The sequence below is a fragment of the Rana temporaria genome, chromosome 7 (assembly GCF_905171775.1).
Source record: "Rana temporaria chromosome 7, aRanTem1.1, whole genome shotgun sequence".
NCBI classification, from domain to species: Eukaryota; Metazoa; Chordata; class Amphibia; order Anura; family Ranidae; genus Rana; species Rana temporaria.
Genome location: NC_053495.1, coordinates 135,959,324 through 136,103,502, shown reverse-complemented (window position 1 = coordinate 136,103,502; position 144,179 = coordinate 135,959,324). Strand labels below are relative to the sequence as shown.

Below are 144,179 nucleotides of genomic sequence, written 5' to 3'. Positions count from 1 at the left end.
TATTTATTCATATGAGCAGCACATTTTAAAGTGGGAGTAAACTCCCATGCATAATTTGTACCTATAAGAAAGCCTATAATGAGGCTTACCTATAGGTATTGCAAATATCTCCTAAACGTGCACCGTTTAGGAGATGTTTATTGTCAATGCATCCGGTGACATCGCCGACACATGCATTTTGAAGGACTGGCCATCCGGCCATTCCTTCAGAGTCCTGTGTCGTAAACATCGGCTCCCGCATGGCAGGAAGCCCAGGTGAAGATGGAAGCCTTGTCAGCAGTGACAGCTCCTTGCTGGAAGGCTTCGTTCTAGGGTAAGTTTCACATAATGTGCTAGTGTGCGATGCATACAGCACATAATGACACACAGTGGTTGCTATGAATAAGCACGCGTCAGCTCCTGTATTCCGTTGTTTGCTGTGGCTTGCATTTTTTGGATTATTACCTCTTTTTAATAAAGGCATTGATTTTGAGTGCGGCTGTCCAGAATTTTCTCCTCACCCGACACAGTGGTTTACTACCGCTTTAAATGGACTGTTTTTCATGACACACAGTTTATTTCATCATATTTTACAGTTGGAGAGACATTTGTATTGACTTTATATTCAGGGAGTGGAGGACACAATCTGTACCAGTTTCCTGTATATTGACCCGGCTTGCCTGAACCTACCTGTTGACCTCCGCCTGCCTACTTATGACGCCGGCTTGACTCCGCTTCTGCCTGATGTTCCTGTGCCTCATTGCCCGACTGTGTACAGAACCTGGCCTCTGTCCCATCTTTGCCTCTGCCTAACGTCTCAGTACCTGCTCTGTTCGGCTGTTGATGACCCCCTGGCTCACGTCCCGGCTATGCTTCCAGCTGCTGATTCAGCGACACGGGGCTCCTTTTCTCAGTTCTGGCCCAGCCATCTCCAGTCACCTGGTTCCTGCCAAGACCCAGCCAGAGCCATCTGCTACAGCGGACCTCGTGCCACTCTGTGTCCTCCACTTCCTGTCACAAGTAGTTGTAAAGGCTTAATGTTTTTTACCTTCATGCATTTTATGCAAACCTTCTGTGTGCAGAAGCTCCCTCCAGCCCCCCATATTTACTTGTGTCAATCACATCCAGTGAGCCAAGTGTCCCTAATCACCCAAAAATCCCCCCCCCCCCCCCCGCAGCAGACATGGGGGATTATTAGCGGAATGTGTAGCTGATAAAAACACTCTCCAGGAGGTTGGGAGGCCGGGTATACGGACAGAGACCTGACCGATACAATCAGGCTGTTTGCTGGATGTATCAAACAGAGCTGCCAAGGCAATCCCTTACCGGGCTTTCCCTTCCATTATGGTATCTGAGCCATCAACTTAGTTTTGCCTAAGAAAAGATGTTCAATCACGACGCTCAGCTGGTACTACCATCGATGAGAAGCTTTGTTTTCTTCTATGGTCTCCCCTCCAATTGTCCTCTGCCCCATTCCCCTCCCCCTTCCCTCCAGGAATTAGTCTTTCTCTGAACCCATGTTTCAGAGTGTTTTTATTAGATAAACCTTCCGCTTATAATCCCCCTTGTCTGCCGCAGGGAGGATTTTTGGGTATCCTTGCCTCCAACCACCCATCCCTGCAAGCAGCAAACAATTACTTGTAGGAACCCTTGCCACTTTAACCCTTCTCTATTCTGCTACTGACCACCTATATGTAATAATCTTGCTCCTCTAACCACAAGCAGAATCAGGCCCCGACCGTTACAACCCTGGCAAACTGACAACACTAGAAATCTCAAGAGACATTGCCATGCTCTTGAATGACTTCACCCTATATAAATCTGCCCTTCTAAAATACAATTCCTGTCTCTATGCTGCCAAGCAAGCCTACTTTGTCTCTCTTATTAATACCTTGTCATCCAGTCCCTATCCGCTCTTCTTAACCTTTAACTCTCTGCTTCGTCCCTCTCTACCCACTAACTCACTCACTGCCCAAGAGATTGACAATCACTTCAAAGACAAGATTGATGCAGTTCGTGAGGACACCTCCACTGTGCGTACATCTTCTCCAGCCAACATACCTTGCCTAACAGCACATTTAACACTTTCCTCTTTTGAATTGGCTACTACTCAAGGGGTTACAAAACTTTTCTCAGATGCCCACCTAACCAATTATCCCTTGGATCCTGTTCCCTCAAAACTACTATGCTCACCCTCTTCTATCCTATGCTCCCTCACTCACATCTTCACTCTCTCCCTCTCTAGTGGCACCTTCCCCTCCCCTCTAAAACATGGGCAGATCACTCCCATACTTAAAAAGCCCTCACTGGACCCCACCAACCTGAACAAATTAAGACCCATCTCGTTGCTTCCATTCACCTCTAAACTTCTAGAACGCTTAGTCTTCAATCGTCTTGGCTTCTACCTCAGTGAAAATAACCTTCTTGACCTCTTACAGCTCTATGGAAACTGCCTTACTAAAACTCACTAATGATTTACCAACTGCTAAAACCAACAGCTAGTACTCTATACTCCTACTACTTGACCTCTCTGCTGCTTTTGAGACTGTTGGCTGCTTGCTCCTTCTCAATAAATTCCATTACCTTGGCCTCCACGATTCTGCTCTATCCTGGTTCTTTGCATATCTATCACAGCACTCCTTCAGTGTTACCTACAACTCTGTCTCCTCCTCTCCATTTCCCCTTTCTGTGGGGGTCCCCCAAGGCTCTGTTCTTGGGCCCCTTCTCTTCTCTATCTACACCTCCTCCCTTGGTCACTTGATAACCACCCACGGCTTACAATACCACTTAAACGCCAATGACACTCAAATCTATCTGTCTACTCCTCACCTCACTCCTTCAGTCTCCTCTCGTATTACTAACTTACTAACTGGCATAACAGTATGGGTGTCACACCACTTCCTTAAAACGAAATCTCTCTAAAATGTAGCTATTAATATTCCCCCCCGCCTGTGCCCCCCTCCATGACTTTTCCATCAAAATCAACAATGCAACCATCTGTCCCTCCCCTCACGCCAGGGTACTAGGTGTAATCCTAGACTTGTCATTTCAGCCTCAAGTCCAATCATTGTCAAAAGTTTGTAGAATTCACCTCCGTAACATCTCCTTTTTAACAAATTAAACCACCAAGCGCCTCATTCACTCCCTTGTTATCTCTCGCCTTGACTATTGCAACTCCATTCTCATTGGCCTGCCTCTCCATAGGCTTTCCCCTCTTCAGTCTATCATGAATGCTGCTGCCAGACTTATCCACCTTACCAACCACTCAGAGTCTGTCAACCCTCTCCTCCAATCCCTACACTGGCTCCCAATCACCCAGCGAATTAAATTCAAAAAACTAACCACAACATACAAAGCCATTCACAACTCTGCCCTGATCTACATCACCAAACGTGTCTCCAAATATCACCCAAACCGTCCTTTCCGCTCTTCTCAAGACCTACTCTCAAGTTCTCTCGTCTCCTTCTCCCATGCTCGTATCCAGGATTTCTCCAGAGCCTCTCCCAACCTCTGGAACTCCATGCGCTTATAATATCTAACACTGTATTGGTTTTATACAATATGATTTTACTTTTGATGGCACTTCATCTTTTTAATATGATACAAATAATTTATGTTTTTATACTATTGAAGGTTCTACTCTTTCTCATTTGTTTGGCACAATTAAAAACCCTTCCCCTGTGGTTGTTAAGGTCCCCTCCTCCTTTTTAGGATGTTGCCCTCCCTCTTATGTTGTGGTTATATAATGTAAACATATATTAAATTGCATCAAAAGAAAATAAGTAAAAAAGTACTGAAAATTCAGACTGCTGAAATGGAAATAATTGGGATGGTGCCACAATGAGGATTCATTTTATACCTTTGTCTGGCTCACATCTTCATTTGCATTGGATTGCATTGCATTCTTTATTAGATGGTTTACTATGTATATAACTTATATCTTTTAACATTTTCTAAATCATTTGAGACAGAAAATCATACGATAAGTCTGTTATTATGTGATGTTCCAGATTTTGCAGTATATATTCATATCCTTATTCGTATCTAAACATACTGTAAGATTTCATCATTAATAACTATGTTTTTTATGGCCCTGATCAAGGGCGAGTGGTGTTGCTTCTGAAATGCGTTGGCTATTTTTCAATTATTTTTTTTTACCGACAATTAAAATTATCTTTAATTATTTTATCCTATTTTTGGTCTGGCACTCCTTTCTGTATTCTATGATTGGTGTCAAAGTTCCGTGTCCATCAAGGGAAGCCTTGCTATGTGGGAACCACCTTGCTATTGAGCTTGTTTGAAGTTTTCCTTCTTCTGACTACACTTGCAAGTCAAAAACTTCCCAGCATCTCTTTGAATATGTTGTTCTATAGTGCAGAACAAGGCATTGAAAGTCAGTAAGAAAGACAGATCACCTGCAGAGAGACCACCTGCAATGCTTTGAACAAGAGCCTACAAAGGCAGAAAACAATAAGTAAGAAACAATTTCACAGTAAGAAACAATTTCATGAAAAAGTGCCATTAAGTAATGGATTTGTATTGCTTATTTTTGAAAAATTAGGATATCATTTAGTGTCACGTTAAAAAAGAATTACAGAATGAATGTCTTACTTTCAATATATAAATTAAAAAACACAACTTTGTAAGACCAATAAACGTATGTGTCTTAAAAATTGGTGACAAGAAAAAAAAACATAATATGAAATTTGTGTAATAATATCAACCTGCCAGCACGGGACGCACTACAGCAAGCAGCTGAGCATAGGACAAGCTACAGAGGGATGCACTATAGAGGGATATGCTTTGTTCATATGTTTACAACCACTTTAAAGGGAACGTTTTGGCCTTACCCATCCTTTTACAAAGGCCTTTGGCTTTGCATTTCATTTGAACCATCAGAAATTTTCCCTTGTAGTCCTCTACAAGTAAAGTACCTTTTCTGGTGGCCATCACTTCTTTTAGCTGAATCTCAGAATTGGCGGCTTATTCCTATAAAGGGCTCTTCCACATATTCACAACGACAAAGTTGTATTTCTCACTAGACCATCTTTGCTTCAAAAGGTGGTTTCAGCATGCCATCTCAACAAGGACATTGTTCTATCATCCTTGTGCCCTGCTCATAAGCATCCAAAGAAAGTCTCTCTTCATTGCCTGGATAATGTCAGAGCCATTACCTAAAAGCTACTGCTGGAAAAACAGATTCCCTGTTTGTCCCTTCCTCAGATCCTTGCAAGGGACACCGCACTACAAAATCCACCACTGATAAGTCGATAAGGAAATTGATTATTATAGCTTATTCTCTCAACCAACTCCTCCTGTGCTGATACATGTGCACTCCACCATATCTGTTGGAGCATTGTGAGCCTTTATGCGGGGTACTCACTATAATTTTTTTTTGTTTAACCCATTAAGCCGAACGAAAAAAAAAAAAACTGGGACTAATCAGAGCCATTGGCTGCGAGCGCTGATCTGATGCTGGTATTCCAACATGCTCATTCGATAGAAGCTGGTTGTGAGGCTAGCTTCTGTCGGACAGGGAGCTGTACACATGTTCCTGCTGAACTGACTGTTTTCAGCCAATTTTCAGCCTGTGTGCAACCAGCCTTGGGAACCATGTCTCTGTCGCCCTACTGCCTACTGCCCGCTGGGGACACCTGATGTAAGAGGCACTTCGCTGGGGGCACTAATTTAAGAGGCACTCTGCTGGGGACACCTGATGTAAGGAGGCACTCCGCTGGGGACAGCTGATGTAAGGAGGGACTCCGCTGGGGACACCTGATGTATGGAAGGACTGTGCTGGGAATGCTTGATGGAATTAGGCACTCGTCTGGGGACACCTGATGGCATCTGGTGGCAGGCGACATGACAAGTGACACGCTCAGGGCTTCCACTGATTCTGCATTATGGTGAGTTGAATAATTGTATTTTATATTACAATGTAATAATAGAAATAATGCGCTTTAATCATCCTGACACCATACCAACCATGGTGCCGTGATGATTGCAGTGCTAACACTAGGTGTTTCTGTTTGGAGTATTCTTATCTGCTAATTGTTAAACTTTCTGCTGTCCGTCCAACCCTCTTTCTTTCTTTTGCTCGCTTTCTCCCTTTGTTTCTCCCCTCCATCCCTCTTTCCTCTCAGACTCTAACCACACACCCTTTGAGTCACGCCCCTTTAAGCCACGCCCAATATTTGACATAAACCACGCCCATTTGTCACTGCAGCACGCTTTGCGCGCCGCATTTTTTTCCTACTACGTCCCCTAATTATATTAAGACTCTAACCACAGACAAAAAAGTGTCTCTAAAATTTCATCTATGCATGGTTAAAATTAGGGTTGTCCCGATACCACTTTTTTAGGACTGAGTACAAGTACCGATACTTTTTTTCAAGTACTTGCCGATACCGAATACCGATACTTTTTTTTAAATGTGTCCCCAAATGCAGTCATGTCCCCCCACAAATGCAGCCATGTCCCCCCACAGATGCAGCCATGTCCCCCCATATGCAGCCATGTCCCCCCCATATGCAGCCATGTCCCCCCCATATGCAGCCATGTCCCCCCCATATGCAGCCATGTCCCCCCCATATGCAGCCATGTCCCCCCTCCCATATGCAGCCATGTCCCCCCATATCCAGCCATGTCTCTCCCCATATGCAGCCATGTCCCCCCCATGCAGCCATGTCCCCCATATGCAGCCATGTCTCCCCCCATATGCAGCCATGTCCCCCATATGCAGCCATGTCTCCCCCCCATATCCAGCCATGTCCCCCCCATGCAGCCATGTCTCCCCCCATATCCAGCCATGTCCCCCATATGCAGCCATGTCTCCCCCCCATATCCAGCCATGTCTCCCCCTATATCCAGCCATGTCTCCCCCTATATCCAGCCATGTCTCCCCCCATATCCAGCCATGTCCCCCATATGCAGCCATGTCTCCCCCCATATCCAGCCATGTCTCCCCCCCATATCCAGCCATGTCTCCCCCCCATATCCAGCCATGTCTCCCCCATATCCAGCCATGTCTCCCCCCATATGCAGCCATGTCTCCCCCCCATATCCAGCCATGTCTCCCCCCATATCCAGCCATGTCTCCCCCCCATATCCAGCCATGTCCCCCTTACCTGCATCCCGCCGCATCCCCGCTGCCGCCGACTGGGTTATACGGGCGGGGAACATTACAGCTTTCATTTGAATAGCTGTAATGATTCGCGCCTCTCTGCGTATAGACACTCCCCCTTGCTCGGGTTTGGACAGTTAACCCGAGCAAGGGGGAGTGTCTCTACGCGGCACGAATCATTACAGCTATTCAAATGAAAGCTGTAATGTTCCCCGCCCGTATTACCCAGTCGGTGGTAGCGGGGATGCGGCGTAACGGCGGCGTGATGCGGCGTAACGGTGGCGTGATGCGGCGTAACGACGGCGGCGGCGGGGGGGGGGGGTGTGGTGCAAGTATTCTATTTCGGTATCGGGGGTATTTGCGGGAGTACAAGGACTCCCGCAAATACTCGGAATCGGTCCCGATACCGATACTAGTATCGGTATCGGGACAACCCTAGTGAAAATGCCTCCTCCCCTACCCTCAAACTGCTCTTGCTCTTCACCCCACACAGCTGCGGCATTCATTCACAGGGATCTACAAGTCTGTCTGCTGCCACCACATCAGACAGACTTGTAGTTGTCAATGGATTATGAATGCAGTAATCAGTGCACTCACAATTCTAATGAATCTTCCTCCAGTTCGTCAACTGATAGCTCTACAGTGGTATGGGCACGGCCCATTATAATGCAAGGAAGTGTTTGCAGGAGCCTGACATTACACTAGTTATCCACCGATCAATGGTTTGCAGGCTGCTGTAAAAAATTAATAAAATACATTTAAATTTTTTCCTGCAAAAACGTGCATTTATTATTTTTTCAAAGGTAAACCGAGCCTTTAAATGACAATATTGGTTGTAGTTATTGTACAATTTTAACAATAGGTGGAGCTGTTCTACATTCTAATATGCAGTAGTAGCAAGAAAGATCCCAAGTAAAGAATTCAGACAGAAATTACATGGCTTTATTACAGTTCAATGTAAACCACAAATAAACATTTGTGTTTCTATTTTTTTTCCACTTTCTATTTCGTGTTTAATAATCTGATTGGCTTTCTTAAAAAAGACACAGGATTAAAGTAATTCAGTGTTTGAATTTCAGAGACGAATCAAAGATGAATTTTTGGCTAAATTCAGCCCTGAAACAGAGCCAAAGACGCACAGGACTCCTGTGCAAGCCGCTCCGCAGCCGCGGAAACAGCTCTGTAGAGTGCCGGCCACTATCTCTTGTCATGGGAATTGGATGCGGGGAGTAGTAAGCCACAGCAATTATTATTGATTTTATTTTTTTAAACCCTCCAAGGTAAAGGCAATGCATACTAGCATATTATAAAAAAACTTACCATAGAACAAAGCCCCCCAGTTAGGGTGACCACGTGTCCCGGATTGTCCGGGACAGTCCCGCATTTTGCAGGTCTGTCCCAGGTCCCGGGCACCTTCATTCCAGGACAATACAGTGTCTCAGAATGAAGCTGACACAGCCCCCCCCCCCCCCTCTATCTGTTGCCCCCAAAAAAAGCCACCCCATCGCCGCTTTACTCACTGACAGCACTTGTCCTGGAGAGGCACAATCCCCGCCCCTGCTCGTAATTGGAGAAATCATAAATCCCACCTCTTGTGTCTAATCACAGCAGGGTAAATTGGGTCTCGGCCAGTCAGGACAAGTGCTGTCAATGAGTAAAGTGGGGGGGATGCGACTGCCTTTTTTTGGGGCATGATCAGTTCTTCTGAGTAGAGCGTGCATCCGCTGCCCCGGCAGTGCTGTGATTCATTACAGCACAAGCTGATTTTTGGGAAGGGGGTCCCTAAATAGCCGTTTGGGAATGTGGTCACCCTACCTCAAGTGGCATACTGTCATGGCTGAGAGGGCTTCCATCTTCACCCGGTCTTACTTCCAGGTTCGCGTGCACCAGCCGTCTGATTTGCCACACCGTGATAGCATCCCAAACACACATGCGTGCTGGTGTCACGTACCGTGGCACGTGGTTCTGAAGGGACAGCATACCTGTGCTGGTGACATCAGTGGCTGCATGCTGTGTGTATAACTCCTAAACAGTGGGGTTAGGAGATATTCACTGTACTTTATAATAAGACACATCTTTAACACATCGAGCACACAAAAAAAAAAAAAAATGTAAAAACCCTAGTAAACTATTTGTTAAAATTCACAACCCAGCACTTGCGGTTTACAACTTTTCAATGCTGCTGGCACCTGAACTTCCAGTCTTAACAGGAAAGTGAACAGTCAGTCTGTTAGCTTTAAGGGTGGTTTCATAGGATACTGCAAGAAAGAAAAAAAACACCCTGAAACAGGAAACTGGTGCGTGGGGGTGATTATATGGTGCTATGGTGACTAGTGGACTAGGGTGAATGTGTGAAGGACTGTGGGGGTAAATATAAAAAGTCCCATTAAAAAAGTCACAAGAAATAGAAATTCGTAAGTAAGTCTTCAATTGGGAGTCACTGGAAGTCACCGAACAAACTGTGTAAAACCACAAATGATGGTTGCAGCTGCCATGTAAAGTGATGGTATCAAGCTGTCTATCAGATCCATCAGCTGGCTTCCTGCAGGACTCACCATTACCACTCTGCATCGGTCAGCGCCATCCTTGGCTCCAGCACTGCTTCGTCAGCTCCCTGCTTCCATCATTACTCTGCACACCATTTCAGATTCTGATAAACTCCCTACAACCCTGGTCATCAACATAGGGACAAGGTGCTTTTGGGGTGGGCAGAGCCCCCCCCTGTCCCAAAGCACCCTCCCATGTTGAGGGCATGTGGTCTGGTATGTTTCAGGGTGGGGCTGCTCGCTCATTCCCCACCCTTCCTGCCAGGCTGCATGCTTGGATAATGGTCTGGATTTTGCAATTTTTTTTATTTTGGCTTGAGGTTCCCCTCAAAATCCATTCCAAACCTAAGGCCCCGTACACACGGCCGAGGAACTCAACGTGCCAAACACGTCGAGTTCCTCGTCAAGTTCAGGGATGAAGCCGCCGAGGAGCTCGGCGGGCCGCCTTCTCCCATAGAACAACGAGAAAATAGAGAACATGTTCTCTATTTTCTCGACGAGTTCCTCGGCGGCTCCATCGGGCCAAAAGTGTACAGACGACAGAGTTTCTCGGCAGAATCCGGGTTTGACCGAGTTTCTCGGTGAATTCTGCCGAGAAACTCTGTCGTGTGTACGAGGCCTAAGGGTCTTGTATGGATTTGGGGGGGGGGGACCCACACCAAAGTAAAAAAAACGGGGAACCCACACCAAATAAAAAAAAAAGGCATGGGGTCCCCCCAATTTGAAGGGCCTGGTATAGATTGTGTGAGGGAACCCACGCTGTTTTTTTTTTCTTTATCTTTCACTGCTGCCAATTCTTTGGTTTACATTTTACAGACGCCGGTGGCCGCTGACTCTGAAAATTTGGATCTGAACTGTATGTGTAATTCGCAGCTGAACAGCTGCTTTGGAAATTTGAAGTGAAAACCGCGACTGCCTTATTTGCCTAATTAACCACTTGCTTACTGGGCACTTTTACCCTGTTCCTGCCCAGGTCAATTTTCAGCTTTCAGCACTTTAAATGACAATTGCGCGGTCATGCAACTCTATACCCATATAAAAATATATTTTTTTTACACAAATAAAGCTTTCTTTTGGTAGTACTTATTCACCACTGGGTTTTTTATTTTTTGCTAAACAATTTGAAAAAAAATAAAAAAGTTTTTCATATTTTGTTATAAAATTTTGCAAACAGGTAATTTTTCTCCTTCACTGATGTGCGCTGATGAGGCGGCACTGATGGCCACAGATAGGTGACACTTATAGGCACTGATGAGGCGGCACTGATGGGCACAGATTGGGCTGTACTGATGGGTGGCACTGATAGGCGGCAAAGAGGTGGCACTGATGAGAACTAGTAGGCGGCACTTATAAGTGACACTGATGATGAGGCACTGATAGGTGGCCAGTGGCGGCCCGTCCATAGGGATGCACGGGCGCCGCCCCCCCTCCCACAGTCACAAAAAAAAAAAACGGGCCCTTTAAGAACTTTTATTCGGCTAAAATGTCATTTTGACATTTTAGCCGCAGTTCTGGCGGCCGTCTATAGAGGGCGCTGCAGCGCCACCCCCTCTCGCAAATAACACACATTCGTGCATAAGTGCACAAATGTATGTTATTGTTGGTTGCCAGCGCTGCCTGGTCTATTCAGATAACCGGATGCCGGACGCCGGTTACCCGAATAGCGGCAGCTGGTTGGCTGAGGGGAACTGCCTATCAAAGCCAGCGGCTCTGATAGGGTTTTCTCCGGCTCTCAGCTGTCTATACTCTGAGCGCAGGCAATCTGCGCTCATTGTATAAGACAAACGGCCGTTTCAGCCAATCAGGTTCCCGGATTCTGGTTATCAGGAACCTGATTGGCTGAAGCTTCACCACTGCGGCAGAAGACATCGAGGGAGCACATGGAATCCTCAGGTAAGTGCTTTTTACAGGGAAAGGGGCACAGTGACATCATGGGGCACAGTGGTGACAAAGGGCACAGAGGTGACAATTGGCACAGTGGCATCATGGGGCACAGTGGTGACAAAGGGCACAGAGGTGACAATTGGCACAGTGGCATCATGGGGCACAGTGGTGAGTGACAATGGGCACAGTGGCATCATGGGGCACAGAGGTGACAATGGGCACCGTGGCATCATGGGGCACAGTGGTGACAATGGGCACAGTGGCATCATGGGGCACAGTGGTGACAATGGGCACAGTGGCATCATGGGGCACAGTGGTGACAATTAAAGGGCACAGTGGTGACAATTGGCACAGTGGCAACAGTTGAGGGGCACAGTGGCTGCGTTTGATGGCATGGCACAGTGGTGACAATTGATGGCACAGTGACTGCGTTTGATGGTATGGCACAGTGGTGACAATTGATGGCACAGTGGCTGCGTTTGATGGCATGGCACAGTGGTGACAATTGATGGCACAGTTGCTGTGTTGCATGGCACAGTGGTGACAATTGATGGCACAGTGGCTGCGTTTGATGGCATGGCACAGTGGTGACAATTGATGGCACAGTGGTTGCGTTTGATGGCATGGCACAGTGGTGACAATTGATGGCACAGTGGCTGTGTTTGATGGCATGGCACAGTGGTGACAATTGATGGCACAGTGGCTGCGTTTGATGGCATGGCACAGTGGTGACAATTGATGGCATGGCACAGTGGTGACAATTGATGGCACAGTTGCTGTGTTTGATGGCATGGCACAGTGGTGACAATTGATGGCACAGTTGCTGTGTTGCATGGCACAGTGGTGACAATTGATGGCACAGTGGCTGCGTTTGATGGCATGGCACAGTGGTGACAATTGATGGCACAGTGGCTGCGTTTGATGGCATGGCACAGTGGTGACAATTGATGGCACAGTTGCTGTTTGATGGCATGGCACAGTGGTGACAATTGATGGCACAGTGGCTGCGTTTGGTGGCATGGCACAGTGGCTGCGTTTGATGGCACAGTGGCTGCATGTGATGGGCACAGTGAGGCTGCAATTTTTTTTCTTTTGTTTGCGCCCCCCCCAAAATTTTGAGCACCAGCCGCCACTGTAGGTGGCACTGATTAGCAGTATTGATGGGCACTGATAGATGGCACTGGTGGGCATTGATTAGCAGCACTGGAGGGCACTGATAAGCGGCACTGGTGGGCATTAAGGGGACTGATGTCCCTCAAACAGAAGCCGGTTAATGGCTCTCTTCTTTCCTTCACATTGACGGCTCTGACAGAGATAATTCATTGGGTCTAGACCAGTGGTTCTCAACCTTCTAGTGCCGTGACCCCTTGATAAAATTTCCTAAGTTTGGGGGCCCCTAACAGTAAAATTATTTTCATAGCGTGTGTTGTCAGCACCCAAGGCAAGACAAGTAATTTGCCCCCCTAACCCACGGAAATTTAGCGCTCCCTGAGTCCTCTCCACTCGTACAGTATTAAAACCTCATATGTAAGATTTTTGCATGTACCACTCTTTCTCTTTGTTCTCATTTCTTTCCCTTTATCTTTCGCTATCCTAATTTCTTGTTTTTTCCCCCCATCCCTCTCTCTAGCCGTCTTTCTTGTTTTTTTCTCTTATTCTTTCTCTCCCTTTTTCTTTCTTCCTCCCCCTTTTTTCCTCTCCCTTCCATGAATTCTCTATTTGTATTCCTTCTTACTCCTTGGTGGGGGGGGATGGGATTAGTGGCAATGCTGGGGGGAGTTCTGAACAGCCAACTTAGGTGCTCTTGATCAAGGTCATCTGCTGATATGAGAACTGTAGTGGAGACTTTTAATGGCAACTATAATCACAGGTAGTGTTACCCAATGTGTCTCCGACTTTGTGGTATCTCGTAGCAGGGACCCCTAGGCTGAAATCAGGAGATAGGGTCTCCTCCAGTCCCTCCCACCTCACAATTCTCACCAGTCAGCGGACCTATAGTCTCTGCCCCCCCCCCCCCCTCAGCCATGCCATGAACTGAATAGGCGGCTGCGAAGAGGCTGAATGGCCGGCCATAGGCTTCAGAGACAGCCCTGCTGGGCAGACGCAAGAAGGCTGGGAGAGTGGTGCAGGGTTTAGGAACAGCCCAGGATTTGGTGACCCCTGGCAAATCATCATTTGGCCCCCAAAGGGGGTCTCGACCCCCAGGTTGAGAACCACTGGTCTAGACGCATCCCTTCTGGACAGCCGGGCTATCGTCAGCAGTCCTTGGCTACATCTTAGGACCCTGCTTAGGGTCCAAAATATAGGGCCAGATCCACAGAGCAAGTACGCCGGCGTTACTTTCAAATTTCCCGCGTCGTATCGTTGTTTTGATACGACGGCTTCTGGGTTAGATCCGACAGGTGTACGTCTTCGTACGCCTTCAGATCTAAGATGCAATACTTCGGCGTCCGCTGGGTGGCGTTTTCCACGTCGGGTATGCAAATTAGCGAATTTACGACGATCCACAAACGTACGCGCGGCCGTCGCATTTTCTAACGTCGTCTGTAGTCGGCTTTTTCCGGCGTATAGTTAAAGCTGGTATTTTTTTTAGATAGAATTGCCATGTTAAGTATGGCAGTCGTTCCCGCGTCGAAATTTGATTTATTTATTTTTTTGCGTAAGTCATCCGTGAATAGGGATGGACGTAACTCACGTCTAAGTTAAAAAAATGACGTTGTTGCGACGTCATTTCGCGCAAAGCACGGCGGGAAATTTCTGGACGACACAATGCGCATTTCATTCGGCGCGGGGACGCGCTTCATTTAAATGAAACCCGTCCAATTTCAAATCCGCCGCCAGAAATACACTACGCCGCCGTAACTTACGGCGCAAACTCGCTGAGGATTCGAAAATGCGCCAGGTAAGGTACGGCGGCTTAGCGTATCTCTGATACGCTGCGTGCAACTTAATGTATGTGGATCTGGCCTATAGTGTCCATGGTGATGTGCGATTCCTGCCCTGCTTTATGCTCTAGAGGTGCCATGTAAGTGTGAAGGAGAACTGGTAGGAAGGCTCAAGTTATAGTCTACCCCTTCTGAAATACATAATCTAGCAGAGCCAGATCCTTACTCAGCAATTCAGCGTGGAAAATATAATTTGACGAGTGATGGTAGCCCTGTTCTCCATGTAAGTCTTGGCCACAATGATCTCCGGTCACTAGGAGTTGGTTACAACCATTTAATTCTGTTAGCATTAACATCTACTTTAAGACCCCTTTCACACTGAGGAGTTTTTCAGGCGGTTTAGCACTAAAAATTGCGCCTAAATACCGCCTGAAAAACTCCTGCCCTGCAGTTTCACACTGAGGTGATGCGCTGGTGGGACCGTTCCAAATGTCGTGCTAGCAGCATCTTTGGAGCGATAAGAGGAGCGGTGTGTTTACCACACCTCCACCGCTCCTTCCCATTGAAAACAATGGGACACCGCGGCTATACTGCCGGCAATGTGCCTCTGCAGAGGCGCATTGTCGGCGGTATTAACCCTTTTTCGTCTGCTAGCGGGGGTTAAAATCGCACCACTAGCAGCCGAATACCGCTTCGATTTCGATGGTATAGCTTAGCAGCGTTATACCGCCACCGCACCTCCCGCCCCAGTGTGAAAGGGGCAAAAAATAACAAGTGGAGCAGATAAAAGGGTGCAGAGAGAGGAAGAAAGAGGTGTAGATAGTAGACATTTAGGTGTGCAATATTTGTGTGCAGGTTTACAATAACTTTTTATGCGTTCTGTTTACTCTTAGTACTAATCTAACTGGATATTTCCTAAACCCTAAACACCACACATTTTTAGATAAACGAGCATATGCTGTTATCAGCTGTTTCTAAACCTGGCAATCTGTTAGCTCAGTAGTTAAACACGGGTCTTTGGTACTTATCCATGGTTGCATGACAAATGCAATGTAAATGAGGAAAAGAAAGACAGGCTTATTGAATAAACATTGTGAGGAGCAATGTGCTAAGGACAAAGTACATTACCTAAAGCAATAAAACAGGATCCATCTTTTACTTACCTGACTTTAGTAAGGTTCATTCTGGTTGTTTGCTAGGAGTTACCAAACTTTGCACTACACATGGGGGGTTATTTACTAAAGGCAAATCCACTTTGCACTACAAGTGCACTGCCAGTGCACTTGAAAGTGCGCTTGGAAGTGCAGTCGCTGTAGATCCGAGGGGGACATGCAAGGAAAATAAAAAAAAAGCATTTTAGCTTGCAAATGATTGGATGGTAAAATCAGCAGAGCTTCCCCTCATTTCAGATCTTCCTCTCAGATTTAAAGTGACTTCACTTCCAAGTACAAAGTGGATTTGCCTTTCGTAATTAACCCCCATGGTGTATTTCTGTGTACTACCTAATTTATTTATTTGTTTTTCATTTACTAAAGTAGACCTAACCCAATTACAAACGCTCATTGAGCGTGCATGCTCTATCTTTGTCACCTGCTCCATTCACATCTAGGCGTTTTCACGCCAGACGCCCGACGCTCGTGCCGCTGGAGGGGAGATTTTACATTGGTGTCTATGGAGATGGTTCACATCTCACGCCGAACGCCGAAACGCCGTACGCCTGCCGCCTGAAAAAAAGTCCCGGACCCTTTTTTTCAGGCGGCATTGGCGTTCGGCCGTAGACAACAATGTGTTGTCAAAAAAAAAAAAAAAACACGTTTTGTCGCGGCAAATCGCGGGTTAAATACGCCACAATTTGTCACGGCAAAATACGCCGAAATACGCCGCGTTACAGTGTGAATGCGGTGTTAAGATGCTCTCTGAGAAAGTCACCTCTGGACTGGAGTGTGCTGTCTTTAGGAGTCTGGACACTAGGCTAAACAGAAGACACAATCCCATCTAATGGCTATACCCAGTGCTTTAAGTGGGCCGGAACGCGGCGGTACTCAGTACCGCCACTTCCAAAAATGGCCCTGAAGAGTACCAGCACCTCTCCGTGCGCCCAGTACGTGGGTTTCCGGTACCGGAACGCAGTGGAGAGCTAGCTACAGCATTTTAGTGGCTGGCCGGCGCTGGGCGAATTACATCGCGCACCGTCTCTCTCCTCCATAATGTCATTGGCTGGGCCGGCCATCAGCTAGTGGAGGGGGGCGGGCCGTGTGCAGAGTACGGCTTGAGCCGTACGTGCAGGCGCAGGCAGGGAGTTGACTTCACGTTAGGTGACGTCAACTCCTTTCCGCGTGCCTGTGAGGAGCGATCAGTGCGACGTGGTGAATGTGAGCGGGTGACTGGCCCTCCTATAAGTCAGGACGGTGCAGCAAAGTGAAAAACATCGGACTTTGCTTTGGATCTGAACTTCTGAAGTACAGAGTACTGGTGAGTGTTTTGTTGCTACCTATAGCTGCTCACAGACTGATATGTATACACTTCTCCTATCAATTTATAATGGCTCGTTTCAGACAGCCATGCAGACTTGCCCTGTTATTTTCCTTTTATGTTTATTTTAAACCGTCTTGAAAAGTAGGAAGATGTTCATTGTATGATTATTGCTGCAAGCTTGCACATGGACTGCTCAGACTGATGAATAACATCCATTATTCTATCTATTTTCTGTGGTGTCTGTCCCTTGTCATGCTTTGTGCCCATTTTATCTTCTCTTTTTTTAGTTTCTGACATCATCAGCTGGTTTATGTAATTTTAGCAGCAAAATCAAATGTTAGGTTTCGTCTAAGAGAGGGTTTGTAAAATATATATATTTTCATGTTCAGTATTGGGGGGGGGAGCACCGGCGCCTAAAAGAGTACCGGCACCTCTTTTGGCCCACTTAAAGCACTGGCTATACCCCTGCATGTAATGAACAAGCTCAGTATAGCTTAGTGTCCTAAGGAGGTAGGCCATCTTTCCCCATATCTGCTTGGTCAACATTGCATGAGACTGTTTCCTAAAAGTTGATGACTCTTCTATGAACAGATTCTGGCAGTACCATACCAGACCTCAAGATCCTGAATATTAATCTCAGCAGCCATCATGTTTCTCAGAGTGATATAAGACTTCCAGATTTAGGGGTAGATTCACGTACCTTTAGGCGGGCGTAGCGTATCTCCTATACGCTACGCTGCCGTAACTTTGAGAGGCAAGTATGGTATTTTCAAAGATTTTGCCACCGAAGTTACGGGGGCATAGCGCATTAAGGCCGGCGTAAGCCCGCCTAATTCAAATGTTGAAGCTGTGGGCGTGTTTTATGTATATTAACTGTGACCCCACGTAAATGACGTTTCGATCGAACGGCGCATGCGCCGTCCGTGGACGTATCCCAGTGCGCATGCTCCAAATGACGTCGGCAAATCGTCATGCTTTCGACGTGAACGTAAATTACGGCCAGCCCCATTCACGGACGAGTTAACGCAAACGACGTAAAATTTTAAAAATTCTACGCGGTTCCGACATCCACACTTAACATTGGCTGCGCCATGTTTTTGGTGGTTTATCTTTACGCCTGAAAACCCCTTACGTAAACAGTGTATCTTTACTGCGACGGCCGGGCGTACGTTCGTGAATAGGCGTATCTAGCTGATTTACATATTCTAGGCGTAAATCAGCGTACACGCCCCTAGCGGCCAGCGTAAATATGCAGTTAAGATACGACGGCATAGGAGACTTACGCCGGACGTTTCTTAGCAACATTTAAGCGTATCTCAGTTTGAGCATACGCTTAAAGTTGCGACGGCGCGGATTCGGACTTACGACGGCGTATCAACTGATACGCCCGTCGTAAGTGTTACTGAATCTTGCCCTTAGATTTTTACAAAGTGGCCTTTCTGCTTCTCTGGGCTAAACTGGAACCCCAAATCTGAATTCTCGGTGCTCATACCAGACCTCAGATTTAGGCTTCCTTGTCCTGCATGTGCCAGACCAGATCTGAGTATTTATTGTATGTCACCTCAAGAGACTCAGTGTCACACTGGGCCCCTGGATCCCATACAGTCACTAAGGGAGAGGTCTCTTTAGGGTTTTAGGGCACTGGAGAGTTTATTCCTGTTTTTTTCTACCGTAAAGGGGTTGTAAAGGTTTGTTTTTTATTTTGTAAAGTAGGTTCCTTTAAGCTAGTGCATTGTTGGTTCACTTACCTTTTCCTTCGATTTTCCTTCTAATAGGTAGATTTAGGTACGGGCACGCAATTGTAAGGCGGCGTAGCCTAGCGTGTTTACGCTACGCCGCCTTAAGTAAGAGAGGCAAGTACTGTATTCTCAAAGTACTTGCCTCCTTACTTAGGGCGGCGTAGCGTAAATGCGGCTGGCGTAAGGGCGCCTAATTCAAATGTGTTGGAGGGGGGCGTGTTTTATGGTAATGAGGCTTGACCTCACGTTTTTTTTTTACTGTGCATGCGCCGGACGCCTACATTTCCCAGTGTGCTTTGCAGCTAAGTACGCCGCACGGGCCTATTGATTTCGATGTGGACGTAAATCCCGATTCGCGGACGACTTACGCAAACGACGTAAAAAATTCGAATCTCGCGGCGGGAACGGCGGCCATACTTTAACATTGTTATTCCACCTAATAGATGGAATAACTTTAGGCCTGTCAAAGCCTTACGGAAACGGCATAAATCGACTGCGGCGGCCGGGCGTACGTTCGTGAATCGGCGTAACAACTCATTTACATAATCTACGCCGACCGCAATGGAAGCGCCACCTAGCGGCCATCCGAAAAATTGCAACCTAGGATAGGACGGCGCAAGCCATCTTATCTTAGATATGTTTAAGCGTATCTCTGTTTGAGCATACGCTTAAACATAGGTTGGCGTAGATTCTGAGTTAGGTCGACTTATCTACTGATAAGTAGGCGTAACTCTTACTGAATCTACCTAACAATGTTTATTTTCTTTGTCTGAATTTCTCACTTCCTGTTTCTCCTCAGTGAACATCACACCATCAGTGGTGTTTAGTCAGCCAGAACAGCTTACTGAGGAGGAACAGGAAGTGAGAAATTCAGACAAAGAAAAAAAACATTTAGAAGGGAAATCGAAGAAAAGGGTAGGTGAACCAACAATGTACTAGCTTAAAGGGGTTGTAAAGGAATTCCCCCCCCCCCCCTAAATAGCTTCCTTTACCTTAGTGCAGTACTCCTTCACTTACCTCATCCTTCCATTTTGCTTTTAAATGTCTTTTTTTCTTCTGAGAAATCCTCACTTCCTGTTCTTCTGTCTGTAACTTCACACAGTAATGCAAGGCTTTCTCCCTGGTGTGGAGAAATCCTCTTGAGGGGGCAAGCAGGAGTGTCAGGACACCCACTAACACACAGCTCCTTTATCTATCTGCAAAGTAGAGAGTGTCCCGACTCTCCTGCTTGCCCACCCCCCCCTCAAGAGGCTTTCCTCACACCAGGGAGGAAGCCTCGCATTACTGTGTGGAGTTACAGACAGAAGAACAGGAAGTGAGGATTTCTCAGAAGAAATAAGGACATTTAAAAGCAAAATGGAAGGATGAGGTAAGTGAAGGAGGACTGCACTAAGGTAAAGGAAGCTATTTGGGGGGGGGGGGGGTCCTTTACAACCCCTTTAAAGAAACCTATTTACCAAATAAAAAACAAACATTTACAACCCCTTTAAAGCTACAGGCCTATTTTACTAGGAACCCTTCCTCATACTGCAGCTTCTTAAAGGGCACAATTTTAAACCCCCATAAACACTATTAGATTTTCTGCAGATTTTTGTCTTCAGATTTACCAAAACCATATAATATGAGGTCAAACCTTAAGACCCCTTTCACACTGAGCCGCCCATAGCATCGGCGGCAAAGCTCCGCTATTTTTACCGTCTACGCTATGGGCAGGTTTGCGGCGCATTTCGGCCGCTAGCGGGGAGATTTTACCCCCCGCTAGCAGCTGAAGCAGCGCATTGCGGGCGGTATAGCCCTGCAGTCCCATTGATTTCAATGGGCAGGAGCGGTGGAGGAGCGGTAAACACATCGCTCCTTAGATGTGGCTATCAGGACTTTTTTTATGTCCTGCTAGCGCAACGCTCCAGTGGGCTTTCACACTGGAGTGAATGTGACAGCTGTTTAAGGGCGGATTGCAGGCGCTATTTTTAATGCTATAGTGCAGCCGTCACGAAATGGCGGCCCGCGGTCCAAATCCGGACCGAGTGCCGCTTCTGCCCGGACCGCCAGGCTGCCAGTATAATCATTAATGTCCGCAGCTGTTTGTTTGCTGGTACCGCGAGTCTCCCCCAGTGACGCTGCGTGCATGCCCCGGCTCCCCGCTCCTCACCTCAGGTCTGAGATGAAAAGCTTGCATAGCCGCAAGTAGGGGCGTGACATCATGTGTGCGACCCGCCCCCCTGCTGCTTGCGATTCCCGGTGTTCTGACAAGACAATTGGTCCTGACTCTTCTTGCTAGTAGGGGCGTGACGTCACGGGTGCGACCCGCCCCCTGCTACTCGCGGTTCCCGGGTCCTGTCTCCTTATCTTGCAGCTTCTGCCCCTTCTGTTGTGCCCTCATTCAAGGTATGCGGGCCACATGTTAGCTGGTATTTACTGCTGGGCATATATTTTTTATGTTAAGGGGCACTCTGATGGACAATTTTTTTTTAAGGGGCACTCTGATGGACAAATTTTATTTTAAGGGGCACACTGATGGGTATATTTTTAATGTGCACACTGATAGGCATATTTTGTTAAGGGGCACACCGATGTGCACATTCAAAATATACCCATTAGCATGCCCCTTAAAATAAAATGTGCCCATCAGAGTGCCCCTTAAAATAACAGGTGCCCATTAGTGTGACCCTTATTTTATGTTAAGGGTCACGCTGATGGGCATATTTTATGAGCAACACTGATGGGCACATTTTGAATTAAGGGGCACGTTTTGTTGTGCCCATCAGAGTGCTCCTAATATAAAATGTGCCCATTAGCTTTTCCCTTAACATAAAATGTGCCCATCAGCGTGACCCTTATTTTATGTTAAGGGGGACTCTGATGGGGCATCTGATGTAAGGAGGCATTCTGACGGGAATGCCTGATGTAAATTAGCACCGTGATGGGCACCCCTGATGTAAAGGGGCACTGTGATGGGGACGCCTGATGTAAAGGGGCACTGTGATGGGGACCCCTGATGTAAAGGGGCACTGTGATGGGGATGCCTGATGTAAAGGGGCACTGTGATGGGGACGCCTGATGTAAAGGGGCACCGTGATGGGGACGCCTGATGTAAAGGGGCACCGTGATGGGGACAAATGGGGACTTGAGATTCGGACCTCGACCCAACATTTTTTTTAGTGACCGGACCTCCTTGAATTTTAATTCAAGACCCCTGCTATAGTGCCTGCAATACGCTCCAGTGTGAAAGGAGTCTAAAGCCTCGTACACACGCTCAGTTTTCTCGGCAAGAGAGTAAACCTAGCGTGTGTACGAGGCTTTCAGGTTTCTCGTCTGGAAATCTGCCCAGAATCTCGACGAGAAAAATAGAGAACCTGCTCTCTATTTTCTCGTCGAGATTCTTGTCGGCCTGTTTCCCGACAAGAACCCGAGCGTCTGTATACTTACCTGTCGCTGTGGAAACCCGTGCATGCTCGAAATGACTTCAACGCATGCACAGTAGCTTCCTAGGCGTAGGTAGGGTGCAGCAAGATGGCGGCGACAGCATCGAATGTGACGAGCGCATGCTCATGGTACGCGATGACGTCACTGCGTTCTTGCCTTTCAAGAGAACCGCGGTTCTTTTGAAAGGAGAGTCTGTACACTCAGGCAGCAAGAGATTCTTTCCAAGAATCTCGTCAGGAAAAACAAGGCTTCAGAGTTTCAATTTGTATACAATCAGGCAGGCCCTTGCGCTACATGGTTTTGGTAAATCTGTAGAAAAAAAATCTGCAGACAATCTAATAGTGTGTATGGGGTCAAAGTGTATCTAAACCCAAAAAGAAAAAAGTAAACTTGACTACCTTTTTAGTGTGTTGAATATACCTTTAAAAATGGTTTGGTATACCTTTTTTAATCAGTTCACAATCTTAATCAGTTCAGAAATCTTCTGAGCTGATAATTACCTGTGCTCTCTGCCAGTGTTGACTCAGGTATCTCTGAGGATTATTGAACCGCTCCTTTCTGTGTTACTGTATGGAGAATAGGAGAGGGCAGGATTCCATAGTTTTATCTTGTTTCCGTTGTCCTGACACAGTATGTAGTTGTAACGGAATGACCTGTGACAAACAGAGACTTTGGAAGGATGAGGGGTACTCCTGTACCGGCGTCACCAAGGAGTCTTATGTCTAGGGTCACCTTATGTCCGATAGGGCCATAGGGTGACTGAGAAATTATATCCTAAATTACAGGACAGGGGACATTACTGATAGCTCATATTGCAGGATCTTGAGATATTGCAAAGTGTTGCTTTATTCTATGACTCATCTCTCTGTGTAGACTGTTGACATGTTAAATGAGACTGGCTCTTGAAAGGCCTTTCATTGTGTGATAACACTGTTTAAAGCCTATTGATGCTCAGGTGTGAATACCTTTCTGTCGGAGACATACCGTTTGTCTAAAGATGTGGATTGAGGGGAATTCATTGTGTGATGGTGTTTTGTTTGAATTCTGTTAATGAAGAAATGTGACTTCTCAGGTGGAGTGATTAGGTCATGTTAATTATAGACCGGCGCCAAAATGTCTGGAATGTTTAGCAATTAGCCCATCTGAAGGTGTATTGAAGCCCCCCCCCCCCCCAGGGTGTGATGTGTGGGTGGAGAGTTTGATTGTTCCTTTCATGCTTGAACTGTATATAAACTTGAGAGCTAACCATTAAAGATGTCGTACATTTGAAACCAGTAACAGAGCAAGTCTTGTTATTCTGGGAAATGGGATGTCTGTTGGAAGGTTGGAGTGTCGATAAGCTGTCTTGGGTGGAATGGAATATCGTGAATGGATTTAACCCCTGTCCCATTTGGGGTTCCGTTACAATAGTGAATGAGTGTTCTCATGCCGAGACTAGAAGTGTGTTAATGGCAAAATGTTAAAATGAAAATAAAGGAAAAAAAAGCTTGAAAAAAATAAATAAAAAGAATACAACCACCACATTAGACTGATAAATAGCAATATATTGCATTTTTATTTTTATGGATTTAGAAACTCTCAAAATTGGAACACACCTACAGAATCTGGTCAGGACTTGTGCCGGTGACTTGTCCTTAAGGTTTCCCTAACGTGAAAGTTCCTTCAAGGACTGCGCAGGCGCAAACTTGCCGACGGAAATCTCCGAACCTCGCCCGGCATCCAGGCTCATTCTTTAACATCCCCGTGGATTGGAGGATGTTAAAAAAAGAGCCAGGAGGCCGACTGGCCACTTTCCTCGAAATCCACGTCGCCCTGGATGCCGGCCGAGCTTCGGAGATTTCCGTCGGCAAGTTTGCGCCTGCGCAGTCCTTAAAGGAACTTTCACGTTAGCCGGAACCATATCGGCAGATCAGATTGCGCCTGCGCAGGAACTTTCACGATAGCCGGAACCAGCTCGGCAGATCACCGGTGTTCTGTACAGCAGCATGTGGTTATTCCCTACTTCATCCTGTACAAGGGACATTGCAGACTGTTCGCTGTCAGGGAAAGGTCAAGAGCGTAAGTGAGAAGCTGGTTTATTCCTTCATGGCACCAATCCACATCCTTTCTAGCAGCAGTGGGAAGGTATGCTGCAGCTTCAGCCAAAGGAACAGACCTCTCCTCCACTCCAGCCACATTGAGGATAGATGACCTGACACACAGAGGGACAAGAAAATACAAGAAAATACCACATTTTTAATGCCATACATGACTTTCCTGACAAGAGGATATAAACAATGAGTTCCCATTAACCACTTGGCCTCTGGAAGGTTTTATGTCCTTCATGACCAGGTTATTTTTTGCTATTTGAAGTGTGCTAATTTAACTGGCAATTGTGCAGTTATGCAACACTGTACACAAATGCAATTTATATTATGTTTTTTTCACAGAAATAGAGCTTTCTTTTGGTGGTATTTAATCAGAACTTATTTTATTTATTTTTTGCTATATAAATGAAAAAATACCGACATTTTGCAAAACAAAACCCCATGTTTTTCTTAGATTGAATGAATGAATTAATGAATGAATGAATGACTTGTATAGCGCTATTCTGTTATAAAATGTTGCAAATAATCTTCCCAAATTTAGGCCAAATGTATTCTGCTAAGTTTCTGTCACCCACCATGTATGAATATAAACACTGTCCTGTCACCCGCCATGTATGAATATAAACACTGTCCTGTCACCCACCATGTATGAATATAAACACTGTCCTGACACTGTTGCCCGACATGTATGAATATAAACACTGTCCTGTCACTGTTGCCCGCCATGTATGAATATAAACACTGTCCTGTCACCCACCATGTATGAATATAAACATTGTCCTGTCACCCACCATGTATGAATATAAACATTGTCCTGTCACCCACCATGTATGAATATAAACACTGTCCTGACACTGTTGCCCGCCATGTATGAATATAAACACTGTCCTGTCACTGTTGCCCGACATGTATGAATATAAACACTGTCCTGTCACTGTTGCCCGCCATGTATGAATATAAACACTGTCCTGTCACCCACCATGTATGAATATAAACACTGTCCTGACACTGTTGCCCGCCATGTATGAATATAAACATATAAACACTGTCCTGTCACTGTTGCCTGCCATGTATGAATATAAACACTGTCCTGTCACTGTTGCCCGCCATGTATGAATATAAACACTGTCCTGTCACTGTTGCCCACCATGTATGAATATAAACACTGTCCTGTCACTGTTGCCCGCCATGCATGAATATAAACACTGTCCTGTCACTGTTGCCCCGCCATGTATGAAAATAAACACTGTCCTGTCACTGTTGCCCCGCCATGTATGAAAATAAACACTGTCCTGTCACTGTTGCCCCGCCATGTATGAAAATAAACACTGTCCTGTCACTGTTGCCCGCCATGTATGAATATAAACACTGTCCTGTCACTGTTGCCCGCCATGTATGAATATAAACACTGTCCTGTCACTGTTGCCCGCCATGTATGAATATAAACACTCTCCTGTCACTGTTGCCCGCCATGTATGAAAATAAACACTGTCCTGTCACTGTTGCCCGACATGTATGAATATAAACACTGTCCTGTCACTGTTGCCTGCCATGTATGAATATAAACACTGTCCTGTCACTGTTGCCCGACATGTATGAATATAAACACTGTCCTGTCACTGTTGCCCACCATGTATGAATATAAACACTGTCCTGTCACTGTTGCCCACCATGTATGAATATAAACACTGTCCTGTCACTGTTGCCCCGCCATGTATGAAAATAAACACTGTCCTGTCACTGTTGCCCCGCCATGTATGAAAATAAACACTGTCCTGTCACTGTTGCCCCGCCATGTATGAAAATAAACACTGTCCTGTCACTGTTGCCCGACATGTATGAATATAAACACTGTCCTGACACTGTTACCCGCCATGTATGAATATAAACACTGTCCTGTCACTGTTGCCCCGCCATGTATGAATATAAACACTGTCCTGTCACTGTTGCCCGCCATGTATGAATATAAACACTGTCCTGACACTGTTACCCGCCATGTATGAATATAAACACTGTCCCGCCACATAAAGCTCGGCGCTCTCCTTATTCCCCGTGTGATCTGAGGCCGGCGCATGTGCACATCTCTATGGTGGGTGATTGAGGCAGGCGAGGGGGTCATTGCTGTGCTCTCAGCCCCTCTCAGGTCAGGTGACGATCAAGTTCATTGTAGTGGGAACAGTAGAACGAGGAGGCGGGGGACAGAATTTACTGCTGCACCGACTCCACCCCCTAACCTTGCAGCCAAGCCGTCGTTATGGAGATGACATGATGGGCGGGGTTCGCAGAGTTCCCAGCATGCTACGGTTCCCTGACCGGCTTCCCCTCTAGCCCTCCTCCTCTTCTGACAGTGACCATGGCGCCGGTGTACAGCAAGTACCTGACAGCTCGCAACTCCTCGGCGGCCGGGGCGGCGCTCCTTCTTCTCTACCTGATCAAGCGGCTAAAAGGCAGCGGGTGAGGACACCGAGCGGGGGAGGGGAGGGAGAGGTGTCACCACAGGTCCCAGCATGCATGGCCTGCCTCATACAGAGCTGTGCAGGGTTCTCAGGGACTGTGTATAGTGAGGAGGACCTGTCAAGTCTCAGGAGAGCTTTCCATTGACCTCCTCATGTATCCTGACAGGTTATCTGAGGTCAGGGGTCACTGGAGGGTGACAGGTGGCTCTGTCCCGGTTCTCATTCATTGCCTTCCATGATAAATAGTGTGCAGTGTGTTGTGTCACACTTTACTTTTTGTTATTGTAATGTCACAGAAAGTGGGCTCTTGCGCTGATCCCTGTGGGCAATCCTGGCAGGAAGAAATCGCCTGTGACCGGGGCATTACCCACTCACCCCACGGAAGCGCCCCGGTCACAGGTGATTGGCCCACACAGGTGATGGCTTCCCGGTGATATGGATCCTATCTTGAACACGCCTGAGCTCATCACACAATGGCTCTTTATTTACTTATAGTCATTGGAATATGCTGCATTTTTATAGAGCGCGTCGCACCTCAATGCAGAGTTCTAGTGTCAACCGGGAACATAGAAAACCATTATTTTCCATGAGCCCCGGTTTGGAGCCAGCGTAGCTCTATGCAGATCAATGGACAGGGTGTTAACAATTCTGAAACGTAAGGGCCACCTTTGCACTGCCAGGGTTAAATGCATTTTTTTTGTCTAGGGTTGTAGTCTCCAAACTGCAGCCCAGGGACCCAAAGCGGCCCTTGACTTTCCTTTACGTGGCCCTTGACTCTCCTTTACGTGGCCCTTGACTCTCCTTTACGTGGCCCTTGACTCTCCTTTACGTGGCCCTTGACTCTCCTTTACGTGGCCCTTGACTCTCCTTTACGTGGCCCTTGACTCTCCTTTACGTGGCCCTTGACTCTCCTTTACGTGGCCCTTGACTCTCCTTTACGTGGCCCTTGACTCTCCTTTACCTGGCCCTTGACTCTCCTTTACCTGGCCCTTGACTCTCCTTTACCTGGCCCTTGACTCTCCTTTACCTGGCCCTTGACTCTCCTTTACCTGGCCCTTGACTCTCCTTTACCTGGCCCTTGACTCTCCTTTACCTGGCCCTTGACTCTCCTTTACCTGGCCCTTGACTCTCCTTTACCTGGCCCTTGACTCTCCTTTACCTGGCCCTTGACTCTCCGTTACCTGGCCCTTGACTCTCCGTTACCTGGCCCTTGACTCTCCGTTACCTGGCCCTTGGGGCGTTATTCCACTAACTGACAACAATAGTGGAGCATTTTTCTTCTTATTAACAATGGGGTGCTATTTCTCCCATTTTCTACTTCCACAGTAAATTGGCCCCTTTTCTTAGAAAGTTTGAGGGACCCCTGGTCTAGGGGAATAGTATAAAAAGGTTTTACTTATCCTATATCTTTCTCCAGTGGCTGCTCCTCTCTATGTGAGGGGTGCTCCACAGCCACTTCTCATTGGCACTCCATCTGGTGGTCTCTCTGCCGATCATACAATAGAGGATAAGCAGTCCTGCATTGTAGGCAAGGACACTGAAGGCCTGCCTAGAACCCAGAGCATTCAAGAGTAGAGGAGAGCGTTGGCTGCCAGGGCTTCAAGGGGTAAGGTAATGAACATTATTTTTATTATTTTAAAGCCCCTCTCGGAGATACATTTCCCATTAGAAGTTGTACCCCAGATGGAGGTTTTCAAGGAGAAGTAGGGTCAAAGCTCTATTGGTCTTACTTTTCCTTTTGGTCACGGATAAGCTCCAGCATGTTCACATAGTACACGTGCAGAGCCCGCCAGGAAGTCTGCACGGCGCTGCGCTAATCACAGCCAGAGAGACATTGTCCCGATGCTCGGCTGCAGAGATCGGGAAATGTCTCCCTGGCTGTGATTAGCGCAGCACCGTGCAGACTTCCTGGCGGGCTCTGCACGTGTACTATGCGAACACGCTGGAGCTCATCCTTAGTCTCAGGAATGCAGTAGTTCTGCACTCCTGTGACCTAGGAGTCATCCAACACAGCAGATCCGGTCCAGGCTCTACAGGGATTCTAAAAATGTCAGGATCCACCCTGATGCCTGATCGGCAGCTGGCTCAGGCTCTCAGTGCGCCACTGAGAGCCTGAACCAGCCTCTCCTGCCCCTTCCACAGCCCAGCATTCTAGTGAACACTTGAGGGGCAGAGAGTGGTGACTGACAGCCACAGCCCTGTGCTCAGAGTGGACCCAAGAACTGAGTGATCAGTGGTCTTTGGTCTCTTAGTTCTGGGTGTAGAGGTGATGGGGGGGGGGGGAAATATTACATGTACCTTTTTTTAAATGTGCTATGCTGCATATGAATTGGTGGCCATTACACAGCACACCACGATGTGCATACCATGCACTGTGGTAGGAAAAGGGTCCTGTGCATTTTCAGGTCTGTTGCTTTGCGTTGGCAGCCCAACGTAATGCTTGGAAGCACAAACTGCTTTGCTGCACCTTGCTCTCTGGCTGGTCAGATGTGTCAAAATGACTTTTCACTTGTCTTGTATGGAGCAATAATTCAACTTCTGGCTGTTATCCCAGGCATGCATATTGCTGAATAATCCGATTTTCAGGCATGCTGAAAGCTGATCTGACTGTCTCTGAAGATGGTTGTTACAAGCAAGTGCATCTGGAACCACAACAGTGTGAAATTGTCCTTGGGCTCCATTCACACCTATGCATTTTTAGTGCCTTGTGCAGCTTTGCACTACAGAACGTGTTCCATGGGAAACCATGTTATATGGACTGTAGTGCAAAAAGCACTAAAAATGCACAGGTGTGACTCCAGCCTTAGTGTCTGATAGTGTTCCTGACTTCTCAGGCCGGCCAATACACGGAGCGCATTTCTTTCCTGTAACTGTTGTATTTTCCCAGCAGGGATAGCTGAATTCAGTAATTATTGCTAGCGGATAACCCAGCTGATACGATAATCGTATGTAAAATCCAACAGGCTGGTTGTACCCAAGCTGATCGATCAACTTGGGTACATTCAGCCTGCTCATACATGGTTCGAATCTCGGCCGGTTCAGCAGACTCAAACCATCTATGGCAGGCCTGAGAAAGTGGGAGGGGTCAGGCAGGTGACAGGGTAACATCAGTTTTTAAGCTGGAGTCACACCCTTTGACGTGGATTATACGGCACATGTTAACATGCGTTATCTTAATACTGCTCATTAGTTTTATTGGGCTGCCAATTAGTGGTGCACCAAAATGAAAATTCCGGTGCTGAAACGAAATCTGAAAATTCAGGATGCACTTGGCCAAAAACCGAAATGGACAGTTTAAAAAATAAAATATAAAATTGTAAATGTAATTGTGACTGGCCTTCTAGCATATCGGTCTGTGGGGCGCGTTCTAGCATATCGGTCTGTGGGGCGTGTTCTAGCATATCGGTCTGTGGGGCGCGTTCTAGCATATCGGTCTGTGGGGCGCGTTCTAGCATATCGGTCTGTGGGGCGCGTTCTAGCATATCGGTCTGTGGGGCGCGTTCTAGCATATCGGTCTGTGGGGCGCGTTCTAGCATGGCGGTCTGTGGGGCGCGTTCTAGCATGGCGGTCCGTGGGGCCGCGTTCTAGCATGGCGGTCCGTGGGGCCGCATTCTAGCATAGCGGTCCGTGGGGCCGCGTTCTAGCATAGCGGTCCGTGGGGCCGCGTTCTAGCATAGCGGTCCGTGGGGCCGCGTTCTAGCATAGCGGTCCGTGGGGCCGCGTTCTAGCATAGCGGTCAGTGGGGCGCGTTCTAGCATAGCGGTCAGTGGGGCGCGTTCTAGCATAGCGGTCAGTGGGGCGCGTTCTAGCATAGCGGTCAGTGGGGCGCGTTCTAGCATAGCGGTCAGTGGGGCGCGTTCTTGCATAGCGGTCAGTGGGGCGCGTTCTTGCATAGCGTTCTTGCATAGCGTTCTAGCATAGCGGTCAGTGGGGCGCGTTCTTGCATAGCGGTCAGTGGGGCGCGTTCTTGCATAGAGGTCAGTGGGGCGCGTTCTAGCATAGCGGTCAGTGGGGCGCGTTCTAGCATAGCGGTCAGTGGGGCGCGTTCTTGCATAGCGGTCAGTGGGGCGCGTTCTTGCATAGCGTTCTTGCATAGCGTTCTAGCATAGCGGTCAGTGGGGCGCGTTCTTGCATAGCGGTCAGTGGGGCGCGTTCTAGCATAGCGGTCAGTGGGGCGCGTTCTTGCATAGCGTTCTTGCATAGCGGTCAGTGGGGCGCGTTCTAGCATAGCGGTCAGTGGGGCGCGTTCTAGCATAGCGGTCAGTGGGGCGCGTTCTTGCATAGCGGTCAGTGGGGCGCGTTCTTGCATAGCGTTCTTGCATAGCGTTCTAGCATAGCTGTCAGTGGGGCGCGTTCTTGCATAGCGGTCAGTGGGGCGCGTTCTTGCATAGCGTTCTAGCATAGCGGTCAGTGGGGCGCGTTCTAGCATAGCGGTCAGTGGGGCGCGTTCTTGCATAGCGGTCAGTGGGGCGCGTTCTAGCATAGCGGTCAGTGGGGCGCGTTCTAGCATAGCGGTCAGTGGGGCGCGTTCTAGCATAGCGGTCAGTGGGGCGCGTTCTTGCATAGCGGTCAGTGGGGCGCGTTCTTGCATAGCGTTCTTGCATAGCGTTCTAGCATAGCGGTCAGTGGGGCGCGTTCTTGCATAGCGGTCAGTGGGGCGCGTTCTTGCATAGCGTTCTAGCATAGCGGTCAGTGGGGCGCGTTCTAGCATAGCGGTCAGTGGGGCGCGTTCTTGCATAGCGTTCTAGCATAGCGGTCAGTGGGGCGCGTTCTAGCATAGCGGTCAGTGGGGCGCGTTCTAGCATAGCGGTCAGTGGGGCGCGTTCTAGCATAGCGGTCAGTGGGGCGCGTTCTAGCATAGCGGTCAGTGGGGCGCGTTCTAGCATAGCGGTCAGTGGGGCGCGTTCTTGCATAGCGGTCAGTGGGGCGCGTTCTTGCATAGCGTTCTTGCATAGCGTTCTAGCATAGCGTTCTTGCATAGCGTTCTAGCATAGCGGTCAGTGGGGCGCGTTCTTGCATAGCGGTCAGTGGGGCGCGTTCTTGCATAGCGTTCTAGCATAGCGGTCAGTGGGGCGCGTTCTTGCATAGCGTTCTAGCATAGCGGTCAGTGGGGCGCGTTCTAGCATAGCGGTCAGTGGGGCGCGTTCTTGCATAGCGTTCTAGCATAGCGGTCAGTGGGGCGCGTTCTAGCATAGCGGTCAGTGGGGCGCGTTCTAGCATAGCGGTCAGTGGGGCGCGTTCTAGCATAGCGGTCAGTGGGGCGCTTTCTAGCATAGCGGTCAGTGGGGCGCTTTCTAGCATAGCGGTCAGTGGGGCGCAGCGTGCATTTTTCTGCAATTTTTTTTAATCTATTGACAAAACTCCAATGACCCTATTTTCGCCCAATTATATCTGTGCCCCCTACTGCCAATGTACCACAACAGTAGTTTTAGGTTCCATGCACCTTTTTTATCCACACACCACAAAGTGCAGATCTGTTCTGCATTGGAGATCATGGACACAGGTTGTATGGCAGAGAAATCTTGCAGAAATAGTATTCCATATGCATGTCATATTTGTGCGAACGTTTACATGCGTACAACATCATTTGACCCTATTGGCCGCCATTGCTCAGGGCCGACCTGTAAATGCCAACATGTTATAGGCTGCATTGTGTGGTGACTGCTGGTTACAAAATATTGATGTTTACATCTTGCCGTGTGAATGAATCATTTATGTATCGGCGGTGCCGTGTGCAGAATGACCGTCTCTACATTTTGCTTCACATGTATTTCCTTTAAATCAAGATGGGAATAAAGTATTGCAGTTACAGATCACTGCAGCGCTCACGTCTGCTTTGTTGTTGGCATATGCTGAATGGCTTAAAGGAACACTAAAGGTTCGTTTTTTATTAGATCAATTGATTGCTGTAAGCAAGAGCATTTAAATATCACTTACCTCGTTTTTCCTTTTGACCTCCAAAATACAGTAATCCAGGTTTGAAAATGCCATTTCCTTTCTCTCCTCTTCTTGCTTTCCACCAGCATCTGAGCCGTTTTGCATGGTGGAAAGCAGAATGTGCTCACCCCCTCCCTATGACTACAGCCCTGCGTGAAGATGCTCTCGTATCCCTCACAGGCATGAAGGCTAAGCCTAATGGGAACTGTAGTTCTCATTAGGCCGTGATGTAGCAAGAATGAATGCGCACCGCAAACCAGGAAGTCAGTGAGAATAATGATTCAAGAGTGCTGGAGGTGAATAAAACAGCTCGATTTCAACAGGTATCAAACTAGTTATAACGCAAAACATTACTTTTTACTTTATCAGCTACTGTCAGACTTTAATTTAAGAGGAAAATATGTTTGTCTTTACAACCCCTTTAAGGATTGTTTCTCAAAGTACCCACAAACTTATGAAACTTATTCAATGAGCGGTTTTCCTGAACATTCTCATTGGCTGGTCAGATGTGTCAAAACCTCTTGTATTTACCCATTTTTTTTCCTCTGTTATTGCTGGAAAACACAATGTAATATATTGGCTGTTTTCCCAGTTTATATTGCCAAATAGTTGAATCAGCAATTTTCAGGCATGATTGAAGACGGGTGTCATAAACGAGTGCTCCTTTTTATTAATGTACACGTGAGTTTATGACTTGCAGTGCCGCTACAGGTCATCGCTGAGCAAAAAGTGCAATAGTGTGACCTCTGTGGATTAAGATGGAGAAAAGAGATGCAATGCTGTGCACTGCAGGTGAACTTGCTCCAGGGCTTAGTAAATGAGATAAAGCTTCACTTTGCAAAGAATACTCAATCACATGCAAGGAAAATAAACAGAGTTTATGTTTTCACTTGATATAATGATAGAAATCAGCAGAGCTTCCCCTCAGATCTAGCACAACTACACTTAAAGTGCACACTAGATTTGCATTTAGTAAATCAACCTCATTGTCATATTAATGCCCTTTATTTTTAGACAAAGGAAAATGTTGTGTTTTTTTTTTATTTGCAAATCCTTACTCCAAGTACACTGAGCTGTTGCTTATTCTGTTTTCATGATAGATTAACTGTGTTAAATTACTCTAGGAGGATTAGGAATGTTGGGCTGGAACTTTCACCTTACTTAACACAGGTTTAACCTGATCCCAATTCCCATTAAAGGGGTTGTAAAGGTAAAACATTTTTTTTCCTAAATGGCTTCCTTTACCTTAGTGCAGTCCTCCTTCACTTACCTCATCCTTCCATTTTGCTTTTAAATGTCCTTATTTCTTCTGAGAAAACTCACTTCCTGTTCTTCTGTCTGTAACTCCACACAGTAATGCGAGGCTTTCCCCCTGGTGTGGAATAAAACAACACACTGACACTGTCCATTCCTCCCCACCCCTTAAAAAAAAAAAAAAAAAAAAAAAAAGAAGAAAGCATTGTAAAAAAAATAAAATTAAAAATTAAACAAATTGTAAAAAATAAATAAAAAGAATTGTAAAAAAAAAAAAAAAAAAAAATACTGACACATGTGCCACTGTCACATGAGATTTAAAAAAGTATCGGTATCGGCGAGTACTTGATAAAGTATCGGTACTTGTACTCGGTCCTAAAAAAGTGGTATCGGGACAACACTAGTATTGACGTACTTACGTGTTTTTCAGCTCTTTAGCACCACCCTTTGGGCACCTTCTGCTAATGTTGTATTTGCTGAGCATTGCTTCCCCGAGCACTTTGTCTTGTATACACATGCTCGGAAAATCCGACGAAAGAACGTCGTCTGGAAAAGGTTAAAACCTGCCATTTGACAGCAATTGTCCGATGGAGCGTACACACGGTCGGATTTTCCGACCAACAGGCTTTCAACACTCAATTCCTGTCGGAAAATCCGATTGTGTGTACGAGGCTTTGTAGTTGGCTGCCCACCTACACAGCATGATTCTATTGGCTGCCCACCTACACAGCATGATTCTATTGGCTGCCCACCTACACAGCATGATTCTATTGGCTGCCCACCTACACAGCATGATTCTATTGGCTGCCCACCTACACAGCATGATTCTATTGGCTGCCCACCTACACAGCATGATTCTATTGGCTGCCCACCTACACAGCATGATTCTATTGGCTGCCCACCTACACAGCATGATTATATTGGCTGCCCACCTACACAGCATGATTCTATTGGCTGCCCACCTACACAGCATGATTCTATTGGCTGCCCACCTACACAGCATGATTCTATTGGCTGCCCACCTACACAGCATGATTCTATTGGCTGCCCACCTACACAGCATGATTCTATTGGCTGCCCACCTACACAGCATGATTCTATTGGCTGCCCACCTACACAGCATGATTATATTGGCTGCCCACCTACACAGCATGATTATATTGGCTGCCCACCTACACAGCATGATTATATTGGCTGCCCACCTACACAGCATGATTATATTGGCTGCCCACCTACACAGCATGATTCTATTGGCTGCCCACCTAAACCGCATGATTCTAGATAGCCAAATAAGAATGTATCTTCTAGAATCTGTGATGTCTTCCTTGTTTTCAGTAGTGCATAGTATAGAAAGACTGACCACATAATATAGTAAGCCAACTGTAGAAAATCCATCACTTAGGATAAAAGAGTTGTGCACAGGAGAAACCAAACAAAGCTACAGCTAAGGGCAAATCGGTAGTATTTGTAATGTAGGGATTGAGTACCCGGTCATATATGTTCCAATAAGATTGTGCATAGTGTGAGTATTTCCATCTCCTTTGTCATAAGACAATATTTCTTAGTCTTCTCTTATGGGGAAATGTAATTCCCAGCTCACTGTGTTGCAGCGTCATGATAAGAAAAAGTGTCTGTCTAAGCTGCTTTAGAGAATGGAATTCCAGCCTCAATGCAGGGGAATGGGACAAAGAATCTACTATGGTGAGTTAAACAGATCTCGTTGTGTTTGCTCTGAGTCTCAGAATTTGAGGCCTTGCCATCTATTCAAATTTTTTTTCCTGTTGACGCCTTTTTTTAGGATTTCATGTTAGAACGGAGTATTTTTGTGCTGCTCAGGTGGTGAGTTTTTTTTTTTGTTAAAGTGAACCTGTGCCCAAAAATAAGGATAATAAAGTATTTCTATATTCTGAACAAGCAGTAAAGGCTTTCTAAAGTGTATTTCCACCTTTTTGTTGTCCATTTTTTGAATCCCCCACTATACAGTTGCGTTTTCACTCCCACAACATACCTTAAATCGGTGGACCTGGTGCCATATGTGGCCCTTTGCTTGTCTTAATCTATTCATCTATTGAGGCACTATTTCTTTTACTGCCACTAGGGGTGCAACGGATCAAAAAACTCACGGATCGGATCGATCCTCGGATCAGGAGTCACGGATCGGATCATTTTCGGATCAGCAAAAAAAAAAAAAAGACAAATCTTGTTACACCCACCAGAGTTTTAGATTTCACAGTTCTTCTCAACATAAAACGGAGCTTATGTGCTTAAATACAATGTTTGGAAATCCGACGGACTGTTTATTGCTAATGTGACAGAACACCTCCTGATTTTCACATTTAAACAGTCCGTCAGATTTACAAATACTGTATTTAAGCGTATAAGCTCTGTTTTGTGTTGAAATAACTGCATCTCGCAATACTTATATGTGCAGCCAAGTGGAAGTCGCAGCCCCATGTACGAAAGTGGTGTCACCAGTTCCCTACTGTGACCTGAACTATCCCAATCATCAGATCCCTTTAGTGTCATTGATCAGCGGGCTGAGTGTCTAGTGAAAATCCCCCCTACGTGCTCAGTCCATACAGATCCCCCCGATCGCCTCCTCTCTCTTCCCTGGCAAGCAGCAGGACGCCTGGTGCGGCGGCAGCGGCTCCCCGTGTCGATTCCTCAAGGTGCAGCATGGAGCTCATCGCTGGGCTGTTAGGAGTCAATGACATATTGAGCTCAAGTGCCCACAAACTTCCGAGGAGCAGCCTGCATCCCCCGCGCCGGGTGAACCTCGATGGCCGCCGCTTCGATAGCTAGGCCGAAGCCGCGGCCTTTCCTATGGACCGGGAGGCCTGTGGATCGCCGTGTGTCCCGACCCGAAGGTGCTGATCCGTACGGATCAGTTGCACCCCTAGTGACAATACTTGATGTGTTCCCACTGTCGTATGGCATTCTTGTGCCACAGTGCCTACACACCGTCACGTTTTTTTCCACTAACCTCTTTCCTTCATCATTATATTTGACAGGGAAGCCAAAATGCTCCCATACAGGGGATTTAAATGACGCGGGGCATTCAAGCTCCTCCGTTCGCCATGACCACGCTGTGTGTGGACTGAACATGCGCAAATTATTATTGTTTTTTTTTTTTAGAAAACAATCCTCGGATCACGTGTGTGCGGTTCGGATCAATCTTTTTCGGTTCGGATCACGGATCAATGACGATCCGTTGCACCCCTAACTGCCACCAACCAAACCAAGGGGCACTATTCATTTCACTGCCTCCAACCAAGGGGCACTATTCCTTTGACTGCCTCCAACCAAGGGGTCTATTCAGACACAGAGCTGCGGTTCAGCCCCACCCCTTCTCTCTCTCTCTCTCTCTCTCTCTCTCTCTCTCTCTCTCTCTCTCTCTCTCTCTCTCTCTCTCTCTCTCTCTCTCTCTCTCTCTCTCTCTCTCTCTCTCTCTCTCTCTCTCTCTCTCTCTCTCTCTCTCTCTCTCTCTCTCTCTCTCTCTCTCTCTCTCTCTCTCTCTCTCTCTCTCTCTCTCTCTCTCTCTCTCTCTCTTCCGCTGCTGTCAAAGTCAGTTAGCCAATGACGCCATTGCTGTGTCTAAGCAAATCAGGAGGGAGAGTCCCGGAAGGCTGAGGGACTCGTGGACATCACTGGACAGAGAATGGGGCTCAGGTAAGCATGAGGGGGGCTTCTGCACACAGAAGGCTTTTTATCTTGATGCATTAGGATAAAAAACTTCTGCCTTTACAACACCTCTTAATGTGGGCACCACTCTAGTACATTGCCCAGCTGCCACCTGCTATAAAGTTTGACAGGCTGAAGGCAGCAGCACTTGTACCTTCCAGGTGCAGGCGATGGGCGGTCCTATTGGTACGTTTTTTAAAAGTTCTCTGGTTTGTGTACAAGACTTTGCCTCTTCTTACACTGGAAAGGAAGTAAATCTGGAGATGAGTAGCTCACCACCAGCATGTGATATCACCATGAATTATCTGTATACTGGTCATCCAATAAAATGATTGTGAAAATGTGTAGGGATGTCCCCATTATTACCAAATAACAGTAGTTGTTCCCTTTTTTATTTTTTACCATTAATGTTGTTTCAGCTTTGTTCCTGTAGAGTGTATATATCATGACATGTATCTTGTGACTTGCTGTACTTGCGTCCAGTACATGGTATTGTAGAACTGGCATCTGCTGAACGCCAACCAAACCAAAGGTGACCTTTCAATGTTGTGAGGATGAACCACACGATATGTACCAACTGGCTTTCTGGTCGTTATTTAGGCAGTTTTATTTTTGTGATCATGCTCAGATCTTCTATTTTAGGCCCCTTTCAAACAGTTGGACCGTTCAGGTCCGCCTGTCATATTTGTTGGCGGACCTGAACAGCCGCTCCATACATCTCTATGGAGCGTCGGATGTCGGCAGAGACATGTCCGCTGACATCCGATCTGCTAAAATCAGACGGATGGCGATACGTCGCTATCCGTCCATGGCGGATCGGGTGAGATCTGATGAAAACGGACATGCTGCCCGTTTTCATCAGATCTCTCCATAGGAGACAGCGGTGCTGCACAAGCCCCTCCCCGCTCAGTGATCAGAGAGGGACTTGTCATCCGCCGGCTCAGCGGGGATCCATGGAGAGATCTTCCACTGAGCTGGCGGACTCCGCTGAGACAGAGTCCGGTCAGAGTTTAGGTCTACATTCCAATTCATGGTACAACTTGTATTTGGCATAGTTGAGGGCAAACAGGCGGGGGAAGCTGCATAGTTACAGAAACAGTGTTTTTATCATTTGGGATTAAAGTTTTACATGAATAAATAAAAGCTGATCAATGTAATCATCCCTGTCATGGATGACGGAAGGCGGGAGAAGCTCCATACTGTAACAGCTCAGAGAAAACACAAGCTGGTGGAAGATGTGGTCATTCAAGTTTACTATCATTACAAGATTAAGACTGGGTTCACACTATTGAGAATTGGATGAGGATTTCTCCACATCCAATTTGCATGTCTGTAGATTGTGCCTGGTCTCTATGGAGCCAGTTTACACATCTCCAGGGCTGCTGCAGAGCGAATTGCACAGGAGACCTGTGCGTCTTCTGGTCCATTTCAGGTCCGAAATGCAGCCAAAAATTCAAAGCGAAGTCGGACCTGAAACGGTGAACAGGGATGCACCGTACCCCTGCTGTGAGCTACTCTGTACGGCAGTGTGAACCCAGCCTTAAAGTGTAAGTAAACCCACCTGTCATTTTCAGGCAAGGAAGCTGCCATCTTGGCCTATGTTTAATCTCCAACTGCCATGATGCTGCACATCAGTTGACACCAGCCATTGGATGGTTTGACAGTTTGGTTGAGAGCACAACCAATGTGACAGTTAGCAATCCCGGCATGCCGGAAATGTAACTGCTTTTTGAAACTGTTAAATCGATGGGTTTACTTCCGCTTTAAATTTGGTTCACACCAATGCATCTTTGAGTGCGTTTTGCAGTAACACACTACAGTCCATTTAACATGGTTTCCTATAAATCTAGTGCATTTTGAACCAGTGCGGTTTTTCATTTGTTTGGCTAATGGAAAAGTATGACAGTTTTGTAAATGGAGTGCAACTTTGATGCAACTTTATACTCTCTGGCACTCAAGTCGCATCCAAGTTGCATTCCATGAACAGAACTATCATACTTTCCTATTAGGCAAAAGAAAAATGCATGTTCAAAAATGCACAACGAGACGGAAAATTGCATCAACAGCAACCTGCAATGATGTGAACCTAGCCTTACATTAATTCTTATCCATAGGCCTTTCTAACTCCTCACAATCTACTGTATATTTTTTGTGATTTATCTATTCATTTGCAGCAGTCACAGGAACCCCCACCCAGAAGAATTGGCATTACATAGCTGGCAGAGGAACTAGAAGCCCACAAAGATGTGAAAAATGGGACAGTAATGTTGTAGTATTTTCACAAAGATCCTTTAAAGTGGAGGTCCACTCAAAAAAAAAAAAAAAAAAAAAAAAAAAAAAATGTACTTGCCAAAAATGGTGGTTGCTATGCGGAAGTTCCTAATCTGCCTCTTCCCATACCGCGGCAGGTCTTCTTCCTCGTCCTCGTCCTCCCCGCGTTGTCTTCTGGGGAAGGGGGTGCGCTGCCTTCTGGGAACTGTGTGTATCCCAGAAAGCAGCCGCCCATTCACAAAAGTGCCGCAAGACTACCGCATGCGCAGTAGGAAACGGGCAGTGAAGCCGTAAGGATGGCAGCACCGGGAGGGGGGGGGGGGGGGAAGACATTGCGGGTGCCTAGGACAGGTAAGTGACCTTATTAAAAGTCAGCAGCTACAGTGCCTGTAACCATGCTTTAATGCAGTCTTCTCCAAACTGGATGCGGCCCTTTGCTCGCCTTTGTCTGGCCCTTAGGGTATATTAATCAGACTAAAACCAATGATGGGGCACTGTTTTACTCCCACTGATACCGGACACTTTTCTACTCCTGCTGGCCCCCGTAAAACCCGAAAGGACAATAAACTGGCCCTTTTGGAAAATTTGGAGAGTCCTGCTTGAGGGAATGTGGATAGGATATTCCATTAAACACTGGCTCTGCCGCACAGAGTTAATTGATGAGCATGCATTTTGTTACTTGATTTTTTTTTTTTTCAGGATTGGATTCATACGTATTATACTTGGTAATGTCACTGTAACCTTTTATCTAGTTTACTTCTATCACTGTAATCCTTTTCCTTTGGCAACCATCTGGAAACCTTATCAAATCTATATATCTTTAGGACAGTCCGATGTCCCAACTTCACTCTGTATTATTAACTAGGTGTGGATTTCTAGTATTGCCTGATGCTTTGAAAACAAAGGTTAAAAACCTTTCATAAACCTGGCAGAAACCGCAAACCCTAAACCAGGGCTGGTTCATAATTTCTGCATTTGGATGAATTTTTGCATATGCGTTTACATGAGGTGTTGCTGCGTTCCAGTGTGGTGTTTTTTCTTTTTTATGTTGACACTTGAAAAATCTTTGTCTTCATTCAGGACAATGTGTGTTCTGGAGCGTTTACGTACGATTTTATGCGTTTCAGATGTGCTCCATTCTGAAAAAATGAGGCTGGCCTTTTGTTGACTGCACTTGTGTATATTGGGGCCTTTGGAATTCATGGAAAACACTGTGCATGCATTTATGATGCACTGTACTGCATCTGGTGTGATCCAGCCCTTTCACATGGGTGACTCTGTGGGATGACTCCGCTGATTTCCCCCCCGAGTAGGTGGATGACGGGTCCGTCTGTGCTCACTGTGCAGAGCGGAGACTTAGGCCTCTTTCACATGGGGCGGATCAGTAATGATCCGCCCCGTGCACCTCCGCTTGCTCAGCGGGGATCACTTCGTTGATCCCCGCTGAGCTGGCGGATGACAGGGCGGTCCCCGCACACTTTGCAGGGACCGCCCTGTCTTTTCTCCGCTCCCCCCTGTGGGGGGATCGGATGAACACGGACCGTATGTCCATGTTCACCCGATCCGCCAGACGGATGGAAAAGTAGGTTTTTCCTCCGTCACACTTTGGCAGATCGGAGCGGGTCGGATGTCAGCGGGCATGTCACCGCTGACATCCGCGGCTCCATAGAGGAGCATGGAGCGCCCGTACAGGTCCGCAAAAAAACCTGACAGGCGGACCTGTACGGACGCTCAATGTGAAATAGCCCTTACAGTCCCGCTCTTCTCTACGGGGAAATCGGGGGGGGGGGGGGGGGGATGGACTGCCTGCCCATTTTCATCCAATCTGCCAGACAGATGGGTGGGAAAAAAAGGGCCAACATTCATCTGGATTTTGTGGACAGGTTAAGATCGGATAGCGGTGGATGTCACCGCTGACATACGCCGCTCCATAAGGGAGCCTGGAGGATCCAATCAGGTCCACCTGAAAAGCTTACAGGTGAACCTGATCAGACAGCCTGTGTTAAAGGGCCCGCTAAAGTTTTTTTTTTTTTTTTTTTTTTTTTTTCCTTAGCATGCTTTCAAAGTGGTTGTAAACCCACAAACAAAACCTGCAAGACAAAAGTATAATGAGCTGAAATATGAAATACTCACCTTAGATCGAAGTCCCTGCACACAGCTCTGACGGCGATCTCGCTCCCAGAGTTATTTCCAATTCTGGTGCTGTGATTGGCCGGAGCCGCAATGACATCACTCCCGCGCATGCGCGCAGGAGCCACCGGTAACGGCACGTCAGCTGAAGCGATGGCAAGAACAAGCCACTGCTTCAGTGCGCATGTGCCAATGACGTACAGGGGTTATCTCCTAAACTGTGCAGGTTTCGGAGATATCCACAGTAGCTACAGGTAAGCCTTATTATAGGCTTGCCTGTACTAAATAGTGGTCTGTAAGTGTTTACAACCGTAAATATTGCTAGCGGCTATAGCAGCCGGACTTTATATTCAAAGTAAATGCCACAGCACTGCCTTCCGATCGTGTGTTGCTGTAATGTGCAGTAAAATGCCTGTTGCCACAATGCACGGGTGGCAATGGACCCTTATGGCCCGTACACACGATCCGAGAATCGGACAAAAAAATGGTTTTAACGCGATCGTACGATAATCGCATTGGTACAGAGCCCGATCATGACAATTCATCCGATATTATTAAATTTTTTTTTATTTTTTTTTATTATTATGTTGAAGCATGAAAATGTTCCTCGTTCGATAACAGATCGTACGATTTTTGTTTAGTCAGTATAGTTGTCGTCCGCAAATACAATTCAAATACATTACTACACATCACATCACTTCCGAATTTTTTTTTATTTTATATTTTTTTTTTTTCTGTCGTATGAGGATTTTCGTGGCTTTAGTAACCTATTCGATTTCTACTTGAGAAAAGTCGGACGATCTGTGGTTCGATTTTCTGATGGTGTGTACGGGCCATCATTTTCAGGAAGAATGTAGACAGTTCTTCTAATGTTTTGATAATGTCTTTCTTTTATATGTGGTAATTCAGTAGCAATGAATAGTGCTGTATCCTGTCCACAACAAACCCATTACGTTGGAGGAAACCTGCGGGCAGGTCATGTTAAAAGTCGCAATATGTCGCATTTGTGTGCAGAGGATGCAGTAAAATCATCCCAATTTATTTCCAGGAGTGGATTACTTCTGATGACAACCGTTTGCTTCAAAGCTGAAGTGTAGATTTTGAAATTTTTACCTCGGTTCATCATTTCAGAACTTTTTTTCACCTTTCAATGTGACCTATAAACTGTACAACTCGCTTGAACAACAAACTGAAATCTTTTGGGTGGAGGGAAGTAAAAATAAAAAAAAATATGGTTGCATAAGGCCCCTTTCAGACGTGCAGACCGTATGTCCGCTTTTTCATCCATCCGTTTGCGGATGAAAAAGGGACATACATTGGTCCCTATGTGATTGCGGGTGTCGGCGAATAAACATCCGCTGACACCCGTAATCACCCGCCTCCGCAAAGATCCGATTTTGCAGACTGAAGAAAACCCTATTTTTTTTCTTCCGTCATCGGATCGGATGAACAAGGACACACGGTCCGTTTTCTTCCGACCCCCCCCCCCCCCCATAGGGGAGAGCGGAGAAAAGACAGGGCGGTCCCTGCACAGTGTGCGGGGACCGCCCTGTCAGCCGTCGGCTCAGCGGGGATATACGGAGCGATCCCTGCTAAGCTTACGGACATTACTGAGCCGCCCCATGTGAAAGGGCCCTAAGTGTGCACACCCTTAAACTAATACTTTGTTGAAGCACCTTTTGATTTTATTACAGCACTCAGTCTTTTTGGGTAAGAGTCTATCAGCATGGCACATCTTCTTCACTTGGCAATATTTGCCCACTCCAAATCTGTCAGATTGCGAGGGCTTCTCCCGTGCACAGCCCTCTTCAGAGCACCCCACAGATTTTCAATCAGATTATGGTCTGGGCTCTGGCTGGGCAATTCCAAAACTTTAATCATCTTCTGGTGAAGCCATTCCTTTAGCCCTGTACACGCGGCCTGGAATCCTGTCTGTTTGAAAACCGTCATTTTTCCTGACGGGATTCCTGCCAATCTTGCCTTGAAAAGCCATGTGTATACACACAGCCACACAAATGACCCCCCGTTCTTTTGAATGGCAAAAACACAGTGACGCAAAGACTATGATGAACCGGCTAAATTACGTTCTATGCTACCACGCATGCGTCGAATTATCTTATATTTTCTCGGCGGGAGAATAGAGAGCAGGTTCTTTATTTATTTTTTTTGCCAGCTTTCCTGGAAAACTGCTAGGGAGCATACACAGGCTTAAAGGGTCACTAAAGGATTTTTTTTTTTTTTTTAAGCTAAATAGCTTCCTTTACCTTACTGCAGTCCTGGTTTCATGTCCTCATTGTTCGTTTTTTTTTTTCTCTGATGTTGCTGTAATTCTGCTCTATTCTGGACACTTCCTGGTTGTCTGTTTTCTGATCACCACAGTACTGGGAGATTCTAGTTTCGTTTTCCAAACCAATACTGCTCTATGGGTCTGTCCAGCACAGAGGCATCAAATAACATGCAAAAACGAAGCTAGATGCAAAAACGCTAACTCACCACTTCCTGGTTAGTGAAGGATGGAGTGAATGGCGTGATGGTCAAGCCTCACTTTCAAACCGGAAGTGACTCTGGATTGAAATAAAAAAGATATGGACAGGTCAGAGATAGTGTATTTTTTGTTATTGGATATATATATATTCTGTATCTCTGGCCTGTCCATATCATTTTTTTTTTTTTTTTTATTTCAATCCTAAGTCACTTCCGGTTTGAAAGTGAGGCTTGACCCTCACACCATACACTCCATCCTTCACTAACCAGGAAGTGGTGCGTTATTGCTGCCACGATTTGAACATGAGGGTCATCCTATGTATTTAAGGGTAAGTGTAGCAAGACGCCAGCACCCCAGATGATGTTCTATTGTAACAAAACATGTCAGGAAGGACTGCTGTCGTCATTGCTGCCCTGATTTTATGAGCTTGTTTTATCACTGCAATATGTGAGTTTCTTTCTTTTAATACATTTTGTGTTATTTATACGGAATTATGCTATGTGCACTCCAATTTTTTCTTTTTCATTGGGATATCTGATGTGCCATCTCTGGGATTTGCTGTGAACCCCTGGATTTCCTTGCCTGAGGTCTTATCTATGATTCCTGGCTTTGAGACATCTGTGGTATACCCTTAAAGTGTATCGTATTTACAATTTCATTTCATTGAGAACTACATGCCATCAGCTGCAATGGCTGACAATATTTCTAGTCTAATTCACAGGAAAATGTAAATGAATGAATGACGTGGCCTTGGGGGAGAGCCCCACATGGCTGTGCTGTTTCCAAATTGTGGGAGCGGGGAGAAGATCCCCCTGCCCACTGTCATAAAGCAGGAAACAATGGTAACGGTAGGTTTCTGCTTGGGAGCATGTTACTCCCTAAATATGGGTATAACATGTAACCTGCTCCAAAGGGTGAACTTGATCTTTAAGATATGTTCCCATTTAATGTGCTGCAAATCATTAACAGGCTTTAGTTGAAGGGTTGATGACTCGTAAGGTGTGGCATTGTGTTCTCTGTACTGATCTGCTGCTTAATTGATTATTTTCGTAGTCCTGAACTCTCTTCTTTTCCAACACATGGATTTCTGCCACTTCGCCTGCACAATGAACGTTGTGCAACTCGGTTTTCCATTTTGGACCTCGGACCTTTTTGGATAAAATACCTTTCAGCTGTAATATAGCTTTCTTTTTAGCTATTTTTTTTTTGATCTATAGCATATTGTCCATCGTTATTTCATTATCTGATCGTTTATTGATGGGATAAGGACACTTTTTTTTTTCCCTCTTGTATATTGCCAGATTAACCAGTCTATTCATCTTGGTATATTCATTAAATAGCTTATATACACCCACCACTAAGGTTCTTTGTTTGGAATGTATCTTTCTGAATATGTTAAATAAGGATTTAGATGTTACTTTTATTCTACAAGATAAACCTGTATTTCCAAGACACACCTAGTGAAATTAAAGTGTTAACAATTGCAGTCATGTAAAGTCTTGTTAAGAATCTTGGCGTTTTAACAAAGAGCAATACTTTTACCTTCATATCTTTTCTGGAACGCTGACTATATTTTTGCAATGGTGCAACCTTTAAATGGAGCAGCTAAATCCAGGAGGCAATGCCAGAATATATCTTAACCACCTCAATACTGGGCACGTTCACCCCCTTCCTGCCCAAGCCATTTTTCAGCTTTCAGCGCTGTCAAAATTGGAATGACAATTGCGCGGTCATGCAATACTGTACCCAAATGAAATGTTTATAATTTTTTCCCCACAAATAGAGCTTTCTTTTGGTGGTGTGTGATCACCTCTGCGGTTTTTATTTATTGCGCTATAAACAAGAGGGACAAGTTTGAAAAAAAAAAACCACTATTTTTAACTTTGTGCTATAATAAATATGCAATTTTTTTTTTTTTTTTTATGAACACATTTTTTCCTCCGGTTAGGCCGATATGTATTCTTCTACATATTCGCAATAAGCGTATATTGATTGGTTTGCACAAAAGTTATAGGGGACAGATTTATAGCATTTTTTATTATTTATTTATTTATTTATTTATTTTTTACTAGTCGTGGTGATCTACGATATTTTTATTTTTTTATTATCATGAATGCGATATTGCGGCAGACACATTTTTTGGGACCATTCACATTTATACAGCGATCCGTGCTATAAAAATGCATTGATTGCTGTATAAATATGACTGTCAGGGAAGGGGTTAACACTAGAGGGAGATCAAGGGGTTAATGTGTTCCCTAGGGAGTGATTCTTAAGGTTGGGGGAGGTGACCAATTGGTGTCCCTATGTACAAGAGACACACCATCGGCCTCCTCTCTCTGACAGGACATGGATCTGTGTGTTTACACATACAGATCCACGGTCCTACTTAGTTACTGGGCAATCGCGGCTGCCCGGCGGAAATCGCGGCCGCCGGGCACGCGCATCGAGTTCCCAGTGACCCAGCGGGAGCACTCGCGCCCCTTAGTGGCTTGGGAAGGCGCAATGTCATATGACGTCCGCCCAGAACGAGAGGCTCATCGTCCCGCAGTCATATGGCGGTGGGCTAGTGGTTAAAGTGGCACTCCAGGATAAAACTGATTTTATTATTTTGCTTGGTTCACATATTTACTACCAATGCTTTATATATTGGGTCCAGGTGGCTGTTGGGTAAAATACGAATTACATTTTTCTTCATACCAAGTATGAATGAAGCTGTGGTCACCTTGTGCTGTGGCTGACCGATCCGCCAGTGGTATTGTGAAGCATAGTCATTCACCCTTCCTTCTCTCTCCCCTCGTATACTCAAAAAAACATCATTAATTCTGCTTGCTGAAGGAAACAGGCCTGTGATATGTAGGGGCCAAAGGCAGGTAAAGGGGTTTCTAGAGTGTGCCAACTTTGGCCTGCATATTGCTTTAGAAAGAGTTGGCAAGGTAAATCTTGTACTTCCTTAGCCCAATACATTCTTTCCAATAGCTCTTGCTGCTGTCAGTCCAAACTTGTGAGCAGAGAGCAGGAATTGGGGCCGAGACAGTTGTGTGTCTTAATAGTCTCCAACAGGCCGGCTCACGCTAGTCCCCCCATAGGAAGAGCCAGGAATGTGGACCCCCAGAAGAGGGGGATGAGGGTTGCTCTGTGCAAAACCATTGCACAGAGAAGGCAAGTATGACATGTTATAAGTATCCCCCCCCCCCCCCCCCACACTGGTCGCAGCCTCTTGGGACACATCACAGGTCCCAGAAGGCTATAAGACCATTCACACAGTGCAGTGGGAAGCCACAAGGAGTCAGCCAGCTTCCCACAGTGAGTTTGGTGGTGCCGGGAACCTGAAGACTGGCAAAGAAGTGGCCTGGCTGAGGACAGCATTGGATCCGTGGATAGGTATGTGCCCTTTTATTAAAAGTCAGCAGCTTCAATATTTGCATTTGTTAAGAATAATATGTCATTCCTAGTCCAAGTATAGCACAGACTTGTGACTTTTCTAACAAATCTCTATAGAAAATAGTATTTAAAGGGGTTGTAAAGGTTTGTTTTTTATTTTCTAAATGGGTTCCTTTTAAGCTAGTGCATTGTTGGTTCACTTACCTTTTCCTTCGATTTCCCTTCTAAATGTTTTTTTCTTTGTTTTCTTTATCTGAATTTCTCACTTTCTATTCCTCCTCAGTAAGCTATCAGGCTGACTACCCACCGCTCGGACGATGGGGGCAAGCTTACTGAGGAGAAACAGGAAGTGAGAAATTCAGACAAAGGGAAAAAAAACATTTAGAAGGGAAATCGAAGGAAAAGGTAAGTGAACCAACAATGCACTAGCTTAAAGGAACCTATTTAGAAAATAAACAAACCTTTACAACCCCTTTAACTCTACTCCGCTCAAACTTTAAACCCAGAGTTACGAAGCTTTAGCAAGCGTTGCCAAATGTTTCTCTCTGCTCTTGTCTAGAGATCATTTAAGGACGTGTCGGCAAAGCTTTTTCCTCCTGCTGCAGTTAATATATATATATATATATATATATATATATATATGTTATTTGTTTTTTAAATGTTAACTTTTTGTTCTGTTTTACTTTTTAATAAAGTGATTGGGAAAAAATAAGGCGTCTGAATTGACTTCTCTTATATTGGCTAATTAATGGGAAGCCTTATTCTGTATATAGTTAGGTAGATTCACAAAGAGTTAGGCCGGCTTATCTACAGATAAGCTGACCTAACTCTGAATCTAAGCCGGCCTATGTTTAAGTGTATTCTCAAACAGAGATACACTTAAACATACCTAAGATAGGCTGGCTTGCGCCATTCTATCTTAGGTTGCAATGTTTTAGGTGACTTCTGAAGGCAATTGGTTCCACTGGATTTTGGTTAGGGGTATCAGAGTAAAGCCAGTTGAATACAAATGCAGTCCTTGCTTTTCACATATTTATTTGCTAAACCTTTTAAAAACCATTTATCTTCCACTTCAATAATGTGCCACTTTCTGTTGCTCTATCACATAAAATCCCAATATAAGAAATTTTACGTTTTTGGTTGTAACATGACAAAATGTGAAAATTTTCAAGCGGTATGAATAAGAGCTTCACAAATATTCATTAAGAATCGAGATCGCGATCATAACCACTTAAGACCCGGACCATTATGCAGGTTAAGGACCTTGCCCCTTTTTGCGATTTCGGCACTGCGTCGTTTTAACAATTGCGTGGTCGTGCGACGTGGCTCCCAAACAAAATTGGCGGACTTTTTTTCCCACAAATAGAGCTTTCTTTTGGTGGTATTTGATTACCTCTGCAGTTTTTATTTTTTGCGCTATAAACAAAAATAGAGCAACAATTTTGAAAAAAATTCAATATTTTTCACTTTTTGCTATAATAATTATCCCCAAAAAAGATATATATATATTTTTTTGTTTTCCTCAATTTAGGCCGATACGTATGCTTATACCTATTTTTAGTAAAAATCGCAATAAGCATTTAACGATTTGGTTTGCGCAAAATTTATAGCGTTTACAAAATAGGGAATAGTTTTATGGCATTTTTATTAATTTTTTTTTTCTACTAATGGTGGCGATCAGCTTTTTTTTTTTTTTTTTTTTTTTTAACGTGACTGCGACATTATGGTGTACACATGGGACACTTTTGACACATTTTTGGGACCACTGTAATTTTCACAGCGAAAAGTGCTATAAAAATGCACCGATAACTGAAAGTGAGAAAAAAATAAAAAATAAAAAATAAAAAATAAATCTGCGCTATCAGGGTAACAAGCAGCTACATACAATCCAGTGAAACCAAGGAAAGAAATACAGACAAAATACAAAAAAATGCAGCGCTGAAAATAAATAGTAAAAAGACCGTGATGTCTATATTCAACATTCACTAGTATGAATGTAAAAAAATGAATCCATAAAATAAAAAGTGGTATCAAATATTATGGTGAAAGCACTATAGACCTTATTGAAAAGGCAATGACTATATATGCATGAGTCCACAAAATTATACGTGAAAATGAAAGTCCATATACATAAACGTGGAAAAAATTTGAAATCATCAATGAGAGATCATAGTGACAAGACACCCACGGTGATTCTATTGGAATGTGATGATAGTGATAACACCCGCCACCAACAGGAGGCTTACCGGATGCGGTGGACCCAAGTGAGCTTATACCCAAAGGGTCAAATAGGCTTGTAAGCAGTGCAGATGAGATGGTACAGGAACACACCAATGCAAACGGACAACAAACAGCGATAGGATCTTCGCTTGGTATCAGGTGAAGAGGATACCTCAGCTAGGAGATGGCTCATACAGTGGGAAGAGCTTGCCCAAATTATGTGGAGGAAAACGAAAGGCACATAGCGTGATACCGTAAAAACAGAAACGTTTATTTATCGGTTAAAAACACTTACAATTTAGTGGATAAAAAAAGGACATCAATGTTTGTAAAGTGCATGGCAGCAGTAGAGTCCCAATAAAAATGCACCGATAACTGAAAGTGACAATGGTAGTGAAGTTGTTGACCACTAAGTGGCGCTAAGGGGTTAAGTGTGCCCTAAGGGAGTGATTCTTACTGTAGGGGGGTGTGGCTGTAGGCGTGACTTTCACTGATCGTCATTCCCTATATCAGGGAACAGACGATCAGTGTCACTGCCACTTTGAAGAATGGGGAAGGTGTGTTTACACACACCTCTACCCGTTCTTCCGCTCCTGTGACCGATCGCGGGATGCCGGCGGCGATAGAGTCCGCAGGTCCCGTGGTCACGGAGCTTCGGACCCACAGCTGGGCTCTTAAAGGCAATGTACAGGTACGTGCCTGTGCCCAGCCGTGCCATTCTGCTGACGTAAATGTGCAGGAGGCGGTTTTTAAGTGGTTAAAATATTTTCCTTATTTTTTTTTATGCAGAGATCTCTCTGCTCAAGCCGACAGCTGTCAAAAAAATACAGGCAGTCTGCACAACATTCATCAGCCCTGAGCTAAATATAAATTATTGTAACGTTTTGTTCTTTAGTTCAAAGGAATGAACTTCAGTCTGTAAATAAGGGAAGTTTAACTACTTAAAGACTAAACCTTTTTCTGACACTTGTTGGTTTCAAGTTTAAAACCATTTTTTGCTAGAAAATTACAAATGCTTTTTTTTTATTTATACAGGGAGTGCAGAATTATTAGGCAAATGAGTATTTTGACCACATCATCCTCTTTATGCATGTTGTCTTACTCCAAGCTGTATAGGCTCGAAAGCCTACTACCAATTAAGCATATTAAGTGATGTGCATCTCTGTAATGAGAAGGTGTGTGGTCTAATGACATCAACACCCTATATCAGGTGTGCATAATTATTAGTCAACTTCCTTTCCTTTGGCAAAATGGGTCAAAAGAAGGACTTGACAGGCTCAGAAAAGTCAAAAATAGTGAGATATCTTGCAGAGGGATGCAGCACTCTTAAAATTGCAAAGCTTCTGAAGCGTGATCATCGAACAATCAAGTGTTTCATTCAAAATAGTCAACAGGGTCGCAAGAAGCGTGTGGAAAAACCAAGGCGCAAAATAACTGCCCATGAACTGAGAAAAGTCAAGCGTGCAGCTGCCAAGATGCCACTTGCCACCAGTTTGGCCATATTTCAGAGCTGCAACATCACTGGAGTGCCCAAAAGCACAAGGTGTGCAATACTCAGAGACATGGCCAAGGTAAGAAAGGCTGAAAGACGACCACCACTGAACAAGACACACAAGCTGAAACGTCAAGACTGGGCCAAGAAATATCTCAAGACTGATTTTTCTAAGGTTTTATGGACTGATGAAATGAGAGCGAGTCTTGATGGGCCAGATGGATGGGCCCGTGGCTGGATTGGTAAAGGGCAGAGAGCTCCAGTCCGACTCAGACGCCAGCAAGGTGGAGGTGGAGTACTGGTTTGGGCTGGTATCATCAAAGATGAGCTTGTGGGGCCTTTTCGGGTTGAGGATGGAGTCAAGCTCAACTCCCAGTCCTACTGCCAGTTTCTGGAAGACACCTTCTTCAAGCAGTGGTACAGGAAGAAGTCTGCATCCTTCAAGAAAAACATGATTTTCATGCAGGACAATGCTCCATCACACGCGTCCAAGTACTCCACAGCGTGGCTGGCAAGAAAGGGTATAAAAGAAGAAAAACTAATGACATGGCCTCCTTGTTCACCTGATCTGAACCCCATTGAGAACCTGTGGTCCATCATCAAATGTGAGATTTACAAGGAGGGAAAACAGTACACCTCTCTGAACAGTGTCTGGGAGGCTGTGGTTGCTGCTGCACGCAATGTTGATGGTGAACAGATCAAAACACTGACAGAATCCATGGATGGCAGGCTTTTGAGTGTCCTTGCAAAGAAAGGTGGCTATATTGGTCACTGATTTGTTTTTGTTTTGTTTTTGAATGTCAGAAATGTATATTTGTGAATGTTGAGATGTTATATTGGTTTCACTGGTAAAAATAAATAATTGAAATGGGTATATATTTTTTTTTTGTTAAGTTGCCTAATAATTATGCACAGTAATAGTCACCTGCACACACAGATATCCCCCTAAAATAGCTAAAACTAAAAACAAACTAAAAACTACTTCCAAAAATATTCAGCTTTGATATTAATGAGTTTTTTGGGTTCATTGAGAACATGGTTGTTGTTCAATAATAAAATGAATCCTCAAAAATACAACTTGCCTAATAATTCTGCACTCCCTGTATATACATTTTTAAGAGACCCTAGGAAAAAAATGGTGGTTGTTGCAATATTTTATGTCACACTGTATTTACACAGCGGCCTTTCAAATGCAATTTTTTTTGGGAAAAAATACACTTTAATGAATAAAAAAAAAATATATACGGTAAAGTTTTTGCCCAATTTTTTTGTATAATGTGAAAGATGATGTTACGCTGCGAGAATCGTGATCTTTATTCGAACAAAAAAAATTGTGATTCTCATTTTGACCAGAATTGTGCAGCTCTAGTAGAAATACTTTTTCAAGCCACATGTGTTGTCGTCTGCTTTTCAGTTTCTGCTGAGTTTCCTGATATTTTTTTTATAAGGCGGCCATATCAATATTGTGAATTGCTAGATGTGCGTCTTTGGGGCTTTTTTCATATCCCTTATAATGGCCCGCCACATCATTACACTGACACATTCTTTAGAAGCTGTTCCTGTCCTCCTAGTCTAGTAATCTTTGAACTGTGTGCCGGTTGCTTTAGTAGGTGAGAGGTTTTACAAGACATTGGGTGAAAGAGCATTGACTGCACGTGTCTAACAAATACCTTGTCTGTCATACCTGTGAACTTTAGTATGTCTTGCAGATTTATAAAGATATGATTTACCCATAGAAAGCCACAGCCTTCCATATGACCAGTGTAGGGATTGGAGGAGTGGAGATGAAGTTCTGCTGCGTAAATAGATACCAGACCTACCACGCTTTAAAATTGGCCATGCAGCTAAAACAAGTTAAATTTTACTTTCCATAGGCGACGTTTTAAAAGCCTTTTTACGTGTTAGGATTTTAGATTTACAGAGTAGATTTGGTGCTCATGATCTAAAGATCGCTGTGATACCTCACGTGTGGGACGATCCTGTTTACGTGCGTGCGGGACCAATGCACATATTTGCCTTAATACGCAAACTTGGGAGGACCGGGGGCGCTTTACATTTATTTATTTTTTTCATTATTAATTTATTTTTACACTGTTGGTTTAATGTATTTTTATTTTTTTGATTACTTTTATTGCTATCACAGGTAATGTAAACATCCTTGTTACAGCAATAGGCATGTCACAGGTACTTCTTTATGGAGAGATCTGGGGTCTAGAAGACCCAACATCCCTCCTCTGCACTTAAAAGCATTCAAAACACCAAGATCAGTGTTTCTGAATGCTTTCACTTTTCAAAAAATGGCACAGATGGGTTCCAAGTAAACTGGAAGTGATGTAATGTCATTGCATCCAGGTTACTATTATCCTTCCGCTGCTTGTAATGGCAATTGAGCAGCTGGTGAGCCGCTCCGATTGCTATTACAAGAGAGCCGACCACCTACTCTATAAAAAAAACACACAAAAAAAAATGTTTTGTGGTATAACTACTGAAAGTCCAGCGATGTACGGGAAGTGATTAAAGTGGTTGTAAACCCTCACATGTACCCGGTGAAGTGACCGGCCCTAGGTGATAAACGGAGATAAAAAAACAATCCTACTACATCTATTGTACCTGTTTATCTACAACTGTATTTCCCCCTACATCCATTGAAAGTGCAGAATTTTCACAGGCTCTCTCTGCTCTGAAAAGTCGGGGGCGAAAAGCTGAAGTTACATCAGTGGGGAGAGCTGATTGAAGGGAAGAGACACCCCACCCCCCTCCTTTGCACACAAGAGCAGAGCTGCGGCTGTCAATCAGCTGGAGGTCCCTTTCCTGTCACCATTTTTTTTATTGGTGTCAGGAAAACTTGTCAGTAGTGACTCATCCAGACAGAGGGACGAGGCAGCAGACAGAAATCACACTTGGTGTTCTGGATTGAGATAAGTAAACACTATAGAGCAGTGGTCTCAAAGTACCGGCCCGCGGGCCAGTTATAAATGGCCCGCAGGCAGGGCCATTTTTTTTTGTGAGCTGGCGCCATCTGGTGGTGAGCCGTTGGTATTACAAGTTATTACCACCATATGTGAGCTGGTGCCATCTGGTGGTGGCCGTTGGTATTACAAGTTAAGCATTACAAGTTAAACAGCAATTCTAATGTCATTTTACACTATTTTCACTGCCATCTTCTTCCCTCTAATTTGAACCCCCAAACATTATATATATTTTTTATCCTAACACCCTAGAGCAGGGGTCTCAAAACTTTTCAAACAAAGGGCCACTTTATTGTTGTTCAGACTTTAGGAGGGCCGAATTGTGGCCAGCAGGGGCATAAAATGTCACAGGCCCAGCACCAGTGAGAATAAACGTGGCCTCAGGGTTGGTGGTCAATAGGAGGAGGAGTATTCCCCCTATTAGTAGGAGGAATAGTATCCCATCATTGGTATCGGTGGAAGATATAGTGCCCCATTGTTGGTGTCAGTGGGAGAAATAGTGCCTCGTATCAGTGGAAGGAATTATGCCCCAAGGGCCGGCTAAAGGCAAGCAAAGGGCCACATCTGGCCCTCGGGCCGCAGTTTGGAGACCCCTGCCCTAGAGAATAAAATGGCGATCGTTGCAATACTTTCTGTTACGCCGTATTTGCGCAGCAGTCTTACAAGCGCACTTTTTTGGGAAAAAATTACACTTTTTTTAATAAAAAAATAAGACAACAGTAAAGTTATCCCCATTGTTTTTAATATTATGCCGAGTAAATTGATACCCAACATGTCACGCTTCAAAATTGCGTCCGCTCGTGGAATGCCGACAAACTTTTTTACCCTTTAAAATCTTCATAGGCGACGTTTAAAAAAATCTACAGGTTGCATGTTTTAAGTTACAGAGGAGGTCTAGTACTAGAATTATTGCTCTCGCTCTACCAATCTCGGCGATACCTCACATGTGTGGTTTGAACACCGTTTACATATGCGGCCGCTGCTCGCGTATGTGTTCGCTTCTGCGCGCAAGCTCGTCGGGACGGGGTGCGTTTTCTGGCTCCTAGATTCCAAGCAAATTCGTCAAACCCTGACTTACACCAGTGCTGGGGGTTAATAATGTGTTCGCTGACACCAGTACTGTTTTTGAAGTTTGAAACTTTGCATGCGGCCCCTCATGGCATATGAAAACTTGTCTTGTGGCCCTCAGGTAATTTGAGTTTGAGACCCCTGCTATAGAGGAATGTGCTTTTTTCATACTACTTAATGTCTGAGATTTACAACCACTTTAAGCAAAACCCACCTATTACTTTTATCCCAAGTTTCTCCACAGTTTTGATTAATGTTGCCAACCCTAAAGACAGGTGAAGTTGAAATTTCCTGCTGGTCTTTGTCACCAGAGGACCCTTTTTAAAAATCATGCCAAGTCATAGGAATGTGCTAGTGACTAAGTTAAACTAAACCAACGTTTATATTCTGCTTTGACTTTAAAAGTTTTGAATTTAAAGGTTGTATGCATTTCCTTTACAGTAAGTTGTTCTATAGTAATTTGCTAAAGTAACAAACATGTCAATAAACTGTTTTTTTTTCTTGTATTGCTGTAGATTTAAAACTATATTTATTTTTATTTTTTTAAACAGGAAGAAGAAGACTCCACTACAGAACAATGAGGTGATTACGCCTTTCATCTTTGCTTAAGCCTTGTACACACTAAGAAATAGGGAGGGGAACAGTATCCTCACATGTAGTGAGCATGTGGATACTTGGTAATAAAAGGTGCCACATCCTGATAGATATGAAGGGAAAATTAAAATTAAATTTATTTAAAACAGAAGTACAGTTCACATATTAAAAACTGACGTTCCTTACGGAACTAACTAGCAAAGTAACTACACATTGCAGGGTATCTCCAAAGCAAAACAGGAAATCTCCCGGGTGGCTGATGGATACTATCCGCTGCTACCCTGACTACTAGGACCATTACTGTCCTCTGGATGATAAGCTTATAAGGCTTCACCCCAGGCACAAATACCTCTCAATATGCCTTTCAATACCTCTCCAGAGATTTCAATCCTCGCCTCTTCTTGTTAGCAGCGCTAAGTTCCATCTAAGATCCTCTGCCCTCAAGGGTTACTATATATGGATCTAGTTGTCCAGCAGTCCGGACCTATTTGTTAAGCTTCTACCTGATGCTTTCCCCTCCCCCTCTCTTTTCTACTTTTGTGTATCTACTATTGGAATATATTGCCATCAAACTATATCTTAGAGACTCTATGAAAAAGCGCTGAAAGAGGCGCGAAACCGGTCGAGTCTATCCATTGCCAATTCCATTTTTTAGACATTTTATGCCTGCATCTCCATCATAAACACAGGATACTTTCATCATTTTCATCATGTTAAAGTTTTGTTATACTCTACTTTTTGTACTATTAAGTGTGGCTATCAGTCTATAATTTCCTGTTTTGCTTTGGAGATACCCTGCAATGTGTAGTTAGTTTGCTAGTTGGTTCCGTAAGGAACGTCTGTTTTTAATATGTGAACTGTACTTCTGTGTTAAATAAATTTAATTTTAGAGAAAATCTCTTTGTACGACTATATTTCTACCAGCATACTGTGCCTGTAAAGTCCAACAACTAGCCCCTAGTTAATTTTCCCTTCTTGTACACTACACACTAAGTTTTTTTTTTTTTTCTTTTTTTCTTTCAACACAGTGGGCTGAACAAAAAAAAAAAACATGTGACATATTGCTGTACTAACACAATAGATGTTAGTACAACAATCTCCCCTGCTGTGCTATTGTATTCTGACAGAGGGAATGCCCCTCCCTCCCCAAGCTGGAACACAACACTTATTGAATGCTAATTTTCCAGCATGCCCGTTCGACAGAAGCCGGTCAGGAAGTTGTACACATGGGGACGAAAGTCGGCTGGTTCCTGCTGAACCGACTGCATTCGGTGCTGTGTGTACTTGTTTTTACCAAAATGGTGACCCTCAATATTGACTTTATTAAACCTCTTCCTTTCACCTCAGTGGCCTAAAGTTTATATGTACAGAAAACTTTTTTTTTTTTTGCTTTTGAATAGAATTGTGAATAGATCCCTGTTTGTCAAATCTGACTGCGTTGGAGAGCTTTCTTTTATTTTCTGTTCTAGAGACAGAGAATCTGCAATTGGGAAGTAGATAACAATAAAAAAAATTCAGGTGTTCTAGCATTTTCAGAGATAGAGATAGAGATAGAGATAGAGATAGAGATAGAGATAGAGATAGAGATAGAGATAGAGATAGAGATAGAGATAGAGATAGAGATAGAGATAGAGATAGAGATAGAGATAGAGATAGAGATAGTTGTGTTGCTGTTAGAGGAATTTCTTTCACTTCTTGTCCTCTGGCAATTTTTTCACTGGACGGGAACTGAAGGAATCTCTCAAGCAGAGATTCCAATAGACACCCTTAAACTTTTTTAGCTATAGAGCCACTAAAGAGATCTTGGTAGGGCCTAAAAATAGGTTAACCACTTCAGCCCCAGAAGGTTTTGCCTACTTAATGACCAGGTAATTTTTGTGCTATATGGCACTGCCCTACTTTAACTGACAATTGGGCGGTCGAATGACGCTGTAACCAAATAAAACGTATGTCCTTTTTTATTTATTTTTTTTTCAAATGGAGCTTTCTTTTGGTGGTATTTGATGCAACAATTTAAAAACAAAAAAACAACTATTTTTTACTTTCTGCTATAAAACGCATCCAATAAAAAAATAAATAAACACATTTCTTCATCAATTAGGGCCAAAATGTAGCCTGCTACATATTTTTGGTAAAAAAAATCCCAATAAGCGTATATATTGATTGGTTTGTGCAAAAGTTTTATAGCGTCTGCAAACTATGGTGTATATTTTTATGGCTTTTTTTTTTTTTTTTTTTGCTGGACTGTGACATTGTGGCAGACAATACGGACACCAGTGATATTATTACAGTGATCAGTGCTAACAATAGTGTAATAGATGTTGCTGTACTAATGACACTGGCAGGGAAGGGGCGATCAAAGGGTTATCTGTGTGCCTAGCTGGTGCTTGCTAACTGTGGGGGTTGCTCTGACTGGATAAAGAAGAGATCTCTATCTTCTCTCATGCCAGAGCGGCGATCTGCCTTGTTTACATAGGCAGATCGCCATTCTGCCTCTCTGGGGAACAATCATGGGTGGCCAGCAGACATGGAGTCCGACAGACCGGCTGATTGGCATCCCCTGTGTCCAATCAACGCGTGAAAGCCCCATGTTCCAGTGTTTCCCTTCTTCCTCAGTTTGTCGTCTTCTCTTGGCTAATGTGACCCCAGTGCTGGTAGATAGGGTCAGTGAAGGAGCAAATAAAGTCCAAGTGCAAGTATCCAACATCCTTTTTATCAACCAGAGGAGTCGTTGGTGGTTTGGATGCCAGCAGCAAGGTTGTAATGCTCCTCAATAAAATCACCTAGCTTTGTGTAACAAGACAGTCTCGATCCGACCGCTGGCTTGTACACAATTTTTGGGCAATTGGGGGTACATTTTATGCTTTTTTGTCAAAGCGCCTCTGAAGAACCCAAAAGGCACCTCAGAGTGCCATGACACCCTGGTTGAAAAAGGTTACTTTATGATGTATAGAAAATGAGAGAAGTGAGGTATGAGAAAATAAATTGTGTACTTATGCAAAGTGCATGTGCCTTTTTTAATTTTGAAACACAAAATCTGTGTATTGTGTGCGTACACAGAATAAGTGCGGTTGGGGAAAGATGTTTATGGTATATGGTTGTTGGGTTGCCTTTAGTGTTGTGACACCCTGAAAATTCAAAAGCATATGTAAAGCGTACACTTGGTAGTAGTAGATTAAATGGGAATGTATGAAGAGTAAACAGAGCTGGGACAAGGGGTGGGCATGAGGGTTTACTGTAGGGATGGGGGCACCTTTCTTCTGTTACAAGGCTGACAGAAGTAGTGACAGTGATTTTGTCAAGCAAGTGACTGTTGGGCCCCCTTCACACTGGAGCGGGAGGTGCGGTGGCAGTATAGCGCCGCTATACCAACGGAATTGCGTTTTTTTTTTAACCCCCGCTAGCGGCCGAAAAAGGTTAATACCGCTGGAAGTGCGCCTCTGCACCTCCGTGGTATAGCCGCGGCTTCCCATTGCTTTCAATGGGAAGGAGCGGTAAACACACCGTTCCTCTCACCGCTCCAAAGATGCTGCTAGCAGGACTTTTGGAGCGGTCCTGCTAGTGCATGGCTCCAGTGTGAAAACCCTCAGGCTTTCACACTGGAGAAACAGCAGCCGCTATTTAGGGTCGGTTTGCAGGCGCTATTTTTAGTGCAATAGCGCCTGAAAACCGCCCCATTGTGAAAGGGGTCTTGGGGATCCCCCGGGTTTGGCATCTTTGCCCTGGGCACTGGATGACCCTTTGCCAGCCCTGAGAGGGAAGGCGTTTGGGTTATTTAGCAGATAGTATGGTACAGGTGATCTTTAAAGAGTTCAGCAGAATATTTCCTAAGGAAATAATATTGTAAATTATGATAAGTGTTCTTTAGTCTTTTGTTTTAAACTGTCAAATGAAGAGAGAACCTACCTGCATGTTTCAACATTTCCAACCTTTTCTTTTTACAGAAAGAAGGGAAGAAAGAAAAGGCCATGGTCGACAAAGTTTTTTTTGGAAGAATTGGCAGCATTTTACGAATATTGGTCCCTAAAATGATCAGTAAGGAGGTCTGTACATTGTGTCCATCTGTTACTCCGTGTAAAGGGGTGTCTTCTATTTCTCTCTATTATAGCGTATGCCATTATGTTTTGTGGTTTCTAACTAAATTGTTTGTGCTCTAGGGTGGATATCTGCTACTCATAGCTGTCATGCTGATAGCGCGCACGTACTGTGATGTCTGGATGATACAGAATGGCACTTTTATTGAAAGGTATTTTAATTTATTTTTTGGCCAGCTGACTTAGATTTACCCACAAGGCTGTACATGAAATAGGTCCATAATAGGAATTCAAAGTACACTAATTCTCAGTACACTGAGCCATTTAGAATAAGAGATGGCAAATATTTACCACTTAACATGCAACGTATTATATTATTGTAAAAACACCCAGGTAGAGTTTCAAAGCAGATTTCCTGAGGCAAGAACAAACTGCTGCCTCTGGTAGCTGCTGTTTGTTCTTGTACATCGTATTTTAGTTCACAAGCTTGGCAGCCTCTGTAGTTGCTAGCAGTCTTAAAGAGGACCTGAACTCTGGAAGCTGTGCCCCACCCCAAAAAATCAGAGGGCAAAACGAGGCACCAGTAATACGTGTGGTCAACCCGCAGCTGATCGTTTCTCTGTTGCCGACTTGTCATGCTTAGTTTTCACTGTCTGTGTGGATGTGGTCTACCTGGTAGATGCAGGGATTTGCTTGTCATGTTTCTGAAAACTGGTGAACGATGGAGCAATAACCAAGAAGAAGCAGGAATGATTGAGATCCACAAAATGAATAAAGCAGAGGCAAGGAGATCCTTTGCATTGCAGGTCCCCAGGTACAGCTACCACTGGAACAGTGAGCATCACAGTAGTACCATCACTCAATCTCGCTTCAAATTTTGTGACACTATCATTTCGATGGTCTCACACATGAGATATTCAGCTGTGAGATTTGAGGTACAGGGTTACATAGGCACGGGAAAAACACTGCTATTTTTTGGAAAAATTCATAACAACGGTGTTGTTTTTTATTTAATTTTTTTTAAGCATATTGCCACCCATGCTGCATTTTAGGGCCGTGCACCTGCACGGATATGACATTGAGAGCAGCAGCTGTGTCCGTGCAGCCGCTGTGTCCCAATTAACCTCACTGAGATTGCCCACAGGAATGCACAGGACACCTGTTATTCCCGTGCAGGTAAACACGGCCGTCGCATGTGGCACTGGTTCATTTTCACTGTATGAATGAGGCCTTCATGGGCTACCAATTTGTCATCTCCAATATTATTTTATTTTACATATTTCCTGTCTCTAATTACTGGATTGTGTAATTTTTTTACTATGCATGCTTGCAGTCTTGTTATGATCTATTATGGTTTTCTCCTGATTCTTATTTCAGTGGAATCATAAGCAGGAATAAAGCAGTTTTCAAGAAATATTTTTTCCAGTATATAGCTGCAATACCCCTGGTAAACTTTTGTGGGAATCTGTTGGCCGTGAAAGCATGATAACTACTGCCTATTTATGTAATGGTGCATGGCTGCAGCACAGAGAGAACTGTTTGTATATGATTCATGTGTACAGTCAAGTGAACAAGTAAGTACATCCCGTGGAACTTTTTTTTTTCTCCACATATATTAACAGGCAAACTTTAGACCTTTTATCCAAGCAATTCCTACAGATAAAGCATGATATACTTGAGTAAAAGCACATGGAATACATTCTTTTTAAATGCCTTAGTCCAAAAATATCCACAGAGTTAGAGGGGTTGTAAAGGTTCGTTTTTTATTTTCTAAATAGTTTCCTTTAAGCTAGTGCATTGTTGGTTCACTTACCTTTTTCCTTCTAAATGTTTATTTTTTTCTGAATTTCTCACTTTCTGTTCCTCCTCAGTAAGCTTTCCTCAATCATCCGAGTTGTTCTGGCTGGTTGTTAGTAAGCATGCTCGCCCCCTCGCCTTGGGACTACATCCCTGCGGGGAGAGGTCTACCCTTGATCTCCAGAAGCGGTTATTACCCTTTTGATAGAACTTATTGTAGGTGTATTGTATAACTGGCCAACAGTCTGAGACAACTCCACCATGCAACGCTCCTTCAGGCACAGCATGTCTGGTTTTCTTTGCAGAAACCTCCCATATTCAAATACCCCATAACATTCAATTGGATGCAAATCACGGCTTTGACGGAACAAGTCCAGAAACCTCCATTTATTTTTTTGTAAGCAATTCCTTGGTGAATTTTAGTGGATTTTTGTTTGGATCTTTATCATGTTGAAAGATCAATTTTTTTTTTCAACTTTGGGACAGATGGCCTCATTCTCATGAAGCACACTTTAATACAGTATGACTGCAAGCTACACAGTCCCTGACGCAGCAATACAATCCTATGTGTCATATATATTTTTTGCTATGAGCTGCATCTCCTAAAATGCATTTTTTTCAGTTTACGGCAAACATGTCTACTGTCCACAGCACATTGTTCCCGAAGACCTGGTCTCTGCCTATACGTTCATGTCAAACTGTAATCTTCCTCTAATGTTCTCTTTGGACAACAATAGATTTTTCAACAAATACAGGTTAACTTGGTGCAATCGAATGGCTAGTATATACAATCAGAAAATTATATGGAAAAATACAGCTTTCAGAGTGATCGTACGATAAACTGATCATTAATACACCGCTTTTGAGAGCCGATGATGACTGCTGATCCAAAATTATGCGAAGGGATAAGCACAAAAAAAATTCTCGTGTCATACCGGAACAAATGATTTCAAGCTCGGAAACGAAAGAATACAATCCATTACATCACTTCCGAAGTTGTATTCTGTCGCAACTTTAATACTCTTGATGCTCGATATGAGACTAGCATGCCAAAAAGAAAGGGACGATCGTATGTCCGATATTCTCATTGGCTTAATTCATATTGTAGATGCATTTATTTTCAAACCAGCTGTTGTGCGTTACCAGCGGATCCTTCAATGAGGAGGGATTCTTGGAAAAATTTAAGGCTCCATTGACACATGGTCGTGGGTGGAATTGCCGTGATTCCGCCCCATGATTTTAAATGGCTGCGAAACGTGAGACATGTCTGCAATGCCAATACTTCTAATGGCACCACGATTGCCGCATGACAAATTGCGGAAACAAAATCACCAGGCTTCTTTTTTGGTGCAACAATCATGGCAAAATCACTGCTCAATTAGGGTGCTATTAGAAATAATGGCATCGCAAACTTGTTCTGCAACCATTTGAAATCACGGGGTGGAATCATGACCATGCGGTCACGTGTGAATGCGTCTACAATCTTAATTGTCTGTTGGGGACAGCTATTGGGCTGAGTTTGCCTAGCCAAGAGTCCTGGACAAATTAGCAGTCCTATGAAATCTTCAGTTTCCCCACACTGGAATTGATTTTAAATTAATTTGTGAATCTTTTAAATCTTTTGCCAGACTCTTAAGCCTCATGCATACTGGCCGTTCACCCAGCTCCTGTAAATACCTTTTCTCCTGGCAGGAGAAAGGTAGCTTTAAAAATGTGCCTAAAGCCAAGTTTTGCAAACGCTTTTAGGCACTTCAAGTGTTTGGGTGTTCATCCATTTAATTAGCCAAAATATTAATTTTATTCTGGCCATTGAAATGGATAAACACTCAAGTACTAAACACACCTAGCATTTAGGTGCGTTTGCAGACATTTAGGCACGTCAAGCATTAGTTTTGCACAAATGCTCCTTTCTTGAACACGCAAATGGTGTGTTTTTTTTTTTTTTTTTTTCTTTAAGACTTTAAACTCTCCTCTTCTCATACGCCTGTAGACACCTATGTGTTCGTGGCTAATATAGAGGGGTGTTTAGAGGCTGAAAAAAATAAAAAGGTCCAATGCCTGTAAAGCAGAAGTGTGTGTGTGTGTGTGTGTGTGTGTGTGTGTGTGTGTGTGTGTGTGTGTGTGTGTGTGTGTGTGTGTGTGTGTGTGTGTGTGTGTGTGTGTGTGTGTGTGTGTGTGTGTGTGTTTTTTTTTTTTCTTTTACATCCTGTGTGCATGAAGCCTTAGGAATAAACAGTCTGCTTTTAAAGGCCTTAAGCCCTGTACACACGATCGGTTTGTCTGATGAAAATGGACCGTTTTCATCCGACAAATCGATCGTGTGTGGGCCCCATCGGTTTGTTTTTTTCCATTGGTGAAAAAAATAGAATACGTTTTTTAAAATTTTCCTATGGATAAAATACCGATAGAAAAAAACGATCGTCTGTGTGGAACTCCATCGGTCAAAAATCCATGCATGCTCAGAATCAAGTCGACGCATGCTCGGAAGCATTGAACTTAATTTTTCTCAGCACGTCGTAGTGTTTTTTATGTCACCACGTTGGACACGGTTGGATTTTTGACTGATGGTGTAGGCAAGACTGATGAAAGTCAACTTCATCAGACGAAAAAATCCATTGGATTAGATTCCATCAGATTTCCGATCGTGTGTACAGGGCATAAAAAAGCTGTTGGCATGATGGCACCATACACGTCAATAGCAAAGAGTACACCGCACCCTAGATATCTGAGGTCGAAAATACGACAGATTTCACCTGTATACTCCCTAGAGAGGTTTTGAGCACGTAATCTAAAACCCTGAATTCTAATTTCATCATGTAGGGGTATATTTCATCTTTTTATATGACAAAATCAAAAACATTTTTTTTTTTTCATTTAGACTTTGAGAATGAATACTCCATGGCATTTTTTGTGTTATTTGGTCAAGTATATCACCATTATCTGTTGGCTGTATTTGAAGATCTAATGTTTGCCTTTTGAAATAGGTTAATCAACAATATACATGGGGTGTACTTTATTTTTTACATGACTGTATATTTTAGCAAGTGCAAATTCCTAATCCTTCCAGGAATGGCTTTTTGTAGTCCTGATTAATCCTAGCAATCTGCTACATGAAGTTCTTACTGTTTCCATTTGTTTTAAAGGACACTACGCAAAACACATGGTGATCGTATCAAAACATAAACCCCAGGCACACAAAATAATACTAGATATATTTGTCTTAAAACCCTCAGGAGTTCCCTCCTATAGCTATGTTGTAAACCACTACAGGTCCTAATAGCACTAAACCTTAAAGAGGAGTTCCACCCAAATTTGGAACTTCCTCGTAACCCACTCCTCTCCCCCTTACATGCCACATTTGGCATGTAATTTTTTTGGGGGGGGGAGTGGGGGCTTCAGCACGAGTGGGACTTCCTGTCCCACTTCCTCCTTCCTGTAGGCGACTAAGCTTAATCGCCTTCAGGAAGTGGCTGCTGTAGGCGATCGCCTAGGACACGTCACAGGTCCTAGGCGATCTCCTGGCCAATTACACGGCGCCGGGCCGCGCCGCTCGCGCATGCGCAGTGGGTGCCCGGCCGTGAAGCCGAAAGCTGTCACGGCCGGGTGCCCACACTGAAAATGAAGACGCCGGCCGGGGAGGGGGGGGAGAGGAGCGAAGCCCCGGCCGGCGCGTCGCAGGAGCGCTGGAGCGCTGGAGCAGGTAAGTGCCTGTTTATTAAAATGCCAGCAGCTACACTTTTTTTTGCTGCTGACTTTTAATAAACATACAAATGGCTGGAACTCCCCTTTAACTAAATCTGGTTGTAAAATCTTTCCATAGAGCAGGGATATGCAATTAGTGGACCTCCAGCTGTTGCAGAACTACAAGTCCCATGAGGCATAGCAAGACTCTGACAGCCACAAGCATGACACCTAGAGGCAGAGGCATGATGGGACTTGTAGTTTTGCAACAGCTGGAGGTACGCTAATTGCATATCCCTGCCATAGAGGTTTCAGTTGTTGCCACAAAATGTCCTTCAGCCCTGGTTCACACTGGGTACGATTTGGTACGATTTGAGATGCGATTTGACATGTCAAATCGCATCTCAAATCGGCGGCATTTGCCGGCAATTGTCGGCAATGGCACTGTCCTAATCGGTGCGACGCCCCATCTGCGGCGCTGCACCGATTTCAAAAAGTAGTTCCTGTACTACTTTTTGCGATTTCGGGCCACGATTTACATTGAACCCTGCACAGATGTCTCTTAAATCGCGGCAAAATCGCAGCCGCGAAATCGCGGTAAAATCGCGATTTTTACCGCGATTTTGAATTCGCAGCAGTGTGAACCTATCCTCAAGATCCTCTCCCGATTAGCCTCCTATTTAGGAGTTTGGGTTTAAGTCATGTTCTGAATCTTCATCACAAAACAGCTGAAGATCATTGTAATAACGCAGAGTTATTGCAACAGAAAGTGCCATCAAAGAAGACTCATTTCCAAATTTGTTTTTTTGGTGTTGTAAGAAACACTAACACAAGAGGGCACCTCCATCTAGGTGTAGCCATTTATTAAAAGAAAAGTATAAAAGACAATACAAATGCACTCAATAGATATAAGTGGATCAAGGCTTGTCATAAACCCATATAGACCTCCATAAGATTACACCCCCTCAAAGAATGACAATGCTGCTGTCATAAAGTGCCCCTGTATTCCTTTAGAGTTGGGGCACACTTTAATGCTGGGTACACATGGGTTCCTGCTGACCGGATGACATTTAGTCAGTGTATAAAGCTGTGTGTTTGACAGAAGCTGATCAAACGACCAGCGTTTGTGAAAGGGACATGCTGGAAAACCAACATCCGATCAGTGCTAGCGGCCAATGGCTACAAGCGCTGATAATTGTGTTCTAGCGGGGCGGGTGTCCCCCTGTCAGAAATTTTCACCAACATTGATGGTGTTGGTAAGGCGATCTGTCAGTTTTTTATTTTTTCTTTCTTTCAGCTGATTGGAAGAGCTAGCAATGTGTACCAGGTACAGGAGGTGTGCACACACCTATGTTTATTCTCTGGATTTGGTATGACAACAAAGTGTTGGTGGCCTGCAAATTTAAAAAAATTCAGATTTGTCAATGATAATCCAACATGTTGTTTACGGTGAAGATTCAGCTCTTGGGCTTGGAAATATTTTTAAAAAATATTTAAAAACAAAGGTATACAGCAACTCTGAATAGTTGCACTCCACACAATTCTAGTTTATTAAAAAAAATCATGTACAAATACCATGTGTAGCACTACCCCCGAAGGAGCTGCTGATTAGTTTTGGGTGGCATGTTGCCTCTATTCCTCCGCCATTTAGGGCACACGATGAGAGCTGAGAAGAATTGCAATGTCCACACTTTAGATGTGCTTTATTACCCAACGGGGTAAAATAGTAAAAGTAGTAGTAGCTGAAGAGATAGTAGGTAGTAGGTTCAGGTGTATAACTTTGTTTGGAAACTATCCTGCTTCCAGCGATAAACTTTCGTCACCACTCTAGCCAGAGTGGGTGTTGTGCACCTGGATAGGCCTCTCTTGCCAGCCTAGCAGCCAGAGTGTCACACGGAACTTTAGCAAAGTCTCTGCCACAGACCTTCCCAACGATGGAGATATTCTCGGTCCAGAATGCTTCTTAACACAGGATTAGGCACCCAGATCTCTCTTGAATAAACTTGAGTAAATTCAGAACTGACAGACGACCATCATCCAGCCTCTCAGTAATGGTGCGTCCTTCGATGAAGTCTAAGGCCTCTCCTGAGATACCAGCCTCGTGCTCGGTACTCCCCCAAACAGGTTCTTCATTGGGCGGCTTCCTCCGTCAGGACGGACAGCACAGGACCACTCTGCAGCTGCAGACCCAGTCTAACTACTGGGCCTACAAGATAGATTACTGCCCCGGACCAATGTGGTCCCGGAGCCAGGAACACTTGAACACGCACCCCCGGCCATGAGGGCCACACACGGGGGGTGGTGGGACGACAGACCCGCGAACCAATGACGTCTGTCCCTTAAGTACTCTCCCCAGCATGCACAGCGGGGCGACCACCCCCCACTGATTGGTTGCTGAGGAAAAACACCCAATACACCCTGACTTGACTGCTGCCACCCTTGGCCTGGGGTGGTACAGGCACCCCAGGCAGCAATAGTGGTCATACACAGTACAGCCATGGCTGGAACAGAGGCCCAAATTTGCTCAAAATAACATTGTCAGAGGTAACTAAATCTCTGAACACCCTCTAAATTTAAAGCGGCACCACCTATGAAAGTAGCAGGGCGTTACACTTGTATACAGACAAAGTAAGAGGGTGCATGGAAAGGTCAACGCGTTTCGTGATGATTTAGCGCTTGCTCGTGTCATGCCTTATACACCTATTATTGCATGGTTTTTCAATAAGCTGGAATTGTGTGGAGTGAAGCCATCCAAAGATTCTGTATACCTCGATTCTTAGCAGACGCCCTGGGCATTGCAGTCGATGCCTTGTAGCAGACCAGCCTGGAGCAACGTCCATTTGTTCCTAATTTAAAAACAAAGACTTACCACAAACCTACAGCCACAAATTGACTGCTTTATTCATATATTTCCCATCTCCTCACCAGGAAATGAGCTATACTATATGGAAACGTTTTTAGAATACACTCAACTGTTCATGAAAGGATGATTATTGAAAAAGATTCAATGAAAATGACAAGTGGGAGGGGTTTGTAGGATACTCTAGACCAGTGGTTCTCAACTTTTCTAGTGCCGTGACCCCTTGATAACATTTCCCAAGTTATGGTGACCCCTAACACTAAAATAATTTTCGGCGCATGGGCTGTCGGCACCCAAGGCAAGACAAGTAATTTGCGCCCCCCCCCCCAGCCCACGGACATTTAGCGCTTCCTGAGTCCCTTCCACTCATACAGTATTGAAACCCTCTCTATCTTAATTTCTTGCCTTTTTCCCCCCATCCCTTGTTCTAGCCGTCTTTCTTGTTCTGTCTCTTATTCTTCCTTCCCCTTTTTCTTTGTTCCTCCCCCTCTTTTCCTCTCCCTTTCATGTATTCTCTATTTTTATTCCTTTTTTTTACTCCTTGGTGGGGAGGGGGATTAGTGGCATTGCTGGCACAGAGTTGGGACGAGTGGCAGTGCTGGGGGGAGTTCTAATCAGCCAACTTGGTTGCTCTTGATCAAGGTTGTCTGCTAATCTGAGAACTGTAGTGGGGACTTTTAATGGCAACTTTAATCACGGGTAGTGTTACTCACTGTGTCTCCGACTTTGTGGCATCTCATAGCAGTGACACCGATGCCAAAATCAGGAGATAGGGTCTCCTCCAGCCCCTCCCATTTCACATTCCTCACCAGTCAGCTGACCTCTAGTCTCTGCCCCCCACCCATGCCGTGAACTGAATGGGCGGGAGAACGGTGTGGGCTTCAGAAACAGCCCAGCATTCGGTGACCCCTGGCAAATCGTCATTCGACCCCCAAGGGGGTCCCGACCCCCAGGGTGAGAACCACTGCTCTGGACTCCAAAGTTTGACAAATGTATAAGAAGGTTGTCCAGATGGATCGTAGTTCTCCCCTGTGTGTGTGTGGGGGGGGGGGGAGAGAGAGAGAGAAACACTGACTGTGACAAGGGTACCTAGATACAGTATGGGGCCTGTCCGTTGGGACAGGTTGAAATACATACTTAAAAGACCTTGGCATATCCTCCAGTTGAACTTAATTATAGAAAATATAGTAGGTCCACATCCTCTTACTGTGAGAATAGGAAGAATTTGAAAGACGCATTGGTGTCTAGTGAATTCCAAGCCTCAGAGAAGAAGGGAAACATGTGGAAACAAGCCATGGATTTTGGGGTTCTGTTTGCAGATGTGTTGAGTCTGGAGCAGTGTTAATTTTCGTCAAACTAAAATATTTTAGTCAACCAAATGAATACTATTTTAGTTGACTAAAATATGACTAGAACAATTTAGATGACTAAAATATGACTAAAACTAAAATGAAATTTTTGTCAAGACTGAAATACAACTAAAATTTAAATGGCATTTTAGTCAAAAGACTATAACTAAATAGAAATTTGATGTCAAAATTAACACTGGTCTGGAGAATTTTTGATGGGTCTAGAAAGTAAAAAAAAAAAAATGATCAGCCATCTAGGGAAGTTGGCTTCATAGAAAAGAGAGGGAACAATATAGTGTTCCATGCCAGGAGATGAAAATTGGCTGTAACCTCCCCCACCTGTTCCCAGAGGTGTGGATCGGTGAAAGAATTTGGGAACATTTTATATATGGGTTAGATTGGTGCTGTTAAGTCCTACCAATGTGACAAAGTATGTTACAAAAAATCATTGGAAGAGCTGAATGAAAAATAGAATGGGGAAAAAAATGAAAAAAATTATAAATATAAAATAAAAAAAACGTATAAAAGGTGCACTGTCTGTCGAGACGTAAGCGGCATGGTGTTGTAAGAAACGCTATTTGGAACAGTCTTCAGCTGTTTTGTGATGAAGATTTTAAAATATGTGAACTTTTGACTCTTGACAAAGGATAATAATATACTTACTCTGAAGCATCTTAAAGCGGTTGTAAACCCGCGATTATTTTTTTTTTTATTTTCACCTGAAAGGCAAAAGCCATAATGAGCTAGTATGCGCGCGGGAGACTTCAATTGGGCAACGTCCGGCGGCTGCCGGTCCTTTAGCCGAGGATCCCCGCTGCACATGCGCCGCTGCAATCAGCGGCACATTGCGGGGGGAATATCTCCTAAACCGTACAGGTTTAGGAGATATTCTTTATACCTACAGGTAAGCCTTATTATAGGCTTACCTGTAGGTAAAAGTCAAAAATGTGGGTTTACAACCACTTCAGCCCCGGAAGATTTGGCTACTCAATGACCAGGCCATCAAAAAAAGAGCAACATTTTGAAAAACACTTTTACTTCTTGCTATAGTAAATATCCCAATTAAAAATAAAATAACGTTTTTTCCTCAGTTTAGGCAGATACATATTCTTCTACATATTTTTGGTAAATCGCGATAAGGGTATATTGATTGGTTTGCGCAAAAGTTATAGCATCTACAAACTATGGGAAAGATTTATGCCGTTTTTACATGGCATATTTTTTTTACTAGTAATTGTGTTTATCTGCGATTTTTGGCGGTATTGCGGTGGACAGGTCAAACACTTTTGACACATTTTTGGGACCATTTACAGAGCGACTGTGCTTTAAATCTGCACTGATTACTATGTAAATGTCACTGGCAGGGAAGGGGTTAACACTAGAGGGCGATCAAGGGGTTAACTGTGTTTCCTCTAGTGTGTCCCAACTGTGGGGGGAAGGGGACTCACTATAGGAGATGACAGATCATGTTTTCTATTTTGTAGAAAGACACAATCTGTCTTGTCTCCTCAGACAGCATGGGGATTTGTGTGTTTTTTACACACACAAAACCCCCCCTGCTCCCACTTGTGATCGTGCCCGCCGGCCAATCGCATCGGGTTCCCCGCCATGCAGGGGGCTTGCGCCCTCTGGTGGCTCTCCTGGGTGAGGCTGTGTGTGTGTGTGTGTGTGTGTGTGTGTGTATATTTTATTTATATATATATATATATATATATATATATATATATATATATATATATATATATATATATATATAAAATATAAAAATGGATTTCACCCAGGAGAGCCATTCTGCTGCAGTATGTCTGCGTGGGCTGGTCGGGAACTGGTTAAACTATTAAAATTATGTGGCAACAATTTTTATCCTCTATGAAAAGACTTTAGGGGGCAGTGAGCTCCCCCCCAACCCCTACTGCTGTTAACATGGGGATGGTAACTTGCCAGGTGTACCTTTCCTGGCCTCTTCCTTACAACCCTATGAGGAAAGGGGGGACGCCAAAAGGCGTTTGTGGGACTTTAAATGAGATTACATACAGGATGCATCTCCATCCCGAATTCAATATGAAATGAAAAAGATTTGGGACTTTAAATGAAACAGTGTGCTGATGGGGGTAAAAAATGAATGGAACCAATTGAAAGTAGTAAACATGTATTAGGTGGATATAATATCCATACAGTAAAAGCAGTTGGCGTGTACAGTGACACATAGCATAACCAGAATTGCATCATAATACAAGTATTAGCACATAACAATAGATTTGTTCAGTTCAATCAATAAGTATAGACACATAGGGACTAAACGGTACACAACAAAAAATAATTTGTAAAATATAAATAAATGATTAGTAGATCAGAATAAAAATCCCATTAGCACAAGTAGCTACATCTTTGTAAGCCCGACGCGGCGTTTCGTGTATGGAAAACACTCCTCAGGGGCAGATGAGATGGGATGTCTGGAATAACAAAGTAAAAAGTAATCAAAATATTGACCCGAACTTCCACCAAAAAGGTGAAAGGATAGTAAGGGTTACTTACAAAATGTGCCACATGGCGATGTATGCTAAAAAGTATGCATACATCGCCCAGTGTTTGTGGGAGGTACGTGGGCAGGGCACTTATCGAAATCTGGAAGTCCTCTTTATCAAAATTTCCGCTCTCTTTTCGATGTGAATGGGTAAAATGTACCCCCTGGTTACTCATTAACACCCCCCCCTAAAAAAAATATAACCTATAATCTATAAATATACACAAATTCCCACCTTTTTAAAGTCCTTTATTGATGTAAGACACACACTTTTTTTTAAATATTCTCAGTACTTTTGTGTGTGTGTTTTCTAATATAAAATAAAAATTTTCTAGTAATCTACATTTTTACCTTTTTGAGTACAGGCACACATTGTTAGTCTTTTTTGTATTAGGTGCGCTTATCACTGTGATTTAAAGTGACCTAAATCTCTGAATCGCTGGCATTCCTGCATAATAAGGGGTTCCTTTTTTATCTCTTCACGCTGCCCATTTTATTGGTCTCTGATCTCCATCAGCTGTGCTGGCTGAAACATCTCCAGCATCTAGTACACTTCTGGGTGTGTTAAATGCTTGATTCCTTGCTCTGGTCTCTACCCCTCTGTCCTGTAGTGATGGAGGGGTTGTAGCCAGGAACACAGTAATGGTTGGAGCGAGTGTGCAGAAGGGAACCAGGCATCTGACGTCTAGGAAAATGTCAGGTGCAGAACATTTCTCAGCCAGCGCAGGTCTGAAGACAGGGGCAACTAGCAGTGAAAGGGATAGACATGACCCCCCCCCCCCCTTTCCTCCTTTTTTTTTTTTTTTTTTTTAATGCCAGTTTTTAATAATTTTTTAATAATAATTTTTTAATGTCTGTTGCTTCAAATAACACTATCACATTTGCTTCTCTGTTTTTGGAAATCAAAGTGCACCTTCAGCGCCTCCAACTGTAGCTCATCAACATGTTGATTTTAAATACTTTGTTGCTTGGCCTGTTCTTTATAATCAGAATTCCAACTTGTTTCCTACATAAGCATGCTTTATAAATTTTCTAGTAAATGTATTTATGTGTATGCTATTAACACTATGTGCATGTGATGGTTTGCAGTGCTATCATTGGTCGCAGCAGGAAAGATTTTAAGAGATACCTATTCAACTTTATCGCCACCATGCCTGCCGTAAGTTTGGCTTTTTTTTTTCTCTCCCCCTCCCCCAAAGTAATTTTTTTGTAAGCTAGTTGAACTGTTAATATAATAAAGGATTATATGTTTGGTGCCGCTTTGCTCCTGGCTCTGACTGTATTAATGATAGTCACATGGTTTGCTTCTGTTCTTTGCAGAAGGATATCTTCATGATTGTTTTGGTACAGGAATGTTCTTGTAAAGAGCTTGTGTTGGGAAAATGTTTTGATCAAATATTATTTTTTTTCTTTATGGCAAACACAATTAGCTTTTATAACATGGTTTCTTGTTTTTCAGATCTCATTAGTAAATAATTTTTTGAAATTTGGCCTCAACGAACTGAAGTTATGTTTTCGGGAAAGACTAACTAAATACCTCTACGATGAATATCTCAAGTGAGTACTTATTTTTGTGTGTATATTCGGGTTTCTCACAGTTTTGTTGGGCTACAGTGGTGCATTTTTTGTTAAAGCGGTGGTTCACCCTCCATAACAACATTTTAGCATAAAATTAGGCATAGTAGCGCGAGCTACAGTATGCCTGTCTTTATTTTTTTTAGCCCCGTACTCACTGTGCAATCGTATATTGAAGATTCCGACTCCCCGCGGGGAATGGGCGTTCCTATCCAGAGGGAAGGTGATTGACGGCCGGCTCTGGCACGTCACGCTCCCCGAAGACAGCCGGAGTAGGTCTCGGCGCTATACGGCGCCTGCGCACAGACTATGCGCAGGCGCCATGAAGAGCCAAGTCCTATTTCGGCTATTTCCGGAGAAGCGTGACGTGCCAGAGCCGGCCGTCAATCACCTTTTCTCTGCATAGGAACGCCCATTCCCCTCGGGGAGTCGGAATCTTCAATATACGATTGCACAGTGAGTACGGGGCTAAAAAAATACAGGCATACTGTAGCTTGCGCTACTATGCCTAATTTTATGCTAGAGGAAAACATTTTTTTTTTTTTTTTTATAGGGTGAACCCCCGCTTTAAGTCGTAAAAGTTATTTAAATCATCAGATCCATACAGTCATTTGCAATGCAATTGCAATTGTTGGCTTCAGTACTTTCACACCCCTGTTTCCCTTGTGAAAAAACAAAACAAATACATTAAAATGAAGAACATGTAAAGTTAAATCAACAAACTTGCCAGTATTTCAATGGGAACTATGGGCCTGCTTTTGGCCAATGAGATGGTCCGGTTCCATATTTGTCACTGCTAGTCGTAACAAGTGATGCAAGTGTGCATCAGTCTAGATCTGGTTGGAGATTTCAGATGTTTCATTCTGGAAAAAGTCTGTTCACAGACATAAGTGCCCTCATTGCAGCCTTAGGCCGGGTACACACGGACAAACATGTATGGTGAAAGCGGTCCGTCGGACCGTTTTCACCATACATGTCTGCCAGAGGGCTTCTGTACGATGGTTGTACACACCATCGTACAGAAGTCCGCGCGTAAACAATACGCGGGGCGTGTCCGCGGTGTCGCCGCGTCGATGACGCGGTGTCGCCGCGACAATGACGCGGCGACGTGGGCGGCCCGCCTTTAAAATGCTTCCACGCATGCGTCTAAGTCATTCGACGCATGCGAGGGACGGCGGGCGCCTGGACATGTACGGTAGGTCTGTACTGACGACCGTACATGTCCGAGCGTGCTGAATTCCAGCGGGCTGTTTTAAAACAAGTCCAGGAATATTTGTCTGCTGGGAAAAGGCCCGGCGGGCAAATGTTTGCTGGAATTCGGCCCGCTCGCGCCCACACACGACCAAACATGTCTGCTGAAACTGGCCTGCGGGCCAGTTTCAGCAGACATGTTTGGTCGTGAGTATGGGGCCTTACCGTGCCCTCATTGCAGCCTCCCCCGCCATCATTGCAGCCTTACCAGTCAATGCGTGCATTATGCACATCGGGCACCTCCCGCTGTGTGTCAGAGCTTTGTGTGAAAAATTCGGCCACGCTGTGATAAAAGTCCCGCCCTCCTCCTAGACCAGCTTGTGTGATAGACAGAACACTGCGTCTATCACACAAGCTGGTCTAGGAGGATGGCGGGACTTTTGTCACAGCGCGGCCAAACGTTTCACACAAAGCTCTGTGACACAGCCACAGCGCTTTCCCGCTGTGCGTGACAAGTAGGCAGGAGGAGGGAGGGCTGGATAAATGTCCTTGGCGAGCTGCATGTGGCCCACGGGCCGTAGTTTGAGAACCCCTGGCCTAAAGACACTTCTGGGAGCGTTTTTCTTCTGGTCCCCCACTCTACTGTGGTTCCTCCTGCCGAACCTCTGCTTCACTACACATAAGTAACATATGGGTAGGTGGCACTCCCAGAAGTATTTTTTTTGAACAGTTCGGAGGGGGGGGGGGGGCGAAGGTGCAGAGTTCATGGTTAAGTTCTTTTTTACAGGCTGTGCACCGATGGGGTTCACAGTACAGCTTACCACTGGACTCCCCTTCCGACATTGCACCTGCACCTCCCTTGTGCCTTCCATGAGTGCAGGGCAGGCAGGCATCTGTGAAACCCGCTGAGATGAAAGTTGTCCTTGTAAATATGGAAGACTTCTGTGTTTACAAGCGATAGTGGGGAGCGGAGGGCAAGAGCCAGAGGTGGCGGGTAAAAAAAAAGCTCTGGCTGTGCGGGCCACATGAAATAGCCTGGGGTGCTTTATTTAGCCTGTGGGCCTTGTGTATGACATGTGTGCCATAGAGGAATGCTGAATACTTGCAGTTCGCTTTAGGTGTCTTTTTTTTACTTGATGTAAGGCTGAAATAGGTTATTTTTTGCCATCTTAAATAGTATGAAGCTAGGCTTCAAAGATTGGTTGCTTCTTTCAGAGGCTTCCCACATTGGTATATGGCTTCATCACAGGCTTACTTGTAATGATGATAAACCTTGCACTACCTTTTTGTTGTCTGTAAAGCTATGACATAATTCAGGTTCCACTTGTATGAAACGATACAGAACTTTCTGTGCAGTTTTATTTTCTGTCCCTCTTTTCTGTTTTAGATCATTTACTTATTACAAGATGGGAAACCTGGACAACCGCATAGCAAACGCTGATCAGCTGCTTACACAAGATGTTGAAAAGTTCTGCAACAGTGTAGTGGATTTGTATTCCAATCTGAGCAAGGTGGCTTTATCCTTTTGGTTTTCTTTTTGGATTATTCTGTTTAGATCCACTAACTTATTTTTTTATTTTCCATGATTTAGCCTGATTTTATTCCCAAGGAAAAAAATTGCGGTTTGACCATGCTTTCTCAGTTTTTCAGTGCTCGCCAAAGTGTGTAATGTGTACTGCTGGTTGTATGATATATATTTATGATACTGAACTGTGAAGAATATGCACACTTCAGGGCTAGGTACTAAGGTAGTATGTAATATATATCATTGTAGCTTTGAGCTGTGTGCGTGGTGCAATGTTTGCTAGAATGGATTGTACTCTAACATAGTATAGGTTATGCCTGATTAGATGTTTAGGAAACTTTTGTGTATTATAATTACCATTGGCGTAGGGGGAAGAGGGGTGTTAAAGTGAAGAACTGTGGAATCTGGGCACTGCTTGCTTAACAGGAAATCACAGATAAAAACAGGTGCCCGTTAAAACGTTTGCTACATGTTTGTGCCCTTAGGACTGCTTTAAAGTGGTTGTAAACCCATACAACACACTTTATGCTACAGGTCCTGAACGGTTTAGGGTAGTGGTCATCAACCCTTTTCCTCAGGGCCCACTAACAGGCCAGGTTTGCAAGATAACTGAAATACATTACAGGTGATATCATTTGCTGCTCAGTTATTGCAGTATTCTAGTCTGCATCTCCCCAAGGTAATACATAAAACCTGGCCTGTTAGTGGGCCCCCGAGGACAGGGTTGATGACCACTGGTTTAGGAGATATCCCCTGAATTTGCATGTGCTGATGTAATTGGCACATGCGCACTGAAGCATGGCACGTACGTTGCAAAATGAAGTAAAAACGTTCTGGACATCCTATGAATAAGCACTAAAGTTTGGTGTGAAACGCGTCGGCTTTTTACCCCGTCTGATGTGGCATGCTTTTTGTGTGTTTTTTTGATTTTTAAAATAAAAGCAATTTATTTTTGGAGTGCGCCTGTCCAGAACGTTGTTCCTTCATTTTGCATCATTCCATGCATTGCCGGCACCCGTGGCTTTGGATCAGGTGAGGAGACTTTCTGATTAGTATCCTAGAGCGGTGATTTCTCTTTTTCACAATGGCACGTATGTGCCGTTGCTTTCAGTGACTGTGCCGTTACTGGTGGGTCCCACCTGCATGCGCGGGAGTGACGTCATCGCGGCTCTGGCCAATCGCAGCGTCTGAGCTGTGTGATACCCGGAAGTAACTCCGGGATGACATATCGCCGGCCGGTGCTGTGTCGGGCACCGCAGCGGGGGCTTCGAATCTAGGTGAGTATTACATAATGAGCTAGTATGCTATTCATACTAGCTCATTATGCTTTTGTCTTGCAGGTGTTATATTTTTTTATTTATTTTTTGTAAAGTGTGTTTACAACCACTTTCAAATTAAAATAAAACTGTCGCTATAAAAATACATATTTTTGATTCCAGCACTTCTGAAAAAAATATAAGTCCTACTTTCAGCTATACTGTTTGCAGCCCTTTGGCTCCGAGTACATCCTGCTGCGCTCTAAAAAAAACTTTTCTTTGTGAGACAGGTTGTTCAACTACATACAGAGTTCTCCTGTCTTTAAACAGCTGCCTATATTGGTGAACAGGAGCAACTGGTCTGCAGCAACGATTTGTACACACACATGGCCAGACTACACTGCCAGAAAAAGGATTTTATACGTTTTTTTTTTTTAGAGACGTCGTCTTTTGGCTTTTCATAGTTCATAAACATTACTCCTTTAGTAAACATTATGTAGACTGTAAAAATATGGCAATATGATGGCCATGTGACGAATCGCGCTAAGCATAACTGCACTTTTAGTAGACAATATGCAGATATATTTAGTGTGATTTGTCAGTGGTTGTGATTGGTGTTTTCTGGGCTAGATTTTTTTTTTAGAAGTAAAAGTGAAACAATGTTTGATTTATGTCACCAACTTGAGATATATTTATTCCTCAGAACTTCAAAAAAGGTACTCATTAAGAAAACTGAGATGCATAGGATTGAAAAAGTTCAAAAGGAATCATTCAAAAACTCTGTACAATTATGTAATGTAATGCACATCACATCCAGAGCTTGAAACTAAGAAGTAATACAAAAAGAAGGTCTTCCTGGTTTTTAACATTCGGAATTACAAAAGAAACCTTAAATAACGGATGTGCCATGGATTACAAGAACCGATTTTTTTTATTATATATATATATATATATATATATATATATATATATATATATATATATATATATATATATATATATATATATATATACACACACACACAGTGTCTTGAAAAAGTGTTCATACTCCTTGAAATTTTCCACATTTTGTCCTGTTACAACCAAAAAACATGTTTAAGCCACACATGTGAGGTATCGCCACTATTGTTAGTGTGAGAGCAATAATTCTACTACTAGAACACCTCTGTAATTCTCAACAGCTAACCTGTAAAAAAAAAAAAATTAAAGTGTTGCCTATGGAGATTTATATGTACCATAGTTTGTCACCATTCCACGAACATACACAATTTTAAAGCATGACATGTTCGGTATCCATTTACTTGGTGTAACAATCTTACATTATACAAAAAAATTGGGCTAATTTTACTATTTTCTTTTTTTTTTATTCTAAAATTCAAATGTGTCCCCAAAAAATGGATTTATAAGACCGCTGTGCAAATACGGTGTGACAAAATATTGCAACGATCTCCATTTTATTCTATTTATTTTAAAAATATATATGTTTGGGGGTTCTAAGTAATTTTGTCAGAAATTGGCCTGGTCCTTAAGTTGGTAAATTACACACAGGTGGACTATTTACTAACTGGGTGACTTCTGAAGGCAATTGGGTCCACTAGATTTTAGGTAGGGGCATCAGAGTAAAGGGGACTGAATACAAATGCACGCCACACTTTTCACATATTTGTAAAAAATTTCACTTCACAATTATGTGCCACTTTGTGTTGGTCTATCACATAAAATCCCAATAAAATACATTTTACGTTTTTGCCTGTAACATGACATGACAAAATGTGGAAAATTCCAAGGGGTATGAATACTTTTTTTAACCTCTTCCATACAGGGCATTTTCACCTCCTTCCTGCCCAGACCAATTTTTAGCTTTCAGCGCTGTCGCACTTTGAATGACAATTGTGCGGTCGCACGACGTGGCTCCAAAACAGAATTGACGCCCTTTTATTTTCACAAATAGAGCTTTCTTTTGGTGGTATTTGATCACCTCTGTGGTTTTTATTTTTTGCGCTATAAACAAAAGAAGAGCGACAATTTTGAAAAAAAAAAACTCTTTTACTTTTTGATTTAATAAATATTATAATTTTTTTTTTTTTTTAAATACTTTTTTTTCCCTCCAGTTTATATCGATACGTATTCTTCTACATATGTTTGGTAAAAAAATCGCAATAAGTGTATTTGATCGGTTTGCGCAAAAGTTCTAACATCTACAAAATAGGGAATAGAATTATGGGATTTTTATTTAATTTTATTTTTTTACTAGTAATGGCGGCGATCTGCGAATTTTTTTATTTTATTTATTTTTTATTGTGACCGTGACATTGCGGCAGACATATCGGACACTTTTGACACATTTTTGGGACCATTCACATTTACTCAGCGATTAGTGCTATAAACCTGCACTGATTACTGTGTAAATGTGACTGGCAGGGAAGGGGTTAACACTAGGGGGTGCTGAAGGGGTTAAATATGTTCCCTAAAGTGTGTTATAACTGTAGGGGGAGGGGGACTCACAAGGGGAGGAGATCGATGTGTGTTCCTCTGTTCTGGGAACACAAATCGGTCTCCTCACCGTTGACAAGACATGGATCTGTGTGTTTACACACACAGATCCATGGTCCTGCCGTGATTGCGGGCAATTGCCGATGCCTGGCAGACATCGTGGCCCCTAGTGCGTGCCCCCTAGCCATTCGGGAATGCAAGGACGTCATATGACGTCCAGTCTGAAGGAGGAAGGGTTCCCGCCGACGTCATTTTACAGTGCCTCGGTAGGGAACTAGATTAGACTCACTAGATACCAGTGAAGCTTGGCATATTTGAACATTTTTCAATAGGTTTCTATCATTTATGAAGTTCAGCAGCTGGATACCTGTCTATCCATGGCCAACCTAACAGCTTGGCTCATTATCTATAGGTTTTCATAATTGGGTGTGAACTTCTCTTTTCCCTCTTGTGGTCAAATGCAATATTGATTCTAAACTCGGCATTGCCTAAACATAACAAAAGTGAGCTTCAGTTGCCATACCATTTCAGGTCTGTTGATGTACTTCACGATCATCCATTTCTATTTTATTTCTGATATTTTTGTGTGTTTTATTGCATTTTAGAGAAAAATAATGTTCTATAACTATCATCTTTAAATTATGTGTGTGTGTGTGTGTGTGTGTGTGTGTGTGTGTGTGTATAAGTATTTTTAGTTTTCTTTCTTTTCTATGTTGCAGCCATTTTTGGACATCGTCCTGTATATTTTCAAACTGACAAGTGCAATTGGAGCTCAGGTAATGTGACTCAGGCAAGGTTTACCACACTTATGTTTTTTCACATGCAATTACCATTTCAATGATGACACCATAATAACAGTTAGTGGTTCTGTGCTTTCACAGGGTCCAGCAAGCATGATGGCTTATTTGCTTGTGTCAGGACTTTTCCTTACACGCCTCAGGAGGCCGATTGGTAAAATGACTATTACCGAGCAGCGGTACGAAGGTGAATACAGATATGTCAACTCACGGCTCATTACCAACAGGTAATCCAGTCTGCTGTTTTGCTTTTTGGCAACGTTTTGAACTAAGTATGTTTAATAGGCTAACGGTTTATTCCCTGTGCAAAAAGCCAATAAGGTCAGGGGCATGGAGTATATGCAGACAATAGTTCAGGCAAACATACAGCAATAACTGCCGAGATTATCTATTCAGTCTCTGATGCCAAGGCATGAAATGTGAAGCACTTTCAGAGTTGAGCCAGCTCTGTAAATGGGACAAAACGAAGGAAAGAAGGGGGAAGCGGTATCACAAGCAGATTTATTAGAAAAGCGGTTAAAAACACTTACAGGATATAAAACAAGACATGCTTATAGTGTGATGGCTAATTCGCCAGTGTCCTCAATCCTGCATGGTCTGCCTCTTGTCCTCTCGTGGTGACATCCTCTCCTGGTGACGTCCTGTCTGTCGAATCGTTCCACGCTGGTTGGCGTGGACTTCCTGTGCATCGCAAGAACGTCCACTCCGCCTCCATAGTTTACCAGGGAGCTGGAACCCGGCAGGCCATGCAGGATTGAGGACACTGGCAGATCAGCCATCACACGATAAGCATGTTTTGTTTTATACTCTGTAATTTTTTTTAACCGCTTTTCTAATAAATCTCTGTGATACCGCTTTCCCCTTCTCTTCTTCGTTTTGTCCAATTTACAGAGGTGGCTCAAAAAAATGTATTTGTTCTTTAAAAATATATATTTCCCGTTTCTATCTGCAGTGCTTTTAATGCTCTTTAAAATGCAATGCAATGTGAAAACCTGGAGGTGTTCTATACACAGTTGGTGTATGGAACTCCCCCAGAGATGTAATTTCCTGCTTGTGTGATTGGTCCACTGATTTTCCCAGTCTGCACTAAGATACAAGTCAGATTTTAGGCATCCTCTTCAACACAAATGTAAGTGTTGGGGAGATGCGCCTAAAAGGTTGATCACTTCTAAAGGAATGCAGACCCTGTCACTATCCTCTGAGCCCTGCATGTGCATCCACTAATTCCATTCAGGATCGGTTCTGCACAAGACGCAATCTAACAAAGAGCTATTTCTTCAGAGCAGAAACGGGTAGGACTCAAAGTTTGTTAAAATCCCTGCACTGTGTATTGATCATCCAGAGGGGAATGTTTATTCTCACTACAAGTGGAGATACTCTTTATTGTTGAGAGAATTAAATTCTGCTTTAGGCCCCTATACCAGTGTTAAATACACTTTATGGGGAAGAGCCCATGGTCCCGCAGCATCTGGTTGTTCATGAACAATACGGGTATACTCACACTAGCAGTCTGAACCAGGCACGGCTCATTCCTGCGGTTTGTTTGCGTAGTGTGAGTGCGTAGACTGGATCGGAACCACTTGCAACAGGAGTCCCAAGTCCTTTTCACTTGTGATCTGGTATGGTTTGCTGCAATGTGAAAACAGTGTAGTAAAATGGGGATCTATGGTCTGGTTATCAGGGGAGTGTGCTCAGTAACACTTGTAAGTGTTCCTAAGAACACTTCCTTACAATACCCAGTGTGAGTGCAGACTAGCGGGGGGAATGGGTAGGTGTTGGAATCAAACTGGAGCGCAGTTCAGCGGCCTACATTTCTTTTGTGGAATATTATGTTGGGGAAATATTCTGTTTAGGATCCTGTTGACAGTGCAGAACATGCCATTCTTTTATAGTAGGACATATCAAACGTTGCTCTCGGTTTAACTTAATAATTTCTGTGCTAAAATACAATTGGGCTTTAAGAGAATATAGAATTGGAGAAATATCTGCACCAGCCGCCTGAGACTGTCTCATACATCTACATCCTATTTGTGATTGCAGGAGTGACAACGAGGTAATTGGCCACATAGACAATGACCCCAGTGCTGTAAAGAGGCTATTCCTAGAGATGTTTAGTTAATGTGTATATACTGTACATTTACTTTCCACTTTGTAGCAATGATCATTGCCCAATCATAGATGACAATTACATAGAATACAAATGTGGACCCTTCTCTTGTAAGCAGTTTTGTTCATTTCGTTTTAGTGAAGAAATTGCCTTCTACAATGGAAACGAAAGGGAAAAATTGACCATTCACTCTGCTTTTAACAAACTGGTAAGAGACACTTTTAGATACGACCTGAATGTATTTTGTTTTTCAGAACTGGAGCAGTAGTCGATCATTATAAAAGAATTCTAATGGCAAACAATAATCTAGTTATGGCTCTGTTGGTATAAAACAATAATTGCGACACAATGGAACACTTCTTCTAGTGTACTAATATTATTTTTTTGTATTGGCATTAAAGGGCATCTGAAATTTGAAATGCGTTTAGTCCACCTGCCCCCCATGCTGCGTTCTGTCAGAAAATACAAATAAATAAATCCACGCAGTACTTGCCTGCAACCAAATGCATTTACCCACTAGGTCAGCAGTCCAGTGATTAGCCCGTATTTCTACCCTTATGCCTTGGCTAAGGAACTGGGAATCTGCAATACAATCAGTGCCTCTGTCTTTCATTTCCATTCCCTCGATTTGTTTAGGTTAGGTCAGTTGTAACAGGGAATCACTGGTGTGTTAAGACTCAGATGGATAATAACCTGGGTGATGGGTATATAAGTCAACTATATTGGTAATCTTCCATGACAGCAGGCAGGGTGAGGACAAGCAGCCCATACAGCATCTGGCACATACAATTAGTTTGTGTTTTGTGACAGAATAGAAGACGTTTCCAATATAATCTTCCAGGTTAAAATTTATATGAAGCCAGAACACAACTGAAACACAAGAAATTGAAAAATCTAATCTGACTAAATACTCAAGAGCCATACAAATGCCTTTCAGCACATAGTAGTTTTATAAATGACCCCTAGAATGGGCACCTGTAGACCCAATCTTTCCCTGGTGTATACAGCAGAATAGCTGAAACACTTGAATGTTGACCAACTTATGTCTGGCATTGTATGGTTCAAGCCCTTTCTTTTTTTTTTTTTTTTTTTTTTTTTTTTTAAGAACCGATTCCTCAGCAGGGAAAGTGCAATGGTACACACCATTTCCAGTTGGTTTAAATGTTTGTATGCAAAAATACTGTTGCTGCAATGTCTGAATATATGAGCTCTTGGTATCTTAAAGTGGTTGTAAAATGCAGACATGAAATATAAACAAAGCATAGCCTTCTATAGAGCACGAAGTGTAATTTCTCTCTGCTGCTTCATTCCTCTGCTATATATGCATGAGTCACTTTGGACGAGTGTTCCTGACACCAAGATAAACATGGTAACTGGGTGGATAGTGCACAATATGCGACTGACCACCTTAGCTCTGGAGGGAAGGGTGCCTTAATACAGCACCAAAAAACAATTGGCTCTTAGAGCTCTCCTCACTGATGTAACTTCAGCTCTTCATCCTCTGCTTTTCAGAGCTGGGAGTTCCTGCGTAAATTCTGCATGTTGAATGGATATAGGGGAAAGATGTCTGTAGATAGACAAGTAGAACTTGTGTAGGAGGATTTGTTTCATCTCTGTGTATCACCAGAGGCTATTCACTTTATTGGATATGTGTAAGGGTTTACAACCACCTTCAGGTGTAACTAAAGGCAAAACTGGATTTAGAACACCTGTCATGTTTTTCTTACTATCTGTGCTCCCATTATTGAGGTCCACCCTCCCTATTCTGTTTGAGTTGTTGGTAGGATAGAAGTAATGAGGCCATTCATCCTGATGACTCTGGTCACCAACAGGGATTTTCCTTTACTTTGGAGGGATTTCCTCTTCTGGCTTTGGGACAGATAGTAATGGGACACAAATGGCAAAACGAAACAAAAAAACTGACGGGTTTCCTACTATGTCCAAAATGAAAGTTTTGCCAGCAAGTCTATTTTTAATAAGTGGTTAGTGATGAGAGCTTTGTAATATTTTACATGATTTGGAATATTTTAATCTGTTTATTCACTTATTTTTTTTACTATTACAGGTGGAGCACTTACACTCTTTCATTGTGTTCCGATTTTCCATGGGCTTTGTAGACAGCATTATTGCCAAGTGTAAGTCATTTATATGCGATTCTCTTGTACTGAATATTATAAAAATAATAATAATAAAAAAAAAACACGTGTGTGTGTGTGTGTGTGTGTGTGTGTGTATAAAGCAACTGGCCAAATTTACCGTATATATTTTTTTTTTTTTGGACATTTGTTAAAATTTTTATGGCACACAAAAATCTGGAATTACTTCCCACAGCCATGCATCTGATTTGGATATGCCCTGAAATGTTGATTTGTGTGTGGTGATGTATACAAAATGACTCCCGTTCTTACAAATGACACATTAGATGGCACACTGTGATGAAGTGGGCAAAATGTAATGTAATTTGTTGTCCGCAAACAATATATTGGGGTTTATTTACTAAAGCTGGAGAGTGCAAAAGCAGGCTCACTTCTGCATAGAAACCAAACTGAACAACCAAATTTGTTCAATTAGGCTTTGGCAATAAAAACTGGAAGCTGATTGATTTCTATGCAGAAGTGACCCTGATTTTCCAGCTTTAGTAACTAAACCCCATTGTGTAGAATCTATGATTTAAATAAGGAGTTAATTTATCCTGCTTTTAAAATGTCTCTTTGGTAAACTGCATTTATGGTACTGCTGTTTCACATTCCATCTGTAACCATGTTCACATTATTGTGATGTTTATTTTGTTTAAGTCTTACCTAAATTATGGGTTCCCTTATCGTTACAATTCTGGCCTTTTGGTCTTTTTGCAGTTTGTATTGTGGTGTGAAAAATTTGCTGTGTCCCTAATATTACCTCCTGATTGATTAACCAGTAGCCTTACGCCCGCCGTCATATGACGGCGGGACGATGAGACTCTCGTTCTGGCCTGACGTCATATGACGTCTCCGCCTTCCTGAGCCCCTAGGGGGTGCATTCCGGCAGCGGTGAGCATGCCCGCCTCGTCACTGGGGACCCGATGCTCATGCCCGATAGCTGCCGGGCACCCGCGATTGCCCAGTAACTGAGCAGGACCATGGATCTGTGTGTGTAAACACACAGATCCATGGCCTGTTGGGGAGAGGAGACCGATGGTGCGTCACTTGTACGTAGGGACACCGATCGGTCCCCTCCCCCCACAGTTAGAATCGCTCCCTAGGGAACACATTTAACCCCTTGATTGCCCCTAGTGTTAACCCCTTCTCTGCCAGTCATATTTTTACAGTAATCAATGCATTTTTATAGCATGGATCGCTGTATAAATGTGAATGGTCCCAAAAATGTGTCAACAGTGTCCGATGTGTCCACCGCAATATTGCAGTCACGATAAAAATCGCAGATCGCTGCCATTGCTAGTAAAAAAAAAAAAAAAATGCTATAAATCTATCCCCTATTTTGTGGCCGCTATAACTTTTGCTATACGCTTATTGCGATTTTTTTTTTTTTTACCAAAAATATGTAGAAGAATACATATCAGCCAAAACTGAGGAATTTTTATATATATAATTTTTTTTTTTTTTGGGGGGGGGGGGGGGATATTTTATTTATAGCAAAAATAACAAAATATTGCATTTTTTTTCAAAATGTTTGCATTTCTTTTGTTTATAGCGCACAAAATAAAGACCGCAGAGGTGATCAAATGCCACCAAAAAGCTATATTTGTGGGGGAAAAAATTATAAAAAGTTATTTTGGGTACAGTGTTGCATGACCGCGCAATTGTCATTCAAAGTGTGACAGTGCTGAAAGCTGAAACATGGCCTAGCAGGAAAGGGGTGAAAGTGCCTGGTATTGAGGTGGTTAATTGCAAAATCATCCACACCCATCCCAGTATTAAACAAGACCTTCTTTATGGGGAGGCACATGCTAGTGGGTACATTTTGGACTTCTTTAAATAAGTGGCACTTGAGCGATTTGCACAAGGCAAACGGCATTGGCAGACTTCTTTACAAAACACCAGACTGCAGGTAACCTCATTTCCAAATCGACTCTTCTTTCTCTCTGAAACATGCAATCTTTACCTCTCTTTTCACAATTGCAGCCTCTCTCCTCACCCTTTTCTTCACCAGTCTTTTCTTCTCCACCCCACAATCTGTACATATCACCCTCACTTCTCCCCTCTCCCTATTACTGCACTCATCACCTCTTTCTAAAACTCACGGGACTCTGAAGCATGTCCCCTCACATAAATCGTATTCTCATATTACCTCCCTTACGCTTCTGCTTCTTTTAACCTCTGGCGATATATATCCCCAAACCCTGGGCCTCCTTTATTTTAACTGTGCCCATTACCCCACATCCTCTGGCAGTAGTCGAAACCTGTGCCCTTTGGATCGCCCACTGTTCGTGACCTCCGTCACAAACTCCTTTTAATCCTATATGCCATCACTGAAACCTGGCTCCATGAATCCGACACTGCTTCTCCCCTCTCCCATGGTGGCCCTCTCTGGATTTGCTCCCCTAGCCACCCTTGACCTTGTATTCTCCTACCTATGCGCTCCATGCAACCTCTCCAACAAACCTTTTCCTCTCTCTGATCACCACATTATTAGTCTCTCTCCCTCTCCCCTTCCCTCCAATCGCTTAACCATCACCCGTCGAAACCTTTAGCCACTTCAACCCTTTTCTCCTCTATTATGCTACTGACCACCTCTGACAATTTCACCCCTGTCCTGCCCCAACCAAGCCACTTCTGTCTATAATAAATCCATGTCCTCAATTCTGGATGAGCTCGCTCCCCTTACTATACACAGAATCGGGTCTCAACCCCTACAACCCTGGCAAACAGATGACACCAGAATTCTCAAACGTAGCCATGCTCTTGAGTGTCTGTGGCATAAGACCAAGTCTCTTAAAGACTTTAAGCAATAAAAATCTGCCCTCCAAAAATACAATTCTTGCCTCTACATTGCCAAGCAGTTCTATTTTACCACTCAACACCTTCTCATCCAGTCCCCGTCAACTCTTCTCTACCTTTAACTCTTTACTTCATTCTCCACTGCCTCCCCCCACTAACTCACTGCCCAGGAGATTGCTAATCACTTGAAAAATAACACTGATAACATTTGTGATGAAATCTCCACCACTTAAAGGGGTTTTCCACCCATTTTTTAAGTTTATTAAAAGTCAGCAGCTACAAAAAGTGTAGCTGCTGGCTTTTAATAAACAGACACTTACCTGCTCCAGCGACGCGCGGGCCGGGGCTTCGCTCCTCTCCCCCCCTCCCCGGCTGGCGTCTTCATTTCAACTGTGGGCACCCGGCCGTGACAGCTTTCGGCTTCACGGCCGGGCACCCACTGCGCATGCGCGAGCGGCACTGCGCATGCGCGAGCGGCGTGGCCCGGCGCTGCGCCGTCTGATTGGACAGGAGATCGCCTAGGATCTGTGACGTGTCCTAGGCGATCGCCTACAGCAGCCCTTTCCTGTAGCCGATTTAAGCTTAATCGCCTACCCGGAAGGAGGAAGTGGGACAGGAAGTCCCACTCCTCCTGAAGCCCCCACTCCCCCCCAAAAAAATGACATGCCAAATGTGGCATGTAAGGGGGTGAGGAGTGGGAGAAGCGGAAGTTCCAATTTTGGGTGGAACTCCGCTTTAACCCCTGTCAACAGGTAAAATTGACACTTCCCTTATTTAAACCTACTACTATAGAAGAAGTTGCTAAACTTCTTTCGAACGCCCATCAGCCACCTGTCCTCTGGACCCTATTCCCTCTCAAATACTATGGTCTCCCTCTGACTCTATCCTACACTCTCTAACCCACATTTTCAATCTCTCCCTCTCTTCTGGCATCTTCCCCAACTCTCTAAAACTTGCACTGGTCACCCTATACTAAAAAATGTAAAAAGTACCCTACCAATCCTTACAATCCACATCCTATCTCCTTGCTCCCCTTTTCCTCTAAACTCCTTGAACGTCTGGTCTAGAATCGAGTGACCACCTCATAAAGAATAACCTTCTTGATCCCCTTCAGTCTGGATTTCGTCCTCGGCACTCCACAGAAACTGCTCTTCTAAAAATCACAAATGACTTGCTAACTGCAAAAACCAACAGACACCATTCTGTACTCCAACTCTCCTTTCAGCCCCACATCCAATCCCTTTCCAAAGCTTGCTGCCTTGCCTCGCTTGCTTTCTCCTAACAAATGAAACCACAAAGCTCCTGATTCACTCCCTGGTTATCTCTCCCCTTGACTACTGCAACTCCCTCCTCATTGGCTTACCTTTAACCACTTAACCCCCGGACCATATTGCTGGTCAAACACCAGAGCACTTTTTGCGATTCAGCACTGCGTCGCTTTAACTGAATCGCAATGTTTACACACACAGCTCCCGGTCCCCGCTCTGTAACGAGCAATCGCGCCCGCCGGGCACGGGGGCGAGCCCCTCCAGTGGCGCGCATGCGCCCCTAGTGGCCTGCGCGAGAGCCGACGTTATATTACGTGCTCTCGCGCAGGGGAGCCAACCTGCCGACGGCAGGTCGGCAAGTGGTTAAATAGACTATCTGCCCTTTAGTCCATCTTGAATACTGCTGCCATACTTGTCAACCTTGCAAACAATTCAGCGTCTGCTACCCATCTCTGCCAATCCCTCCATTGGCTGCCACTCACCCAACTAATTAAATTCAAAATACTAACAAGTTACAAAGCCATCCACAACTCCGCAACAAATTTCTTCATCAACTGCCCCCCCCCCCCACAGTTCTTACCCTTTCGTGTCACTTGACCCTCCCTCCTAGGTTGTAAGCTCTAACGAGCAGGGCCCTCTGATTATTCTCTATTGAATTGTAATGGTTCTGTCTCCCCTACTGTTGTAAAGCACTGCGCAAACTGTCGGTGCTATATGAATTTTGAATAATAATAATAATTTTATCCAGAATGTGTATTTTTCAGATCTAAATTATAATTTTTTTTTCTCTGTAGATTACAAAGTTTACTACGTTATACAAATTCAACATATATTGATATTAATGATGAATGTATAGAGAGTTAATTGTAATTTTTCCTGCTTAAATTTCAGATCTTGCTACAGTGGTTGGTTATTTGGTTGTCAGCCGTCCGTTCCTTACACCAAATCACCCTCGTCATCTGACCAGTAGTCATGCAGATCTCTTGGAGGTGAGACTCTCTCCTGTAAATGACATGTAATTACCAGTTTACTGAGCCATTACCCAGCCCTAATGGTTCTTCCATCTTTGACAGGACTACTACCAGAGTGGAAGGATGTTGCTGAGGATGTCTCAAGCCCTTGGCAGGATTGTGCTAGCTGGGCGTGAAATGACCAGATTAGCAGGGTGAGATGGCTCTAAGTGATTTAAAGGGGAATTTCAGCTTGTGCTCTATTGGTTTTTAGTCAAAGCAAATTTAGATATTGGCAGAATGAGTGGAAAAATGGCAAAGTGAGTGGACAGGAGTAAAAATGGAGGACGTAGACATAGTTGCTGATGCTGCTGTGGGGAAATCGCCAACTAAATGGAAGCAATCATATCGGTCAATGTTACATCAACCTAGGCTCATGATTTCTTGTGCAGTTATCTGTAAATAGGAGTTTTTTTTTTTTATTATTGAATTATTTTTGTTAAATGTGAAACGCACACTTGTATTATCTAGGTAAGTTTAAATCCTTTATTTTAAAGTGGTTGCAAACCCTTACATATACGCAGTCAAGTAAATGACCTCAGGTGATACACAGAGATTAAACAAATCCTCCTACCTGTTTATCTGCAGTCTCATCTTCTCTACATCCATTCAAAGTGCCAAATATTTATAAAGCTTGTCTAAGCTGTTAGAAAAAAGGGGGCGGAGAACTGAAATTACACAATGCAGAGATCGGTAAGGAGAGCTCTAAGAGGCAGTCCATCCTTTGTCTACTTTTTCCTCTTGGTGTCAGGAAAATTTGTCAAATGATTCACTCCGATGGTGGAGGAAAGAAGAAGCGGAAAAGAATTGACACTTGTTGCTCTGGATTAAGACAAGGGATATTTTTTTATTTGTATTTCTGGTCTAAGGTTTACAGACACTTTCACTAGTTTTGATATAAACCTAGGACCTTAGTTAAACCTCTGAGTATGCCAGGATGTCATGATGGGTAGCCATGTACACTAGCACTAAATCCAGGTACATGTCACCTCACTGCATGAAAAGCCAACCAGAACAACACAATATTTATGCACATGTTGTCCTTATGAATGTCCACTGGGCAGACTCTGCTTTGCCATGTAGTTTATACCACCAATAACTTCCATGTTGTACTGCCAAGTCCCTAAACAAATGGATTAGAAAGTTGCTTATAATAACCGTGGGGTTGCTATGTGCTTTATACAACCACCAATATTACTTTGAATTATGGCTATATTAAAGTGTATGTTAGGGAAAAATAAAGATAAACATTTGCAGTACATCCTCACAATATATGTGCAATATATGTGCACTTCAAACAAATCCTCCTAAAACGGTTGTATCTGTTTATCTACAGTCCTCTTCTCTACAACAGTTAAATGTGTAGAATTTATACAGCTTGTCTGAGATTTCTGAAATCAGGGAGTGGAAGCTGAAGGTACATGCCGCAGAGCTCAGTGAGGAGAGCTCTGAGAGTGAATTGGAGGAGAGGGACACACACCTCTTCACACAGGAACAGAGCTGAGGCTGTCAATCACAGGCTGTGTGCCAGAGCTCCCTCACTTTGTGTCAGAAAAACCTGTCGGAAGCGACTCCTGCTGACAAAGAGGACTCTTGGTACACTGAATTGAAACAAGCACACTTTACAGGGGAATATGCTTTGTTTTCAATTTTCATGTCTGAGGTTTACAACCAACCTCCCCATTTATTTATTTTTGCCCCACTTACCTGATAATGGTATCTGGACATTTCAAATGCCCACCCAGCCAGTGGATCCAACGTTGACCCGCTGAGATCATCGGATGCCTGGCCACAGCTCCATCCCATGACGCAATGTTCTCACGTCATTGAGAGGCCCGTCGCCTCTTCCAGGTTAAGCGGGGGTGAGCCTCTCGATGATGATCTGCTAGCCCCGCCCCCTCCTCCTGTATTTGAAAGAAAGACTATGTCTCCTGAGATATGTGACATACATATCCTGGGAGGCACAGTGAGTGACATGCATGAGGTAGCGGGGCTGGACTTTACATTTAATTAAAAAAATGTAAACAAAGCAATTCCCTATTCCTGCAAAAGAAAGGAAGGAGGGGTGGAGATGCGGCATTACTAAGGTCCGCTTTAAAGGCCCTGCAAGTACAGGGAAAATACTGTAGTGTTTGCTCTGCCAGACGTGTACCCAGCTCTTAAGCCCCTGTTGTGAGTTGACGACACGCATAATTTTTGTGGACTGATGTCAGCCCTTTTAGTGTCTTTTGCTAAACTATTCAATCACTCCTACTCAGATCTCTACTACGAAAAGGCTAATAATTCTCTAGTCTGCAGTAAAAAATTGGAGGACTCCTTGAGATAACACAGGAGGTGCAGAGGACACAAGACTGCTCTGAATTTCTTACCAGATCAACATCCTTGCATACCTTGTATAAAAAAGATCTGTGTACTTGTCTATTTTTAATTTGCTCCAGTCCGGTCACGTGATCCTGCAGTTTCTGCTCTCCTGTGTCAGTAAACGGCTGTTGCAGGAGAGAGAGAAGCGCCAACAATGGCTGGGCCTTGAGTGCCTATGGCCCTTTTCACATTGGCAGACCATATAGGTCCACATGTCAGTTTTTTAGGCGGACCAGAAGGGACGCTCCATGCACCTCTATGGAGCTGCTCTGATCCGCCAAAGTGTGACGGATGGAAAACCTATTTTCCACCTGTCTGTTGGATTGGATGAAGGCGGACTCTACAGTCCGTCTTCATCCAATCCCCAATGGGGGAGAGCGGCACTCTGACAGGTCGGTCTCTACACTGTGTAGAGACTGACCTGTCTGCCTGCTCAGCGGGGATCGACGGAGCGATCCCCGCGGAGCCTGTACACAGACACGCCTGTGTGAAAGGGCCTATGGTTGTTATTTTGGCTCCTGGAATTCACCCCGTTGTAGAGCGCTCCCTTAGGCCCCTTTCAGACTGGGGCGGGAGCCGCGGTGGCGGTATAACACCGCTAAAAAGAGATTTTTAATACAGCTTACTTGTAAAATCTTTTTCTTGGAGTACATCACGGGACACAGAGCGGCATTCATTACTATATGGGTTATATGGAGTACCTTCAGGTGATGGACACTGGCAATCTCAAACAGGAAATGCCCCTCCCTATATAACCCCCTCCCATAGGAGGAGTACCTCAGTTTTGTAGCAAGCAGTATGCCTCCCAAAATGGTCCCCAAAAGAGGGGTGGGAGCTCTGTGTCCCGTGATGTACTCCAAGAAAAAGATTTTACAGGTAAGCTGTATCAAAAATCTCTTTTTCTTTATCGTTACATCACGGGACACAGAGCGGCATTCATTACTATATGGGATGTCCCAAAGCAATGCTTACAATGAGGGGAGGGAGAACATCTCCAAGACAAAAGGATTTAATTTAGAGATATACTCAAATCATAATAAATCCAACTTAGTTGAGAAAAATAATCTTAAATTTTTAATTTAACTCAAAAAAGGGGAGCCCCCGGAATCCGAGGGTCTCAAACTGCAGCCTGCAGCACTGCCTGCCCAAAGGCTGTATCAGTATTCCTTCTTACGTCCAACTGGTAGAATTTTGTAAACGTGTGGACAGAAGACCAGGTTGCCGCCTTGCAAACTTGAGCCATAGAGATCTGGTGATGTGCTGCCCAGGAGGCGCCCATGGCCCTAGTAGAATGAGCCCTTAATGATACTGGAGGAGGCAACCCTTTCAAGCCGTAGGCCTGAGTGATTAACTGCTTAATCCACCTAGAGATGGTGGACTTTGCAGCTGCCTGCCCTTTCTTGGGCCCATCCGGTAAAATGAACAACACATCCGTTTTCCGGATCTTCTCTGTAGCTTTAAGATAGGCCTTCATGGCCCTGACAATATCCAAGGTATGCAGCAACCCTTCCTTTCTGGAAGTAGGTTTAGGGAAGAAGGATGGTAATACCAAATCCTGGTTTAGATGAAAACTGGATATAACCTTCGGTAGGAAGGAAGGATGAGGGCGGAGAACGACCTTGTCCTTATGAAAAATAAGATATGGTTCCTTACAGGATAAGGCCGCCAGTTCCGATACTCTTCTTGCGGAAACTATGGCGACCAAAAATACTAACTTCCTTGTCAGTAAAACCAAAGGAATTTCAGCCAACGGCTCAAAAGGTTGTTTCTGTAAACTTGACAGAACAAGATTTAAATCCCACGGACAAAGCGGGGATTTAACAGGAGGTTTAATACGTAAGACCCCTTGAAGGAAGGTCTTAACCAGCGAGTGGGTGGCCAGCGGCCGCTGAAACCACACTGACAGAGCTGAAATCTGTCCTTTGATTGTGCTTAATGCCAATCCTTTATCCACTCCTAGCTGGAGAAAACTTAAAACTCTATCGATGGTAAACTTGCGAGAAAGCCATAGCTTGGACTCACACCAGCCTACATAGGCCTTCCAGACCCTGTAATAAATCACCCTAGAGACCGGTTTCCTGGCTCTGATTAGGGTAGAGATTACTTTCTGAGACAGACCTCTACCCCTGAGAATCAGGGATTCAGCTTCCAGGCCGTCAAATTTAGATGCCGTAAGGCAGGGTGGAGGATCGGACCTTGCGATAGCAGGTCTGGCCGTAGAGGAAGAGTCCAAGGGTCTCCCACTACCATCTTTAGGATGAGTGAGTACCATGCCCTTCTGGGCCATGCTGGAGCTACAAGGATGACTGGTATGTGCTCCACCCTGATCCTGCGCAGCAGGCGGGGTAGTAACTGGAGCGGGGGAAAAGCATAAAGAAGCTTGAACTGATGCCAAGGGCAAACCAGCGCATCGGTTCCGCAGGCCATCGGATCCCTTGAGCGGGATATGAACCTGTCTAGCTTCTTGTTGAGTCTCGATGCCATGACATCCACGTCCGGCACTCCCCATCTTTGGCAGAGTGCTTGAAAGATTTGTGGATGCAGAGACCATTCCCCCGGCAATAGAGTCTGGCGGCTTAAGAAGTCCGCCTGAAAGTTGTCCACTCCTGGAATAAATATTGCCGATATGCAGGGCACATGAGCCTCTGCCCATAGGAGAATCAAGCTCACCTCTCTCTGAGCGGCTTGACTCCTGGTTCCCCCTTGGTGATTTATGTATGCCACGGCCGTGGCATTGTCTGATTGAATTCTCACCGGGAACCCCTGCAATTTTGACGTCCAAGCCCTGAGGGCTAGTCGAGCAGCTCTGAGCTCCAAGATGTTGATGGGCAACTGCCTCTCTGGCTTTGCCCAAGTACCTTGGCGAATGCAACCATCCAAAATTGCTCCCCAGCCCGTCAGGCTGGCGTCTGTGGTCACTATCTTCCAGGCCACTGGGCTGAAAGATTTCCCCTTCAGTAGATTCTGAGGGTCTAACCACCAACACAGACTTTGTCGGACTCTTGATGAGAGCGGCAACGGGATATCCAAGGCCTGTGGCCTTCTGCTCCATGCTGACAGGATGGCTGCCTGCAGGATGCGAGTGTGGCTCTGGGCGTACGGTACCGCCTCGAATGTGGCCACCATCTTGCCTAGTAACCTCATACATAGGCGAATAGTCGGTTCTTTCTTGCTTAGAACCAGTAGGATTAATTCCTTGATGGCTTTGACCTTCATCAGAGGTAGAAACACTCTTTGTTGTTCTGTGTCTAACCTCATGCCGAGATATTCCAACTGCCTTGTGGGCTGGAATGCTGACTTTTCTCGATTTAGGACCCAGCCGAACCTCTCGAGGTATTGGACCGTGAGGGCCACTGCTCGCTCCAAGCCAGGAGACGAGTGATCTATGACTAGGAGGTCGTCCAGGTATGCTAGGATCGTGACCCCTTGGATCCTTAGTTTGGCTAGGATTGGAGCTAGGACCTTCGTGAACACCCGGGGGGCCGTAGCCAACCCGAAGGGAAGCGCCACGAATTGGAAATGACGCGAAGCCACCATAAAGCGTAGATATCTTTGATGTGGCTGATAAATTGGAACATGAAGGTAGGCATCCTTTATGTCTATGGACGCCATGAAGTCGTCCTTTTGGAGTGTGGCAGCTGCTGACCGCACGGATTCCATCCGAAATGAGCGGACCTTTAGGTATGCATTTACCATCTTTAGGTCCAAAATTGGCCTGACATCTCCATTGGACTTTGGGATGATGAATAGGTTGGAGTAGAAACCCAGCCCCTGTTCCAGGACTGGTACCTCTACTATTACTTCCTGGGAGAGTAGATGATTTAATGCCGTCACTAATGCGGCTCCCTTCTCCGGATCGTTTGGAATCCTTGACTCCTGAAAATGAGGAGGAGGAAACCTTAGGAAGTCTAATTTGTAGCCCGTGGCCACGGAAGACCGTACCCACTTGTCGTGAATGCTGGCTTCCCAAACCTCTGAAAAGAGACGCAGCCTTCCCCCCACCTTCGTGGGTGGGGGCGCCCCTTCATAAGGTCGGCTTGGGGGCTGGTTTTGCTGGTTTGCGAAACCACTGCTTTCTGCCTCTAGCAGCCTGTCCCTGCGATTTGCTATTGAAGCTGAAGTTTGCTTTCGCAGGAGGCCGTCGATACTGTTTGGCATTAGAGGGCCCCTGCCCAGGGGAGTACTGTCGTTTAAACGCAGGCCCCTGAAACTTCCTTTTAGTTGGCAAAAGAGTGCTTTTGCCGTTTGAAATGGTCTGAATGTATTTATCCAGGTTTTCTCCGAAGAGTCGTCCTCCATGGAAGGGGAACCCTACCAGGAGCTTCTTGCATGGGGGCTCGGCCTCCCAGCTCTTTAACCATAAGAGTCTTCTCATATGGATAAGGGATAACGATAAACGTGACGCTTGCTGGATAGAATCCTCAATCGCGTCTACCGTAAAGCATATGGCCCTAGGGACATCCGAAAACTCTTCTGCCTGCTGGGCAGGAATAAGTTTAAGCATCTGCTTAGTTTGATCCGATAATGCTTGAGCAACCCCAATCGCAGCCACAGCTGGCTGCACTACTGCCCCTGCAGTAGTGAAGGAGTTCTTAAGTAGTGCTTCCAAGCGTTTATCAACCGGATCCTTGAACACCTGTATGTTTTCTACAGGGCATGTTAACGATTTGTTAACACATGAGATGGCTGCGTCCACCGCAGGAGTAGCCCATCTCTTGGAAAATTTATCTTCCATAGGATATAGGGCAGAGAATCTTTTAGGTGGTAAAAAGATCTTATCTGGCTTGCTCCAATCTTGGAACAAAACTTCCTCTAGCAGAGGATGGATCGGAAACACTGCATTGCTTTGAGGCGCCCTTAGTGAGCCCAAAGCTGAAACCGTCGATACTTGGAGATCTGGTACTGGCAAGTTGAATGCACTATGGACCAAGTCCGTTAAGGCTTGAATCCACCAGCTCTCCCCTTGGGAGACTGCTCCAGACTCCTCTGTATCCGGGTCCTCGATCCCCGAACCTACTTGGTCCTTGTCCAAGAGGTCGTCCAATTCCCCTGAGGAAAGGACCTCCTCTTCTGAGGGTCCACGCTCGGGCGACGGAGATCTAATCCGTTTACTGCCCCGCATAGCTGTGGCTAACATTTTTCCCATTCTTTTCTCCATCTCTTTTAAAGAGGTGAGTAATACCTCGTCCGTGACCATCTTAGGGTTGGACTGACCCGCGCCAGCTCCAGCCCCAGATCCCGATGGCCCCAAGGCTCCCTTTGGGGAAAGCAGCGGCATAACCTTGTCCGAGACCTCAGACTCTCTGGGGGAATCCCCACCTCTTGTACCCTCTGACCCGGATGCCATGGTACAATACCGAGGTACGCCTGCTAACTTATCGGTACTTGGAACTATAAATAGTTAATTGCCCAAACACCTGTTTGGGGGATAAAAAATGCCTCCTCTCCCCTTGATGGATTTTTAATTTTTCTTTTTTTTTTTTTTTCTTTTTTTCAAATCCAAGAAAGAAAAAGCATTCTGTCCCCCTTAGTAGTATTGCCAAGAAAAAACTATTGAGATGGAAAAGAACAGCCTATTTCTAGGCTTGAAAACAGTCTTCTGAAGACTGTAATATCTTTTCTGGCCACTGTGTGTCCTCGGCGCCCCGTGCTGCCGCTCTGGTCTTTTCCTCCTCAGTTCCAATCGTAGAATGAGCTGATGGAACGAAAAAGGAAGGGCCGCCCCTTCCTTAAGCAACTGACCCGCCCTTCCCCCCTCAGCTTAACGGCGCAAATTGCGCCTATAACACGGGGACGCGCGCGCGCCCGCCGACAGGGGGGGGGGGGGTTGGGGGGAAGGGAGCCTCTCCACGAGGAGGTCAGCGTTTGCCTGCCTTGCAGGCTCTGAGGAGGAAGAACCGATGCAGCATCGCCTGGAGGCTTGCAGGTAAGCACAGCTCTCTGAACACACACACACACACACAGGCCCCACTCAATGCTTTTCCAACACTACCAGGGAGGTCACTTCTTATGGGGAATAATACACATAGAGCCATCCTATCGTTAAGATATGTGACTAGTTTTGCCAGATGCAGCGCATAACTATAGGCATGTCCCCTGTGACCCCCCAGAAAAAACCTGCTAAGAACCAAGTTCCGCACGTTTTCCCCTCACTTACCTGCTCCATGCCGCAGGACTTTGCCAAGCAAGAGGCCCAATCTTCCCCCATCTCCGTGGGGCTGTCTAGACCTTCAGGCCCTGGGTTCCTATGAAGGATCCACTGTCCTGGGCCCATATAGCACTCTGGCAACAGAAACATTAGGCCCCCAAAGGTTTCTAAGTTCTGGGCCCAGGGTCCAGCTCTCTAAAAAGAAAAGCATTATGGGCTATACCCCAAGGGTTTGGGGTCCGGTTACTGACCACTTTAGCACTGACGTCTTTGGACAGAACCGGTTAGCTCACCTAATCCCAAGGATGCGGAGGCAAGCTAAACCATGACCAACACCTAAGACACTGGCGTAAAAACTGAGGTACTCCTCCTATGGGAGGGGGTTATATAGGGAGGGGCATTTCCTGTTTGAGATTGCCAGTGTCCATCACCTGAAGGTACTCCATATAACCCATATAGTAATGAATGCCGCTCTGTGTCCCGTGATGTAACGATAAAGAAAAATAGCGGAGCTATACCGCCGGGATTGCCGCGGGAATCAGCCGCTAGCGGTGCAGTATTAACCCCCGCTAGCGGCCGATAAGGGGTTAATACCGCCCGCAATGCGCCTCTATAGAGGCGCATTGCGGGCGGTATTGCCGCGGTTTCCCATTGTTTTCAATGGGAAGGAGCGGTATACATGCCGCTCCTCTCACCGCTCCAAAGATGCTGCTGACAGGAGATTATATGCGACACTGATTAGCTGTGAGAGCCAACAGCCTCCTGTAGCATTCAAAGGTGCTACTTACTCACAGCTTAATTGCGGGAGCCCCTGCTGGGGTTCTTGCACGGAATGGCAGGCAGGGTGCATTTGCAAATGTGAATGCACCTTTTGTAAACTTCTTATATGAGATATATAGACTAAAAATGGAGGATGTATACACACAGGTGAATAACGGATAACCGTGCCAAAGAAAGAACTGAACTAAAATAAAATCATTTTGACAATAACATTCTTTTTGGCATATTGTTCACTTTTATTTTGTGTAAAATTAACTTTGATCCAAGGTTGGCACTAACGGAGTGTTTGTGTTTGTGTGTGTGTGTGTAGTTTTACAGCCAGAATTACAGAGCTGATGCAAGTGCTAAAGGACTTGAACAATGGCAAATATGAACGCACTATGGTTTCTCAACAGGACAAAGGTAATTGCTTCATTCACTTCACGTAATAAAACCTTCCTGTTTAACTGCACATACTGATATATTTTTCTTTGAAACTTTAGAGTCTGATTCTCTTCCCAGAATACCCTTGATACCAGGAAGTGGTAGGGTTATAAATGTCGACAACATCATCAAGTAAGTGTGTGTTTTTTTTTTCTGCAAGATTCCTCTGCATTTGATTAATTCCGACTGAACTAAATGGTGTGGAATGCAGACATACAACATTGTTAACCAAGGGTGGGGAAAGCCAATATTTCATCATTTAACAAAGGAAATGTGATAATTCGTAATTCTGTAACCAGAATGACCATATCTTTCCCAGTGTTCAGCTGTACTGTAGTCTTTATTGCTTGTAATGCATTGTTGCATCACATTCGGCAGCATAGGTAACTTTCATTTTCAGATAGACTGCATTTTATATAAAAGTTATGTCTAAACCATTGGTTATACAGTTTTGGTAAGTCTTTCCACCTGTTCTGATTCTAGACTCTCCTGTTGGGGCATCTGTAACAACATCCTTAAACACTTCCATACCTATTCTGGCACTCCTCTCATAATCATAATTCTTTTGCTAGAAAATTACTCAGAACCCCCAAACATCTTATATATGTTTTTTTTTTTTAGCAGACACCCTAGGGAATAAAATGACGGTCATTGTAACTTTTTATCTTGCATGGTATTTGCGCAATCTTTTTTCAAACGCCTTTTTTTGGGGGGGGGGGGGGAACGTTTTCATAAATTAAAAAATAACAAAACGGTAAAGTTGGTCCAATTTTTTTTGTATAATGTGAAAGATGATGTTACGCCGAGTAAATAGATACCCAAGATGTCACTCTTTAAAATTGCGCACACTCATGAAATGGCACCAAACTTCGGTACTTAAAAATCTCCATAGTTGACGCTTTCACTTTTATTTTTTTTACTACAGGTTACCAGTTTAGAGTTATAGGTCTAGTGCTAGAATTGCTGCTTGCGCTCCAACGCACGCGGCGATGCCTCACGTGTGGTTTGAATGGCGTTTTATTTATATATATATATATATATACCGTATGTGAGCGGGACTTGCGTGTGTGTTCGCTTCTGACAAGGGCATTTTTTAAATTTACATTTAAATTTTTTTGACCACTTTTATTCCTATTACAGGGAATGTAAGCATCTCTTGCAATAGGAATCTATCATGACAGGACCTCTTTATGGAGAGATGCTGGGTCATTAAGATCCTACATCTCTCCTCCAGGCTGGAAGCATGAGATCGAGGAAAAAAAATTCACCGATCTCATGCTGACAGCTGCGATCACAGCTTTGTTTACAACCGGGGCCCGGGCGTGATGTCATAACGTCGATCCCGGGCTTCTGATGGTCAATAGAGATGACTGATGGGGGCGGAAGGGGGGGAGGTCCCATCCTGTCGCCTGCAAGAGCGATCAAGCAGTGGAACTGCTGCTATTATCATTCTTGCTGTGCACAGAATCGGCGGCAGGAAATAATGATATCTCAATGATGCCTGTAGCTGCGGGCATCATTCAGATATCCCCGCTGAAAGTCCAGGCTGTCATATGATGTCCTTGGCCAGGAAGTGGTTCAAATAGATGTGGTTAACAAAATAAAAAAACGTATACTCGCCTAGGTTGATGCAGCATCGATCCCTACCCTCTGCACTGAGAAGTGAGTGATCAATCACCACTGATCGTTCAGTTCTCCCCTCCGTGGTGATTGTCAGTCACCGGCTTTGTGCTCTGCTGTTGGGCTGAGGAGGGGACGGGGAGCAGCTTGCTCGGTCTCCCAATGGTGTAGCTGAGAGGCTGACTGAAAATGGGTCACAGGAGTGCAAAGGAGAAGTATAGCCAAAAAAAGCTTTGGCCATTCTTCTCCATTTAAAACCCTTTACAACAGCAGAAACAGAACTTTTAGATCTTGCTTGACTTTGCAGAGCTGTAGTGTCACTCAGCCTAGCTTGGCTCTCCTGTAGAGAAAGTAGTAAAGAAGGTTATCCTATGATTTTGGAAGACTTAACATTTCAATCTTAAATATTCTGTCTGTGTAACAGCTGTGTATGGATGGCTGCATTAAATAGGAATACATGTATTATTTTTTACTTGTATATTTCTATCATGCTTTTCAGTGTGTTGCATCAGCCCCTGCCGCATAGAGGTTTGCAGTCTAAGCCTCTTTTGCACATTAAATACACTCTTGTAATACTTTAAATGTCATATCTACATGCCAGCAGGTTAAATGCTGCATCTGGCTTCAGTACTTTGAGTCACAGACCTGGGACTAAAGCATACAAATCGGGAAAGTCTGACCTTATTTCCATATTATTCTGAGTTGGTGATTTTAGTGAAGACCACAGATCTGTATGATAGCTAGGGAACATGAATTTTCAGATGGAAGCATTAACGAGGGTTGCAACCAAACATCCTCAACGCAGGTTTCCTTTTAAAATGACATAATTTGCATTCTAAGAGAAACTGCTAAAAGGAAATGTTACTAAAAACAGAATGCAATGATAGATATGTAAGTTTTCAATTTAAACACCATTTACCTGTATAGTGTATGTAGTTTTGTCATTTTAAGCAGCATTACTAAAACTGTCCAGCAGAGGTCCCCAGTATATAGCAGAATGATAGTTTCTGCTTGTGGCTTCCGGCTGTAGATGTACCTTGCAACAGTTCTTAACATTTTCCTTCCTTGTTTAAATGTATTCATATATTCCAAATGTTTACAAGAAAATCGCAGGTTGCAGACGTCAGTCGTGTACTTTGGTATAGTCAAGGTGGTGTCATTTTAATATTATAGTGATGATATAGAATCCCAGGAGACCATTGTGGCTAAGTTGATAAAATTGTGATCTTTCCACACGTTGGTGAATTAAGTAATCCAGTTTCTTCCAATAGTCTAGACCTATATCAGTTAACTCATTTACTCACAGATGACACTAATGTGTGTCTGTGTGTGATAATATTAGGAACAGTATATGGTAATATACGCAAGTTTTGTGGTTAATGTAAGTGGTTCTGTGTACTATATAAAATTCTATACAGGCATACCCCACTTTTAAGTACACAATGGGACCAGAGCATGTATGTAAAACGAAAATGTACTTAAAGTGAAGCAATGCCTTTTTTAACTTCTGGGGCATCAGGGGCTATAGTGGGGTGTCGGGGACTATAGTGGGGGTGTCAGGGACTATAGTGGGGGGGGGGGGGGGGTCAGGGATTGTTTTTCCAAGTAGCAGGGAACCTGAACTATCCGTGCACAGATTACTCAGCTGCAGCTTTAGCTTGAGAGCTACTTTACATACACTCACGGGTATGTCCTTACTCTTGAGTGTATGTAAAGTGAGTGTACTTAAAGCGGGGTATGCCTGTACATATTAATGTGCTACTCTAAAGCCCTGTACACACGATCGGTCCATCCGATGAAAACGGTCTGATGGACCGTTTTCATCAGTTAAACGATGAAGCTGACTGATGGTCCGTCACGCCTATACACCATCAGTTAAAAAAAACGATTGTGTCAGAACGCGATGACGTAAAACACAACGACGTGCTGAAAAAAACGAAGTTCAATGCTTCCAAGCATGCGTCAGCTTGATTCCGAGCATTCGTGGATTTTTAACTGATGGACGTCCCTACAAACGATCGTTTTTTTTTTTATCCATAGGTTAAATTTAAAACAGGATTGCTTTTTTTTTTTAACCTATGGATAAATAACCGATGGGGCCCACAAACGATCGATTTGGTCCGATGAAAACGGTCCATCAGACCGTTCTCATCGGTTTGACCGATCGTGTGTATGCGGCATAAGTTTAGTAACCAGTAATGTGATCAACAACTAAAAAATAAAAAAATAGAGCAATTGTATGAAATTTATATTCATCCTCTACCATAAGATACAGTCCAAACATTCAGTGAATTTTTAAATATATTAATGTCCATATAGATCAATCTTAAATTACGCTTATGCAACCATCACCAACCCTGTGGGCATGCTCTTACCCTGAAAACCAGACCTTAAAGTTATAAAAGGTCTGGTATGACTGGTTCCCTTTATCAAGCTGGGAAAAATCTATGGCTGCTGTCTGATATTACTAAGTGACCACTGAATTTACTGCATTTAAGGATACAGTTCACCATCTGGACTTATATATTTTATCACTTGGTAATATCGGTTTTCCAGGTCTTGTTTTCAAAGTGAATGTGTGCCCACGGGCGTAGGTGGTGGTTACATTATTTCAGTATTGTTTCTGACACTTTGGAGTAATTTGGGAAGATTTGTGGAGTATTTGAAGATTAATGTATACTGTATGGACATTAACACATTTCTTTATGTTTATAGTTCACTGGATGATTGGACTGTATACTACTGTAGTGGATTTCTATGAATTTAAACAATTGCACTATTTCATTTTTTTTTTATTTATTGACCACATTACTAAATTGAGTGCAGCACGTTCATTTGTGTTGATTTGCAAAGTGGTATTATCTGGGGTGGCATGCTTTGTACATATTATGTGTACATGACGTTTCTTTTGATGAATACTCTATAAAGTGCTCTTAGACATTTCAGCTTTATTTAAATAACATATTAATATTTATGCAACTTCTTGTATACATTTATGCAGTAACCAATATTACATTTAGGCAACAGTAGCAATTAAACAGCTGAAGCATGTGATTTTTTGTTCTACCTTGCATTTGAAAATGTTGAGAATAACATTGTTGGTAACACACTGGCCTTTGTCGACCATTTGATTTAGTCTTGCCAACGTACCATACATTGTGATATTCAAGTCCTTTTAATATTCAATGTGTGTGTGTGTGTGTGTGTGTGTGTGTATATATATATCACCTGTCAATTGTCATGTGTGTTTTTTTTTTTTTTTTTTTTTATGACAGATTTGATCATGTTCCTCTTGCAACACCAAATGGAGACCTTCTAATCAGAGATTTGAACTTTGAGGTTAGTAGAATCATTTCTTTTCTAAATTGTGTTCTCTCAGAATTGGTATCCGAGGTTTAAGGGCCCACACTTTAGAACTGGCACAAAAAATGTTAAAGGTGAAACATCACCATCAATATTTATATCTGTTGAAGTACAGGCAGTGCGTTATCACATGGAAAAGTGCTAGAAGGCTGTATGGGATTTGGCAGAAAAGGTAGCTGATCACACTTGCAAATCATCAGATAAAAGGCTCTCTCCTCTATTGGCATGATAGGACAAAAATTTGGCCCTGGACTTCATCCAGACCATCCCACTTTAATTTTGCAAACCCGCACAAAAAGAGTATATAAACTATATGCAATTGCACAAAAATAAGTAAAAACATTCCCCTTGCAATTGGGGGTCCCCAGAGAGCCGCCCCTCTGCATTGGGGGTCCCCAGAGAGCCGCCCCCTTGCGTTGGGGGTGCCCAGAGAGCTGCCCCCTTGCGTTGGGTGTCCCCAGAGAGCCGCCGTATTCAGGGCTATTGCCCCAAAAGCCACCCCCTAGCGAGCCCACTGAGCCATCGGTCCACGAGAAACTCCGGTAGTCCCGGTGCCCAGTACATGCTTGCATGCTGGTACTTGTTAGTGACCACAGATACAATTCAATAAATAGTGCTTAATAAAAGAAAACAAATAAACATAACCCAAGACCTTTTTAGCAATATGCCATGCATGAAACTGTTGATCCCCAAATAGCCAAATCACCGGTGATCATCAATTATTCAGTGATTTGGCAATTTGAAGATCAGGAGTTCCAGCGCGGCACTTATTATTTATAGCACTTTATAAGAGGGCATATCCCCTTTTGTGTTTGCACATCATTATTTTTATCATATGCACAATTTTGCACGGTTTTCAATTTATATTATTAGGTACTTATTAGTGGCCTAGGAGTAAGTGTATCAGATGGATGCTTTGGCCATACACTTTAAAATAAAACACTAGTTTTAAATTTATTTTTATTTCGTATCAGAAAGTTGAGGACTTTGACTGCTCAAGATGCTAAAATGTCATGAGGGATGTGACCGTCAGTGGTCAACATATGATGCATCGCATGTGTGTGTGACATTGGTAGTAATTAAATGTAATGAGATATTTTATAGGATGTGTTTTATGTATGTTGTCATTGTTTGGGTATACCCTGTCTTTGTTGTGGGGGGGGGTTTCATTTTTTAAACATATCTTGTAACTATCTGTTTACAGGTGAGGTCTGGTACCAATGTGCTTGTCTGTGGGCCAAATGGCTGTGGAAAGAGTTCCCTGTTCCGTGTCTTAGGAGAGGTAATTATTTTTTTATATTTTGGAACATTGTAGTTGCGCAGTATGCAATTTTCATCTCTGTACATGTGGTAGACAAACAGTAGTGATTATTTCCAGTAGTAATGTTTTAATGTGTGTTTTTTTTTTTTTTTTCTTCTTCTAGTTGTGGCCGCTGTTTGGAGGAAGTCTGACTAAGCCCGAACGAGGAAAACTATTTTATGTTCCCCAGGTATTTTTCAGTAACATTGTCATGAAGTGTAGCCGCAAAAAAAAGAAAAAAAATGGCAGTATGATCATTCTGTTTCATTATTTATCTTTTAGAGGCCGTATATGACTTTGGGGACATTACGGGACCAAGTCATCTATCCAGACACACATGAAGACCAGAAACGCAAGGGCATTCCAGATAGGGTTAGTCTATATTTTAATGGTTTAAAGGGCATGTTTAGTTTGAAAAGGCAAAAGTAATAACCATTAAGTTCTGTATACTCCACCCACACAGGTCCTAAAGGATTACCTTGATAATGTTCAACTGGGTCAAATTTTGGACCGTGAGGGAGGCTGGGATAGTGTGCAGGACTGGATGGATGTTCTCAGTGGAGGAGAAAAACAAAGGATGGCGGTAGGACACTATTTGTTCATTTATATAGAGTGCTAACTGAATTTGCATGAATGCAACCCTTAAAATTAATTATATGATCCAGATTATACATATTTGTTTTCCACATTTACTCATCGGCAATCTTGTTTTGTCTGCGGTTTCCTTTCAAAAAAGTTAGTGTCACTACTCCTCAAATATTATATATATTCTGTATGGTATCACTTGTTACTAAGGCAATATGTATAAATTGTACTAATAAAATGTGTCCTAAAAAAATGTACACTTTAATGCCCCCCCACATGTTGAATAAAAGTAAATGCAGGGCTTTTTTTCAGGGGGAACTTGGGGGAACTCTGTTCCACCACCTCTGGCTCGGACCCTTTGGTGCCTGCTCACCACAATCACTTGTAAACAGAGAAGTCTGGTTTCTGTGTTTTACAAGTGACAGCTTTGTAACCCCCTGAACTCTGCACTCTGTATGTAATGCAATTTTGGTATTTAATGCCCCTTTAAGACCCTCCTACTGTTTGTGAAATCTGAACGGGTCGTGGTTGAGTTCCTGCACCTTTTTTTTGAGTAAATGTAACAAAAAAACAGAAGTGCATTTTCGTGTCCCATCAAAGCAGGGGTGCAGTGATGAGGCACAGTGATGTTAATTTCTCTAAATAATTCTGGGGAGCAGTAAAGCAAGCTGATGCTCATTTATCCATGTAAATCATTTATTTCTTCTGAGGCAACAGTTCAGTTAAAGTGGTTGTAAAGGAAGGTGTTTTTTTTTTTACCTTACTGCATTTTATGCAGTAAGATAAAAAACCTGCGTGCAGCTCCCCCAAAAGCCCCTTCCCACCCCAAAAAATACATACCGAGTCTGATCTTGATCCAGCAATGTGCATAAGAGAGAAGGCTCTCCTGCCTCCTCATTGGCTCAGATACAATGGGCTAGATTCAGGTAGATTAGCGGATCTTTAGATCCGCGTAATCTATCTGATTTACGATCCGCCGGCGCAAATTTGAGAGGCTAGTGCAGTATTCAGAAAGCACTTACCTCGAAACTTGCGCCGGCGGATCGTAAATCCCCCGGCGGAATTTTCCCGGAGTGCATTGCTCCCAATGACGTCGCTAGGACGTCATTTGTTTCGGCGTGAACGTAAATTACGTCCATCCGTATTCGCGACCGACTTGCGCAAACGATGTAAAAATTCAAAACTCGGCGCGGGAACGACGGCCATACTTAACATTGGATACGCTGCATATAGCATGGGTAACTATCCGCCGGTAAAAGCCAAACGCAAACGACGTAAAAAAAAAACTACGGGGGGGGGGGGGGGTCGTTTCTGAAACGGCGGATCTGCTCATTTGCATATTCGTCGCGTATACAAATGGAAGCGCCACCTAGCGGCTGGCGGGAGATTGCAGCCTAAGATCCGACGGTGTAAGTCACTTACACCTGTCGGATCTAAGGGAGATCTATGCGTAAGATCCGACCGTCGGATCTCAGAGATACGACGGCGTATCAGGAGATACGCCGTCGTATCTCTATCTGAATCTCCCCCAGTGGCTCCCGCTGCTGTCGATCACAGAATTATCAGTGACGAGGGATCAAAGGTGGGGCCAAGCTGGTTCTGCATGAGTGCCCCCATAGCAAGTGGAGTACACGGCGGCGGGGGAGCCAGCAGCACCAGCTGGGGGATCCAAGAAGTGGAGGATCGGGGGTGCTCTGTGCAAAACTATTACACAGCAGGTAAGTATAAGTTTATTATTTTAATTTAAAAGAAATGCAGAGCTTTGCTATCCCTTTTGGTGGCAGTAAAATACTATAGCCATTTCACAAGAACTAGAACCCTTAATGTAATGAAAACAATTGCTCTCCCCTGCTGCTCTGTTTTATACATAGTAAAAAAAAATATCATCCCAGGGATTATTTTTTTAAATGGCAGCGAAGTTTCACAAAAGCTTTGCTATCTCTTATGTTTCACCCAGTTGCTTTCAATCATCCTATTACAAAATGACATTTGTCATGTGTATGCCACCCTTTCCGACAGAAGTCGACCAATTGTCCGGCTTCTGTTGGACAAGCATGCTGGAAAACCAGCAGCCGACCAACTGCTGATCAGCGCTCTCAGCTGGCCAACGGCTGAGAGCACTGGTCAGAGTGTTCTTCCGGGAGGGAGGGAGGGGCATCCCCCCTGTCAGAACACAACAGCTCAGTGACTGAGATTGCTGTACTAACATCGGGTGTTAGTACGACCGGACCTGATGACTGTTTTTTGTTTTCATTCAATCGGCTTGATTGAATGGAAAAAACATAATGTGTGCCACGCTTAAGATCACCTGAAAACTCCTGATATGTAGATCCAGTATCTGTGAACAACATAATTTCCATTGTTTTTACCTCCGCCCTCAGTTCCCTATCCTTCATCATTTATAAATTACAGCACAAATGTCATCACTGTTTTGTGAATGGCACAGCAGCGTAAGAGGGGAAAAGGCAGTACACTGAAACTGGTGGTGTTGGATACAGATCCAATACTGCAGGCAGGTAAAAGTGCAGCCTCCCGATCTACATATCGGGAGCACTTTTCATATCTTGGTGCGCTCCTATAGAAAAAAAATGAGTGATGGTGTAAGAAAAAAATATCTGTGCCCAGCGTTGGACTTAAAAAAAACAACAACAAAAAACTGTAATGAGAGAAGTAGTGACCATTTTGTCTGAAAATGCTAATTCCCTGGCTGTCATGCTGATGATTTGGCTTCAGATACACTAGGTATTTGACTTTTATGTGCTGCATGTATATTCCTGTTTAGTGCCAGACAACTAGCATTTTCAGAAGAAGCTGGAAACCGCATCCTTAATATTTTTGTTCTATAAGGTGTGCTTTAATCTACCGTGTTTTCCGGCGTATAAGACGACCCCCTAATTTTACAGCCAAAATGTTGGTTTTGGGATATACTCGCCGTATAAGACTACCCCCTTCCTACTAGTCAAGCCTCGCCTCACGGTGCCACCATTACATGCCAGACTGTGCCCCATTACATGCCAGACTGTGCCCCATTACATGCCAGACTGTGCCCTTACCTTATCCCAAGACATGCAGAATCGCGGCCGTACGATTTTTCAAAAGCCGCGCCTTCTACATCTTCTGTTCCGTGATAGGCGGAAACACTCAGCTTCCCAGGAGGCACTGTGTTCAGTGTTCGCCTATCACGGAGGCCCTCTCGTCTGAGGACGAGAGGGCCTCCGTGATAGGCGGACACTAAACACAGGACGAGAGGGCCTCCGTGATAGGCGGACACTGAACACAGTGCCTCCTGGTAAGCTGAGTGTTTCCGCCTATCACGGAACAGAAGTTGTAGGAGGCGTGGCTTTTGAAAACACGTACGGCCGCGATTCTGGGATAAGGTAAGGTTAGGTTACTGTCGTATAAGACGACCACAGACTTTTAAGAAGATTTTAAGGGGTTAGAAAGTCGTCTTATACGCCGGAAAATACGGTAACATTGTGTAGAGGAGTCATGGAGCTGCTTATTTGCATATTGGCCAGCCAGAAATGGCAAAATTTCAAAAGCTCCTTTATTGCAGTGTATTTACAAATGATCATTAAGATCAGAGTTCTTTTAGTCTAAGGTCTGTTTTATGCTTTGCTACTTTGTGTTCAATGCTTTTCTTTTGATTTTTAGATGGCACGCTTATTCTACCACAAGCCTCAGTTTGCAATCTTGGATGAATGCACAAGCGCTGTTAGTGTGGATGTAGAAGGTTTTATCTACAGCCATTGTAGGACGGTAAGTGAAGGAAACTGTGTTTTGGATCATGCCGAACCTTTTGAGGTATTCCAATGGAGCCTCTTGAGTCTCAGGCCCCAGACAGATGCTCATTGTTCTCCTATTATCAGCCAGTGGATAGCACATTGGGTAAATGACTGTAAGCTATTTCTGGAGGTCCTATTTGATCAAAATTAGGGGAGCTTTGGGACTTTAGATGAAGCACATCATGAATGTGCTTCCATCCCGGGTTCAAGTAATAAAGAAAAGGGAATTTGGGACTTTAAATAAAGCAGTTGATGTTAGGTTAAAAGTGAACAAGTTTTTGTTGCATAGGTGCATTGTAATTATGTATCGCACGTATGGAGGTAGCATGTACAAACACACAAGAAATAACCAACATTGAAACATGTACATAATGTCAAATTAATGGCACATAGCAATGAAATATAATTGTCGAAACGGTATAAAATATTAATATACACATATGGACTGGGCAGCACATAACATGATGATAAATAAGTATAAAATTGTACAAGTCATAGAAATTGTATATCTGAATAGAATCCTATTGAGGCATGTAGCTACATCACTGATATCCGACGCGTTTCGTGTGGAATAACTTCCTCAGGGGCGGATGCTATAGGCAGCTCTCAAAATTTACACTCGCCTCTCGAGTAAATTTTGAGGGCTGGCGAGTGACTGTCTGGCTGCTTGGGAGCAGGGGGGGGGGCGGCGAACGAGGAGAGGAGAGGAAGAGCCGCCGCCGCAGCGTTCAAACCGCGGGGAACATTACAGCTTTCAATTCAATAGCTGTGTGTTCCCCCGCAGCATGCGTCTCCCTCCCCTCCGGGAAACTTATAGGCAGATCACCCATCCCAGGATTGGATGGGTTATCTGTCCATCAAAGTTTCCCAGACAAGATGGGAGGGGCTGTATAGAACACGTGCTGCGGGGAACACACAACTATTGAATTGAAAGCTGTAATGTTCCCCGCGGTTTGAACCATTTGGCGGCGGCTCCTCCTCTCCTACCCAGAACAGGTAGGATGCGGGGGAGGGAACTCTGGCCAATATGTACATGTGGGGGGGGGGAGGTGAGAGGGAACTCTGGCCGATATGTACATGTGGGGGAGTTGAGGGGGGAACTCTGGCTGATATGTACATGGAGGGGGGGGGTACTCTGGCTGATATGTACATGTGGGGGGGGGCAGGTGAGGGGGGAACTCTGGCTGATATGTACATGTGGGGGGGGGGTGAGGGGGGACTCTGGCTGCAATGTGGGTGGTGAGGGGGGACTCTGGCTGCAATGTGGGTGGTGAGGGGGGACTCTGGCTGCAATGTGGGGACATTTTGCTGCATTGGTAGACATGGGCAGGCTGCATTTTTTGGGCATGGATTAAGTTGTTGTTAATATTTATTACTTAATTCTACATAAAACATTTTAGTGTAATTAAATGAGATTTATGAGGGCGTGTCTAGGGGCGGGATTAGGGGCGGGACATGATAGGGGTTGGGCGGGGCAACTGGTGGCGAGTATGCCTTGAGGCCTGGCTAGTAGCTCAGGACTTGAAATTTTGAGCCCTGCTATAGGGTATCTGAAATAACAGAATATAATTAAGTCAAGTGATTTACTAGGTATAACCAGAAAAGACAAATATGTCAGTTCTGGGTACTTACAAGATATAACGTACTATGGTGTGCGTGGGGGCTGGACCAGAAAGGCTGTCCGTCCCGGGAGCTGAGGTGGTTTACAGTCCAGTGCAGGACAAGCCACACAAGCATCATCCCCAGAGCACAGGTTGCCATCTTCATGGTGTAACCAATTGGTTGGTCAAGGTTGTGAGTGGACATCTGATGAATAAATAAATCCATTAAGATTGAGCAACAAGAGTGAAAAAAGATGAAATGGAATACCCCGGTGAGAACGTGATGAAAGTCTGAGAAGTGTGCAAGTGTGATGGTAATGTAAGATGACACACCATAAAAGGAAGTGAAAGGTGGTGAAGAGGATAACCATAGTGAATACTATTGGGAAGATCAAAGTCACCAAAAATGTAAGTAAGAGACTGAAAGCCTTGTATTGGGGTTACAGAAACACTTGGAGGTAAGTGAGTGAAGTCCTTGCACTGGGGTCACTAAGTATTTACCTTCTAGTGTAGCCTTTCTGGTCCAGCCCCCACGCACACCATAGTTCGTTATATCTTGTACGTACCCAGAACTGACATATTTGTCTTTTCTGGTTATACCTAGTCAATCGCTTGACTTCATTATATTCAGTTAATTCAGATACCCTATAGCATCTGCCCCTGAGGAAGTGTTTTCACACGAAACGCGTCGGAAATCAAGGATTTAGCTACATGCCTCAATAGGATTCTATTCCGATATACCATTTCTATGACTTATACAATTCTATACTTACCGTATTTGCTGGCGTATAAGACGACCCCTAATTTTCCAGCTAAAATGTTGGTTTTGGGATATACTCGCCTTATAAGACGACCCCCCTTCCTACTAGTCATGCCTCGCCTCACTGTGCCACCATTACGTGCCTGACTGTGCCACCATTACGTGCCTGACTGTGCCACCATTACGTGCCTGACTGTGCCACCATTACGTGCCTGACTGTGCCACCATTACGTGCCTGACTGTGCCACCATTACGTGCCTGACTGTGCCACCATTACGTGCCTGACTGTGCCACCATTACGTGCCTGACTGGGCCTCCATTAGGTGCCTGACTGGGCCTCCATTAGGTGCCTGACTGGGCCTCCATTAGGTGCCTGACTGGGCCTCCATTAGGTGCCTGACTGGGCCTCCATTAGGTGCCTGACTGGGCCTCCATTAGGTGCCTGACTGGGCCTCCATTAGGTGCCTGACTGGGCCTCCATTAGGTGCCTGACTGGGCCTCCATTAGGTGCCTCACTGTGCCACTGCATACCTCACTGTGCCACTGCATACCTCACTGTGCCACTGCATACCTCACTGTGCCACTGCATACCTCACTGTGCCACTGCATACCTCGATGATCCCTTACCTTATCCCTGACATGCAGAATCTGTCAGACCGCGCCGTCCTTTTTTCAAAAGCCGCGCCTCCTCCTCGTGCTGTTCTGTGATAGGTGGAACATTCGGCTTCCCAGAAGACACTGTGTTCAGTGTTCCACCTATCACAGATGCCCTCTCGTCCGAGACCGAGGACGAGAGGGCATCTGTGATAGGAGGAACACTAAACACAGTGTCTCTTGGGAAGCTGAGTGTTCCGCCTATCACGGAACGGCAGAAGGAGGAGGCGCGGCTTTTGAAAAATGGACGGCCGCGGTCTGCATGTTAGGTTACCGGCATATAAGACGACCCCCGACTTTTAAGAAGAATTTCAGGGGTTGAAAAATCATCTTGTACGCCGGAAAATATGGTATTTATCATCATGGTATGTGCTGCCCAGTCCATATGTGTATGTATATTAATATTTCATACCGTTTTGACCGTTGTATTTCATTGCTATGTGCCATTAATTATGATTATGTATAGGCTTCAATGTTGTTTTTTTCTTGTGCGTTTGTACATGCTACCGCCATACATGCGATACATCATTACAGTACACATGAATGAATGAATGAATGAATGCATGCATGAATGAATGAATGAAAAACTTATATAGCGCAGCACATGCGAACTAAATCGCCTCTGGGCGCTGGTTGTTCCTGTCTCCTTTGATATCAAAAGAGATGAGTTTTGATCTTTCTCCTGAACGCTAAGTGATTTTCCTCCAACCGAATGCTGGTTGGTAAAGCGTTCCATAGTCTGGGACCCTGGACCGCGAATCTTCTTTCTCCTTTGGACTTGTATTTGGCTTTTGGTATTTGGAGCAAATTTTGGTTGGTGAATCGCAGAACGTGATTGGAGTTGTGAGCTTTTATTTTTTCGCATAGATAATGGGGAGCATTCCCATGGATACATCTATGCGTTAGACAGAGTGCTTTGAAAACGATTCTGTCTTTAATTGGCAACCAATGAAGGGCTCTCAGTGAAGGTGAGATTGATTCCCATGTTTTTTTCCCAGTCACTAGTCTGGCGGCCGTATTTTGAACGACTTGCAGACGAGCGATTTGGTACTTTGGGAGTCCGAGGTAAAGGGCGTTTGCATAATCCAATCTGGAGTTTACAATCGCTCCCACCACGGCCGCTATGTCTTCTTTCGGAATGAAAGGAGTGAGTTTACGTAGTAGGCGCAGCAGATGGTGAGATCCGCTGACTACTGACCCTATTTGTGCATCCATTGTCATGTAGGAGTCAAAGATGACCCCGAGACTTTTGACTTTGGCGCTAGGGGTGATGTTTTTGCCCAGAATGGGCGGGGGTATCCAAGTTGTTGCAGGTTGATTCATACGCTTGGCGTGAAACAGGAGAAGTTCTGTTTTCGCTCCGTTGAGTTTAAGATAACTCTTTGTCATCCAGTTCTCTATCGAAGAGAGGCATGTCTCTAGATTGAGATGGTGATCCTTTTTGTTGCAAATGCGAAAATACAGTTGCGTGTCGTCTGCATATGAGTGATAAAGCAGTTTATGGCTGCTGATGATTTCAAAAAGAGGACGAAGATAGATGTTGAACAGCACTGGCGATAGAGGCGATCCTTGAGGGACTCCGTACGATACCGTGCGTTTCTCAGAGGTGAAAGCTCCCAGTTTCACTGTTTGTGATCGGTTTTCCAAGAAAGAGGAGAACCAAGATAAATCACCTTCTGCGACTTTGGCTACATCAGCTAACCGAGTCAGTAACAGTTTGTGGTCTACAGTGTCGAAGGCACTGCTCAGGTCCAATAGAACCAGGAGACAAGGTTCTCCTTCGTCTGCGGCCTCTAGAGCATCGTCCCATATTTTGAGCAATGCTGTTTCCGTACCGTATCCGGGGCGGAAACCCGATTGGAATGGGTCAAGTAGGTTATGGGTATCTAGATGCTGTTGCAGCTGTTGTACCACTACTTTCTCCATTACCTTGGAGAGGACATTTAGGCCTGTTATGGGACGGTGATGAAGGGGGTCCTTGGGGTCTAGGGTGGGTTTCTTCAAGATGGGCTGAATTATGCCCTCCTTCAACTGGGAGGGCACTATCCCTTCCTTGAAGGACTGATTTATAAGCTGCGTGATAGGAGGTGCCAAGATGTCGGCGCATTCCTTCAGCAGTTTGGTGGGGATAATATCATTAGGCGCTGTGCTGTTTCGCAGAGCACCGATGATATTTTTTGTGGCATCGATGGAGATCGGTTCTAGAGTGAACTTTCCTAATTGTGGTGAATTTCTGTGGGTATTATGTGAATGATTGCAAGGGGGGTTGAGGGGGGTATTGTTTTGTTGAATGCTTTCACGGATTCCCTCAATTTTATTAATGAAGTAATCCGACAATTCATTGCAGAACTCTTGGGTGTCTGAATTGGGGGCTTCAAGACAGACGGGATTCATGGTCTGAGTGACCATCTTGAAGAGTTCACGGGGGCGGTTGAGGGCGCTGTTGATAGCCTTGGAAAAGTAATTTTTCTTGGCTATGAAAATTTCTTTATGGTATTTTCTTGTTATGGCCTTGTAGATGATGAGGTTTTCTTCTGAAGCGTTTCTTTTCCAGGCGGCTTCCGCCTTTCTGCACTCTTGCTTCAGTAACGATAGCTGGTTGTTGAACCAGCTAGAGGTGTTTTTCCGGATGCAGGTTTTCCGTTTCGGCGCTATTAAGTCTGCTGACTGTGATAGGGCTGCATTTATGGCATTCAGAGTTTCTGAGACCGTTTGATGTGGTTGGATTGTCTTTATTTTTTCCCTTAATGTGGTTTTGAAGAGTTCCGAGTGGAGCTTCTTCTGACATCTAGTCCAGTGTGTTGTCACTGGTTTTGATGTTTTTGTTAAAAAAATTATGGAAATTATGAATTTAATTGCATGGTGATCTGTCCATGGCAACGGTTCATTTTCCAAAATGTTTATTTCCAGATCTTGTCTGAAAATAAGATCGAGCGTGTGACCTGAAGCATGTGTGGGCCCACATACTAATTGCTGTAGCCCTAATCCTTCCAGGTGGTCAATACAGGCGTCGGCAACGGGGTCTTGTGAGGAGTTGGCCCAAAGGTTGAAATCCCCAAGCAGCAAAAGGTGTTTGCTGATAAGGGTGTAAGTGGAGATGAACTCCATCAATGATGGGAGAAGCTGCGATTTTGGGCCAGGTGGTCTATAGCAGAGTAGAATATAGACGGTCTCCTGGGGATTTGTTTGTAGTTGTAGAGTAAGGGTTTCCATGAATGGAAGAGGGTTTTGAAGGGCTGGTTTAGTGATTGCCAGGTGATTCTTATGGATCACCGCCAGTCCTCCTCCTCTTTGCCCTATTCTGTTTTCAGTTATGATACGATAGTTTGTTGGCACCAATTCTCCGAGAATGGTGTTACAGTCGGCTGTGAGCCAGCTCTCTGTAATAAATAGACAGTCTAAATAAACATATGCAATAAAAACTTGTTCACTTTCAACCTAACCCCAACCAGTCAACTGCTTCATTTAATAGTCCCAAATTCCCTTTTCTTTATTAGAGGTCCTATTTGAGACCACAATTTGGGAAGCCACTATATCCCATTAGCCCTGAGTGTATACATGAGTATTCCAGAACCAGTGTTTTGGAGTCTTTTATGTTGTAGAGTCGGTGCAGGTGGTGATAATACTTGGGAGATTCTTTAATATAATGTATGAGTGTCCTCACTCACACAAACAACAACTTTTGGAGCTTACGTCTTGATTAGAGAAGAAAGTTTTGATCGCTGCCAGCAGTCTGAACAGCTCAACCAAGAATGTTGGCTGTCACACCCTTCCAATGCTGGGAAACATTGAGAAAGAACATTAAGCACCTATCATAAACTGGTATTGGGTTCCAGTAAACTGGCATTTGAAGATTTACAGTTGTGAGAATTTTTTTTAAATCTCTGCATAAATTACTCTGCATAAATTAAGTTATGTTAACATGTGTTTTCTAATGTCTTGGCTGCATTCATGCCATTTTGTATTGACACATCCTGCATTTCAACTGCTTTGCCTATAATATTACACAATTTCTGTTGCTTGCATGGCAAATTTCCCTTTGTTCTAAAACTCTGCTGTAACCTGTAATTCTAATCTGTGGACAAGGAAGACACAAGTTTAACTTTTTGCTAAATGTTACACTGCTTTATGTTTGAATTGCATGGTTGAATACTGTGAAGCAGGGTAAAGAATAGTATAATGCTGCAGTAATGTCTCAGGACTTTATAATAAAGCAAAATGTAAGTATTTGTTAACATAGTTCTTGTTATTCCTTGGCTCTTCAGCAATCCTACAAAAATCCCAAAAGCTCCGTAAAGTGTCATCAAAAACTGTCAATGCATGCTATATTATATTGTATTCATACTCCTTTGCCACTAGAGAATTTTTTTTCTGTAGATTGCAATAATCCTGGTGGATCCCCCCCCCCCTGTTCACTGTCCCTACATACTTGTCTGTGTCCCTGCTGAAGCCTAAGATTGTGTAGACCAGCCGCTCCCACATCTGAGCATGATCCAGTTTCAGTTCTCTTCTAAGTTGTTCATTTCCTCCTTTTCCTATCTGTGCAGCCCATGTGACTATAGAGTCACACATGTTGGTGTATACACAGTATTAAACACTCCCCTCCCCCTCTATGTCCTCATATTGTTAAACACTATGGGGGCAGGATATAAGCTGTTGATTGATGGAGGCTTCACCTCCCTGTTAGTCCCAGCGCATACACACCATAGACATTGACTAGAGGGGCATGACAAAGTCTGTGATTGGCAGTACCTCATCCAGATATCTTTACAGTGTGAACAAAGCAAAAACTATTGTCGGTCAATCCTGCCTACACCATGTTATTGCTAAAAAAACATTTGCTTTGAAATATGGATTTGTACAAAGCTTTAAAATGCTTTGTTGCTATTATTTATTTTGGTTCTCTATTCTGAATTTGTTTTATTTTGTATGCCAGGTGACTGGTACAGCACCAGTCAGCGCTGTGCAGACACAGATTCCTAGCCCAGTAGAGTACTAGAAACTCATCCCTGAGAACTTTCCCTGAGAACAGGGAAGACCTGAGAAATACCTCTGAGCAGGGATGATTAAATGAGGTACACGGATACATTTTTTTTTTCCTTTATATTAAATAAAATACAATGGCATGATCTTTATACATAAATAGGTATGATGGCAGTTAAACAAGTTTAGTATCGCTTTAATTCCAAAAGGTGGCCAATATTAAAGCGGCGTTACACCCAAAAATGGAACTTCCGCTTTTCGGAAACCTTCCCCCCCTCCGCTGTCACACCACCTACCCCCCCTCCCCGCTGTCTCCTGGGAAACGCACTGTTCCCAGGAAAGAGCGGGGATCAGTGAGGACGGCCACGCCGATCGCGCATGCGCAGTAGGAAACCAGCCAGTGAAGTCGCAACGCTTCACTTCCTGATTCCCCCACCGAGGATGTCGGCGATTCCTCGGCTGCCGTCATCATGGGCGTGCTGGACAGGCAAGTGATGGCCCTGATTTGGGCACAATTTTGATGATGGAATCTTTTTTGATCTCTTAGCAAGTTTTACTTGGTGCAGTTGAAGGCATATTTTGTTACACAGGTTAAGTGGCCCGATTCTATGGCTGTCTGTGGTTGGCCAGGGAGGGGATAATTTCTCTCCAAAAACAACTGGCAGAGGTGTCTGGCCATTTTTGCCCAAGACATCATCATGCCTGTACCCCCTTTAATACCTGGCACAGACTTATTCCTAGCAGAAGAAAGGATCAGACCTACTCGCAGGTCATATCTGATGCTATTGTGTCCAGGGGGGGAGAAGGGGTCGTAAATGCACGTAGATCAGCGATCTTACCCAAAAGTGGGAGTGGGTACTTGTCAAAACCAGGTAGCCCCTCCCCCCCAAAAAAGGAGGGAAGGGTGCGAACAAGCGTGGTTTCCCCTTTTTGGCTCAGAGACAGAAGTGGAAGCCATTGGCTCCTGCTGCTGTCAATCAATTAGTAGGAGGGACCGAGCATTTATTCTGTGTATCTTATGGATGATGTGTCGGGAGAGAGCATGCATGAGTGCCCCTGTAGCAAGCGACTTGCTATGGGCGCAGGTGAGGAGCCCAGAGTGCCAGAAGGGGGACCTGAGAAGGAGGATCGGGGCTGCTCTATGCAAAATCTCTTGCTTAGATTTTATAAACTATACAATATATTGTATTTAGCTATGTGTGCATCCATGATCTGATCGGTTTTGTTATTTTATGTGGGTGTTTTTATGTTGAATGGTGAAGGTCAGCAAGGTTTGGAGATAACGTTCTTTGAACTGTAGGAGTGTCGGTGAATCTTATTTATTTCCTTGCCGTGTTCACTCTAAATTCTCATAGACACTGTTGGCTCTTTATGGCATTTTCTGAGCAGCAGGTTGAACTTCTCGGATGAAACGCCTAGTTAGGTAAACAGTAAAATGTCAGTTTGGAATTTTGCTACTTTTTTAGAAATTGAAAATTCTGACGATTTTGTACTCGGTGAATGTTTGTTGACTAAACAATCAAACATATTGGGAATTTATGTGATGACTAGGAGTAAAGGATTTTGCTGGGGGAAGAAACTTCCCGGTAGGCAACAAGCTAAGAGAGATGGTTACCTTACAGCAGCTTTATGTGTTTGGTGTAAGGCTAGTTATAGACATGGGATGGTGAATGGATTTTTCTTACCAAAAATATTTAAATTAACCTGAGCAATAATTTTGGCTTGCGTACTTACGTTTTGAGCTTTGCACAGAAACTTCCTGGGACTACCTTTCAGGACCTATTTCGGGAAGAAACGGTGACCATACTTTTTCCTGGTTCATTTAAGGGACAATAAGTTTGTAGCAGTTTGTTTTCTACTGAGGTTAACTCTGAGGGCTTGAGATTGTACATGTATCATCCTCTGGGGGGAGTGTCACATATGAGTTCTGTGCTCTTTTCTACTATTCTGCCCCGCCAAAGGGCCACATCAAACTCCAGTCTTTGATCTGTTCCCATGGAATGTCTAGTGTGACTTTGGTCACCCCTGGCCTTTTGACCCTCACCAGCTGCCAGCTATCTGGGTTTCGTGAGTACCCAAGGATTTGCATCTTGCCCTGAGTTTAGTTGCCTTGCCACCACATGAACACAACAGGCCAGATTCAGAAAGAGTTATGCCGGCGTATCAGTGATACGCCGGCATAACTCACACTTTGCGCCGGCTTATCTGTTTTCTGTATGCAGAAAACAAGATTTCCCGGTTTGCAGCAAAGATCTGACAGGCGTAATTGTATTACACCGTCGGATCTTAACTGCAATTTTAAAATGGCCGCTGGGGGCGTTCTCGCTGATTTACGCCGAGAATATGCAAATCAGCGACATACGCCAATTCACAAACGTACGCGGGCCCAACGCAGTCACTTTACTTGGTTTCCGTAAGGGTTTTCCCGGCGTAAAGATAAAGCTGCCCAAAGCAGGCGCATCCTATGTTAAGCATGGATGTCGTGACCGCGGGAAATTTGAAAATGTTTACGTCGTTTGCGTAACACGTCCATGAATGGGGATTTACGTTGATTACGTTCACGTCGAAAACACCATCATAATTCGGAGCATGCGCACTGGGATTTTTCTAAGGCCGGCGCATGCGCAGTACGTTTGGCGCGTGGACGCGCCTAATTTAAATAGGAGACGCCCCCTACCCGCCTATTTTGAATTAGGCCGCCCAATTTACGCTACGCTGCCGCAACTTAACACGCAAGTGATTTGTGAATACAGCACTTGCGTGTTAAGTTGCGGCGGCTTACCGTAAATAAGAAAAGTTACGCTGCCGCAACTTTGCGCGCGGCTTTATGAATCTGGCTCAACATGTCTGTTTCTAGACACAAAGTCCATGGTTTTGCTGTAATGTGTGGTCCTAGCCTACACTTTCCTAACAGTTCTGGGGACATTTAATCTGCCCCTTCTGAAAGCACTTATGTCTGCCATCTGCAATTGTTACCCTATCATTTTAAAGATTTACCTTTTGGAGTCCTCCTTAACTCAGATGAGAAAGGCGAAGTCTCCTGCCTTATAGACCTCGGTTTGTGCCACTTTCACACAGGGCTTTGTAGCCAAACCCAGTTTTTCCCTTGGTCCAGAGCTGCTCTAATCCTCTGATTTTGAGTTTCCAGTATAGGTACAATAAAGCCAGCTATAGATGGAGCGATTTACTTGCCCGCAAACACAGTCAGTGTTCATGGGGAAATCCCTCTCGCAGAGCCATTGTGTTCTCCTCCTAGCAGGGGGATGCACAGGGATTATTGCTAGTGGCTATAACAGCTGCTGGCAATAATCACATGTAAAATTCAACAGGCTGGTTGTACCCAAGTTGATCGATCAATCAACATGGGTACATTCAGCCTGCCCCATACACGATTCGAACCATCTATGGCCGGCTTAAAGTGGATGTAAACCCTCCATACACCCAAGTGAAGTGAACAGCCTCCGATGATGCACAGAGATTAACCAAATTTACCTACATTGGTGTTTTACATTTATATACTGTTTAGAAAGTTGAGATTGTGTTAGGAGATTTTCTCTTCCTGGTTAACACAGAGTGTGATGTCTGGGCATACAGCCAAGATGGACAACATTGATGATTGGAGAAAAGGCACACGCCCCCTCTCATCATAGGCAGAGCTGTTTTGTAATAGGAGCTTCTCTCTGCTAATCGGTTTTCTCTTTTCTCTTTTTCTCTTTCTCTTTTTTTTTTTTTTTTTTTTTTTGGCTGAGAAAGTCTGCCAATCCATTCACTATCAGCCCTTGCTTGGCAGCTTCTCATTGTTTCTTCTATTGTTTGTGTTGATTTTGGTTTCCTCTGCTAAATGGTCTCAGAAGCCACTGTTTCACTCCTAAACGGACGTTTTAAACGTGGGTTACCATCTGTGAAGTTGAATCATTTAGAAGCAGTTTTAAATGCGTCCTGTGTACATGGAGCATAAGGAGTTGTTTTTTATGTTGTCTGTCTTGATGGTTTTGATGAGGCAAATGTCTGCTCTGACAGTCATTCTAGGGATGAAGTTCCTTGTAGTTCTGTATGGGATCAGGTTAGTTAAAGCTCAACTCCATGAAAATGAAAAAAATCCATCTTTGCAGATGAACTAACTACCATTTAAAGTTAGTTCACCTTTTTCATAAATAGGTGACCCTACCCTTTAACCACTTCCCGCCCGGCCTATGGCCGATTTACGTCCGGGAAGTGGTTATGAAATCCTGACAGGACGTTCTAGAACGTCCTGCAGGATTTCATGCCGCGCGCGCCCGTGGGGGCGCGCATCGCGGCGATCGGTGATGCGGGGTGTCAGTCTGACACCCTGCATCTCCGATCTCGGTAAAGAGCCTCCGGCGGAGACTCTTTACCACGTGATCAGCCGTGTCCAACCACGGCTGATCACGATGTAAACAGGAAGAGCCGCCGATGGCTCTTCCTCACTCGCGTCTGACAGACGCGAGTAGAGGATAGCCGATCGGCGGCTCTCCTGACAGGGGGGGTTAGCGCTGATTGTTTATCAGCGCAGCCCCCCCTCGGATCGCCACACTGGACCACCAGGGATGCCCACCCTGGAGCACCAGGGTGGGCAAAAAAAAAAAATGACAGAAAAAAAAAAAAAAAAAAAGCATAAAGAAAAAAAAAAAGATGCCAGTCAGTGCCCACAAATGGGCACTGACTGGCAACCTGGCAAAAATCAGTGCTGCCACCCCAGTGTCCATCAGCGCCACCCCAGTGTCCATCAGCGCCACCCCAGTGTCCATCAGCGCCACCCCACAGTGCCCATCCATGCCCAGTGCCCACCTATCAGTGCCCATCTGTGCCACCCATAAGTATCCATCTGTGCCGCCTATGAGTGCCCATCTGTGCCGCCTATGAGTGCCCAGTGCCGCCTATGTGTGCCCATCAGTGCCGCCTATGTGTGCCCATCAGTGCCGCCTATGTGTGCCCATCAGTGCCGCCTATGTGTGCCCATCAGTGCCGCCTATGTGTGCCCATCAGTGCCGCATACCAGCGCCGCCAATCAGTGCCACCTCATCTGTGCCCGTCAGTACTACCTCATCGATGTCCATCAGTGCCATCTCATCGGTGCCCATTAGTGCCGCCATATCAGTGCCCGTAATTGAAAGAGAAAACTTATTTACAAAAAAATTAACAGAAAAAAATAAAAACGTATTTTTTTTTCCAAATTTTCAGCCTTTTTTTAGTTGTTGCGCAAAAAAAAAAAAAAATCGCAGAGGTGATCGAATACCACCAAAAGAAAGCTCTATTTGTGGGGAAAAAAGGACGCCAATTTTGTTTGGGTACAGTGTAGCATGACCGCGCAATTGCCATTCAAAGTGCGACAGTGCTGAAAGCTGAAAATTGGCTTGGGCGGGAAGCTTTGTAAGTACCTGGTATGGAAGTGGTTAAAGGTCCATTTGGGACCATGATACATATTGAAGGCTGGACGTAACATGCAGGGGTTCTTCTCCTCCATGGCAGCTGTCACTTTTGAAATTTGCATGACTGTACAGGGCCTCACCCACATTACCGCGTTGTTCGTTCAGTGAACTGTCAATGAATGCACTGCAGATCCCGTCTGCCACAGTGGAAGACGGAATTGTAGTTCTCAATGGAACACAAGTACTGCGATCAGTACCTTGAAGTCCAAACCTTGGTATGGATACAGAGCTGGTCTTGGCACCTGCGATCCACTGATTAAGGTTGCATTGCTTTGTAGGCTCATTTGCAAAAATATAATAATGCACTTCTTTTTTTATTTTTATTTTTGCCGTAAAAATATGTATTTTTTTGTTAAAGGTGGACTTAGTCTTTAAAATGCAAAACATTACAGGGCATTCAACCAACATATCTCCAAAACAGGAGAAAAAAAACATGCTAATCCTTTAGAGAAAAGGGTGTGGGAGTAGTTAATGGTATTATAATTTTTTTTTTTTTATGAATTTGCATAAACCAGGGCTTTTTTTGTGGTGGATTAGTAGGCAGGTTTGGTCATGTTTTTCCCTACTCCATCCATTCCAGTCTTTTTCTCCATGGAATATCTGAGAATTTGCTTTTCCCACCATCTGATCCAAAATCTGTGTTTTGACATTGACTCATCCTCTGGGGTTTACATGATAATTTCCAGATGGTTAAATTGTTACTAAACTCAATATTTTTTAAAATTAAAATAACAAACATGTTATACTTGCCTGCTCTATGCAGTGGTATTGCACAGAGTGGCCCTTCTCCTCCTCTTCTGGGGTCACCGGTGGTGATCTTGGCTTCTCTTCTTCTTTTGAGTGAACACCCTAGACCGCCGCTGGCTATGGGGAGAGCGTATACCCTGCGCTGCCGACCTGTGTATCTACGGAGCTGCACTCCATAGACCAGGGATCCTCAAACTACGGCCCTCCAGCTGTTGTAGAACTACACATCCCATGAGGCATTGTAACACACTGACATTCGCAGACATGACTAGGCATGATGGGAATTGTAGTTCCTGAACAACTGGAGGGCCGTAGTTTGAAGACCCATGCCATAGACTTACACAGTGGGACTTAGGCCCGCCCCCCACTTCCTCTTTACTGCATCTGATTGACAGCAGAAAGAGCCAATGGCTCCTGTTGCTCAAATGCTGTGTAAAGAGGAAGTAAGGAGAAAAAAGATGCAGCCCTGCACAGCGCTGATCTCTTCTCCCCTCTCTTCCCCTTCACACAGGAAAGGGGGGCACAGAGAAACAAACTAAAAACGTTGTTTTACCTTAATGCAAAAAATGCATTAAGGGTAAAAAAAACATTAGTCCACATTCGTCTTTTTTTTAGGTTAGACCTAAACTCTTTAAAGGGGAGTTCCAGCCAATTTGTATGTTTATTAAAAGTCAGCAGCTACAAAAAATGTAGCTGCTGGCTTTTAATAAACAGACACTTACCTGCTCCAGCGCGCCGGCCGGGGCTCCGCTCCTCTCCCCTCCTCCCCGGCCGGCGTCTTCATTCTCAGTGTGGGCACCCGGCCGTGACACCTTTCGGCTTCAAGGCCGGGCACCCACGAGCGGCACTGCACATGCGCGAGCGGCCCGGCGCTGCGCCGTGTAATTGGCCAGGAGATCGCCTAGGACCTGTGACGTGTCCTAGGCGATCGCCTACAGCAGCCCCTTCCTGTAGGCGATTAAGCTTAGTCGCCTACAGGAAGGAGGAAGTGGGACAGGAAGTCCCACTCTTCCTGAAGCCCCCACTCCCCCCCAAAAAAATTACATGCCAAATGTGGCATGTAAGGGGGTGAGGAGTGGGATAAGCGGAAGTTCAAATTTGGGTGGAACTCCTCTTTAATGACAGATCTGTTGAGATTTCTAAATGCTACATACTGTACTAATTAATTTATCAGAACCCAAATAAACAAATAACTATCTTCCTATACCAGCCCTAGATACCCGTTTGTGCCTAACCTTTTCTGAAAATATATATCGGTGGATGCCACCGTTATATCTGTGGACATCATTTTGTCCACAGATACAACATGGCCTCCTCAGAATGAGTGGTTAGACACAGGTCCTAATTCCTAACTTTATTTTTTATTCATCCACATGTGTTTATCAATAAGGTTCTTATCACATGGATATTGTTTTTGATATTTCTAAATGCTATTCAGTTTCAGCAAGCATATGTACAAAGCATTCAATAAAGTATTGAACTGCTTTCTTTAACAACTTAAGCCCCGGACCATTTTCTTGCTAAATGCTCAGGCCAGGTTTTGCGATTCGGCACTGCGTCGCTTTAACGGACAATTGCGCGGTCGTGCGACGTGGCTCCCAAACAAAATTGGCGTCCTTTTTTCCCCACAAATAGAGCTTTCTTTTGGTGGTATTTGATCACCTCTGCGGTTTTTATTTTTTGCGCTATAAACAAAAATAGAGCGACAATTTTGAAAAAAATTACATTTTTTTTACTTTTTGCTATAATAAATGTCCCCCAAAAACATATATAACATTTTTTTTCCCTCAGTTTAGTCCGATACGTATTCTTCTACCTATTTTTGGTATAAAAAAATCGCAATAAGCGTTTATGGATTGGTTTGCGCAAAATTTATAGCGTTTACAAACTAGGGGATAGTTTTATTGCATTTTTTTTTTTTTTTTTTTGTTTACTACTAATGGCGGCGATCGGCCATTTTTTTTCGTGACTGCGACATTATGGCCAATTTTGACACATTTTTGGGACCATTATCATTTTCACAGCAAAAAATGCATTTAAATTGCATTGTTTATTGTGAAAATGACAGTTGCAGTTTGAGTTAACCGCAGGGGGCGCTGTAGCAGTTAGGGTTCACCTAGTGTGTGTTTACAACTGTAGGGGGATGTGGCTGTAGGACTGACGTCATCGATCGAGTCTCCCTATAAAAGGGATCACTTGATCGATGCAGCCGCCACAGTGAAGCACGGGGAAGCCGTGTTTACATACTGCTCTCCCCGGTCTTCAGCTCCGGAGCGGCTATAAACGTATAGCCGCGCCGTCGTCCCGGATCGCTCCCCGCGGGAATCCGACCGCCGCATGTAGCGGGGGGGGGGGTCCCGATCGGACCCCCGACCCGCGGAAAGGCGGGGACGTACATGTACGCCCATCTGCCTGTACGTGCCATTCTGTGGACGTACATATACATGCGGCGGTCGGCAAGTGGTTAAGGCACGAAAGCACCCTATATTTTTAAATCCGGTGTGTAGAATACAGATGTTAATGGGAGCTGTCTGTCGTTGGCTTAGGGCATCGTGCACAATGGGCGTTTACCCCTGGTGCTTGAAATCCTGACATTTGGGTGCGAATGAAAAGCACACATGCACTGCGCAGCTCTACTGTTAAACTCTGAGGGGTATAAAGCTGTTGCGGCTGGACGGTGTAAGGAGTGGCACTAACATTTAGGGCAGTATGTGCCCAGAATGCAAGCAGTCTGCGTTTCAGGGATTCCTTCCTGGGCACATACTGCCCTAAATGCTAGGACTATCAAGAACTCTGTTAAAAGCATCTCTAAAGTGACAGCATAAAAGTGGATGTAAACCCTCCATACACCCAGTGAAGTGAACAGCTTCAGATGATACAGAGATTAATCAAATCCCCCTACATAGGTTTTACATTTATATCTGCTGTGTTCACATTTATATACTGTTTAGGGAGTTCAGATCATGTGATGTCTGGGCATACAGCCAAGATAGCTAAAATTGCTGATTGGAGGAAAGGCTCCAACCAATAGGCAGAGACTCTTATGCTGCGTACACACAGTCGGAAATTCCGACAAGAAAAATTTCGATGTGAGCTTTTGGTCGGAAATTCCGACTGTGTGTAGGCTCCACAGCAAAAATTTGAGAGCTGGTTCTCAGATTTTCCGATGGGAAGAGTTCTTGTCGGAAATTCCGATCGTCTGTATACAATTCCGACGCACAAAAAAACATGCATGCTCAGAATCATTGAACTTCTTAATTTTTCTCGGCTCGTCGTCGTGTTGTACATCACTGCGTTCTTGACATTCGGAATTTCAGACGAGATTTGTGTGACCGTGTGTATGCATCACAAGTTTGAGCCAAAATTCAGTCGGAAAAAAAATCCACGGTTTTCTTGTCGGAATTTCCGATCGTGTGTACGTGGTATTAGAGGTGTGTTGTAACAGGGCCAGCTCCCTGTTAATCTATTTTAACAACCTCCCCTGACAGAAATTTCAGGCTGCTTTTACCTGATGTATCAGAGAATTTGTCAGGAGTGATCAGGCTGATGAGAGGGAACGGTTCAGGAGAGAGCTACGGGACAACAAAATACTGCAGATACATGTGCCCGGCTCAAATTTCATGAATTGGGTTTACATCCCCTTTAAGATCAGTCGTGTTTTTATTGCAGTTTGCGCTCCTTTTTGGTAGATTTCCCTCACTCCTCGTCTGTCTGACGGTCATCAGAAGTTCAGACTTTTCTGCAAGGTCACCTTAACTAAAACATGTAGGCTGCTACCCTGTAAAAAAAAAAAAAAAACACGTAAGCTGCAATTTTGTTTTTAAAGAGGATTTTCAGTCATTTAACCACTTCCTATCCACGCTATAGACGATTAAAGTCTGCAGCGCAGACTCCAATTGCTGGGAAGAGTCACTGAGACTCAGGCGATCACAGATCCGGTCCCTGCCCCTTACCTTGTGATCAGCTGTCAGCCAATGACAGCTGATCACGTGATGTAAACAAAGGATCGGTAATCATTTTTTTTTTCTCTCCTCGCGCTGTCACCGTGAGGAGAAAAAAAAGTCGGCTTATGTACTAACAGATGAAAATAGAAGAAAGCAAGCCTAAAAAATAAAACCAATGCAGCCATCACATCTAAGAATTGGTACACTGCAATATGATTGCTTTTTGGTTTAATGCTGCTTTAAACTTTTTGCAGTAGTGAAGTGATTAATAAAGTGCAGAGTTTTGATTGTTGTGTCCCTTTTTGTTTTTCACAGGTTGGAATAAGTCTGTTCACAGTGTCACACAGAAAGTCCCTGTGGAAACACCATGAGGTATAGTGTCTTTATACATTATTTCAGGGAATTGGTCAGTGACAGAATAAGTTACGTTTTCAGACTATATTTCTGTCACCATGTTTGTACACAACGCTGCAGAAAGCAGAGCCGTGTGTGTGTTTTTTTTTTTTTTTTTTTTTTACAGTGGCCTGCTAACAAACAGGGAACATTAGTCGGCCTCACTTTCCCTTAGCTGCCATGTTACCCGGGGGGCTGGTTTTCCTTAATGTTTAAGGAGGTTAACTGTGTGCCTAGCCAGTTTCCTTACTGTGAGGGAGGTGCTTTTGCTAGGGGAAGACATTGATCCTGTGTGCCTGCATCAATGCCTTCCCTACTGACAGAACGGTGATCTGCCTTGTTTACATAGGCCAGTGATGGCGAACCTTGGCATTCCAGCAGGGGCGGACTGACCATGGAGTCACTCGGACACTGCCCGAGGGCCCAATGCCACTAGGGGGCCCCGTCAGGGTTGCCAGGCTCGGTAAAACCAGGGACAGTATGTAAAAATCTGTGTTTTGTTTTTGTTTTGTTTTTTTACATCTGTCCCTGATATTTCCGAAACTGACATGCTTTTGATGTGAAAATCCAGAGATTTTAGCTGCCCCGCCTCTGCACTGCCTCCTGGTGTGGTGGCCATCTGTAAGCCATAATCTATAACCCATAATCTTCTATTGCCCGGGGGCCCCATAATCTTCTATTGCCCGGGGGCCCCATAATCTTCTATTGCCCGGGGGTCCCATAATCTTCTGTTGCCCGGGGGTCCCATAATCTTCTATTGCCCGGGGGCCCCATAATCTTCTATTGCCCGGGGGCCCCATAATCTTCTATTGCCCGGGGGCCCCATAATCTTCTATTGCCCGGGGGCCCCATAATCTTCTATTGCCCCGGGGGCCCCATAATCTTCTATTGCCCCGGGGGCCCCATAATCTTCTATTGCCCCGGGGGCCCCATAATCTTCTATTGCCCCGGGGGCCCCATAATCTTCTATTGCCCCGGGGGCCCCATAATCTTCTATTGCCCGGGGGGCCCCATAATCTTCTATTGCCCGGGGGTCCCCATAATCTTCTATTGCCCGGGGGTCCCCATAATCTTCTATTGCCCGGGGGTCCCCATAATCTTCTATTGCCCGGGGGTCCCCATAATCTTCTATTGCCCGGGGGCCCCATGAGTTGTCAGTCCGCCCCTGCACTCCAGATGTTTTGAAACTACATTTCCCATGATGCTCATCTACAATGCAGAGTGCATGAGCATCATGGGAAATGTAGTTCCAAAAGATTTGGGGTGCCAAGGTTCGCCATCACTGACATGGGCAGTTCAGCGTTCTGCCTGTGTACTAAATGATCAGCAGGTGCCGGCGGACATTGTGTGTGTGTGTGTGTGTGTGTGTGTGTGTGTGTGTGTGTGTGTGTGTCAAGCAATTCTATTGTTTGGGAAGGATTATAATCGGGAAAATGTGAGGCAGAAGATATTCCCCGATTTATAATCCTTCCCAAACAATAGAATAGCTTGACACGCATGCTACAGCACAAGGGGCATTTACCAGGGGCGTATCATGAAATCAGTGGGCCCGTGTGCAAGATCAAAAGTGGGCCCTAGCCACGGAGAAAAAAAAATATTGGGCGGATGTGGAAGGAGGACAATCCAGGCTGGTGGTGTTTTAAACTTGGTGGCGCTGTATGTACTTGGTCAGCGGACCCCAACCTTTTTGGCACCAAATTTCACCCTACTCAATATGGTGTCAGGATGATTGAATCACATTGTTTCTTTTACTACATTGTATTTGCTACCTTGTAATGTCTAATGAAATGGTTAAACTCACCATAATACAGAATCGGAGCGCCCTGAGCTTGCCACAGCCGCCTGCCACCAGATGCTGGGTGTCGCCTGCCACCAGATGCTGGGTGTCGCCTGCCACCAGATGCTGGGTGTCGCCTGCCACCAGATGCTGGGTGTCGCCTGCCACCAGATGCTGGGTGTCGCCTGCCACCAGATGCTGCGTGTCGCTTGCCACCCGTTGCTGCATAATCCCTTATATATACTTGATTCTGCACAGAGCTGAATCTGCTTTGGAGCGGTCTTAAAGCGGTTAAATAGAGAAGACAGTCTGCAGTAGCGTAAACAAATTTATATTTATGAGAAGTGGCAGGATTCACCTTGTGTGCAAAATTCGTGGCTGTGGGCTATCTGAGAGATGAAATAAATAAGCATACAAAGCTGAAATTTCAGTTTTGTATGAAGTTGTGCTTTACTGTTCGATTAAAGCAGGAGTTCTCCCATAAATGTTTTTTTACCCTTAGATACCCTTAGATTGATGCTCATTTAGTCTAGGGGAATGGGCTAGTTGTTTTAAAATCTGAGCAGTACTTACAGTTGTAGAGGGCGATCTTCTCCGCCACTTCCGGGTATGGGTCTTCGGGACTGGGCATTCCTTCTTGATTGACAGTCTTCCGACAGGCTTCCGAAATGCTTCCGACATTTGCATCCATCGCGTCACAAGTAGCCGAAAGAAGCCGAACGTCGGTGCGGCTCTATACTGCGCCTGCGCACCGACGTTCGGCTACTTTCGGAAAATCGTGACGCGATGGATGCGACCGTCGGAATCCTTTCGGAAGACTGTCAATCAAGAAGGAACGCCCAGTCCCGCAGCCCATACCCGGAAGTGGCGGAGAAGATCGCTCTCTAAAAAGGTAAGTACAGCTTCGATTTTAAAACAACTAGCCGATTCCCCTAGACTAAATGAGCATCCATCTAAGGGTAAAAATAGCAATTTAGCGGTGAACCTCCGCTTTAAATACATTCTATATACTTCTAGGTTTCTACTCCTATGCTGCCTCCTATTCACTGGTACTTTCTCTCTGTCTTTGCAGTACTACCTCCACATGGATGGCCGAGGAAATTATGTTTTCAAGCCAATCACTGACGACACAGAGGAGTTTGGATCTTAGAGTGATGTTAATGGAAGGCTTATAAATTGAGTGTAACTCATGGAAACGCCAAGAGGATAGTTTTCTTTTAATTAGCAGGTTGCCTAAACCTACGAATCTGAATCTAATATGTAGAATCTTGACATCTGTGCATACTTTAATGTAATTCTTAACACTACTGTACTATGGGGTACATACAATTTATACCTCCTCCAGGTTCAAACCAGGGGATCTGATCTGAGTCAGTAGTTGCATCCTTTGACTTTCTTGGCCAGGGATTGATGTGCCCAGTTCCAAGAAGGAGTGAAAGATCCATCCCTTACTTTATCAGCTTTCCTTAACAATTAAGGGACAGTATGATTGGCCTGTATGTGCTTCCTTTTTAAGCATTGACTGCACTGTTGCCTGTAGCCATAGGCATTTTGAGATGGCAGTACAACTGATTTAGCATTCTTTTTTTTTTTTTTTTTTCTTTTTTTTTCTTTTTTATTATAAATTAATCTCAGGTTATTTTTATTTTATTTTTAATTTTGAAATAATGTTAAGACAATGGACGAGATGCACTTAATGATTATGTAAATTAACCAGATTTCTTAGTGTTGTACCGCCAATATCGGGACTCTAGGGATCACAAGCAGAGGGGATACATCAGAATATATTCATTGTATTGCCAGTGTAGATCATCTGTAAGTACCTGAAAAGCATCTTCCAAGATAGCCAGTGAGGTAATTTTACGTTATCTTCACATCTTTATTACAGCTGAACTCCAGGCAGATGCACCCATCTATGCAGGTTAATAAAGTTTTTTTTTTTTTTTTTTTCAATGCAACTGCTGCAAATGCTTGAATTTTACTTGGTGTGAACCTCTTGCAATGTCCTGTGCAACAGAGCTCTGGAAGAGGGAGCACCACAAGAAGGCCAATCGGGTTTTCTGCAGTGCTTATGTTCTAAACAGCAACATGCTGATAGGAGAGCACAGTGACCGCGATGAGTTCAGCAGTCTGTTTTTCCTTTGCTATCCAATCTTTGGCTGGGGGCAGAAACAAGACCTTGTTGTATTACTTCACTGCTGTAGAGAAAAGTCAGGTCTTCAGGCAGTATTTCATCTGTGTAAAAAAAAAAAAAAAAAAAAGAGTATCTGTGTATTTCTGTTTTAGCCTGGAGTTCACTTTTAATAAAAATGGGAGAACAATTGATTACAGCACAGATGTGTTGTTTCTTAGACACTTTATAAATTAGCGCTCCACAAACCCTAAGGGCCAGTTCACACCATAGAAACGCAGTCTGGATGTGTTCCAGATGCTTTTCTGCATTTGAGTTTTTGATGCGTTCCAGTGCGTTTCCCCCCCCCTCTTTTTTTCCTCAAACTTAAATAAGGACATTTTTTATGCTTTTTACAGCATTCCAGTGCAGGAAAAATGCAGCATGTTCTACTTTTTTGCTTGAACTAGAACACACTGAATCTGTGAGCACTGGTGTGAACTTTGCCATTAAAAACCATATAACCTACCTTCTATGCATTTTTATGCAGAAAAAAAATGCACTGGACTGCATGTGGTGTGAACTGGCCCTAAAACTTCTGCCAGTATATTATAGAAGCAGGCAGCCCAAAGCCAGTTTTATGCCACTAGGTACGTCTGTTGGCGTGATCCTGTCTGTCTTCAGTTTTATATGTAATTACAGATTTACACTTCCCACCTGCAGATTTCAGTGTATTTTTTTCAGATCCTTCCATGTAATTAAATGATAACCTATTAACTTAAAACTAACTATTGGAAGGATTTTAATACTGTTGAACATGGAGATCACTGTGGGGTGTAATAGACGATTTTTGGATATATGGGTTAAGAAGGTAACAGAGTTGTATTGATATGTTGAAATACTGTACATGAAGGTATGCACTGAGTATGCAATAAATGGGATGTGTGTAAATCCTTTTCAAGAGTGTCTGCAGAGTTCATTCATAAAGGCATTATAAATCTTCCTACCTGCATTTTGTGTTTTCACCTGCATTAGATATGCATTGATCCAGTTTCATGGTGTCATTTGTTGCCCTGTACACACATCCCATATTGGAGTAAATTTTCATATTTCTGTGTCGACAGTTTGTGTTCAAACATGCAACATGCCACTTGGCACTCCACAGGTTCATGCATAACCACTGCTGACTGTCTGCAGTCTGAGAACGGACACATCCTGTGAAAAACCTATATATCCAACAATCCCTTGATCACTGTTGGGTGCTAATGCAGGTAAGAGCTGCACAGTAATTAGATCTGACTCAGCCACAAGTAGACAGAGTATCCAGATACACAGAGAGCTTAACATGCAGCTGGAAGATTTTTTATTTATTTTTTAATTACAATAGTACTCTTATATTTGATGCAACACGTGCTGTGTTATCTGTAACAGGAAGTTGTCTGATCCCTTTGATAAATAGGGACAGACTAGCTGTAGCCAACTATGGACATAGGGGAATTGATCAGCCATGACACTATTAAAATTCAGCCACAACATGTGAGCCCATCATTACAAGGTAAGGCAAAAAAACAGCATAGGGAATAGAACTACACCAATACCTAGGTAAAACAATGAAAATATTTGAAAAGTGTAAAATACCTTTAAAGTTTTCTATGCTTCTACTCAAAATGTAAAATATACATTTCAGTCAGAAAAAAAATTGTGGCTTGGTCCTCCATCTGTTTTCAACATTTCCACGACTTCTAAAAATAGACAATTATTCAGACAACAAAGGATATAGAACTAAAATAATATATTGCGGCATACCAGTTGTTGGCTGTGGTAGCGGCACCGGCTTTCTTTGATCAGATTTTCTCTCTTTATTTTCACCTGATAATGCTGAGAATAACACACTTCCTATTTATTTGTGTCTACATTCATTACTCCTCTGTATCTATGGAAGGAGCCATGGATGCCATTCAGGCTAGTAGTCTCCATTTTATGATGGACTGATGGGATTAGAAGTTTATAAAAGAGAGCGCATTATGTATTCTGCTGTTTCAGCTCACAGGAAGTGACAGACTACATTTCTGGCAAAATTAGCCCCTTCCCACCAATGCTACACAGATGAGCAGCCTCGCAGAAGTGCGCCTTTATTAAGTCGCATACCTGTCTTTGTGCTGGGAGTTCGCAAGGTCACCAAGAGACCCAGGTCTCGTACTAACGACCAGGACCTAGGACTCTCTGTTCCGGATCACCTGATACTGTGCACTGTAGGTGCTGTTAAGCTAGATCTGAGGGGTAGCTCTGAAAAGAGGGAAAGCTCTGCCGATTTCGATCATCCAATTGTGCAAACAAAATGCATTTTTTTTCCCCATTGCATGTTCCCCTCAGATCTAGAGAAGTGCACAGACTATTTTCCTGTAGTAAATCAACCCCATTATATCTTCCTTTCCTTTCTGGAGATAAAGATGTATAAAGAAAAATTTATAAAAAAAATAAGAAAGGGGAGCAAAAAGGTAAAAAAAAAAAAAATAAAGGAAAAAAAATCTAGATTTTAGACATTGTTTAAATTGGTGTTGGGTATGAGCAAAATTCACACCATTATTTCTGGGCCTTACTACAGGTACCAACAACAACTAACATGCACATATGACCACCCCTTTCACACTGGGGCCGCCTGTGCATTAGGGGTAAAGCACAGCTTGTATTTGTGGCGCTTTTCCACAGTTTAAGCAGCGCTTTTTGACCGCTAGCTAAACACTTTTAACCCTTGCTGGTGGTCAAAGAATGGGTTAGCGCTGTATACAGTACTCCCAAACCACCCCATAGATGCTGCTTGCAGGACTTTCTAATGTCTCAGTGTGAAAGCACTCAGGCATTCACTATTTCTAGCGCTAAAAATGCCTGAAAACTGCCTTCAGTGTGAAAGGGGTCTAAGTGCTATCGCTGTGATCGTGCAGAGTAGGACATTTTTATTTTGTAGTGTTGGTGGTAAATCATGATGTTTGCAAGAAACGTACAGCTAAACTTCTATTTGGGGACAGGTTTTTTCCTTTTCATAAAAAAAAAAAAAAAAATCAAGAGATATATGTTATCCTTTACCACCGAAAAAGCCCAACTTGTCCGGAAAAAAATTATTTATAATCCATTTGCATACAAAGTAGTTGATATATAGAGCAGTGGTTCTCAACCTCAGTCCCCAAGTACCTCCAACGCGCTATATTTTCAGGTTTTCCTTTGCACAGCTGCTTTAAATCAATATCGATGACATGGTATTGATGAGAGATATTTTATCCAAGGGAAGTTCCCAAAACATGGGACTTGAGGACTGAGGTTGAGAACCACTGATGTAGACTGATGATATGCACAGTTTTACTAACACATGGCAGAGTTTGCAAAGTTGTGTTCGGGCATTAACATTTGTTTTACCCTCAGTCACTAGAGGGTTAATGGGTATATTCTGTAGATGCTAAAACATTCTTGGCTTGAACAATAGATGCAATTTTTAGTTTGGTTTAGATGCACTTGAAGGCACATGTTTAACTCTACCACAAATTAATAACTGAACTTGCCAAAACCAGTGTTGGAATGATGTGGGCAACCCAAGTGTAAAAAAAAATCATCTCAACATCATGTTCTTCTACAAGATTATACCTGACTGCGGCTGCAGAGACCTTGGGGAATATTGGTAGTTTACAAGATGCAATGAGAGATATTTGTGAAACTGGTAAGCTAAAAAAATGCGTTCACTGAAAGTACACAAAATTTTGCTTTTAATATCAGCTTTGCAGGGAAGGCAGAATGAAGGTACGAGGAAAGGTAGATGGATCTTTAGTCCTTGTACCTGACCAGAATCTTGATTAAAAAAATAAAATAAAAATAGAGCAGAAGATCCCTTCAACGTGATCCCTCTTAGACCGTTTTTCTTATAACACGTGTTCCCCTTGGACATTTTCCCCTCTATTCTTGTGCTGGTGGCAACTAAAAATATATATATTTTTTTAAATGATTCTACCTACTGGGCAGACAAATGGACAACAACAAATACCTAACTGAGGTTTTGTAATTTCTTACAAAAAAAAAAATTGCCTGTAGGGTAGATTCACTTTAATTATGGACACGTCTTCATAATTAATTTAGTTGTCTGGGATTCTGTAAACACACTTCTTTGTTGTCCTTAAAGCTATATGGCATCTAAAAGAACAGAAATTAGAGTGTTGTTAAACAAACCAGGACTCTGCTCACCATTGGGGCTTCAGCTACAATATTTGCATACATCAGAAGCAACACAGTCCTCTGTTCTACAGTCGGTACATGTTCTACAACTGTGGGTATGGAGTTGGGTGTATAGGATTTTACTGTGTTTTTTTATTTTGTTTTTTGTGGTTGAACTGGATGGACTTGTGTCTTTTTTCAACCTGACTAACTATGTAACTATGTAACTATGTACATGGTAGTATTAGGATGAAGGCCAACACATTTTTTTATTGCCATTTATGGGTAAAAGGTATTTTATGTTATGGCGTCTAGTGAAACCTGAAAGATGCCGAGATTATCCAGAAACACCGACTTCAGAAGTACGTAAGACATCAAGGAACAAAAATACAGAGGGCAGTCTCTACTTCTATAAGAATATGAGACATTGAAGAGTAATCTTGAAGCTTTGCTTGTCAACAGAACATGGATGTAGGAGTAATGTCTGCTCAAAAGGTCTTTGAAGCATTCCGAAGCAAAAGTAATGTTGCAGCAGCCTCACTGGCAAGATAACATGGCCTGTATTCTTGCATCTCAATTTCTTTACAATGCCAAAGAGCAAGAAAAATTTGAAATTCTTGTTAAATGGAGATGGGTTGTAATCGTCGTATGTAGCGCTATGACAAACTGCCCAGGAGGAGTAATCTAGTGTCCTTGCTGTACATGTATTTGAAAATAGAACCAATTTCAAATCCAGCTGTTAAAAGCAATGTCATCAAACCATGGTCAGGACTGCAACATTTTAATATTTTCTCTTCAAGTGATGCGTTAATGACTCTCCATTTTGCTTTTTTTTTTTTTTTTTTTTTTTTTTAATGAAAGAATTTTATTGTTTACAAAACTCAATGGAGACAAGTTTGGGAAGGGAATTTTCACAGAGCCTCAGTAAATTGTACCATCAAAATGCTAAAGTATTCTAAAGTAAATGCTAGTGCACCTCATTTACTATTCACTTTACAAAGGTCACACACTCTTTTGTAACCCAACAGCAGCGACTTATCTTTTATCAATCAACTATCAATCTTATCTAAGAATTTTCTCATTCATATTTCGCACCATTAGTGGGCAGCAGCAACAGCCGATTTTCGTGCGGCCATCGAATTTCAGTAATCAGACATGTTGTAATTTTTTTTGAAAAACGAATGATTTTAGAATCAATGATGGGAGAATGGTGCGAGAAATGTAATCAAAAAATAAATGTGCAAGAAACAAAAATTCCCAGAAAGAAAAGATTCCCAGATATGAAAATTATTTTCTGTAGCATCATGAGGTGAAATTGAAGGCTTGGTTGGTCCAATTTTGAAATCAATAGTGGCATCATCGGATCACAAAAAAGCACAAATTGTCTGATTTTTAAAAGAAAATTATTTCGAAATTCGACCATGTATGGCCAGCCTAAGGCCCCCATAAACACTATTAGATCTTCTGCAGACTTTTGTCTTCAGATTTACCAAAACCATATAGTGCAAGGACCTGTCTGATTGCATACAAATTGAAACTCTTAAGGTTTGACCTCATATTATATGGTTTTGGTAAATCTGAAGACAAAAATCTGCAGAAAATCTAATAGTGTGTATGGGGCTTTAGTCTGAAGTTTCAATAAAAAAATAAATTGAAGCAAACGGGTCCGCTGTGCCTTTTTAGTGCTCTTGTAATTCTTTGTTATGTTTTACTAAACATTTTTGGGGGATTTATTAAAGTTCTTGTGACACTTTTCTAACTGGCCCTTTAAAATGGCATGCACCAGGTTCAAAAATTCCTGCCACCCATTTCGGTAGCTTTACCTACACATGCAGAAGGTTTGGGTCGTTTTTATTAATGCCACTTTTACTGCACTGACTTCAAAACAGAAGATTGTACCATACTTACTGTAATTTTCTTTTCCTGGTGCCTATCCATGGCAGCATACCTGTGACAAGCTCCGCCTTGGCTCCTCCCTCAGGACTAGTGAATATTATAAAAAGAGTTGGTTAGCACCGCCCCCACATTATCCGTAATATAGAATACAGAGGGTGGGATTGTATGCTGCCATGGATAGGCACCAGGAAAAAAAATTACGGTAAGTATGGTACAATTTTCTGTTTTCCTGGTGCCTCCATGGCAGCATACCTGTGACAAATAACTAGCTGAAATGGGTGGGATGATGCTTGGAGGTTTAAAGAGATTATTATTATCATTTATAAGAAGCAAAGGCCGATTTTACCGCCTGTCTGCCAAACTCCACCAATGAGAGAGCACCTGTGTCCACTTGGTGATGTTTCAGAAGCGTATGTTGGGACAACCAAGTTTCTGCCCTGCAAATCGTTTCAATTGACACCTTCGCTCTTACTGCCCAAAAAGGCAGAAACCGCTCTGGAACCGTGCTCCCTGACTGTCGAAGGAGGTCCCAGTCCTTTTGCCTTGTATACCTTGTGGATGAGTTTAACGATCCCTGAAGCAATCGTTCTTGCTGGCGCCTAGTTCAGACCATCCAAAGGGCAAACAAAGCCAAGGGCTTCGCTCCTCCAGAGGCAGTGACTGTGCACTCAACCCGGAGCATCTCGACTTCTTGGGCAGCCTCACGTCATGTCGCACCTGAAGTTAAATGCCGAGCGGCTTCGTGCTCATCTATTAATACTTTTGTTTCCCACTATTGTGTTGAACTGGCGGCTTTATGTTCACTGAATTTTGGTTTACAAGTGCTGTCAGTTGACCGTGTTAAATAAATTTATGTTCTTGCCTCAGCATTTTGCCCGCCCGGTTGCGTTTGGCGAGTTATTTCCTGCACGTATACTGCCATGGAGCATGTCTGGAAAACGGAAAATGTATTATCGAATACTTACCGTAATTTTCCTTTCCTGATAGGCTCTATGGCAGCAGGAGTCCCTCCCAATGCTTGGAGTAGGCTAGTTATGGAACACGGCTGAGAGCCCACAGCTGAAATTTATAGGGAGGGGTCCTATTGGGTTGTTATGGAGGCGGGGCCAACCTACACGTATGCTGCCATGGAGCATATCGGGAAAGAAAAATTACGGTAAGTATTTGATAATATATTTTCCGTTTTACTTCCACTTAAAGGATGCTGTTCACTTCACAGCCAACAGCCTCCTAGCAACCAGTAATGCTGACAGTGGGTGGAGCTTGATGGGTCAGCTGAGACTAGTTCCCCATCAGGTTCACTCTCTCCTTTTGATTGACAGCAAACAGTGTGTAAAGTCTCTAGCCAATAACAAACTGTCTGTCTGTTGTTTATGGATCCACCTAATGCCTTCTGTCAATCACAAGGGCAGTGGGCCTGATGGAGAACTAGTATCTGAGAATCCCCATTGGGCTCCTACCACCCAGCTTAAAAAAAACTCCTTGGCTGGTGCATTGTCTGTGACAGTTGCAAGGGCAGAGGGGGAGCTCGGCTGCATTAAAGATGGAGTGCCCCTATGGACATTCCGATCTCAGTCCTCCCCTCCAGACTCATTTACTTGTTTACAACAGGTATATTCATTTGTCGCCCGCACCAACACTTGTCATGTCAGAGATCTAAGGAGTGTCATGCACACGGTTTATGAATTCCACTAATTGTATATTGATGGTAAAAAACAGATCTAATGCAACAGTTCAAGACTGATTGCACCTTTAAAGTGGAAGTAAACCCTTCCTCTTCAGCCAAGAAAGTCAGCATCTTGGCCTCTGTTTGATCTTTAACTGCCCCGATGCTGTACATGGGATCAGTTATGACACCAGCCATTGGCTAGTTAGACAGTTTGGTTGAGAGCAAATCCAATTGACCGTTACATTCCCGGCACGTGCCAGAAATGTACTATTTTTAAATAAACTGTTAAATTTATGTGTTTACGTACGCTTTAAACGCTAGGATAAAATCTACCCAAAGTTTCAAGGTCATTAATGTGTTCCTTTTGTAAAAAATCTATTTGGATGCAAAATGGGAGATGGGAGTGCACTGCAAAACCAAAAGGCTAGCCACTGGTTGCTCTTCTTAAAATGTTCAGTGGGGTGATCAAATTTGTATTTATTTTTTTGCTGATAAACTAGTTGAACAGTTTATTCCACAGAAATGTACTTAGGATTATTGTATCTGGTTGTGCAATTTCTGTAACCTTATACAAATGTGTTTCAAGCCCTTTGCGAATAGTTTGGGTATCTTCTTACATTTTAGCAAAAATTCTGCTCTGTAAATTGAAAATACACGTACAGGCAGATTGCAAAACACAAAGCTGTCACATTTACATTAATGGAGATCAGCCAGAATCCTGAACAATTTGTTCTGTATACAAGGCATGATCCTATTCAGTGGTATTAATTTACAACCCACTTAAATTTTGTTCCCACAATTATTTATTGCATCAAATTCAAAACTGAAAGCCGTTTAACAGGTGGATTGGAGGTAGTGATTTATATTTTGGGCAGATTTAAAGATAAACTCCAAACAAATATTTTATTTATCTGAAGTTAATTATTTATTTTTTCCTAGCTTTGGACAGAACAGGAAAGGGTTAGAACCTTAGTTTTGGTTTTACTGCTCAATCGGGCATATACCCCTCACTTCCTGAGTGGTCACCAGAAGAGTTAGTGGGGGATTTTTTTTCCCCAGTGGAGACACAGGCATTAAAAAAAAAATCTAATGGTTCTGAACTTTCCCTACTCTGTCCAAAACAAAAAGACTTCTGAAAGCTCTAATTTGTAGTTTTTCTGCTTGGTAAGTGCTAATCCTTTTATGGTCATTGTAGATTTTTCCACCACAGATTAATTCATTTTAGGGGATGCCTGTAATTTGACTGCAAGCTCTGTGGTGATGTAAATGGAAAGCAGTGAACCAATCATATTATAAGGGAAGTTCTTTAGAGCATTGTTGGCACGGGTTACAAAAAAACATTCTAAATGTTTTCAAGAAAATCATGTCTGGTTGAAGAAGCAGCAGTGCTGTAGATTCTTTTTAATGCAAAGAATAGGTAAGGAGAATAAATTGTGTAACAATTCAAAGACTTGGCATGTTCGAAATAATGGTTTGTTTTATTTTTTCTCTAATCGCCTTTCAGGACAACCTTGGAGAGAGCGCAGCTCCGCCTCTTCATTAGGAAACACATGCTAATCCTTTAAAACCCTCCTCTTCCACCATGGCTTCAGTTATTGTGTTTCCTCCGCCATGGTGGAAGTGCATGCATGTGGACCTGAGGAGCTGCACTCTCTCCAAGGGAGGGGTAAGTGTACCTGTGTTTTCTGCTTGGTGTGCAGAGGCCATCCCAGCCCTTCCTTGTGAGGAAAGGAGCTCCGGAGTCTCCAGCTTCTCCCTGCTCAGTGGAGTGAAGGCTCTGCAGGGAAGCTGCGCTGGGTGCCCGGGATCCGCAAGGTATGGTTCGGGTGACCGGGCGGCATTTTACCGTAGTTACGGTTTTTTGAATTTGCCGCATGTCGGTCCCGGGTCCTGTCGGGCGGGTGACGTCACGGATCAGCAGCGCGGCTTCCTGTAGAGGCGGGGCAGTGCGTGGTACACGCTGCCTGGAACGCAGAAGTCAGGGGTCAGGCCTGTTGAGCGGCGTCTTCCGGGTTCCGGCCATCTGTGATGACGTCAGGACCCGGGAAAATTTAAAAAGCCACACAGTCCCAGCTGCTTCTCTGTTCAGCATGGAAGAGGGATCTGCAGCGATGGCGGATACAGGCGCCGTGGACGCCGCTCCAGTCCAGGTAAGAGGGGCACAGTGGGGCCTTTTATTCTTTACCTCATGGACTTTATGTGGGTTTTTTGTATTTGGTCCTCCATTGGAAGCCTGTACTGCAGGGACAGAGTTAACTTTTCTCGGTCCCTGTCAGTTTTCACTTATGGTGGTGTTTGGTCTGTACCTTCCTTGTTGGTGGCGGTTTTAAAAAAAAAAATAAGTATTTTCCTTTCTGTGTGTTTTATTTTAGGGAAAAGCAAAATTTAAAAAACCACCACCTAGTAGGAAGTGTCCTTCTTGCAAGAACCCCCTTAGGGATTCCTGGCAGAAACCAATGTGCAGAAGCTGTATCAGGGATCTGGTTGAAGAAGAAACATCTCAACAATACAAAGAACTGTTCTCTTCTGTACAGGAACTTAAAAGTTCTTTGGGCTCAGTTAAGCATTTACTGGTGACAAAACCAGTGGTTCATACTGAAGTTCAGCAATCACCACCTAGCCCTAAAGCTTCCTCCTCTAGATCAGAGAGGGCGGATTCAGGGGATGAAGGGACAAGTACTCTTCGCTCAATCATGGATTCAGATGAAGAGGAAGAAGAAGGTAGAAGTTCTAGATACAAAGTCTCCCTAGACGAAGTGGACGATCTGCTTTCTGCAATTTATACTACTCTTGAAATTCAAGAGGAAAAAATTCAGCTATCTGCATGACAAAATGTACCAGGGTTTAGATGAATCTAAATCTAAAGTATTTCCAGTCCACAAGGTGGTATCTGATACTATCAGGAAGGAGTGGAAAGACCCTGAAAGGGGCCCCTTCTTTTCTAAAAATTTAAAGAAGAGATTCCCCTTCAATGAAGAAGATGCAGAAGTGTGGAATAAAAAACCTTGTGTTGACGCAGCTTTTTCCCAAGTTTCTCGCCGCACAGATCTAGCGTTTGAGGATATGGGTGTGCTTAAAGATTCCATGGATAAAAGAGCAGATTCTCTACTCAAGAAAGCATGGGACTCTACTTCACTCAGTTTGAAG

The 144,179-nt window shown here is 44.0% G+C and overlaps 1 protein-coding gene across 1 annotated transcript; it reads left to right on the top strand.

The window, feature by feature from the left end:
* The first annotated feature begins 26,411 nt into the window (after positions 1–26,411).
* On the top strand, positions 26,412–133,421 carry ABCD3 (ATP binding cassette subfamily D member 3). The gene is made up of 23 exons (XM_040359990.1): positions 26,412–26,595; positions 56,040–56,070; positions 60,027–60,125; positions 60,240–60,328; positions 73,417–73,486; positions 73,787–73,884; positions 76,481–76,604; positions 81,087–81,143; positions 81,249–81,391; positions 83,410–83,479; positions 85,337–85,406; positions 90,368–90,465; positions 90,550–90,641; positions 100,086–100,177; positions 100,258–100,330; positions 105,094–105,157; positions 106,386–106,463; positions 106,606–106,671; positions 106,764–106,853; positions 106,945–107,064; positions 110,721–110,825; positions 129,306–129,362; positions 132,233–133,421. Exons 1-23 carry the CDS (start codon positions 26,495–26,497, stop codon positions 132,308–132,310), a joined length of 1,965 nt encoding a protein of 654 aa, XP_040215924.1. The 5' UTR covers positions 26,412–26,494; the 3' UTR covers positions 132,311–133,421.
* Positions 133,422–144,179: the final 10,758 nt, after the last annotated feature.

Excerpts from the sequence above, each read along its gene's own strand:
- ABCD3 (XM_040359990.1), top strand. The coding sequence starts at position 26,495 with ATGGCGCCGGTGTACAGCAAGTACCTGACAGCTCGCAACTCCTCGGCG. Across the intron at positions 100,178-100,257 it reads GGTTTCTCAACAGGACAAAG|AGTCTGATTCTCTTCCCAGA; the intron begins GTAATTGCTTCA and ends TTGAAACTTTAG. Across the intron at positions 106,672-106,763 it reads AACTATTTTATGTTCCCCAG|AGGCCGTATATGACTTTGGG; the intron begins GTATTTTTCAGT and ends TTTATCTTTTAG.